The 137,836-nt window shown below is 45.5% G+C and overlaps 8 protein-coding genes across 14 annotated transcripts in view; 5 read left to right on the top strand and 3 right to left on the bottom strand.

The window, feature by feature from the left end:
- mib1 (MIB E3 ubiquitin protein ligase 1) overlaps positions 1 to 2,667 on the top strand; it is a 34,607-nt gene extending 31,940 nt beyond the window's left edge. For all 4 annotated transcript variants that reach the window (XM_047027205.1, XM_047027206.1, XM_047027207.1 and 1 more), the window contains exons 21-22: positions 122 to 222; positions 314 to 2,667. In XM_047027205.1, coding sequence (XP_046883161.1) covers positions 122 to 222; positions 314 to 454 — 242 coding nt within the window. In that variant the 3' untranslated portion in view covers positions 455 to 2,667. The remainder of the gene's footprint in view (positions 1 to 121; positions 223 to 313) is intronic.
- A 16,941-nt stretch (positions 2,668 to 19,608) lies between these two features.
- gata6 (GATA binding protein 6) lies at positions 19,609 to 25,490 on the top strand. Its single transcript, XM_047028463.1, has 7 exons — positions 19,609 to 19,718; positions 20,464 to 21,368; positions 21,633 to 21,799; positions 22,422 to 22,547; positions 22,758 to 22,845; positions 22,954 to 23,057; positions 23,537 to 25,490. The coding sequence occupies exons 2-7, from the start codon at positions 20,519 to 20,521 to the stop codon at positions 23,702 to 23,704; spliced, it is 1,503 nt and encodes a 500-aa protein (XP_046884419.1). The 5' UTR covers positions 19,609 to 19,718; positions 20,464 to 20,518; the 3' UTR covers positions 23,705 to 25,490.
- A 19,988-nt stretch (positions 25,491 to 45,478) lies between these two features.
- cables1 (Cdk5 and Abl enzyme substrate 1) lies at positions 45,479 to 60,136 on the top strand. Of its 2 annotated transcripts, XM_047028578.1 has the most exons (10): positions 45,479 to 46,194; positions 51,793 to 51,864; positions 51,986 to 52,078; positions 53,302 to 53,379; positions 55,740 to 55,845; positions 55,935 to 56,091; positions 56,220 to 56,323; positions 57,749 to 57,855; positions 57,984 to 58,191; positions 58,364 to 60,136. In XM_047028578.1, the coding sequence occupies exons 1-10, from the start codon at positions 45,638 to 45,640 to the stop codon at positions 58,502 to 58,504; spliced, it is 1,623 nt and encodes a 540-aa protein (XP_046884534.1). In that variant the 5' UTR covers positions 45,479 to 45,637; the 3' UTR covers positions 58,505 to 60,136. The 2 variants fall into 2 exon arrangements, with proteins under 2 accessions (XP_046884534.1, XP_046884535.1); XM_047028579.1 differs by lacking the exon at positions 53,302 to 53,379 and having other exon boundaries at positions 45,483 to 46,194; positions 58,364 to 60,135.
- A 3,455-nt stretch (positions 60,137 to 63,591) lies between these two features.
- Positions 63,592 to 76,498, bottom strand: npc1 (Niemann-Pick disease, type C1). The gene is given in 26 exon segments (XM_047028577.1): positions 63,592 to 64,835; positions 65,070 to 65,232; positions 65,443 to 65,556; positions 65,760 to 65,991; positions 66,347 to 66,529; positions 66,645 to 66,774; positions 67,063 to 67,178; positions 67,403 to 67,593; positions 67,779 to 67,868; positions 68,786 to 68,920; positions 69,248 to 69,375; positions 69,853 to 69,967; positions 70,089 to 70,271; positions 70,735 to 70,924; positions 71,058 to 71,160; positions 71,364 to 71,464; positions 71,840 to 72,066; positions 72,343 to 72,713; positions 72,857 to 72,939; positions 73,049 to 73,173; positions 73,175 to 73,299; positions 73,471 to 73,638; positions 73,840 to 74,012; positions 74,272 to 74,378; positions 74,545 to 74,673; positions 76,346 to 76,498. Coding segments are annotated over 26 exon segments (3,843 nt in total). The 5' UTR covers positions 76,424 to 76,498; the 3' UTR covers positions 63,592 to 64,752.
- Positions 76,499 to 77,224: 726 nt separating this feature from the next.
- Positions 77,225 to 106,313, bottom strand: egfra (epidermal growth factor receptor a (erythroblastic leukemia viral (v-erb-b) oncogene homolog, avian)). The gene is made up of 28 exons (XM_047027148.1): positions 106,054 to 106,313; positions 90,152 to 90,303; positions 89,676 to 89,862; positions 89,385 to 89,516; positions 89,221 to 89,289; positions 89,005 to 89,123; positions 88,443 to 88,584; positions 87,938 to 88,054; positions 87,673 to 87,799; positions 87,498 to 87,571; positions 87,210 to 87,297; positions 86,709 to 86,908; positions 86,406 to 86,538; positions 85,862 to 85,952; positions 85,277 to 85,434; positions 85,112 to 85,147; positions 84,824 to 84,968; positions 84,321 to 84,443; positions 83,826 to 83,924; positions 82,816 to 83,001; positions 82,532 to 82,687; positions 82,324 to 82,399; positions 81,650 to 81,796; positions 80,951 to 81,048; positions 80,673 to 80,840; positions 79,521 to 79,562; positions 79,317 to 79,413; positions 77,225 to 78,843 (listed from the first exon to the last, which is right to left on the bottom strand). Exons 1-28 carry the CDS (start codon positions 106,148 to 106,150, stop codon positions 78,503 to 78,505), a joined length of 3,600 nt encoding a protein of 1,199 aa, XP_046883104.1. The 5' UTR covers positions 106,151 to 106,313; the 3' UTR covers positions 77,225 to 78,502.
- Positions 106,314 to 111,789: 5,476 nt separating this feature from the next.
- Positions 111,790 to 120,522, top strand: mmp16b (matrix metallopeptidase 16b (membrane-inserted)). 2 transcript variants are annotated; one of them, XM_047028556.1, is made up of 11 exons: positions 111,790 to 112,186; positions 113,465 to 113,613; positions 113,946 to 113,960; positions 114,377 to 114,493; positions 115,509 to 115,813; positions 117,517 to 117,678; positions 117,959 to 118,176; positions 118,277 to 118,415; positions 119,187 to 119,337; positions 119,801 to 119,916; positions 120,136 to 120,522. In XM_047028556.1, the coding sequence occupies exons 1-11, from the start codon at positions 112,058 to 112,060 to the stop codon at positions 120,495 to 120,497; spliced, it is 1,863 nt and encodes a 620-aa protein (XP_046884512.1). In that variant the 5' UTR covers positions 111,790 to 112,057; the 3' UTR covers positions 120,498 to 120,522. The 2 variants fall into 2 exon arrangements, with proteins under 2 accessions (XP_046884512.1, XP_046884513.1); XM_047028557.1 differs by lacking the exon at positions 113,946 to 113,960.
- An 8,792-nt stretch (positions 120,523 to 129,314) lies between these two features.
- On the top strand, positions 129,315 to 132,226 carry pter (phosphotriesterase related). 2 transcript variants are annotated; one of them, XM_047028304.1, is made up of 5 exons: positions 129,315 to 129,400; positions 129,960 to 130,422; positions 130,539 to 130,804; positions 131,130 to 131,270; positions 131,417 to 132,226. In XM_047028304.1, exons 2-5 carry the CDS (start codon positions 129,991 to 129,993, stop codon positions 131,625 to 131,627), a joined length of 1,050 nt encoding a protein of 349 aa, XP_046884260.1. In that variant the 5' UTR covers positions 129,315 to 129,400; positions 129,960 to 129,990; the 3' UTR covers positions 131,628 to 132,226. The 2 variants fall into 2 exon arrangements, with proteins under 2 accessions (XP_046884260.1, XP_046884261.1); XM_047028305.1 differs by having other exon boundaries at positions 129,353 to 129,415.
- A 560-nt stretch (positions 132,227 to 132,786) lies between these two features.
- On the bottom strand, positions 132,787 to 134,770 carry c1ql3b (complement component 1, q subcomponent-like 3b). The gene is made up of 2 exons (XM_047028307.1): positions 133,788 to 134,770; positions 132,787 to 133,343 (listed from the first exon to the last, which is right to left on the bottom strand). The coding sequence occupies exons 1-2, from the start codon at positions 134,403 to 134,405 to the stop codon at positions 133,164 to 133,166; spliced, it is 798 nt and encodes a 265-aa protein (XP_046884263.1). The 5' UTR covers positions 134,406 to 134,770; the 3' UTR covers positions 132,787 to 133,163.
- Between the last annotated feature and the right edge of the window lie 3,066 nt (positions 134,771 to 137,836).

Consider the following 137,836-nt stretch of genomic DNA (forward strand, 5'->3'; position numbering starts at 1 on the left):
CCCCCTCTCTTTCAGCTCTCTCCCTCTGCTCTCGAGGTTTGTCGTCGCTTCTTTTAACGTCTCCCCCCCCCCCGCCTGTGTTTGTGCACCCCCCCCCCCCCCCCCCGCGGACCACCTGCAGCCAGCGGGAACATCCCCGCCCTGCAGAGGGACAAGGACAACACCAACGTCAACGCCGACGTCCAGAAGCTCCAGCAGCAGCTCCAGGACATCAAGGAGCAGGTGAGCGACGACGCTCATGTCGAGCTGGCTGAACACGAGGAGGTCCTCTGTCTGACTATACCTGTGCGTGTGCGTGTGTGTGTGTACCCAGACGATGTGCCCCGTGTGTCTGGACCGGCTGAAGAACATGATCTTCATGTGTGGCCACGGCACATGCCAGCTGTGCGGAGACCGCATGAGCGAGTGTCCCATCTGCCGCAAGGCCATTGAGCGTCGCATCCTCCTCTACTAGACCCCCGGGCCGTCTCTGTCGGCCAACCCCTCGGATGGCCCAACACCCCACACACACACACAAATTCAACACTACACCAAAACCGACACATATAAGACTTCTTCTCAAGCATAGCAGTTGGGGCTTCTTTCGAGTGAAGACCCGTTGCAAGTAAAACTCTTAAGACAAAACCAACAAGAAGAAAAAAAAGAAGATTGAGGTTCCTCGAAACGTTCTCTTGTCTCAGCTTCCGGCTGTAGCAAAAAGCTGTCCCGGGTGCCCCCACCCCCCATCCCATCAGGAAAGGTGCTTTGTCATCAGATAGTACCCCTCCCTCACTCTCCCCCTCCCTTTTCATTTCTTCTTCCTCCATCCCCTTTGCCCTCCTTCCTCCGTCTCTCCAAGAGGACAAAGCCCACCTCCTGTAGTCACTCCATCTGGGCTGGGGCCGTGGACTTGTGGCCTTGGATGTGAGGTGTGTGGGGGGGGTTGGGGGGGGTGCAGTGACTGCAGCTCTGCAGCCTGCTTCACGACCTGCTGTCCTGTGTCTGCTCCATTATGCAAGCGCACTGGTATTGGAAACTGATGGCCGGAGACGTTTGCCACCCGGCTCGTGGTGACGTTTCACGTCCGCACAGTGGGCGGCTATCTCTTCTCTCTCTGTTTGGGACGCTCAGCAAGCTAGGCTGGGTTCGTGCCCTGGGACGGTCACTAAGGAGGTGGATGTTGTTTTCGGTCGACCTTTGTGGTAGGGTGCAACACATGCCTCCCCCCTCCACCCTCTCTCTCTCCCCCCCCCTCTCTCTTTCTCCCCCCCCCCCCCTCTCTCCCTCTCTCTCTCCCTCCCTCTCTCTCGGCAGCACTTCGTAGTAGTCTTTCTTCAGGAGCTCTTTCTGTCTGCGGACTCTGCTGACGTGGAGTGCGCTCTGCTGGGACAGTGGAAGCCCACCGCCGCTCTCTGACGAGGTAGCCTACTGTTCGAGCGGTCCCGTCGTCGCCTGGAAGAACGTCGCCCGTACCTCCAGTTGACGGGACTCTCCACCGTTGAGTGACGGCACACTTTTAGTATTGCGACGCCCCGTAAGGAGCTGTTACTGGATGCAAGACAAAGACTGGTACAGCCGAGCCGCCACCGTACTCCCTGACCATCGTGACGTCGACCACAGAATGAATTGGCGCGGGAGCTTGAAAGGAATTGCGGGCGTCAGTGTCAGCTTGGTGTCCAGCTGTTGTTCCGAGACTGTTCCACAGGTGCTGTCGGTCCCACACAGGCTTAGCGTCCAGTAAGCATTGCTAATTACCATTGATGACTCTGTGCCATTGCTTCCAAAAATATGTACTCGTTAAAAAAGACGTGTTTCGGGACCTTAAACCCTGTATTACTTTGTATTTTCTTTGAATAAATCAACATCGACGGAGCTAGGAGTGTACAATCTAATGGAAAGCAACAACAACAAAAACGACATTTGTAGAGAGTAAATTATTTTGTATTGCTGCCCCGAAATAAATAGGATTTCTAGGTATGTCTGCCTTCCTTCAATGTAGCCAGGGACATTTTGTTTGGATATTAATGTTGAGGCAGTTTTTTTCTTATTAGCTCACTGCCTATCACTATTAGAAGCATTTTCCTCTTCTTTTTTTTAATCAATAATTGAATTAGGTCTTAGCGCGCCCAACACGTTTCTGAGCCGGTTGTATAATGGGAATAGGGAGACGTTTCTCTTCTTTTTGTCAAGAAGTGTTCCCATATCCTCCTAGCAGTGTTTGAAGGTGATGAAGCGTTGGCTTTGAGATCATTCACACAGTGCTTGCCTTGTGGCAAACAGCCACATCACCTCTGTGACTGAACAAACCACCACATCTTCAGTTTTCCCCCCCAGCAGCAAGAACAAGAAATTCTGAGGACAGAAAGTAGAAAATGTACTTTTAAACACCAGTCTTTGTTCTTTTCACCGTACATGTTAACATTTTAAGCTAGAAGCTCTAATATGCTTTATGGTAGTATCGTCTTGTTACAGTTGTTATAAAGGCCGATTTTGTACCTTATTTTCAATACTTAAAACTGTCCAGATTGAAAAGGTTTGTGTAGTATTCTTTCCTTTTTTTGGCATGAATGTTTGATGTATGCAGTACGTACAACATGTATCATAAAAGTTGTTCACTCTGTATTGCTAATAAGTGCTTTTAAAACAAACATATAGCTGAAATAAAGTTCACTGAACCTGGGACATCTAGACTGAGTCCTTGTCCTCGTACTTTCTAACCTGGTTAATTAACTGGAGGGAGAGGGAAAGCGTGGTGCCATTCATACACTATGAATACTGTCTGTGTTTCAGTGGGGGGTTGATACAATATGAGATGATAAATTGGCGTTTTGTTGCCCTTTTCCTGCTGTGTAGCATCTTTCTGACTAATGGGCGTGGTGAGGGGAGGGTGGTGGGGGGGCGACATGTGGAGCAATTACAAAAGCAGTCCTCTCGATGATGACTCGACACCTCCGTGTGAGAAGTCAGCTATGCTAATCAGAGGAATGCTAATGCTAACAGCCCCTCGTCCATATGGGAGCGATGCCTCTGCCCACAGCAGGCGGCGTGACAGCATGGGTACATCCAGCAACCCCTCCCCCGGCTCCCCAGGCTCCCAGACAATCATAACCCAGGCGCTGCGTTGATGTTCTGGCTGGCGGGCTGGCCCGGCCCGTCCATAATCTGGGCATCTGCGGGCTTCACTCACACACTGCATCTTCTGATAACACAGCATTTATCAAGCTGTCAGATGCCGGGCCAGGGAATGAAGCCTTCAGCGTCATGTTTACACGCTCCACTGCTGCCGGTCCTGTCTGTCAGGTCCACCTTTAGCACGGGCACTTTGACGCTCCCTGGACGCTACCCTGACACACAGCACTGGTCCAGATACTTGACAATAAAGTGTAGGACAGCACACCCAAACTCTTGTGTTTCTACTGATAATGTCTTTGGTATTTGCCCCCCCTCCTCCCCAACATTCCTTTGAACGCTTTTGAAATGCAAGGACATCAACCCTGCTGAGGAGCAGGGAGCGAGGAGGTACCAGACGATGGGAAACGTTGTCATAATAACGTGTGCGCTGAAGACAAACGGGCCGCGTTCTTTGTTCAGCGTTGGCCTGGTGAGTCGTCCAGACTCTGGGCCTGATCCAGAGGAAGGTATGGGTGATCTGCAGATAGGCCCCCCCCTCGTCCATCACGCTGCCTGTCTGGAGCCATGCTGACGGGGGGGGGGGGGGGGGTTCTGGAGACAGCGCTATCTCCCCCCGCCCGCCAGGGAGTCCTGGGGGGGTAGGAGCTGAGGCCTGAGTTGGGGCAAGGGGGCTGCATGGAGGCTGGGGCTGAGGATGGGTCTCAGGATGAAGCCAGGGGGCTTGGGGGAGGCTAGGGTTGGGGGAGCCTGTGTTTGAGGAGAGGGCAACAGGGTTCATTAACCCCCCTGCCCCCCACCCCCACACGAGGGGAAAGCTAAGCCAGCAGGTCATATGCTGGCTGTGAGTGACGGCGGCGGTGGCCTGACTGGGAGGCTGGATGGAGACGAACGTTTCACCAGGGGGGCCGCAACACGGGGAGGAGAATGACTTTGACCCCCCACACGCACACACAGACACGCACACGCAAACCTCTTCCCACCACCCCCTGCTCTGTGATAAGTGAGGGAGATCACAGCACCATCATCACCATCTGCTCACACAGTGAGCACACTCCCAGGGAGTGCTCCCCAGCTCTTCTCTGGCATGCCCTGCGGCTGGGGTTACAAAGTCAGATACGGAGTCTAAACTGGGCCATACGGTTTCACTAGGCTCAGTCAGGAGCTCTGATTGAAATATCTCTACATACTAGCATTTCCGTTTGACAAACTGCAGTTTGTTCTATTTCTTTTCTTCTGTTATTGTGACTTTTGAAGTGACTGTCCTGGGACGTGATCAGTTGGTGCAACTTTGAAAACCCACCACAAGGTGGCAGTATATCCAATGACCAGGTTGTCTCACCATCAGAACAAGGCAACATGATTGTTTTTTCTCAAATTCTGCAATTCTGCCCAGCAATAAATCTATGAAGAGCAAAACCCCAGCTTAAAAGTCAGCTGGCCAGGTCACTTGGCTACATAACCTTTGCTGATGGTGAAATATTAATGACTTGTTTTTTTCCCAACATTTCCCACAAAACTTTATTAAAAACGGTCATGTATTCCCCCTTCGATTCAACCTTCCCTGTTGGAAGAATTGACACCTCTACTTTGGATGTGGGTCACGTCCCCCAGATAAGAAAAAGGTCATGTATTTTCATAACTGTTTATGTGTGTGTTTGTCTCACTGAGGTGTGCTGTGTTGGAGGCATTGATCTCTCTCAGTCTGAAGGTCCTCTCACATGTCAGCTAGGACAGAGCTAGAGCCCCATTTATGGCAGCTCTTTATGACTGGCCTGGGCAAAGTGCACTGGAGCTGTCTGGCCAGGGGACTTCTTAGCCTGGTACCTAGGTACCTGACCGGACACTGTGTGTGAGAGTGTGTGTGTGTGCGTGTGTGTCTGTGTGAGTGAGTTATGTACATGCGTGCATTTGTGTGTGGGTGGTGTGTTTGTGTGCCTCACCTCCACAGTAAAGTCATAAAGTGCTCTCCCTCAGACCCCACCTCTATACATTAAGGCCTATGACACGCTGATTGCTTTATTGATATTGATCAGGGCAAAGTGTCAACCCTCACTCCCTCTTTTCAACCGGTGTGGAAACTACATATGGAGACAAACAAGACCATTCTGCCTGGGATACCCATGGGTTGCACAAATGAAAACCGACACATTTTACTGCCCCCTATTGTAGCTTAATGCATGGATGTCTTAATGACTTGACTCAAGAACCTATAGACCAATATAGGGTCTCTAAGTTATTGAATGGAATTGTTTATTTACAATTGATAACATGTTTGGTAAAACATTGTTATATTATATAGTGTTTCTTATTGGTTGGTTTTTATAGTTTCTTGGGGATTTATAAATCATAAATGTGAGTGTATTAAGGGATTTGACAAGCATCTTATTTTCTCCCCATATGTGTAACAGTTGCAATATATATTTTTACTTCATTTCATATACTTTATCTGTGGATACTATTTTTCTAGTTTAAATGATTCTTTCTATTCTTCATGGTCATCCTGGATTTAGACAACAAACCGGTGTGCTACTCGTTGTGTTGTCCCTGGGGAGTAATGGGGCATTAACAGGAGAACTGTGTGTGCTGAAATGGAAGATCCTCAGACGTAATCAGATGTAACCAGGCTCTATTCAGAGCTGACCCCACAGAATATCAGTGACCTTTGACCTATTGATGCCAGGAGGGCTGTGGTCCACTAGGCACCGAGCTTATCACCTGAGCATGATTAAACCTAGAAGGCTGGAGCCTGTGGGGCACATTTACAGTGCAAATGTTATCGTTCAGATGACACTTTAAACAGTCTTTATCAATATATAGTCATTCAAGGTTTATGAGCTTTGATAAAATGCCACTAGCTAAGCAAGGTCATTACAATTTGCGGCCGTACTGTTTTTACAATGCAAATGGTAGATTTCATGCTTTACAGAAATAAAAACAAACACTCAATGAAAAAGAAGGATAGGGTAGCCTCTGTGTAGGACACATAGATGTTTTCTTTTCAGGAGGACCAGCGATAGGGCAAACTACAGTGAGCCTTTGGCAGAACCTTATCATTCTATTATCTTTAAAACAGTGGGTTATCATAATTGCTTACTTAATAATTCTATAAAACTGTGGAAGTGCAACCTTTGCCTGGGTAGTAAAGTCCCAAGTGCTTTTGGTGCTGAGTTTGAAGAGACTTCTTAGAGCTGCTGTAAATTCTGTTAGAAAAACTATTTTTCACTTTGGAGCTACAATGTAATTATTTGGTTTAGGGTCATTGAAGAAATTGAAATGTGCTAATAAAGTTCATGCAATAAACACAATTAATTATCTTTAATTTAAAGAGACACTGGAACTTCCCTTTATGTAAAGGATTCATGTTTTTTAATTTTCAATTATTTATTTAAAAATATTCTTTTTTTAATATCTATTACTTTATGAAATAAATAACAGGCATGGAATTTACCGGATATGTAAGGTACCTCCACCTACAAATTATCTTAAATTACTACAGTAAATATTAACAAGTACAGCACTGTACAAAAGTTGTAGGCACCCAAGATTTTTTACACAAATATAATGTTAAATATTTATTTTGTTGTCTTCTGTAGTTGAGCTGCACCAATATAAAAGTGCAAGGTTGAGAGGTTGTTTAGTCTTTTAATTTAATTATGTCTTAAAGCATGTTTGCTTTAAGATATAATTAATTTTAATCAATTTTAATTAAATAAGACTTTGGCACAGTACTGTATATTTTTATCTAACAAAACATTAAAAAAAAACTACTGGCATAGTAGTACCATTATAAAAAATATAGGAACAATTTCATATTTCTTTCCCTAATACAATAAAATAAAATAAATAAAACATACAAATACGCAGCCATGCTCTCACAAGACCAATATTAGCCTGTTGCGCCAGAACAGGGAATAGTAGCCTTCCCACACACCTGTGCCCTATCTCCACAGCCCAAGCTAGGTCCACATGTAGAACAATGGACTAGACGTGCTTAATCAAAAGTGCCAACTGCCACACGTAACTGTCAAACCAACAATCAACATATCAAATACATAATGTAGAACCTTCAGGCAATGAGAGAGACATTTCTCCACAGTTTGTTTCTTTACTTTAAACAAACGTAAAATGTACTGATAGGTCGTTTGATTGTCCGTTGGTTTCCATATGCGCTATAGTGAAGTTTTAGATGGAAAGGACTAAATAAGACCCTTGTGTGTTTTGAGCAAAAACCTAAATCCATGATTCAGCACGAGGCAGTGGCGAAAGCAAGTGCTACAAAGACGTGTTCTGTGGGGAGCCAAGCTAGAGTCCATCTGGCAGGTGCTCCCCTCCACCACACAGTAACCTTGAAGGGAGTAGACTGGAATGCTACAGCACTATCTGAGCAGAGAAATACTGACTGCAAAGGGTTTTTTGTTGAGAGAGAGAGAGACGGCAAGCAAAAAATCAATATTCCAGAGTCCAGCAGAGAAGACTTTTTTCCAATCGGGCCAATGTGAGAAGCAGCACAGAGTGACCCCTGGAAAAAGAAAGTTAATGTTAAACTTCTTTATCTCTCTTTTACAGCCAAGGGTTGTACCCCAAATCAATACATGATGCACAAATATCCCAGAGCTCGGGGTTCTGAACAGCAAGTGGTAACAAGGGCCTGAGATTCCTCCACCTGGAGAAAAAAAACCCTGCTCTTTCAAATGTGGTTAGATGCCGTTGCTCCATGCAAATGGTGCAAGGTCAAAGAGGGAAGCTCACAGGCAGAGGACGCAGAAAGCCTTCAAACAACCTTCTGTAGATCTGAGTCATAATAGAGTCATTGTTGGACAATGAGCAGGTCACATCCAACCAATGTGGAGGCTTTCCACTGAAAATGGAATCGTTTGAGTGAATAAGGAATCTCATTGGCTTAGAATCCGCCGGAACACCTACTCTGTTGCCTGTGGGCCTCACACTGGACAGCTCAGAGCATTTTGATTAGAACCACAGTAGCCTTCAGAGTTAAACTTTACTAAAACGCATGTAAACAGGGTTGGATGAAGCTAAGGTCTTGCCCCATGGCCTGGGAATAGGGCATCTGGGTACAGCGGAACAACACCATGGTCTAGATAACACATGAAAGACCTACATGTGTTCATACAGATTTTTCCACCCTTGTGAGGTCATCTGACGCTGGCTGAATGTTCTGGTGGGGTGTAGTGTGAGGGGGTACTAAGGGGCAAAGGGGGCAGCACAGAGTTTAAGTTTGGTATCTCTCTCTCTCTTTCTCACTGGTCTACCCTCAGCTGCTTTCAGATGGGAGCTAATCCAAGGTATTTGTCGGTGTCTGATAAACCGTGAACGGTGACCTTACAGGAAATCAAACGAGGGGTCTTCCAGACAGACAGCTTCAGCGCTGCCGCTGGGCCCTCTGTGCGTCTGGAGTCCAGAGCTAAACCTGGATGGGTGGTAGGATGAGAGGAGCGTCCACTTAGCAAAGGCATCCCCCTGTGATAGAGGCCCACCGTTATCCTGCCGGGGTCGAACCGCCAGTCAGCCCCCCCCGTCCCCCTCCCCCCGTAGACGGATGACGTGAGGCCCTGATAGGCTGTCTCCTCCGAGGAGACGCCACACGGATATATGGCGGGACAGAGAGCAGGGCCTGGGGAGGGGGGGAGGGGGGGAGGGGGAGAGGGAGGAGCGGGGAGATAGAGAGAAGCAGAGGGGCTGTCGAATAGTTGGAGTGAGGGAGTCGGGGGTGGTCAGGGTGGGGAGTAGTTGTGGAGGGGGGGGGGGGGAGGGAAAGAATCCTTACCCCCCTTCCCCCCCTCCCCCACCCTTCTCTGGCTTCACAGACAGCTCTCTGCTGGAGGTCGCCGTGTGACAGACCCAGTTTACTTTACTCTGACCTCCCGGGCGGTGAGCGGGGGACAACAGAGAGAGAGAGCTTCACTGTTTGCATCCGGCTCAGAGGGACGGCCCTGCTGAGGTAAAGGCCCTCTCTGTGTGAGCAGGACTCTGTCCTTCTGCTCCTCCCACCCCTTACACCTCAGCCATCTCTGAAGCGCTGGGAGGACAACAGCCGCCGTCTGGCCCATGAGCCACGGCCTCCTGGTTCCTCCAGGTGAGGAGGAGTGGCCATGCCCTGTTCCGGACCCTCCATAAATCACTGGTACTCCTACTAGGGTGGTGCTTCCCACCAGCAGCCATCTTGAAGGCTTCCTCAGTGCCCGATACAAGGCCTCATTCGACGTCTCTGACCTTGAAAAGGATCGCGGTGAGGCTTGTTTGTCACCTTTTCACCCAGTCGGAGAAATGGAGACAGCGTGTTAACCGTTTGGGTGCTATGGTGTGTGCTGTGCAAGCTAAGCTATTCAACACAGCAATAGAGAAGAACGATCAGCTGAGAGAGTCAACAAATCCCAACATCCTAATGCAGGAGAAGTAGTGATACCCACTATGGCATCATAAAAAGGTTATCTTAGTGTTTGATTATAACAGTAGACTGTGTTTTTAAGGCCAAAAGACCCACAGGCACAGCTTAGATTACAGCAGAGATTTATCGAGCTGGCTTCCGGTTTCTCAGATAGGATGGTGACAACACTTATCTCCAGATATTCCCTTATCAAAAAAACATTTAGCAGGAGAAACAGACATTAGCCCAGATCTTTCATGCTGCAGAGTGCTCCAACTTAGTGTTGTTGGTGCAAGGGTCTGTTTGCACTGTGCATACACAGTCATTTACCTGACTGGAAACACTGTGGTAGCATTCTCTTAAGGTTGCACTTACATTCAAATCAAGCCATTGGACTTTGTAGCTGTGTCGATTCTGTTTGGCGTCAGAAGGACTGTAATTAAAATGATAATAATTGTAAGTAAAAACTTAAACTTTAAACATAAACATTAACCACAACTATTTTCCAGAATCAAATGTTGATGTGGGTCGTTATTTTCCCATATCAAACTAAGCAAAACCATATTTGGTCAAAGAGACCTGTTTTAATATTCGGTAACAGTACTGGTTAGACTGACTCTATACATAAGCCAGTCAAACCATATATACCGACTGTGGCTGTTGACTGAGGTTGTGTGTGAGGGGGATGGGGAGTGGAGAGAGAGAGAGGTGTGTCTGATGGGGCAGGAGGGCAGCTTGGCAGGGGGGTGAGGGAGGTCACAACAGGAGATGGAGCCTTTGGGGCACCATGGGGTTATCCTGACCTGAGTTTGGATTCTGGCTGGCTGTATTTATCATGCCAGGAGGGAGGGAGGGAGGGAGGGAGGGAGGGAGGGAGGGAGGGAGGGAGGGAGGGAGGGAGGGAGGGAGGGAGGGAGGGAGGGAGGGAGGGAGGGAGGGAGGGAGGGAGGGTGTGCACACGTGCATGCTGGGAGGACTAAGAGGGTGTGCGTGAGAGGGAGCAGCTCTACTTCTTCTCTGGGATCTAGCGAAGGTGTCTATCAAGGATGGTGCTCTGTCTCACTGGAGCCACAAGGCCGTACGGGGGAGTGTGTGTGTGTGTGTGTGTGTGTGCGTGTGTGTGTGTGCGTGTGTGTTGCGGTGTGTGGGGGGGGGGGGTGAGTGTAGATAGCCCACACTCCTCTTCCTATGACCCTGGAAGACTAATAGGGCCGGCACACACAGCAATTGAAGCTTCTAACCTCTAGCTGTCTGCATTGCTGGGCAACAGATTCTGGACATTCATCCCAGTATTCAGCATACCAAAACCAAAACCAAACAGCACAGTGTGGATGTACCCAATAAGAAAAAAGTATTTGTTTATGCCGTGGGGGATTAGACCTGTAAAAAGGGCTGCAGGTGTTTGGGCCAGGGGCACATGTCTAGGGGCCATGTTAACTATTAACACAGCCATATAACCATGTTACTGATTGACGGCACTTGTTCTTGAGACTCTCGCTGACCTGCGTGTGAGATATCCATGTGTTTCTGACCTGTGTGTGTTTGTGTGCGTGTGTGCGTGTGTATCTGTGTCTGTTTGTGTCATCTCCGTGTGGATTGTCAGCCAAGGTGCCACAATTGTTCAGGAGCCACCTGTCATAACTGCCGCACCCCCTGCTCGTCCCTGTGGCTTCATCCACAGGGAGTCAGATGGCTAAGCGGTGAGGGAGTCAGGCTAGTAATCAGAAGGTTGCCGGATCGATTCCCCGCCGTGCCAAATGACGGTGTGTCCTTGGGCAAGGCACTTCACCCTACTTGCCTCGGGGGGAATGTCCCTGTACTTAATGTAAGTCGCTCTGGATAAGAGCGTCTGCTAAATGACTAAATGTAAATGTCATCCTGTCATCCACGGCCTCCCTCCCCATCACTCCATCCCTGTAGCCCCTCTCTGGATCCTCTGAACGACCTTCAGTGTGACCTTTATCCTGTCGGCCATAAAAAGCTGTGGCATGGAGCTGACTTGTACAACGTGTAGGAAGTCCTGACTGACATTTAGTGCTTCGAGTACTTTCCTCAAGGGCAAAAGTCTAATGTTCCCCGAGGAAGCGTTCATATATGACACAGGAATGGAGCTAACAGTGTGCTTAGGACAAGGATTTATTTGTGTGATCAGCGCTTTGGTTTCTGTGGGTACAGCAAGACCTTGCCAGATGTCTCAAACTCCAAATGTCACTGAATATTAGGGGGTGTTTCCAGCACAATCAGATCATATTAGAATATTTAATCCGTTTATTGTTTAAACTGATAAGACTACATTGCGTAACTGCAAATTGGGAGACAAATGTTTTTAGTTTCTTGGCTGGAAGCATTTTCAATTAAGCCTTTGTCAATCATTTTGCTACTATGACGATGAAGGAATTATTATTCCTATATTGGCTTGTCTCCATAAATCTATTTTGGGGGGCTACTAAATTGGTGTTTGTAGGTGCTTGGTGAAGGTGAATCTTGCCTATCTTGAATACCAGTGTTGGTACACTCCAGAGAGGTGGAGGCAAACATGACCATGTACACAGAACTACCGTCATGACATCTTCACCAATTGTTCCTGGGTGATGTAGCTTTGAAGTGGGTGACATGAGAGAATGTTCCTCCTTGTTTTCCTAGTCAACATCTTGGAACAATTGGGTGAGGTTTCTCCACAATTGGAAGGCGGTCAATTATTCACGGCAGCGTTTGGTGTCCTCCCAGGGGTCGACAGTTGAGAGAAACATCTCTACCTGTTTTTTTCTCTCTGCTGGCTGCGCTGGTAGCCACTTCTGACAGTAGCAGTGTATTATCTCATGTAAGGTCCTCATTTTGAACATACAGTTCACTTTGGTGTTGGTCAAAGCATCTCATGCTGGATAAGCAAGGCGACAAAGCTTGTACCCTTATCCTGCTATTATCTCATTCGTGGACAGCTCCGGTCACATGATGTGTGTCACAGTGTACCTCTTTGGAGATCCCAGAGACGACTGCAGCGCTCCTTCTCCAGGTCGTCAGCATTATCACAGCATGCTGATCTGGTCCCATGCTGGGTTGTGGAGCCTGGCGGGGGCCTAGACAGCCCCACTCATCCCCAGCGCCTTGACATCTCCGAGCTGAGGTAGCCTGTGTTCTTTTGCTCTGTAAACAACGGCCTCAGTGGAGCCAGCACCTTTAGACTGCAGGCCTGGCTCTATCAAAACAAAGCTCACACAATGACCCCTGGATGTGTGTGTGGGGGGGGGGGGGGGGAGAGGTAGGGGGGTACTAAAGGTAAAAGGCTAAATCAGAGAAGAGAAACCTTTTACAGGTTCATTGATTTCTGATGAACCAATGAAATGATCATTTTCTATGGTGCGTAATTGGATGTAACTCTAATTATTTATTTTTTTATTGTTTAAAAATTCCCCATGGCCTACTCTTATTTAAAACAAACAGCTAAAACTGTTGATTCATGGCAACTTTTAATAAATAAAACATAAATAAACCTTGACAGGAAATGTGGATCCTGGCAATCCTTTACACATTTCCAGTTTTAAAGGGGCCCCAAACCAAATATATATGCATATGTACATACTAAATATAAACAGTATATCTTTTTTAAATGAATTCTGTCGATATGCTACAAAGACACTGGGCGGAAGGGAGAAACTCACATCATGGGCCAGTAGAGACTAACAGCTCTCATTTTTGGACTTCCTTTTTTCTTTGTTGAGTTGCACAGACCAAGTCACAATGTGAAGTACATGCCACTAATCAGATAGGGCCTCCCAGTTTCACAGCTCGCAGGCTGAGGCCTGGCAGTGCCCCCTACAAAGACAAGCCCAACACGTTCCATGGAAACCACCGGAGTAAGGGCCGCTCTCCACAGATTTCATTTCAATATGACATTATGAAAGGGAAGGACAACATTTTAAACCAATCATTTACAGTGAAGAGGAAGGGAGTGACACATTGTTTTTCAACGTGTAGTCATGTCTTTTTTGCAGAAGGGACCAGGCTCTAATATAATACTCCCACCATGAGTAAACAGTCGGGACAAACACAGTAAGAGGTCGACTACGGCGCTGCATGGTACCGTACACAGCACAAAGGCGGGCGCATGATTGGTCTGTTTGACGGGGATCTGATAAAACCATAATTGGAGCATGTAGAATGCATATGTTTTTTAGTCAAACAAAAGCCTCGGTCACGCCATAGAAACTGCTCTCAATGTTTTCATTGTCTGGCAACTGTGAAAGTAAAGTGGAGGGCAACAGAAAACCCAGAGTCTGACTGCGTGTTTTTAAGTGTGTAGAAAGGGGTGTGTGCGTGTGCGTGTGCGTGTGTGTGCGTGTGTGTGTGTGTGCGTGCGTGTGTGTGTGTGTGTGTGCGTATGCGTGTGTGTGTGTTGGTGTGCCTGCTGCAGACGAGGCGAGGTCATATGGTCATGGAAGGACAAGTGGAGGCCTTGCCACATGGCGTGGGTCATGTCCTGTAGATGGTGGAGCTCAAGACTCTTTCTTCCAGCGCTGAGATGTTATCAGAGTCTGAGGGTGCTTGTTTGTTCTACAGATTCAAAAGCCATAGACACATTTTCTACTTGGGCCAAAAAAGAACTGCATTTCAAGAAAATACAGTGCTTGGTTTTTCTAGCAAGTTTTTGGAAGCTTTTGAAACGTTTTGCATAATAACACATTGTTTTAAATGTAAGCCTGTGGCTGGGATGTATGTTCCGCTTTAATGAACAACTATGTTTAACAGACTTCTGCAATTTACTCGTAGGGGACTGAGATTCACCAAAACAGTCTGACTCCAACCTCCAGACCTTGGGCTTGAGCTGGCTCGGGTACAACAAGGGCTGCCAGCTGCTTTTCGGTCCGTCTGCTAGGCCTCTCCTCCCTCTTGCCAGGCCTGTGCCCCACACCCACACTACTACTGTCTCTGCTGTCCTATCTATGACGTCACCACTGCCAAGGCTGCTGCCTCTCACTGGCGCTCCAAACAGCTGATTCAGGGAAAGTCACAAAGTGTACTGGCAATCTGACCTTCTCCTAAGACAAAACACAGTTCAACAGGATGGGGGCCGATGCAGATGTAGCATGGAAACATAAACAGCCTCTCTGAAAGCTACGGCTAGTGCTACACGCCAGATGAGCCCAGGTTTCCCCCAGTCCTACAGCAGCCCGGGGTGTGAACGTGGCCAGAGAGAAAGACTTTACCTGCCCAGGCAACCATTTTCCACCAAAACAACTCGCTCTGACAATGCTCAAGTTTCATACTGTGCTCACTGGTCCGAGCGTTGAATGATATGCCTCAAGCTCATCTTGCGGAGTTGTCTAATGGCTTTTTAAACGCTTGAGTCACATGTGTGATGGATGGGGGCGCTTATCTGGCAGCAGGGCCCATCTCTTGGGGGGAGGTGGGGGGAGGTGGGGGTCTCTGACGCGGGCTGTAGAGGGGCTGGGCCACCATAGGGGTGAGCCATAGATCATGGAGGCACAACTGGACTGAGGCAGTTGGAGGGAGACATGAATGTTGAGATCTTGGGCTGGGCCGTAGAGATATGAAGAGACATGGTCTGGACCTGAACCTTCCACAGTCCACAGCCCGACTACGCTCAACTGGGGGTGTCAGTCTATGGGGGTCTAGGTCAAATGTTTCTATGTCATCATCATATGACATCACAGTGATGAGGACAGAGACTTCTCTTGCTCAATCGAAGGGTTGGACATGTTTCCCAGTACTGGACCACATTATGTTTTATGTGCATGCTTTTTATGAGTTTGCTAAGTGACACCAATCCCTCAGAACCATAAACACAAAACGAAGCCTACACTCCCATTCTATTTTTTGCAGCATTTATATTAAGAGGAATGCGTTTGTCATTAACAGTGGTTCAACACATGACCCAGACAGGGTGTGGCTGAGCAGTTGTTTCAGTCGAGGTTGTTAGCCAACCAGGCAGAACTCAGCTCTCCAGCCTTTTTCTCAGCCTCTCCCACACTTCCACACAGTCATAATCGGGCAGGTGAAGGGGTTCCGTTGTGGGCGAGCCCTGGAAGCAAGGACGGTTCATGCTGTCCAAATGACAAAGGTTGCTTTTACACCTGCCCGCCCCGTTTAATCATCTACCATTTCAAACAGCCACCCATGAGTGTGACGCTCCACCACCGTACCACAGAAGCTTGTACTGTCGTCCCTACATGGTGTCGCCGTTGGAAGGCAAAATAACATAGACATAAAACGTATCATTAACTTCCATAACACTTAAGTTATTAGATCAACAAAACCATCGGAGAGATTTGATCAAATACCGGAATTACACAACGTTTTATTTTACTTCGGAAAATGTCGATCTAAAAATCAGAGGCCAAACATAATGACAAGACGATTTACACTTTTTAAGAGTAGTTATGTTCGGAAACAGGAAGCGAAATTGCAACGCTTTTCCTATTTTTAGTTTTCAATTAATATCATCATAGACTGAACACGGGGGTAGGACAGTGTGCTTTAAGAATAGTTCTCAAAAGAACGATAAGCTACTAACCTACCATGATGACATTGTGGTCAGGGCCATTTCATTTCGAAAGAGATTCACAGATTTCATCAGAGGACCCAAAAAAAGAAAGCATTGAATTTAGTTAGTGTTTACATATTTACAGAATGACACACGTCGATATCCATTTATAAATGTGTGAACAAACCATGAGTTAATGTCACGAGAATTTTCTACAATGTAGGGCTAATCATGTTTTCTGGTGAAAAAACGTCGAAAATATTAACCCAATTCATTCCAATCTTGTAGGCTATTTACTGAACGCACTATTTAAAAATATGAATTCCATACATATGTGCACATTTCCTTTTAACAGGACATAGATGAAAATACCTGTGAGTAAACCATTTCCAACATTCCTAGCCTGTTTCAACTTCAGCTATTTAACACAGGAGTTGTGAATTGTTTTCAGATAAGAAAACACCCCGTCCTTAACGGTCTTTCGTGGGATATTCTAAATGAAAACAGCATAGGCCCTAATTAACCTATGAGAAGGGGTAAAATATTGAGAATACATTTAGGCTTTCTGATAATATCTTATGTCTTATTTTACGTAGGGCCTAATGACTGATGCCTGATTATAGCCAAATAATAAAAGAACCGACTAAAGCTTTGATTCTTACAATAAAAGGATAGTAATAATGAAATAATAACGATTATTGTTTTTCTTATTATTGTTTCATTATATAAATGATCATATCAATAGTGCATATAAGCGTAGACCATTAGTCTACTGGAAAAGGTGCTGGCTAATTATAGCCCAAATGTGCACACTTTTAGTTAAATATGTAAACAATTAATTATTTTGTTTTCAACCAAGATATAAAATGCATATTTGTGGTGCAACATAAACTACACGTGTTTTACAACATTTTGGTTTCTTCACCCATTAATCAAAAACTATTTTGTCGTTGAATCCTAATATTAGCCTAATTAAATTCGCAGTTTTGTTGACATCAACGTTGACAAACTATCAGCTACAGACTTTTTGGTGATTGGGCCCTTTTAAAAAGTGTAATATTCATTATAGCCTATATAATCTTCATTATCTGTCACTTGCTTTCATTTGGGGCCTAGATTAAGCTTGCCGTTTACTTTTCCCATGAAGGCATTGGCACGTTCAGGCTTGCTATATTTGCCAGTTGGACTCAAAGTTGATATTTGCCAGAGAAAAGAGCCAAATAATTTTCAGAATGCGTAATATGCTTCGAATCTAAAACGAAACTATAATGATCTCATAGCTTTTGGCATTTTCTATGAACACCGGGCAGGCTACTATATAGGCCTAGGCTATCTGAATAACATGGTTACTTCTAACGTATCAGCTCTGGTCCTGCTTAATAATCTCAAACAGGCTCTTAGGAAGTTACAGAAAGCTACAACAAAGTGTGAGTGTTGGTGATAATCATTATCAAGTCGGTACATAAGGCAATGTCACCTGAAGAGGTTTGGCTATTATGCAATGAAAGAAACAAACGATTCGGATGACTGAGGGAGATGGTCATCCTAAAATCAATAAGTTATCTCAAAATAAATCCCATAGGCTAAACTGTCAATATTGCAATGCAATACATAACACAGGTTTTTATTAGCAATTAATGGTATCTTAATAATGACAATACGTAGAGTAATAATATTAATTGAACAAAAACTATTTGAATAATTAAAATAATGATAGAAGTCGTTGTTGTTATAGGCTATCATTCTGCCCAAAAAACATTTTGGACCTTAAGTTCATGCGGAAATATGCACTCAGAGCCTATTGCTTCATAAATATTGCTCCATACGCAGTTTTACTACAGGGGTGAAAGGGTAAAGTGGTAGGCTACACGTCGTTTTAGGATTAAAGCGCATAGGCTAAATACATAATACATTTTTGTTGATTCTGCTATTGCTGGCTGGCCCTGTGTAATGTGAAGATAGGGAGGCTGAGACTGCACGGCGTCTTGCCAATCACAAAGTGATTCGTCACAAGTTACTGTCAGAGAGACACACTTCATGGCAGTCGGGTGAAAACACCTAATTCGTCAAGTCGGGGAATGAGAGACAGTAAAACCAGGATTTTGTATTCTCGCACCTCCCTGACAACCGCCAGCCTCCCTGATATCCAACGCAGACAGTAGCGCATGTTTACCCTTACTCAAAATGAGGTCCACATTTTCTTGACGTTCTGTTTTGTGTAATGCAGCCAATATTGCATCAGAACAACAAAAATAAACGGAACCTCCATGCATGAGGAGGCGTGCACAAAAGCCTAAACCTAGAACTATGGATTATTTTAAAATATGTGTCTAAACGTAAAGCAAAGGACATTCTTTCGCAAGAATCCACAGGTGAGAGGAATGCAGTGATTACTGATGGGTAAATAACGATGACCACTACAAGATAAACTGTGCACATCGTCTAAGGAATTTGGGACACTGTTCATAGTCAAATCAAAAGTAGAAAAATAATATCCTTTTTTTGAACCTACTTTAACAAGAAAAGTCAGCACATGAATAGATCATCTGTTGACTCCTGTCTCTCATTTGCACTAAAGGCATATTCATTTTTATGCCACAAAATGAAGCCCAGTGTTTTTGAAACGCATATCCAATGTGCTATCCAGACTAAATGTAAATAAACGCGAATAGATTACCAACAGTCCGCTTCTCGGTCTGATGAACGAGTGACTATTAGTTAACTCCTGCACAGACGACCGAAGACTGATGAATGACTCAATTGACACCTCTTTACTTTTGATCACTTCACTGACCAATGTATATTGCATCTGAATGAATCATTGTAGTTCAAAGAAAATCCTTTCAGAGCGGCAGATGCGTGCTGAGAGTTTGTGCTTCGATGGTGCTGAAACCATTAATCCCAAACATGGGCGTCTGACTTAAATAAACTAATTAGTTGACGGCCTGCTTTGCGCACATCCCCAAAAATGGATTACACAAAACATGACCGAAAAAATATAGCCTCCGGTCTGAACTTTGGATGATCATTTGAAAATACATAATGATAAGTAGATGTATTTCGTTGTTTTCGTTCTAAATGTTAATGATGCAAATTGTCAGGTTAAAAATATAATAAGACTGGAAGGCCTATCATTCAAACACGGTGTTTTGAAAAAAGGGCAAATTTAAAAGGATTTCAACGAGAATCACCTTCTATTTTAGGATTTCCCTAGGTCTTTACCCATTTGGCATCCTTCGGCTTGCTGCCTCTTTCTGTTAATATTGGGCATGCGGGAATATTCTTCTTTTTTGGGGGGTTGTTCTTGGCCCAGGCCTATATCCCTCAAAGTTTGTGTGCAGATACAATGTCCCCGGGCAATTCAACGGGCAATTCACAATAAATTGTTAATTAAACCACGTGTAAGCACAACATTGCTTCTGTAATTATGACTGTAGGCTACTTCTGTGAACGATGAGCTTTTACTTTGAAACGTGATTGCATTTACTGTTTACAGTGATTTTAGACATGATCAAGCCTGATTGAAGTCTAGCATCTAGCACTCTTCCCCAGTAATCCAATCAGAGAACGCCCATACAGTTTGTAACTGCAGCCACAAGAAGCGCCTCCTCTCTTATACCTCACGAGCGCAGTAACGCTTTCATTCCTATCTTTTCAGAGACCAGCAACGACGCACTATTGGAAACTTCTTAGGAGCAACCGATGGCACAGAACTAGTCGGTACGTTGTGATTTTTTTCCAATGTGAACATTTCTGTCTTTTTCGTAAAACATCAGGGTACGCATCTGGGTTCGGTGGTCCTTGGTGCCGGGGAATCTAAATCACTTCAAATATTGTTTTGTCACTCTTACTCTGCTCTTATCTGTTATGAGTCTTATCAAGCAGTTATCTCTTTGCTTCGAAGACATATTGCGTTTTGTTTCCTATCTGTAACGGTGTGTGGTTTTTTTGTAATTATGATGAGGCTATCGCAAGAGGGAGGACAGGGCTGTGACACGGATGAATTCCGCTCCCCTAGTTAAGAACGCGCTTTGATAACATTTCATGTGGATTAATTCAGAAAGGTTGTGGTCTATTTTCAGTCTGAAGTCAACAGCCATCCTCGTATTACTTTATACAGACACCGATAGTCTACATTCAGCCTAAACCTTTAAATCGTTCTCTTTTTAAAACATAAGAGAAAAATAAACAAAAGAATCAACGACAAATATGTGTTTCAATTTAAATTTGTTTCACACGGGGGTAAGCCATGGAAATCGTGATTGAATTTGAATTGCCTCTTAAATATTTGATCAAATTGTTGAATTGGGACACTTTTGTCAAATTATATCCAGATGACAGTGGTATTTATTATTGAATAGCCCATGAAAAGGCTATCTTGTACGATCGAATAATACATGTTTTCTGCGAGTTAATCACAGGGCAGTTGACCTTTACTAAATGACGTTTTCTTTGTTATTTGCAGCGTAGACTACGCATTCATAATTTTCAGCCCCTTGGTGTATGGAAAGTGATCCTGGATGGACCTGGGCGAAAACAGCTGGTCCATGGTCAAGCGAGAAGTGTCCAGCAGCCCAGGGTCACCGGCTGAACAAAGCTACTTACACGGCGACAGGCGGGACAGTCACGCCTCGGATGAGCTGAGGTCACCACCACCAACGGAGCTTGACGCATTGGGACACCGACGCTTAGAGGGCAGATCTTTACACTCCTACGTTCACTTCGGACACCATAACAACACCCTGCCCACTTCGGAGGACATAACCCTGTTCACGGATTTAGACCAAGGTAATAAACTCATCATCTCCAGTGGAGCGAACAAGGGGGGTTTACTCGTCGACCCCAGCGACATGTATCAAACACTCGCCATCGCGGCCGCCCAGAGCCAGACTGGATATGATTCCCCCTCTGGTAGTTATATGCACTCCAACCCCAACTCTCCAGTGTATGTACCCAGCACCCGGGTGGGCCCCATGATCCCTAGCCTCCCTTATCTGCAGCCTAGCGGGTCGTCTCAGCCTAGCCATGCCGTTACCAACCACTCGGTATGGTCACAGTCTACTCCGGAGAGCCCCTCCTACAGCACCGGGAGCCCCCACACCTCAAACCGTTTCCACTATCCTCCAAGCCCGCCTATGAATAACGGGGCACCCAGGGACAACGGCTACAGCAACCCGCTGAACGTGGCCAGCAGAGATCAGTACGGCCTCCCGCGACCGCTCAGTGGATCCTACACCAACCCATACTCTTATGTCGGACCGCAGATTTCCCAGTTGTCCACGCCATGGCCCGGAGGCCACTTTGATAACACCATGCTGCACACTTTGCAAAGCAGGGGTGCACCTCTGACTATTCGAGGGCCTAACGGAGGTAAGCCACCGGCAAAACACTGCTGCTGTCTAATTCATTTCTTTATTTAAGTGCAGTAGGCTAATGTGTAATTGCAAGCAAAACAATAACACAAAGAGAATATTATAGAAACAACATAATAATAACAATTTTGGATATTTATTTATTAGGCTTTTATTTAATTTAATGTAGAATTATATAATTACATGAATGTCAGAGGCAGGCCAATGTGACATGTCATACGTCACGAAATTAGTTATTTAATGTACCCATTTCTCCATGCAGATATTCTCGATGACATGGGAGAAAGCAGAGAATGTGTCAACTGTGGATCCATCTCCACGCCGCTTTGGAGGCGCGATGGCACGGGCCACTTTCTCTGCAACGCATGTGGCCTGTACAGCAAAATGAATGGACTCAGCCGGCCATTAATTAAGCCACAGAAACGGATGGTAAGCACATACGCTCAAGAGACTACTTTGACACTCAATTTCCTGTCTATCAATTTACAACAATGGCTTAAGGTTATTGCCAATGATCTCAACACCCTAAATATTCGTTATAACGTTTGAACAACAATTCTCAGAACTGGGCCCATTTAATGCTCCTTAGCAAGGTTTCTTAGGCTGCCACACATAACATATCGCGGCCAACCTCTTCATTATATCGCTATGGGGTCAACAATGTCCATAGAGCTACATTGAAGAGAGGCAATTTTCAGACATCCGGGCGTCTTTAATTTTGAGCACCTTCAGCTAAAACTCGATAATGCCATCGAATGCCTTCTGTTCTGCGACCTTAAAATAACTTTTTTAATGGAAGGCTATACATAATACGACCATACGATTATTGTTTGAAAATGAATGTAGATAATCAAGCTATAACCATAGTGTATAAGCATGCACTTCGGGCCAAATGATTTATTAGGCTATGTGCTTGGGTAACAGCCAAAAAATTCATTAGTCACGTAGACCTGCGGCATCTCTCGTAGGGCCTAAGCACATGCCACTGATTAATCATCGCCCCATTATGTTACCGTGGAATTTATCATTGCTTATGTATTGCCTTTCCCAGTCATCATCCAGACGTATCGGCCTCTCCTGTGCTAATTGCCAGACCAGCACAACCACCTTGTGGCGCAGAAATGCGGAGGGGGAGCCGGTGTGTAATGCATGTGGACTCTACACAAAACTACATGGCGTAAGTCACTACACGTTTTGATATGCGTCCTTCATAAACTTTTTTTTTTTTAAGTTTAAGAACCTTCGAATAGATTTTTAGTAGCAAATTTGCGGTGGAATATCCAATTGAACGTTTTGATAGGCTAAATGTAGTCTTTGGAAAGCTTGGTATTCATTTAATTTCATCAAATGAAAAATAATCTAATCATTTGTTCGATACATTTTGCAGGTTCCTCGGCCTCTCGCCATGAAAAAAGAGGGAATTCAGACAAGGAAAAGAAAACCAAAAACTTTGAACAAATCAAAAGGATCTTCTGGTAAATGATTACAGTTTCAAGTCTCAAGGAATATGCTGGACTTTAATTGCCACATTTTATTGCATGGTATTTTTTGGTTCTTACCATTGTATTTTTATTTCACAACAGGAAATAATAATTCAATTCCCATGACTCCTACGTCTACGTCTTCTTCTAATTCCGAAGATTGCTCAAAGAACAGCTCTCCATCCACGCAGGTGTCTGTAACAGGGGTAAGAGAATAAAGCTCAATTTAATTAGCTTACTTTTATTTGAATCATTTGGGAATTTCCAGAAAGTCAGAAACAGCACACACAATTAAAAATGTAATTAATAATTCAATGTGACAAAGTTGTCAAATGTCATTTGTATCATTGTAGGCCAATCATGTATGACAAGGAATTCTTACGATTGTACACAATTCTTATGGAAAATTTCGCATTATATCGAAATTCGACTCACTGACATTAGATACAGTTTTGTAAAAAAAAAAAAGAAACTACATTTCTGTTGAAGTTCAGTAAGCCACTCTGCATCCTTTCAATACTATATGGTTTGAATTTACTTCTTGATTGATAAAAACTGAATAATAACCACAATTCTTGATATGTAAACATGACAGTGATAAACATATATATTATTCCATGCCTGTCTTGGCAGAGGTGTTATCAGTGGTGTACATTAATCCTCTAATCACTCTTCCATGTTGCAGGTCAACTCCTCCGTCCTGTCAGGCTCAGGAGAGGGCTCAGTCTCTGGGGGATCAGCAGTGAGGTACCCCGGCCAGGACAGCCTGTACACCAGCGTAGGCCTGACCCAGCCTCCAGACGTGGCTAGCTCGGTGCGAGGGGAGACCTGGTGCTCTGCGGCCTTGGCCTGAGTCTCTGGAGCTGAGGGACAAGACCCATCACACCAGCCTCTCTCTATCTCTCTCTCTCTCCGGACATCCTGCAGAGGGGAGGGAGAAGGAATCGCCGGCCATTTGTGGGGAGAGTTGGACAGAGAGACACAAACCTGCAAGTTTGAAACAGCCTTGGAATATTTGGGATGGATTTCCAGGGAGATGTGTGTGTGGGGGGTGGGGGTGGGGGGGGGGGGGTGAAGTGCCTTAAGACAAAGTGAAACATTTAAGACAAGACCAGTTGGTCCTTGTTGGTCTTCAGTGGATGCTTTCAAGACCGGCTGTACACTGTACAGCTCTCTATCTGTCTCGGCATTGGAGAAGGATCAAATGTTTTTTCATGAATGAAGAAATGTGTACATAATGTTGTGGATTCCCTCTCTGAAGAAAAAGCTAATTGGATGTCAACCAGTGTTTTATTAAGCGCTGTCTATCCTCGAAGGACATTTTGATTATTTTTCCTTTTTGCAACTGGAATCAAGCTAGACAAGTACCAAGACAACCTTCATGAATCAAGAGAAAGTATTTATTAATCTTCCATTGTTGAAAAGATTACTATGATTGTTAATAAAAATATGGATATAGATTAGAAGTAAAACAACAATTCTTCATGTCTTCTTTTCTAATTAAGAGCTTTTCTTCTGGAGTGAATAGTAATTTTGAATCTGCACACATTTTTCACTGAGAGCTCTTACAGTCTGACTGAAACAATATGGTTTTAAACAGGGTATCAATAAGCATGGCAACCTACGCCATTCAATTGTTGTTTGATTATTTACTGAATTTGCAAATTTCTACTCCTACAGATTTTACATTTTGTAATGAAGACACTGTCAACTTTATGGTACTATGAAATTTATGGATGTTGATGTTATAGGGATGTGAAAGTGAGAAGGCAAAATGTATCAGCAACATATACTGTTTGAACAAAATGGCCACCTTAGTAACTGTGTTGAAGTTTATTTTTGTTACAATACAAAACCGCAAAAGAATACTTAAATATATTCCGGTTGCAACTGAGACTACCTAACTTATTATTATGATAATGGAAACAGGCATTAGATGATGGAATGTAACAAAAGAAAATCTAAATGCTAAAGTACACAGGTACATTTTGACATTCGATTTTTTCCCATGTACATTTCATTTTCAGTTCATGCATTTTGACAAAAGGTTAGGTACAGAGAATAAACATACACAGGATTTTAAGTCCTCACCATTAACTGTAATATATAAAAACATCTCTAATCACTCCCCATCAAAAACAGGTTCCAAGTCATGATAAAACTCACAAAAAGTGAATACTTTTCGATTTGTTTCCAGCCCTCCTAAAGTGGACACTACTTTGACGGTCTATAACGTTGTAACCTCTGGTAGAACTGTGACCGGGCAACCATTGGACACGTACCCTCTGCTTCCTTCTTCTCCGATATGGGTGTGAATGGCGCCTAGATGGATCCATTTTAGGGCCAGACAAATTCCAGTGCACTCTGGGGAATGTTCACTCCAGGGGAATCTGATGAGTTACTAGGTCATTGTGAAACTGGCATACAAGGCTTTTCACAAGATTCTTCATTTGAAACAGCGCCTTTAGTTTTTTTTCTGGATTTATTTATTTTTGAAGTATCATGTTTATTGCTAGAATTGTTTCCTATTATGTTTGGGGGTATTTGTATTTTTGGATGTTTTATTTCTGTTTGAAATGATCTTATTTAAATCTATCAAATAAATTGCTCTGATAATACAGACTTCACTTTGGTATATTTCACCTTATGTCGATATTCTGATGATATAGACATGGTCAGAGTTATCATCTCAGGTAGGGCAGATAACATGAATGGTTCAGTTGACAGAACATACATGTTTGAGTTGCTCACAAATTGAACATATTCACTGAGTATAGGTTTAGAGTGACAAACAAATGTCACAGCTTTTACATTTAGAAGGAAATGCTCCTTTAACACAAAAAGACCAGTCCAACAAAGCATTTCTCCCTCCTGAGAGGCTGTGTTGACTCTGTATAACAAGCAGACAGGGATTTCAGCAACGTTTCCAGTGTCCTTTTGAACCATACCTACCCGTGTGCACAATTCCTAAGTAACCTGTCACAATGTTTAGTGTATTTAAGTGAATATGACCCATGAGTAATGCCGCAAGCAGAAAAAAAGATTTTAGAGACAGAGAGATTTATGTCTGAGCTTTGGGTTATCTGCTTGCTCTTTGACATATTGATGTAGTTGAGTTTACTGAGTGTTGGGGAATATGCAAGACTGCACTTCAACCAGAAGCACCATTTTGGGATGAGCATGTAAAGGGAACTGTAGTTTTTAACATCTTAAAACAGCATCACTTCAGCAACTTATTTGCAAAGCTGGAGCAGAAGTCTGATGTTTTGTAATCTTTGGAAGATTACCATATGGTTTGTGTGGCATGTTCTGCCTTTGTTTTTTATGTAAAACATCACCTATGTGTACAGACCACCACACCGACAGTGAATAGGATCCTGTTCTTTGACCAAGACAAATTACAAACCGTTCTTTGTATTATGTAAATTGAAGGTAGTGTGAAAACTGTGAGATGAACAAATATTTATAGGCTTGTGAATTTATTAAGCGGGCCGGGACTGCCGGTGTTCTGCTGGTCTCCATGGTGCTCGAGGAAAGGAAATACAAACATAACTTCACAAAGAGCCTCCCTCTCGTTATTCTGGATTCATGAGCCTAGGTTTGGGGTCACCAGCATCACACTGCATTCTGTATTAGGAAGAGATCTAGTGGCTGTGTTGTTCTGATCATGGTCTCACAGCTACTTTGTGAGTTGTGTCATAGGTATGATGTAGGCCTACCATTACTGCAAAATTGAATGTGAATAAGTATCATCATTTGTAAAAATGGCCATTCTGAAACAGAGCTGAACAGTGAAAGCGAGGGAGGGATAGATAAAAAAGAGAAAGAAAGAAAAATGGGGAGCAACAAAGAGGGAGAGAGAGGGTCAGAGAGAGAGAGGGAACAAAAGAAAGAGAGCTGAGAGAAACAGAGAAACAGTGTGGGACTGTGAGAGAGAAAAAGAGAGAATGAGCGAATGAGAGAGAGATCAGAGAGAGAGACAGAAAGAGGAGAGCGATAGGGCCAAGAGCGACGCCTAGGCAGCTTTATTTAGACAGTGAGTGAGAGAGTCAGTGTCACTCGCGAGGGCAGTGCTGAGTTGAAAGTCCCAGGCGAGGCCAAGGTAAACAAAGCCCAGCAGCGGGAATGGCCGACTGGGGAAAGACTAGTCACTACATGAGAACCAACCTGGCGCTGTGGCTGCTTCACCACTGTACAGGACGGTAGGACAGCCCGTCCTCAGCCCAGCCTCAGCCCAGCCCAGCCTCATTACACTCCTGCCCAGCCTCACTCCTGCCTCAGCCCAGCCTTAGCTCAGCTTCAGCCTCACTCCAGCCTCAGCCCAGCCTCCCTCCAGCTTCAGCCCAGACTTATCTCAACGGCTCCCCTAGAAGACATAGCGTTGGTACACATGTTGCCGTTCAAAGGGGAGCTGTGCTGGCCTGGCCCTGCCTCCGGAAGAGATGGGATCTCTGACTCAGCCCTTTTGGAGTTTCCTCAACTGGCAGAGGGCACAGTTTGAAAGTAGGAAAAAAAATCAAAACACAATCATTATGGCTGCTGAGGCTCTTAGTGTATATTGAATACCTGTTGGAATAACTGGTATATGCCTCTTCAAAACACAGTCCTTTGTTGTCTAGTCTCCACCCTTTTCCAGGAATCTTGATAAAAAAAGACTGCACTCCAGCCAGCAGTAGTTATGTTAGTAATAGTTTTACTTTCTGTAACCTTAACGGCTAAACTTCCTGGAAAATAGGTTCCTCCCACTCACCACATATACTCCAATTGCCTTAGTCACAGGAAGTTATTACCAAATTTAAGTCCTTAGTGTCCACTTGTCAATTACATGTCTTGAAAATTGGTCAAATTCTGCAGTTATTTGACTAATACCAAACTTTTTTAGCTCCTTTGTTTTTGAAAGCTTTTGTTGCTTGTTGACCATAACAGACTGGAGATTAAAACAGGAATACTGTAAGAAGGAAAATAACACATGGCAATGACCTTTGCGTGTGTGTGTTTTCATGCTGTGAGGAATGACAGGAAGTTGTAGGGGAATGAGACTTCATGGGAGGGGGTGTGCTTGGGGGCTGAGGATGGAGCAAGGGCAAAAGAACAAATCCTTTCGCTCGGAGAGAGGAAAAGTGAGTATCAGTCACTACTGACAAGTTGCACCCCCATGACCTGGGAATGACAGGCGGTAGTGACTGCCAAGAGTTTACCTTCAGCCTTCAAAGAGTTCATGAGTCCTAAAATCAACCTGACTAAACTTTAGTTAAATAACTGAAAGCGGATTAATAGCTTCATCTTGTAACAAACAATCTGTTGCCAAATGTGCTATGAACAAAAATCATGTTTTCTCACAGATGCTGTTACTCTCTTTTTAAGTGAATGCAACTGACAAAGTTTCTTGTTTATGTTTAATGCTAACAAAGCTAATTGCAAGCTTGATTGCGAACGAAAAGATCTTAAGTTTAACCTTTTATTTCAAGAGAGATTGGTCACGTTCTGCCATTGTTTATCTTTTGGTCCTCAAAGGTGGAGTACCTTGGAACAACAGATTCCTTTACAGTTACATTTGCATTACACAGTTGACCAACACAAGTCATTGTAGAATTCCCATTGTGACTTCTGTTTCAAATGTAGGCTACTTTGCGTGACAAAGTCAATTATTTGTAAAAAGTCATACTTAGCCATAAGTCATTATTCCCACTAAACAAATTCTAAAGAACATTAGAGTTTATTTGCATGTTGTAGTACGTACTTGTTTGAAGAATGACTCATGAGATGGATCATTTTATGACATTGCATTTCACATGACAAATCCTCACTCAAACTCACTGCATTTCAAAGGAAATGCTCTGGTGCACACGTTCAAATGTAAGTAAACAGTCAATGCCATCCTCATAACATGGAAATCCATGATGGTTTATAAAGTGTTAATAGAGAGCTGCCATCCTTTAAGAATTCCTCAAAGCTGCAAACTATTTGACTGCCAATTTAACTTATTCTCAGATCAGAAACGTCTTACAGGTATTCTTTCAAATGAACATTTCACTACAGCGAACTAAACACTGTCTCTACTTTGAAACCCATCCACTAAATCATGTAACTCATTTAAGTATTTTCAACTCCCTTCTATCCCAGGCATAATCCAAGATTCTTGCGAGTTCACCGCCAGGTCATTGCTATCTCTCCTCTCCTACTAGCTCAACGGCCTGCCTGCGTCCAAGGAGTTTCAAATTAAGTTCAGCTCCCTTTGTGGATGGGAAATCCAACTTGCCGCCAAATGCAATACTTCCCGGAGTATTTCTGTCAGAGCTCTGGCCTTTTAAAAACAAAACAATGTGAATTCACAGCAGGCCCCTTTTAATCAATTAAGGATGTGTCAACAAACAACATGCTAATCATTCTTTTAGCGGGGGAGGCCAATTGTAAGCTGATGATGTAGGATCAGCTGTCAATCATTGTCTTGAAGTCATGTCTACGAGCCATATGAGATCAACAGAGCTGTTTGTAGACGGTTGACAAAACATTGTCTTGCCTGCTACGGTTTGAACCAATTGAACCATTGACTACAATACTCCGTCTTCATTGGCCGTCATCATGGCCTACGCTTTCACTTATACTGTATGCAAATACACATCTTATCTGTGAAGGTTCCACAAACACTGGTGGGAGACTGAGAACAATGCCAGGCGGAGAAGGATGGACCCTCATTCCAATGTCCACATGTTTTTCACACCAAATAGAAGTGCTCTGTGTTTGTGTGAGTGCTGGAGCGGACATCTGTCTGCCTACCTGTCTGTCTGTCTGTCTGTCTGTCTGTCTGTCTGTCTGTCTGTCTGTCTGTCTGTCTGTCTGTCTGCCTGCCTGCCTACCTACCTACCTACCTACCTACCTGTCTGCCTGTCTGTCTGTCTGTCTGTCTGTCTGTCTGTCTGTCTGTCTGTCTGTCTGTCTGTCTGCCTACCTGTCTGCCTGCCTGCCTGCCTGCCTGTCTGCCTGCCTGCCTGCCTGCCTGCCTGCCTGCCTGCCTGCCTGCCTACCTACCTACCTACCTACCTACCTACCTACCTACCTGTCTGCCTACCTACCTACCTACCTACCTACTTACCTACCTACCTACCTGTCTGTCTGTCTGTCTGTCTGTCTGTCTGTCTGTCTGTCTGCCTACCTACCTACCTACCTGTCTGCCTGCCTGCCTGCCTGCCCGCCTGCCTGCCTGTCTGTCTACCTGCATGTTTGCCTGCCCACTTTAAATAAAGAGATGGTGGGCAGCATGTACTCCAGGATTGGTATCAGCTCTTGGGCTCCGCCAGTCTCTGAATGTCTCTGAATGGAGTCATAGCCTTAGTCACTTGGGTCAAGTACAAGCTATGAAGTCTGGAGGGTTGCTGGCCACTCCCTCCTGCCCCAGAATGCAGTGCGGGGCCCAAGCTTGGGCCCACACTCTCTCAGAGCGAGGTATGCCTGTGTAAACATCATTTGGCCCGTTGAAGGCTCGAAACGCAATAAATTTTCATTTACAGCTGCAGATAGCTGTGGAGCCGTATAGTGGGGGTAACATGGAGGATGTGGTGCAGCTCTCTGTCAGAGGAGAGGAGCCGCTGCCCAGGGTCAGGCCTGCAGACTGCCTCAGCGTCCTCCTCTGGGACCTCATATTAGGGCTACTGATAACAAAACTGGCAACCAGGATAAGTCGGGTCTGACGTAAGGCAGGCCACAGAGACAGAGGATATAGACCCTGGAAACTTTGCACTTTGCTTTTGATGTCCGTTAGCAACAAATATAAATGAATTCTTCCCTCTTAATCTGTCCTTTTCATTATAATGTCTTGTGTATAATGTGTACAGTGTCAAATGTGTTGTTGTAAGTTGGTTCGGTCTGAAAGTGTTAAGCACACATCTGTAAAGGCCTTCTTGGCTAGGATTGGCTGTGTACAGGGACTACTGCATTGTCCTCCCACAACAACTTGGCTTTTTTCTTGTGATTCCTGCACAGGCTGACCACGCAGACCCCTTGGCTGAGGCAACCAATTAATTATAGATGTGACTTTAAAACTTCCTGTTTTTCCCTCTTTAATTAAGCCAATCTTGCTCGGTGCTGGACGGAGAGGAAATACCTCAAAATAGTTCCCAATTTCAGCACATTCAATTATTTTGTACCAAGAGCAGATTGCATCAGGGGTCGCGTTAATGTAAAGATCAACATCACTGGATCAGAGGGAAATGATGTCTGTCATTTCTTCCTGTTTCTGGGCAAATCATGTGGGAATTTGGCAGAATGGTGCCCTAGGTGGGCACAGCCTGTGTTGTGACTAGCAAGTACGTGCAGTGAGTCATGCCCATCCAACATCCATCTCCTACCGTCTCCGACGTTTATTATTACGCTCATGCATTGCACTGTGATTAATGCTCCCACTGTCAAAGCTTTTCCGTCGTCATTTAGGAAAAGAAAATTCCAGCAAATTCCTGCAGTATTAATGCTAAACAGCTCGGGCCGACTCTCGTGTACACGGTGAAAGCGCCCGAGTTCAGCCAAGCCCGAGTTACAACATTTGCAACATCGTTGCTGAACCATTGCCAAGTGAGTTGCACAAAACACACTCTCTATACAGCACCTGACAAACTGACCTTGACAGCAGAGACACACTTCATCTCTCCCTCTCTTTCTACGCTGCACTCATAATTACACTAGATCCACAGGCAGCGTTCAAGAGCAACAAGTCAACTTGACTGCTATCATAAACACATGATATTTGCTGAATACCTGCCAGTGTTTTCAAACCCTGCCCTTTTCAACTCTGAACTGAAACTAACCTCCAGCCTCACCCTGTGTTTTTCACACTCAGGGAAACAGGAAAAGGAGGGGAAAGTGAAGACTTAGACTAAGTGTTCGCTGACTAGGGCAGGACCGTTTCACTGGGAAAAGGCTGCATTTTGACCTAAATCACAGAATGCAGGAGGAGGTGACAAAATCTTTCAGAAGCCATATCAGATGTCCATTGTCCAACCTCAGCTGTATCTATGTTTCAGATCTGCGGGATTACACAGCCAAAGAAAAATGTACAGTCAAGCTACAGTCTAAGTACACTCACTAGCTTTGTGGCTTTAGAAAAAGGTCCGCAGAAATTCGCGGAGACTTAGTTGTCTCACAAAGAGCATGGCAAGCAGAGTCCTAGGGAGGTAGCAGTTGCTTAGAAGGGGGCAAGAAGGAGGCGGGGGTTGGGGGGGGGTGGGTTGGGGGTGGAGGTGGGGGGGAGGTGGGGTCGGAGGGGGCGGTGACATCACTGAGAGGAAACCCCAGCAGCCCTGGTCGCTGTATGGCCGGAGGCCCCTCAATAAACAGGCCGGTTATCACATCACTAACATTTATTTAACCCTTCTGTCCAGCACACAGGACGACAACTGGAAGGTGTTCTGTGGTGTGGGTCTGTGGGGAGAGGTGTAGGAGTGTTCTAGGATCTTTGTGGAAAAACAATCATGTTTCCTGACTCCAAATTCGTTGTCTGAACTTACCACACATGTACACTTGCACACACACACACGCCCACAGACACACGCCCTCACAAATACACACACCGACCTCTTCTGAAGAGACATCACCATCCTCCCCTATACTCCCCTCGCGCTTCTTTGGTCTCCCACCCTCCGTCCTCCCTTGCTGGCCGTCTCTGAGAGACTGTGTGCTGAGGACACGACTTCAGTATGAGAAGTACCCCCTCCCCCCCTCAATGCACGCACACACACCCACACACTCACACACTCACACACACAGATGCTCACACACACACTCCACCCGCCACCCTATCCAATCCCCCCCCCGTCCTGTCCTGTCTCCCCAATGTAGTGAAGTCATGTCCTCAGAGAGACCACTGTCCATCACTCCACCCTTGGCTCCAGCCCCCCACTAGCCTACCCCCCACCCCGGCCCCCCTGCCCGGACACTCTCCGCCCCCTCTCCTGTCTCTCCTGGGTTGGGACCTTGCACACAGCTCTCTCCCACACATCCCGCGCTGGGGCCCAGTGCTTTTCTCCTTTCTCTCCTTCTTTTCTTTCCCCTCCTCCCTCCCCTTTTCATTATTCAAAGGAAAGAGAAACGCGGCTCATACCAAAATAAATACGGCTCTCTTGGATGAGACTGCGTCGCAGAGCGCGATAGCGCCGCAGAAACGCTGTTGTTTTAACCGGAGGAGGATGGAACTCTATCTGGGCTCTGGACTGTGTCTGTCACTCTGTCCTCTGGCTCTCTCACACACCCTGAGGTCCGCTGGCGCTGGGACGTCCTTATCTCACCACTGACCACAAATACACCAGTTCAAAATGTGGACTAGCCCGAGCAGTGACTGCTCAGGCATCGAACATCCATCGCATGTCAGAGACAATAAGGAAAAATTGTGGCGTGACGAGATTGTTGCAGTCGCTATCTACACGTTTGTATGCAGAGTCCTTTGAAATCATTGATTGTTGTACATGGAATTATAGCATATTTAACCCTAGGATTTGTCTTGGCCTTCACCAAAGGAATACCCAGACCACTTGCCCCTGCCTGGGGCTATCTCGATGACTTCCCACGTTGGGTGAGGTCTGCTAACTGGCCAATTAAATGTTCTGTCAAGCCGAACCCTCCTGTGACCCTAAGAGACAAACAGACACACAAGTGCACAAGCACACGAACCCCACGTCGACGCACACCAACACACGCGCCCGCAATCCCAAACACTGACTGGCTCGAGCACAACCCCTGGAACATCAATAGTTTGTTTATAATTAGCCCGGGCACCTCTCCACTACTTAGAGAGTGATTGTTTTCGAGAAAAGGCCCCTGGGGGCACCGTTGACGGATTGGCGCTAGGTGGCTGGAGGAGAGCAGAGGGCCCGCGGCTGCTCTGCGGTCGTGGGCCGCATTCCACACCCGCCGCTCTGGGCCTACGTCTGACAGCCTCTCCGATAATAGCCCAGTCAGACGGACGAGCAGGGCCGTGCGCCTGAGCCCTGCATGGAATCACTCAGTTAGCGTCGGAGGAGAGAGAAAGCCCTCTCCCCTTTCCTCCATCTCCCTCCTTCTGTTGCCTGGACACACCCCCCCCCCCCCCAACGCCTGGCCGTCCGAGCTGCCGCGCAATTCATAAACACTACCGAGCACGGAGAGTCGTGCGAATGGTAAACACACTTTGTGTGGTCTGGTGGTTTACACTGTGGATGGGACTCCTCGGTGTGTGTGTGTGTGTCTGTGCGTGCATGGATGTGCGCGTGTGTGTGGATGCATGTGCGTGCGTGCGCATGCGTTCTGGTACGCACCTGCGCGTTGGTGTGCCCCCGTTCTTTTCGATTGTTTATAAAGAGAAACAGCAGCCATGGGAACCCCCACCCGCTTCACCTCACATGGGGGACCAACATTTGGCAGATGGATTCCTCACATTTCAGACAGCTTAGTGAAACGATCCATGTGCTTAAGCCGTCATAAATACATGTGAACACCGTTCCTAAGGTTCTCAGCGTTGCCGCGTTTCAGCCACGGTGCCTCGGCGTACATTAGTGGCCACGGTGAGCCGACGGATCACTTAAGCAGCTGCTTGATGTATATGTTCTGCTCACTTAATCACATAACGAGCTGCACTTTTGTTTGCTTTGCCATCATTCACAAAGCACGAGAGGGGCGCTGTGGCCTTAGTGGCACCAGCTCAACCCCCAAGGACGTATACATGGCACTGGGGTCCTCAGCTCCACCCTCCTCCCACCCCGCCGGCCTCCTCCCTCCCACTCCTCCATCCGAGCCTCCACGGCCCGCCTGCCTCTGACCTCTCACCCCCCAGCGACCTCTCCCCTGCAGACGCCCCCCCGCCACCACCCCCACCACCACCACCTCACCCCCAACGTCCTTTGATCCAGTGTTTACATGTATGTACAGTAGGGGTTACTCACACACCTTCAGAGGTGTTCCTCATGACGTGGAATGCTCTGACAATGGAGCCGTTAGCCTGTGTTGTCTGAGGCCCAGGAGAAGGATTAGAGATTAAAGAGAGGCCTGTGCGAGGTAAACACTGGAGGACAATATCTTAGCAGCTCCAGTCGCCGGATGCTGGTGTCAGGCAGCTCTCCACCAGCCACCCTGTGTTTGCCTTTCCAACCCCATCTGAGAACAAGGCTTGGCTGGCTAGACGCAAGGCTGGTGACTGCGTTGAACGCATGCCAGAAATGTTCTGTGAAAGTCGTATCCGTTTGGAAATGGTCGCTGTTGAGGCATTCGTACAAAGGGGATCTTAAACGAAGGCTCATGTGAAAACGCTTCACCTATAGCATGGCTAAGTGTGCAAGCTCCAGAGACTGGGAACATCCCATAGAAACATGTTTTACTTTGTCACCTACGTATTAGATGAGACTCTGACAATGAGACAAACATGACATTAAATTGGATCTATTTATCTAAGAAATATTCCACGATTTCAAAATACGTATTCTTTTGTTTTAAGTAAGCTTGCTGATGTTGAAGGACATTGTCAGGAAAACATCCCTGCGATCCCACAGTATCGTGTTCAGGCGTGGTTTGGAGAGTGTAAATTGAAACAAGACACTCCCCAGAGAATATGGCCGTTGATGTATGCTAATTAAAGCTGAAATGTACGAACTCTGTTGGAGATTTCGATTTTTTTCCCGTAAAAGCCCTCATTAATTATGATGACAAAGACAAAATAGTTCAAAACAATACATATTCCCCTTGCAGGAAAACATAAATAATGACTGGACAACAAACGGCTATCCCCAGAAGAGCATACTGCGGAGCCGCAACATCAAATAGCTTTTTCTCATCCAGTACGGACATCAGACCTGAACTCTGATCTTTGAACTCTGTGTGGCTCCTCATCCCAGATCTGCTGGTGTCTAGTTACAGAGCCTCTCGTCCTTCTCAAGTCAACTTGAAAACACTCTGTGGAACATCACTGTCCTCTGAAGAACATGGTGTCCTTCAAGCCTGGTCCACACACACGTATGTGAATCTTTTGCCTCCACCCAGAATTAACACACTCACCCGGTCACACACACACTGAATGCACACTGACTGACTGATTTACGAGTAATTTTGTCACAATATTGTAACTGAGAAGTAAAAAAAAAAAAAGCAGAATGTTGGAAAACAAAACAATGGTCAGACTATTATTAAAGATCTTGTCAAATTCTAGTAATTTTCACTCATAGAAAAATGCTACATGTTGGCATTGGGAACATGGAAACCTGTCTAAGCTACTGCAGCATAAAAGCCTGCAGACAGATAGGGAGATCTTGCATTCCCTGTTTGGACTGGGTTTGTTATTGCAGGTCCTTTAGTCTGCCTACATTCGAACTGTACAGTACATCGCTGGCATGCAATGGCGGCAGGCCTAGAATTTCAATGTTTATTTTTACATGGTAACAAAAGAATTAATGGATGTGCTTGAAATGCTAAACAATGGGTAGTTGATGTCTTGTTAAACGCTCTCAGTATGTTCAATCTCATTTATCACGTTGTGGGGGGAAGGATGACAGGGCATGTCTGTTTTACCAGGAAGTGGCGTGGTGTTTGGGAGTCACCGTGCTCCAGCTCCGACTGTCATGTAGCTGTTCACCGCTGCCTGGTGACACAAGCAAGTCATGGCTCTCTCATGTCATAATGCTTCGAATTGTATCACCTACTAACACAGCATTTTTGTCACGTCTTATTTTAACACGATGACAGGTGCGTTTCGAGTTGTGCAAATGGCTTCTCACTCAAAATAAGCCCTGTACAAGACTTCTATGACATTTTTTGTAACTTTAACCTCTTGACCTGCTTTGCACTTTTTACGTTTGCTTTTTTATTCCAGTGATTCTGAAAAAGGAAACATTTATATCCTGTATTTTAGTTCTCTGATCCTGATTTGAGTGCATCCCACATTGTTCTGTTCAAGGTTGAAGAAAGTGGTTGTATCATAGTCATGTGATATCCTGTATCAAATTGACACACTGATGTGCTCTCTGTGGAGTTAATAGTGAGGTCACGGAGGATATAACAGAATATGATCAGTTTAGACTCATAACTGCTGGCAATTAAAGGTGAATAAAGATGGCCTCACATGGCTGACCAATGATAACAAACACTGGCCATTCCAGAAGCCTCCGTCAGTGAAGGTCGTTGAAAGAGCAGTGAGAGTGAGACCCCCTGGAGGAGTCAGATCCTGCTTACGATCAGACCTTGGTGCTTCTTTCACATCGTCTCCATTCCTCCCTCCCTCTGGAATCTGATGACAAACTAGGTTTAACCTCCCATGAGGAGCAGGGCTCTGCTTCATAAAGCCTTATGAGGGGGAGTTGTTTGCGCGAGGAAGATGAATTGTACTTCTGTAGGCTCGGGTATGATTCAGGACAGAAGGGAAATTCAAATTCAGGAGCCAGTTCTTCCCAGTATTGTGAAATCATGAACACCTTCGATAAATTTGTGAGAGGGAGTGTGTATGACACTTTCCTCTGCGTATTTAGGGAAAAGACCGAAGTCCAAAGAAGTGTATTTACTTTTTGATATTTAACATGAAATGGTTTCCATAGCCACCGACATTTATGTCACCTTTCATTTCCTGATGTCAGTTTCAGGTATTACACATTCAAATGACCAAACAGGAAATCATTTCAAAGAAATGCGTATTTGACCAGATTGAATTTGAACATACGGACAACATTTAAAACTGTTCTCTGAGCATGAACCCAGCGAAGCCTTCTCTTAGACTCTCTCGAGGAGACACTGAAAGCTTAATTAGCTTGACTTCAAAGAGGCAGATATTTTCAACACTTCCCGCTGGCATTTCAGCAACTGCATGTTCTTTCATCTCTGCCCAAGCCTCTCCAGAGTCCAGCACTTAAGATGGAGTCAGGAAGTCATTGGTATCGCATGGCACTCTGGGATATAGGAGGACGGAAGGGCACCCAAAGAGAGGGGCCTCCTGTTTTGTGTTGGGCCATTTACCATGATACAGTTTTTTGGCTTCAGATCGTCTTCTTGTCGTCCCCCCCCCCCTCTCTGGAGTCCATCTCTGGTTTGTCTCTGGTAATTATCTCAAGCAATAATTTGCTTCTGTTCTGACAAAATGCTGGCTCGTTGAGTTGCTGTTGAAAGTCCGAGGAAATATTGCGTCCTACTGAAGAGGAAAACCTCCATGTGGTTTCTCAGAGCAGGTCCAGCCGCCAGACACAGCCCCACCAGACGGTGCCCTCCGCCGTCCTCTCGCATGACAAATGATTCCCATCGATGCGTTTCCTCCGAGGCGGCGCTCCGCGGACAAAAGAACCAAAAAGCGCCGATGCAGGATGAAGGATGGTGTTTTCATAAGTGCTTTGGCGTCACCGTCACAAAGGCTGTCACACGCCGCTATCCATTAGCCCCGCTGCGGGAGACAGGAAGTGATCCAGGGGCCTTATTGTGTGCTGGGCAGACCCGTGTTGGTGGTGGCGACGACGTGCCTCTGCTGTAGTAGAAGGAGGTGCAGGGGGTGAGGGAGGCCTGTCCTGCTCGGCCCCCCCCAGAGGAAGGACCCGGCTCCGGGGACCTGTGCTCTCCCACGGGCCCCGCTGGGCTGGTGAGGTAGCCGGGGCAGACACACAGGCAGGAGGATGGGGCTTGAGATGGAGGGGGGCTGGATAAGGGGCTGGAGAGGAGGTACTGGGCCGGCTCTTGCCCTCTCGCTGACAGGATCTGGTCAGTGTCCTGCCACTGAGGGTCGCGGCCCAGCTTACACACACAAACTTATCTCCAGTGCATCTGCCGGCCGCCTGCGCAGTCAGGCTGTCTCCATGACGGGCTGCAAGCTTTTTCCTGCTGGGGGAGGGAGAGGGGAGGATGGAAGGGGGCGAGGGACACAGAGAGAGAGAGAGAGAGAGAGAGAGAGAGAGAGAGAGAGAGAGAGAGAGAGAGAGAGGGAGAGAGAGAGAGAGAGAGAGAGAGAGAGAGAGAGAGAGAGAGAAAAGAGAGAGAGAGAGAGAGGGGGGGGGGGGGACTCAATGGGAAACTGACATTGCAGAGGTCTGCCAAGCCGCTGAGCAAAATGGAAAACACGAGCCGCCTCAAGGGTAACGAGACCACTTCTGAATTTTTACAAAATAAAAATAGCTCTAACGTCTGGCCATTGGCCTCTCTGTTCTCCAGCCCCCCAACTTTTTCTTGCTTTCTCTCTCTCTGTCACTTGAAATTCCCACACGAATAACATGCTCATGTTTCCTACCGAAGCCGTCTGTAGGACGAGCTCATTCTTTTCACTGTTGAGGAGGGGGGGAGAGGAGAAAGACGAAATGTAATAATTATGCGGAGCCTCGTGTATTTATCATTCCTATTCTCTGTGGATCCTGATGACCTTCTGGTGACCAATTTAGTGGTGTTCCATTCAGGTCCCATTGGCGAGTCATTTCATCATTCAAACAGCACGTGATCCATTTCTCATGACCTAATGCAGTGTAGAATGCCTGGACACGGCCTGTTATGTTTTCCCTGTTCTCCCCCAGCCATACTGTCAACAAAACAAGGCAGGAGCCATGACAGATTCTGTGAGGCAAGAATGGCAGCAACTTTTGATCAGTCCTGACAACACGATGTGGTCAGAATAAATGAACACACAGCTTCTAGACGGGCCCTGTTTACTCCAGCTGAGAAGTCTTCAAAAAAGGTTTAAAAAGTTGGGTAAAAACATCTTGAGATGGGACAGCGGTCGTTCACAGCAAAATAGTTTTACACTACTCTGGTTAGAGGTTGGGGGATGATGGTGCTGGAGAGATCCCACAGTAATCCAACAGTCGTTGGACCTGTCGTAGATTCTCCAAAGCCCTCCCCCCGACAGCATACCTGACTCAGACACAGGCATGGTTATAAACCTCAAACCACAGCTCTGCTCATCTGCTCCTCATTGGGAACACTGTTAATGCAGGACCTTTCACACTGGGTCTATAGAGGTGACTGGTGGTGTTTACATAGGATTGTCACATGACAGAGAGAGAGAGAGAGAGAGATAGAGAGAGAAAGAGACAGAGAGAGAGAGAGAGAGAGAGAGAGAGAGAGAGAGAGAGAGAGATAGAGATAGAGATAGAGATAGAGAGAGAGAGAGAGAGAGACAGAGAGAGAGAGAGAGAGAGAGAGAGAGAGAGAGAGAGAGAGAGAGAGAGAGAGAGAGAGAGAGAGAGAGAGAGAGAGCAACACCGAAAACATATGTCACTACCTTGGAGAAAGAAAAAAGAATCTGTGTAATTGAATTAAGATGACCAACTGTCCAACATCTAAAATGCAGTCTCTTGCGGGAGATGGATGTGGCTTCTTCCAAATAATGTGGCAATGGCAGACCTACTGTGAAGAGGTGTTGTCATGCATTAAGTGCTACCACTTCTCTGGGGTCATATTGCACTCTTTAATGCCACTGACATCATTGTAAACATTGTAAGGGAGAGGCAGATTATTGGAGGGATCTGACAGTCTCCAGTGAGTTTTAAAAATACTATTTTTTCTTGGGGGGGGGGGTTCTAGTGTGAAACCCCTGTGTTAAGAAAGAACAGGAGAGAAGGAGAAGGAGAAGAGGAAGGGAGCACAGACAGCTCAAAGAGACAACCTCTCGTGTTCATGTACATTCTGTCCTGGTGGAGCGTTCCTCAAACTGCCTTGACTCGGGTGTGTGCATGTGTGGGTGTGTGCGTGCGTGTGGGTGTGTGTGCGCGTGCGTGTGCGTGTGTGTAGTGCCTGCTGGTGCCAGGCACAGAGAGCGTCTCCTGCTCAGTGTTGACCCTGTACAGTCTGAGTGCATGGTGATGAATACTCCCCTCCTACTCTGGGGCGCGGCTTGGCGCTCCACACATGGACCGTGCACCATGGACAAACACATACGTGAACACTGGCCCAACACACATAGTGCCATCAAAGAGTAATAGAACATACAGATAAATAGACAGACAGAAAGTACGTAAATGTGTGTGGACACGCACAGAAACACACGCACAACCGCACATACAAACCATTTCACTCAGACACACCAAAGGTGTCAAAAGGTTGATAAAGAGGGCATGAAATAAGGTTCTGGCAGCTTAACTTGCAATGTGTAAGCGACCTATTGCTGAAACCGAGGCAGCGGTCTGGAGCCAAATACATAATTCAAAGTAAGGTGAATGTTTCTGCTCAAACGCTTGATAGCTTCAGCCCAGTAAGTAATTTGTCTGTGTGGGACCTGTGAATGACTCGGAGCAGAGGTCAAGTCAGGTCACATCTCTCACACTCATGCAAAAGTTATGTACGCGTACAGTAACACTGTTAAGACCTTTAAAACGTTTGTCTGTCCACAACCTTGTACCTCCTTGTCCTGTATCACGTCCCCCAGCTCGGGCCAATATTAGATGATCTGCAGTCAGGTTTTAGGCATGAATATATTCACAGAGTAGGAAAGTAATGACATTGAATTCCCCGTGAAAAATAATTGATGTCGTTCTGACTAGGGTGGGTCCTCCTTCATCTATTGGTGGGCCCATGTTCCTCTGAGCAATCCCATATTGTTCCTCCCGGCCTGTTACAGTGCCTGGTCCTATCTAGCCACCAGCCCCAACTCCCCCCTCGGCCTCACCCATACCCCCGCAAATGAATACAAATGAGTGTTTTCATTCTGAGCTAGACGAAAAGTATGTTATCACAAGCACTGGTTTCTACTCTTAAAAGGAGCAATCTCATTCGCAAGAAAAATAAATATGGGGGAACATGAAGACCCGATTGTATTGTGAACCCATTAGCTTTCAATGTCTCTGATTATTTTTCTGAGGAAAGGGGTGACGGTTGGGTTTGATTGATCCTGTGTTCATTTGTGTTTTGCGTTTGTTGTTAGCAATAGCCAGGGTTGATGCTACGCTTGGTGCAGACTGAGGCATTTTTCCTTCTCCCGTGAACTAGGAATATGAATTTGGGACCGGCTTCAAATCTCGATGGAAGTGTAATCTTTTCAGTTGAGAAGGGGCAAAACTGAGAAGCCATAGCCCTCATAATTCTATTTAAGGGGAGGGAAATACCAGTCTAAAGGCTCTCCAATACTGATTTCCTCATTACAGAGGAATTTTGACGAATGCCAAGAATATGTCCAAAATATAAAGGAGGGTTGAATAACTTACACCCTGCCTCACAGTCTGACTGAAAGTATTTGCTAATGTGTTTATAGCTGATGTAGCTTGCTGGACAATACTTTAGCATGTAAAAGCCTGACTTTGGGTTCGCTGTAAATCGTAGCGTGAAAGGGATGTTCATTTCATCATTTCTCATTCCATATCTTTCAAATTTCACCAGACTCAGACAAGGATAATGGAACATTGAGAAGAAATAAATCCATTCCTCTCATTTGATTTCGAATGAATAGATCGTGATGATGGTCGTCATCAGCTTTAATTCTTAAATATGACCTGTGGTGCATGAATTTAGACATCGTACATGTGTTTAAATTCCCAGCCTGCAGAGGCAGGTCTGGTTAGCATTCAGGTTTAGATGTGGACCGTCACAGGGCCTGGGATGGCTTCACTGTCTACCTTCTGAGGGCTGACTCTGTGTAAATCTCTCCCATGAAGCCTGCTCTGACCCTCTGAGTTAGCCTTTGTTTGGCAGACGCCTTGGCCCCCTTTAATCTTGAGAAGAGATAAATCCTTTGATGGACCTGGCCTGGCTCAGTTGAAAGTGCTGCTCGGCCATCTCCATAGATCACCATAACACAGCATGTTTGATGTTCGGGGGGTTGTGGCGCGCGGGTGGGCTCCCTTGCGACCTAGAACACAGTCATCAATCCCAGGCCCAAACCACAGACCCCCCCCCTTCCCCCCCACCTACCACGACTCCAAAAACCAAACAGCCAACCACAGCCACTCCTGGCCTCCCCTCTTGACCAGAGAACTACCAGGACGATGCAGCCAGACGTGATGGCTGTTTTGGACACTGGCAGCTGCTGGTTCTGCGCTATAAACACACAGTGAGTTTTGAAACGTGGTTCACTCTTCCAGACGGTTGCGATTCACCGTCCATAGATATGTCACTGTATCATTTCGAAGTGGTCTAATTCCCATTTTCTAAATTCAAACTGTTAACAAGTGGTGAAACTCTCGAATTCTGTAAAGTAGCGTCATACAGTTTGATGTATTACCTGAGAGAGCTTGGTCGTGTACATCAAGCACTTGATGAGGGCCTAATGTGTCGTCCAGAATAACACCACTGAACTGAGTTGAACTTCAGGAGCTCTTTAGATGCAGCTGATAAGAACCCCATTAAGGCCGGCTCTCTGCATAAGAGCACCTCACTCTCTCTTCACACGCTCTCTCTTATCTTAAGCCTTCATCAACACAGGCTTAATCTGAACACTGTTGCTAATTTTGATAGATATGATCCCCCTCGGGGAACAGGGGAGATCTCGAATGCTAACTGAAGATAAACGGAAAAAGTTAATAAAAAGACCATGCTTATGAATCGTTACTTCTGGTAAAGCAGCCCAGGCATTTCCAGTATTGTCTATAGCTTTTCCAGTCCATTGTTGTTGAAGGTGACAGCTACTGTATGTGTGGACCAGGGACTTTTCCCGGTTTCTCCTCATCTGGTGTGTGGCACTGGCAAACACAGTCCCAGCAAGCCCAACTAAGGCAAGTGACAATAACGCCCCTGAAATAGCTTGACAGGCATTTTAATTGCCTTACTCTGCGTTGGCTCAAATTCTTACCCAGTGTTTCAAAAGCAATGGGTAACAAAGTTCCCTGGGATTAGTATTAGACACAATGACTTAGTACTGGAGAACAATTATGACACTGGTGATTCATTATCTTGAAAATATATTTACTCCGTAAAGATAACAGTGAACAAAACTGATGTACTGCATCATTGTTCAGCTCATCATCATTATTTGCAATTTGTCACCCTGGTCCTGCTTGTGGACATCCATCTGTGGTCCTTTCAATTTATTGCCACCATTACTGCTTCCATTCTGCAATATGCCTTCCACTACCGTAAACTACTGTCTGAACCTCACAGGCAAGCTGAGGTAATTTATGATACACTTGGCATGTTTTCCTTAATCTACGTGAAGTAATAGTGCAGTCATGTGCATCTCGCTTCACAATGAGGTGCCAAAGCACTTCATGTGTAGGAAGCCTGACACAAACACAGGAAGTCCAGTGTTTCACGGTGGAGGAATGAGAGTCTGAGCCGTCTCCCTCTCTCTCCTTCTCTGCCTCTCTCTCTCTCTCTGTCTCTCTCTCTCTCCTTCTCTCTCTTCATCTCTCCCTCTCTCCTTCTCTCCTTCTCTCTCTCTCTCTCTCTCTCTCTCTCTTCATATCTCCCTCTCTCATTCTCTCCCTCTCTCTCCTTCTCTCCCTCTCTCTCTCTCTCTTTCTCTCTCTCTCTCCCTCTCTCCCTCTCTCTCCCTCTCTCCTTCTCTCCCTCTCTCTTTTTCTCTCCCTCTCTCTCCTCTCTCTCTCTCTACTGATGGGCCAATCAGATAAACTGTGGGTAAAGAACCTGCTGTTCCAGCACCTTATTGTTGAGAGGGACAAACTACTGTAAGAACTGCTCTGTAGGCCATAGCATCAATGTATGCAATGCACTCTTCTGCTGAGGTCAACATAAAACATTGGCAATTACTTTTCTTCAAGGACTACATGATAACTACCAGTTTTTTCTTTGCTTACTGTAGATGACAGTTAATAAAAATCCAATGATACAGTACATTTTCAATTATTACAGTAGTCAGTGAGGCTTGACAAGCTCATGTTGCTGTCATAGTGTCCAAGCCAGACAAGATCAGAAGAGCTACAGGGACATCCAGTGGTGAATGCATGTCTTGTAATCATAAGTCTGCTAGTCCTGAAGAATTGTGTTTTATCCGACATAAGTGTGTGAGTCAAGAGAAACTGACCCGACTTGAATTGCTGCACCCCATTGAATTTGATTAGGGACAACAATATACATGTATGTTCAACACCCTGCAGTATTCTTTAGCTTGTTAGACTCTGTTGCAGTGTCTGGGTTGGTTGGTTTGTTTAGTTACATTCATTATTCAATTTATTTTAGGATTTTCGAATTGAGATGATGATTGCTATGAGGTGGTGGTAGATTCGCGGCTTGTCGTTCGCCTTCGTAGTTTAGGTACAACCTCATGAATACGGTGTGATAAAAATCTGAAACCACTAGATGGCATAGTTGGTCAGAAGAATTTACTAAATGTGAATACCAACCATGTCAAGCACAGAGGGCGCAATTGTTTAAGATATGCTGACTTGCATAGTTTGAAAGCTGTCTGTTTTTTGTCAACGGCCAGAACAATATGTATTATAATTGATTATATCGTACACGTCATCTATACTTAAAATAATACATTCTTTCGTAAAAATATGTGTTTTAAAAAACGCTACAAGTTATTTTATTTATGTAGCTATCAATATCTTATTGAAAGCACAAAGAGAAAGTACTTTCCTTTTGGCGTAAAATATGTGAAAGTAATTAATGCGAAACTTGGATCCAGGATCAATGTGCATTTTTATGTAATTCTTGGCACAACCCTGTCCAAAAGATGGAAGGGGGGAGGGACTGGGAGGAAAAGGAAAAACACTCTTTCACATGTATTCCTGCGAGCCTATTGGTTCATTTTTTTCCCTGGCTCTGCCACAATACTGCACACACGTGACCTCCCTGTTTTTAGTCAGTTTAACGCATGCACTTAAAAGACAAGCATTTGACATTTGCTTTCCAAACAAGCATGCTTTACACATTTTAATGTATTTTCGCTAAAACCACTTATCGCGGATTCTAAACGCTGAAGTGGACCATGGCGGCTGCCACGAGCAGCAATACATCCACAACCACGCTTCAGATAAAGCATTCCAGTATCGAACATACGCGGAAACGTATTGATCCTCGGAGGAGACAAGCGGCGCTCTCATTTCTCAGTAACATTTCTTTAGATGGACGACCGGTGCAAGACGATGCTGACACTCAAAACGAAGAGGATGATTCAATTGAGCCCAGGACTAGACAGAGCCTGGTTTCACCAGAGCGTACCATGTACGCAGCTAGCTCTGGAGAAGCGACCTCGGCCACTCAGGCGCTCGCTATTGCGAACCAGGCTCTCCTCGCGAACGCCCGTGCTAGTTTTGGGATGGGTCCCGCTGCAGCCCTTGAGTCCGCAGAGGCGGAGGGCGATGCTTTCAGCCCATCCGTCTTCAACTCGCCTTTCTCCGCGGTACCGGTTGCGACTAGAGGGAGGCTGCAGACCTACACTCAGGGAATACTACCCTCCGCCTACTCCAGGCAAGCCCCCCAAAACTACAGCTGCCTGGAGGGCGGACAGATAGCTAACACTGCAATAGAGCTGCAGAGATCAAGGTAACTGTGTAACAGAATGTAACGTTTTGATCTAATCTATGTACTTCAGGACATCTTGAGTCTTGGTGTAGTAGACTGACCTATAAGGAGAGCATGTATGAATTTATACACTCAGTGTTACTGCACCCTACTTCATTGATATCAACATTGCAGTGAATTAGATCTAAGTAGCAGTGCAGTATCGCTAATGCTTTCAGTATGATTGGTCATTGAAGCAACTCAACACAACAGGGACATGATACACAAAGAAACAAACTCAGTAATGTTTTTGTCTCTTAGAATTCAATGTTGGTTGTTTCTAATGTCTAAATTCAGTTGATGAGAAATGACGAGGCAATAGTATACAGTATTAATGTCAGTTTGATGGGTCAAAACTAGGTCAAATCCTCACAATCACAGGTAAACTGCATAGTACTGGATGAGACAGCTCATACTACATGCTTTTACCAACCTGGAGGAACATTGGGAGTGTCATTGGGAGTTTGAAAGGGCATACCAGAAGCACATTCATAAAATACCTTCACCTTCAAGTCAGACAAGCTCCACTACTACTCCGTGTAGTGCAATATTTGTGGGAGGAAATGTTTCTACACTTGTTGTATCCCTTGAGCCACTAGAGATGTCCTAGATAACACGAGAGCAACGATCTGGTGTTGCTGGAGACACTTCATCAGTATCAATGAATGTGTAACATGACTGGCCCTAACCCTTTACAAGGTCTGGCAATCTGCTACTTAACCACCAATCCAATAAGCTTTTTTCTCTACACCAGATTCTCACTTATGTAATTCATAGAAAGTACCAAGTACGGTACTGCAGGATTCCTAATGTTGTAAACACTACTTAACAGTCTGGGCTTTATGGTTTGTTTAGGTTCCCATGGGTGTCTTCCAGACCTGCCCTTGTTCCTGCCCAGTCCAATATAAGCGACAGTATGTGATATACATCCTGTAACCCTACACTCCCTGGGATGGGAAGTACTGTAGGGAAACACAGTTGTTACCTTTTATTCCTTCTCTTTGTTGACTTTCTCCAAGAAGGGCAGGGAGGGAGGAACCAGACCTTGTATTGCTCTCTCTCTCTCTCTCATTCTCTCTCTCTCTCTCTCTCTCTCTCTCTCTCTCTCTCTCTCTCTCTCTCTGTTTTCTCTCTCGCTCTGCCTGTTCAGTCGAGGAAAACTGTCAGCGACAGACGTTCCATTCACGGTGTCATTACCTGCTGTCTGTCAGACCCACTCCACTGACGGCCTGTTTGTCTCTGTTCGCTTTTCCCTCGCCTCTCTCGTCCTCCTCCTCTTCCCTCTGCTGTGCCTCGTCGCTGCCAGACTCCACGTGAAGCCAGCAGATCCAAGTGTTCGGTTCACTTCCTGACTGCGTTTACGTGACACCCATGCCTCAGTGCTTCTCTAAACCCCTCCAGGAACTAACCCCACACTTGGTGAAGGGTCACACACACCAGTATCAGAAGTGAAGAAATCCTTCCCTTGGCTGTAATTGCCTCACGCCACTCATACAGGCGAGTGCCACGATGCGGACTCTGTCCTGCAGGTTTGGGAAAGCCAACTAAACAGGCCTTTCAGATGTGCAAACGGCTAGTTTGTTGACTGCTCACTTGGTTAGGTCAACTCTCAATGCACAAGTGTGACAGTGTACCCTTGTTGTGGAATGTGGTTGGAGGACATCCAAAGACACTGAATTATGATCTGTTGAGAAATAAGTGACCTGTTGATGGACCACGGCCGTATGCCTCGGATGCTCGTCCCCACAGTGCCTGGTCTGTTTTGGGAGGGCAGCTGGTGGAGGTGTGGTCAGAGGGCCCTGCCTGGGAGGGGAGGGGGGCAGGATGCCCAGGCTGGGTTTGGAGAAGGGGGGGGCAGGATGCCCAGGCTTTCGAAGAGTCTGCCCAGTCCTTAGCTCTGCGTTCTGGGACACCCTCCTCTCGCTCACCAGCTCCAGACACTCCCATTTGTTTCTCTCTCTTACTTCTCTCTCCCTTCCCCTCCCTGCCCCTCTCCCCCTCCCTTGTCCTACTGTACTGCTCCTAGTCAGGAAGCTGCAGCCCTCAGATGTGCAGCCAAAACCCCTCTCGTCTGACTCTGTGCAGGCAGATGATAGCTTTATGGTGGTTCTTTCCGCTCCTCAGCATTCATCATTCATAATTTATCAGAGGTGCAGCAGTTTTTTTTCTTGAATCTAATAGCCTAATCAGTTAGGACTATCTACTTTCTGGTCAAGAAAAGTGGTTGGTTAACAGGTTTTGATTGGTTGTTACAAAAGGTTTCTGTTTGGAAAAAACAATCTTTCGATATTCCTAAGCCATTACACTTGTGATTTGGAGTCTTAGGTTATTGGATCATATCCTTCTGCGACTGAGGTTTTATAGTTTTTTTCGCTGAAGTAACGGTTGTCATTATCGCATGATTATGTAAGAACGATTAGCTTGTCTTCACAGAATCGCCCAGACTTGTAATAGCTTTACAGCAGCTGAGGGGTTTGGTGAAAGTGCCACTATAATCAAAACCAGACTTGCCTGACAGGGGAGATAAGATAGAGAACAGATAGTTACCAGTGCTTCAAGTTCAAGTTCCACCACGCTGGTCCACCTGAAGCTCTCTCTAAATTACATGCAGAAGTTGTTGTTTTCTAGGCTTGAGGATGGACTAGACTGTTTAGACTGTAGATGTTGGGTTTATATCAAGTCACCAGGAGAGTCTGTCTCTTTGCACAGTTCCAGTGTAAAGAGACAGTGTAGACCAGTGGAAGGTCTACATTTAAGCAATTCATCATTGTTATTCTACTGCCATCTATGTTATTTAAGGAAAAAGGACAGAAACAATGACAATTGGTGATGTTGATTGGATTTTCTCCCCAAGTAATTAAATTTCCTTGTCCTGGCCTGTAATTGTAAGGAGAAGTCTGGAACATTAGATGTATTTCCCCACTCACTCCTCATCAGTGGTAAAGAAGACAATGTCCGTGGCAAGCTGCCAGTGGGCGTGTGTGTGAATCTGTCTAATCTCCAGGCAGTGGAGCACGCTTCAACTACTTAGTATAAATTCCTGTTTAGCAGGTTGCATATGCATCGCTTTTGAACGTTCTCTTTTGAGAATGAGAATGTTTTAAGTGTGCAGGCGGTAACCTTAGTATCCTTTTTAGAGCCTGTGTTTTTTGTAGTCGTCAAAATCACATAAAAAAAAGGTTTCTTCATCCACGCGTGCGTGATAAGATGAGGTATTTTAGGGGTCTTTTGGAAGTTTCTCACCAGTACTTGTTCATTCCAGAACACTACATTAAAGGTTAAACATCAATAGCTGTCCTGCATCTGAGTCACGTCTGAAGTGAATGAGTGGTCTGGTCTGGTGTTATTGTTTCCAGAGTGTACACTGCCATGGAAAACATCCTTTTCCAAAACCCACGTCCTGCTCTGGTTTATCCAGAGTGGCTGGATCAAAGTCCTCCAAGCAGCCTTCTGGACTGGAAACTAGATCTGGAGTGCCTGTCAAGCTGATGGAGGATTACTGGATGTGTGCAAAATAAGTCATTTCCAATGACTTAGAATGTCATCCAAGCATTAGATGACAAAACAACATTCAACCTCTTCCCAAATTCAGAACGCAGGCATGCAATCGAGTCTTTATCATTTTCAACACCTAAAACACAGGGTAATGTCTTGCATGGCAACTTTTGTTTTCGCCCCCGATAACTTCAATCCTTCCAAACGGTTCAACTTCACATTTCCGAGGGCTATGAATCTGTCATGTTATCCAACTAAAGCGTGAAGAACAGCCCATCCCCCTAGCCTATCTACAGTAGGTCCAACTGTAGATCCATTCCGCCATCACTCAAGACTCCCACAGCCCGAAGGCACTCAGCTGGCTGTGTTAACGTCACGTGGTCAGATCTGTCTGACCTCCAGCCAGAGGTTGGAGCAGAGGACAATAAGCCTGCCACTCCTCTTCCACCTCCGTATCGTCTGGCCCTGTTGGTCGAGGCTCATCTGTTTATGTATCTCCTCCAATAACTCTCCCATCTTGGAGCACAATGTTCCATTAGCGGCCAGTTAAGGCTGCTCTGCTCGTCCAGCTGGGCTCCTGTGTAAACATGACCTCATCAGCCTGAGTGGCTTCGCTCCCGGGAGTTCCTCAAGGACACGACTCGTCTTTCCCCAATCAGCTCTGCTGCGTTGTTGTTGATTAACCAGCCAGCTGACTCCCACCCCCCCCCCCCCCCCCCCCCCCCCTCGCTGGACTGGTCAAGAAAGAGCAGACAGGTGTCGGTCCGTCGAGTTTATGCCACACCAAGAGTTTGGCTAATCCAGGATGGGGTGACGAGAGACCGGCAGTTTAAGCAAGATGGTGCATGCGCCCTGTTTTGGACATATTTGTCTTTATGTGCTAAATACCAACAGGTGTGTGCCTGTGTCCTGGAGCTCAATAGATGTTTAATGTCTATCACAGACCTCTTCTGTTTGTCAGGCCCGCTCCAATTGTCTTCTCTATGGTTAGGTGCTGATGATGCGGAGGAATATCTTGTTGCATTGCATCTGTAGCAAGATTGCAACTAGTCCTAATTATAGAACAGCTCCGTTCACACTGAATTTCAAACAAAGGCCTGTTTCTTCAACCGCCAGCTGATTTATAGCAGTAGGCTAATAGAATTTGCCGGTTTGTAAGAAGTGCGAAAGAAAGAAAGCCTGGTTTGTGATGAAAGATTGTTACATGAGGCTCGCCCAAAGCCAGCACCTTATCCTCTTACTTACGAGACAGCCGTTTCTGATTCTGGAATGTTCTCCATGATCCTATATAAAAGCGGGTCAGAACACAGGGGTGGTGGTCATTGGCCATAGCAGCCATCACTTACCTGTGTGATTATAGCTACTGTTAGACTTTGTGATGTAACCCCGGAGGAGGAGCCAGAGAGTGCACTGCCAGAGCAGCAGGCCTGTCCTCACAGGGCCACACTGCAGGTACTGAGGGTCAGGCTACTCTTTCCCCAGATGGAGAGATATTTGGTCAATCGGCAGAGATGATCACGGCTGTATGAGCTCCTCAATGATTTACAGGTAGAGGATGTTTACCACCTGTGACTATTATGTAAAAAGTACAAAGTTGATGATTTCAGGTACGTATATGGATGATTATGGATGTGTAGTGTGTACACAAATATAATAAAAAAGAGGTCATTGGGGATTTGGTGAAATGCCCACTGTACCCTAATACCTTGGATTATTTCTTAGGCTGCTATAATTATAGATTGGTTAAAAGAATGCATTTAGGATTTGCTGTACAGTGAGTAAATCTCATCCAAAATATTGTTCTGCGGTACATCTCTGGGAAATTGGGACATCTATGCTTATTATTCCTGGTTTAATTGCACGCTACATCTCAATCTTTTTGTGGTGTGTTATTATCAGGATCACGATTGCTTTATCATGACCAAACGATCTAGATAAGAGTGATCCTATACGGTGCCTGTGACAGCACTTTATGACACCGCTCTTACAGGGGCATGTTCAGCACCACTGCAGGGCCTTTCAGCGTCGTTCATCTGTCCAGGCCTTCTGTTCCTCACCAGTGTCCCCCCCCCCCCTCCCCCTCAGACGCAGGCTCGTCTCCCAGCGGTCGTCCCTGGAGACTCTGGAGGACATCGAAGAGAACGCTCCGCTACGCAGGTACCCTCCCTCCGTCGCCTCCCCCTCCACTGGAGCGCCCTGCCTGACGCGACTTCTCTGTTTGCCAGATGCCAGTCATATTTGAGTTGGACCTGTTGTGAATGTTCTCTCTCCCCTGCAGATGCAGAACCCTATCAGGTTCACCGCGACCAAAGAGCTTCAAGAAGGTTCACTTTATTAAGAACATGAGGCAACATGATATGCGCAATGGAAGGTATAAAAGAGGAAACTACCCCACTACTAACTGAATACAACCATCTGATTGAAAATGTCAGGAGGCCCCCAGTGAGCGACCAGTTTCTCTCAGATTACAATTCAGTACTCTCGCTCCATTCAATCTCCTAGGTGATTTACAATACAGCTGTTGGGATGGATTGAGAGAGACTGTTTGCTCATTGTGGCCCCGGTCATTCCCACAACAATGTTCTCAAATGGTAACAGATGAATGATTTTGAATGCCCCACGAAGTAGATATAAATCTAGAACCACACCACTTAAATCACAAGATGTGCCCACACAACATTTGTACACGCTGTCACTTCATGCATGAAGGCTCACTATGAAATCTCCTAAACACGGTCACATTTGGGCACACTGGTGTTGACAGGGTTGATTTGGTGTGCAGGTCTGATGAAACACGTGCAGACTGCGACAGCTTCCCAGGCAGTCTTGTCTACGCTTGTCTTCTTTTCTGTCTAGATTGTAAAGTATTGCCGGGACCTGAATGACATTTCAATTGGCAGCTATGTGTTACCCTCGAGCATATCGGACAGAATGTTGTCAATTGAAATATTGGTCTTGACAGTGTGAGTGAGGAGTGAAGAGGCCTTGGAGGAAAAGAGTGAAGGAGACGGCGATGTTTGGATGTCATTAAGATATTGGCTTCCTTCATAGCATACATGCATTGCCATGGGTTAGTTAAAAATGTCTCAGACTTTTTATCTGTGAATTGCCTTGCAGTCTGTATCACGGCCCAGGTGGTGTGAATTAGAGTTGAATTTGTTTGCTCTATTTAGCAATTGCCCATTGACTTGCTGCTAAAGTCATTCCTAGTACTTACTGTAACCGAGGTGTTATTTTGCTGCTTTGTTGTGTCGGCTTAGCTATTTGAGATACATAAACCACCTCTTATCTGGTTGCAACAGTTTACCAGAGTAAATGCAATGTTTACATATTCGATGAAGTGTTTTATTTGGGATTTTTAACGTTAGTAATCTTCTAACAAAAATGCATCATATATGCCCAAAACCACTGACTACAGTATATACCACAACTGCTGCATATTCCTACTTCGTTACAAAACACACAAACACAAAAAAACTTGACATTGTATTTTTTCATTCCTCAATTGTTTACTGCTCACCCTTTCCCATCTTAATCTGTAGACGTTTTGACATAGGGTTTTTAATTAGCTTATTTACCATTTTTGTTTTTTAGGATAGTCCTTATCAGTGGCAGAAGATCCTTCTATAGTGTTTTTTCTGTCCTGCCCTATCGAGATTGTAGCCAAGCAGGGTATGTATTCTACATTTCCAGCATGCCAACCTTTTTCCAACCTCTGCTCCCTCTTTCCCCTTTGTGCTTTCATCCCTCTGTTTCTGTGGATGTTCGCCCCTATGGTGATACGTGGGGTTGGTTTTGGTGGATGCATTTTTACAAACCCAAAGAATTGTCAACATTTGTCCAGTAATAGTACATAGGCTATGATAACCACACGGCTTGTGTTCTGGGAGGTTCCCCAAGTTTGTCATTACATTTTGTCTGGTAGTACAAACCCATTCTTGCCCGTTGCAACTGCCACCGGCTTTTTCGTCATCATTTAGGCCGCACCTTTCCTGAGGCCCTTGCTGCCCTGCTAAGTTCTATAGCATCTACCCTCTGCTATGCATGAGCTTTCTGAAACTGGCATGCGTTCTACAACCTTTCAATCTAGAACCAGACTCCCAAGATGAATCATTGCAGTTAGTTTTGGGGTGTACACGCATTACAGTTTGTTGGTAACTCATTTGTTTATCCTTTCACTGAGGTAAAAGATTATATTTCTTAGCTGGCACTTGAAAAGGCACTGGTAGATGATTAGGAGAAGGTTGTTTTCTTTCTCGTTGCAACACAAGGCTCATTTTCTGGAAGCCCTGGTAGCTGTGAGCATGGCCCGTGTCTGACATGATCTGCCTGCCCACAAGGGAAACTTCCGGTCGGCTTCTCAGACCTCGCTTGTGAAGCTTTCCCTCCCAGGAAACATCTTGTTTTAGAGTGACCCACTGATAGGAAGCAGCGCTCTGAGGCATACCAGGGACAGACTCATTCCATTTGCACAATCTCCCAAAACCTGCCATAGAAAAACGGAGGTTATGGATTACTGAACCCCCAGAGGTACCATCCAGTACTGTCCGCTGCTTCTAATTGACACTCGGCCGATTGGCCAAGCCAAGTGTTTCCGCTGCCAAATGAAACGTTTATTGACCGAAAGTAGGGGATAGAATCCCTTTGCCTATTGGACAGCAGACTGTGGACTGAAAACAGCAACATCATATTAGAGAACCCTAGAGCTGCTCTCCTGTCATCTCACACACTAGGCCCACTCTCCAGCCTCATTTGGACTCATTCTTGCCCCAGTTCCACGTATTGATTTAATGAATGGGGTAAAAATAACTGGGAAATCCAATCATATAGTTAATTAGTTCAGAGCTCCGGGGCGTCAATGCACCAAAGTCTCTTGAATGCCTAAAAAGCGGTCCTGTCACAGATTCGTTTTTCAATATCTTGTCTTGTTGCACCTTTTTTTTTATATCTTAGCTTCCCTCAGAACCTTTTGAAGACACAACAAGCCTACTTTCAAGTGCATTTGCTGGAATGTTGTCATTACCAACACAGTTGATGGGGGTTTGCTGCTACATTATCCCTGCATGCTCCTTGCAATGGATACTTTCGTAACAAAGACACATTTCTTGGTCTTGTTTCTGTGATTTCCTTCCTTTTTCTTTCAGTCATTTGACAGACTAAAACCTTTCAATTTTCTTGTCTTGCTTAAGAACTAGCTCGCTTCCGGAAAACGTTCTTGTTTACCCTCCCTTCTTGTCTCCCTCTCCCTTTAGTCGTCTTGCCTGGGGATCTCTCTCTCTCTCTCTCTGTCAACAATATGCTCTGATGTGCCAGACTAGCAGCTAATGCTATGTTCATCACAACGTCATCCTAAAAACGTATATAACCATGTGATGGGGCTTCTGTGTCATTTGCAGTCAGTCTGCCAGAGGTGTGAGTGACAGGAAACTGATATGACATCACCAAACAGTCACATTAGGGCCAGACTTAGACATTTCAATCCATTAAATGGTTTTATTAGCATGAGGTTTAGCTCAGATACAGAGCTTGTGCTGTTTGGAGTCAGGTAAGGGTTCCTCAGTAAGCCTGGATGTGGTTCCCCATCAGATGAGTTATCCTGGGCAGCTCGTCTGCTCCACTGACACAGATACTGGCTGTACAGGAAGCCCTGTGTTACCTATCTCAGGGAAGCATACGACCCCTCTGGAAACCTCCCACTTGGGTGTGACATTTTGAACAGAGGTGATGAAACGTGTTCAGAAGTCAGACCGAGCTCCAGTCTGGACGACCCCATACCCTCCCTGTCACCACCCAGGGGTGGGTTTGACGTGCTCCCTGTCAAAATGCACCCAGCAGCCACATGGAGAGACAGGTAACCCCAGCCTCTAACTGAGGAGAGCAGATCAGTATGGCTCCTGTACAGAGTAGAGTGAGAGGTGGAGGTGAGCTGTAGGCAGTAGTGTGTGCGGGGTGGGGGGAGTACTGGCAGTGGCGGCAGCCCACTGGACCTCTCTCTGGATCGGGGGGAATCTAAAGGTTTGCCACCTCCGCAGGGATGTGAAACTGGAAAGCGGGCGCCAGCGTCACCCCTCAGGCGGGGTCAGCGCCAAGGAGATGGTGATCGGCCTGGAGGGCGTGGAGCTGGGCGCCGACGGAAAGGTGAGAAGGTCACGCAAAGGCAGAGTCGGAGCCTCGAACGGCACGTTCCCCCGTGCTCCCCCGTCGACAGTCTGCTCGTGTGTCCGCAGACCGTGTCCTACACGCAGTTCCTGTATCCCACCAACGCCCTGGGTGGCCGTCGCAACACCATCGACTCCACCTCCTCGTTCTCTCAGTCCCGCAACGCCAGCCATCGCAGCCTCAGCCTCGGCCGGGCCAACAGCAACCAGAGTAGCATTGACACCGGTCAGTTGCACCCCGCCGGCGAGCGCAGGATTGATTTGAATATGCTTAGATGGCAACTGGGCACGTGGGGTAAACGATGCCTGGCCAATAGGAGTTTCCTCTGAGTTTGTTGTTGTCATCCCTTGCAGGGAATGATGTCGGGGACGTAAGGGAGTACGACCCCAATCTGCTGGATGACCCGCAGTGGCCGTGCGGCAAACATAAACGAGTGCTGATCTTCCCCTCCTACATGGTGAGGAAACATCAGTCCCACATCCATCCAAACTGTCCCAACATGCTTTGCTCTGCCATGGTCTGTTTGAGAACCTCTGGAGAAAAAGATTTTCCTGTTGTCGAGGAAGTCTTTTTTTCTCATCAGTCAACAACATCTAATTGGGCATGTCAAAAAAGCCCTAAGTTACAATTTCATCATATTTTCTATTTTTTTAATGACCTCCAACTGAGATAGGACCTCTTCTACTTTTTACACATTATTTGGTCCGAACTGTATGAAGTGTGTTGGATGAAATCCAGAGGGATCTGTCAAGCCATACTAATCAGCAAGGTCAGTGGCCCAATGCTCTGCTCCTACTCGCTGTGGATTCTGTGTGAATGCCCTCACTGTCTCTCTGGCCGGCTTCTCGTTAGGACAGTCACTTCATCATAATAGTACATGTTGTCTTTCTCTTCTGCTGTTGCCACAGCTCTAATCTCTGGCATGTACGGGAAACCAACGCTTGTTTTACTGTGTAACTCCCCGAACGGGGAGAGAAACCCTGACTCCCACGTCATTCTTCATTTAGCTCTGTTGTTACTAGCAGAGCACACAGCCTCATAATTGTTCAAATATTCGGTCAAGGCCAGACAGTGTGTTTTTTTCCCTCCTCTTCCTCCCGCTGTGAAGCCCAGCCTCTCACAACAACAGCCATTGTGTTTACCTTTAGGAATGTCCCCAGTAAATTCTCCACATTTCACCCCATGTCCACAGCCGTGAGCCAACAGTGAACTCTCAACTTCCAGTTAGAGTCAATAATCATCGAGTACATTTACTACTGTACACGGAAATCCAGGGAAATCTCGATGAATGAAATTCCATTCAGCCTGAAAGGCTCCCTCTACAGTAGGTTCTTTCTATGTGCGTAGTAGACACGTCAGACAAACTGAAAAGCTTTTGAAGGGTTATTTATAGAAGGATCGAGGCAGGACAGAGAGGATTCTCGTAGTATCCCTGTCAACATGTTATCAAAATAAATCGTCCAGCTTTTTTGTGGTGTACGCAAATACCTGACGTTGACAGTCATGTGAGGCGGAGTCCTAGCTGCTTTGTGCTCCTGCTTTAGGAATGTTGAGACTTTGTTCATTGGTAAATGCTGTGAGCGGGCTGGTGTCCTTGATGCACGTGTGCTGTCACCTGTCTACCCATGCCCTGTGGCACGGACACCGTGTCACACAGAGCGGGGCAGTGGAACCCTACACTGTGGCTGACGATCGGGTCACTTAGCCCTGTGAGGCTGACGCCCTTCTTTCACTCACTCTCTCTCTCTCTCTCTCTCTCTCTCTCTCTCTCTCTCTCTCTCTCTCTCTCTCTCAACCTGTCTCTTTCTTTCTCTCTCTGGCTCTCTCTCTCTGGCTCCCTCTCTTTCTGTCCGACACCAATACTGTCACCTCTCTCTCCCAGACCACTGTCATCGAGTACGTCAAGCCGTCTGACCTCAAGAAGGACATGAACGAAACCTTCAAGGAGAAGTTCCCCCACATACGGCTGACGCTCAGCAAAATACGGAGGTCTGGCTCGTCCACTCGTCTCCACAGCACAGCTACTGTGAAATGAAACTGCCCCGCAACAGTTCACAACAAACCCCTTTTTATAAGTGTCTGACCTCTCTCCAACCGTGTCCCTCCGCCCCTTACAGTCTGAAAAGGGAGATCAAGAAGCTGGCCCAGGAGGAGTGTGGCTACGAGGAGCCCACCGTGGCCATGGCCTTTGTCTACTTTGAGAAGCTGGTGCTCCAGGGCAAACTCAACAAGCAGAACCGCAAGCTGTGTGCCGGTGCCTGCGTCCTCCTGGCAGCTAAGATAGGAGGAGACCTGAAGAAGCACGAGGTGAAGCTGCTCATAGACGTAAGTGTCCTCGCCCCGCCGCCGGCTCCAGTAGCTGCGAGACGGCACAAAGCTGCTGCGGAGCGGGTCTGTTGTTGATGTTTCGGTTCAGCGTGGGTCACTCGCCTGGGCCTCGGGCTTAGTCTGACTCAGGCCTCGGCTCATGTTTCTGTCCTTGTTTTTTCCTCTCCAGAAACTGGAGGAGAGGTTCCGTGTGAACCGTCGAGAGCTGATAGCGTTCGAGTTTCCCGTCCTGGTGGCGCTGGAGTTCAACCTGCACCTCCCCGAGCATGAGGTCATGCCCCACTATAGACGCCTGCTGCAGACCTCCTAGCGATGGTGACCCGTCAGGAGGACAGCCCCCCCCCCCCCTGCCAGGCTGCCCTCCTGATCCTCTGGACCCCCCCCCCCCCACACACACACACCCCTCCAAGCACCACTGTCCATCTGCCCACTACTAGTGGTCTGTACATGCTCACTGCAGACGATTGCTCTCATTCTGTTCTCCAGAGACTTGAAATCAGCCAAGTGACTCATGCCTGTATTACCATTCTCGTGTTCTTTGATATTTACTTTTACATATTTGTAGATCCTCATTCTTAATCACCACAGTTTAGGACAGACCTGCAAAATGGAGCGTCTTATCTTTGTAGAATTCTTTTTTTCTCTCGGAATTTGTATGTTTTTCACACCTTTTTCATCAACTTTTTAAACCTCTTTGGGGTTTTATGTCATTTTTATAATGAGAGAGTTGCAAATGATGATCTCAGAGGAGAGACATTTTATCATTTAGATTCTGGGGAATTAATAATTTTCTACTCGAAAGTAAGTGACTGCTTTGTGTAACCTTTTTCACCATCTTTTTCATAACCTTTTTTTTTTTTTTTTACTTTGCTATGATTGGTTGCCTTTTGCATCTTCTCAAGAATGAAACCAGGCACTGGATTGGCTGATTCTGACAGGACTGTTATCTCTCACATCGACCCACCTCCCATCCCTCTTCACTAGAAGTGCACTTGAATATTGCGAGACATGGAGGCCGTTATTATTTAGCCATGGAAGGGGCTATGGAACTGAGTCTGAATAAGCTTGATAAGAGTTGATCTAAAGAAGTCTACACTAAAGGGCCGCCACTGTTGATTTGCTAATTGCTAATCCATTGTTTTCCTGGCACCAATCTGCTATCAGCATGACTATTAATGGACAAAACATTTTGATTGCAAATAATCAATACCGATTTGATGGGGATTTTTGTATTCTGAAGAACTCTTTGGACCCACAGTGAACACTCTTATCAATGTGATGTCTCCTATGCTCTATGTTAGAGTGTATTATCAGCACGTTTATAGTGCTGGACTGGAAGGAGGAAAGCTATTGAAAGAGCATGACGCCATTAATCAGTAACTAAGATTTAATACTGTAACCGAACCTGAGTCAGTGTTGTAAACCTGTCATAGCGTGTCTCAACGACTGCCTATGGAGAAGTGAATTGACTGATGATCAATTGGAAACAAAACATTCTTTAATATTGGCCCTTTGCTGATAGGAAAGTACCAGATCTCAAGTTCTGAAATGTGTATTCAGATTGATTCACTTGCTAAACAATACGTCAACGAGAAGAATGGAGTCGTATTTAAATAGACCCACCAATGTCATATAATTCAGAGAATTCAAAAGAGTTTGCAGTCTGCTGCCAGCTCTGGTCACATGAGTAACTGTCGTGAATGGTGCTGTGGAATGTACAAAATGATCCTAAAACCGATCAGTCCTGACTAAATAAACGAATAAGAGGAGATGGATACTGCTAATCAGAGCTGAAGTATTGTCTCCTTCTCCTGCTTGTCATCCCAAAGATGTTGCTGTCAAGTACACTAGAGGGGCTTCGCGGGGAAGCTCAAGGTCAACACTCACATGCGTGTGTACCTTGTAAATATACTGCTTTGCTTGTTCAATAAAAACAAGATTTGGAAAAATGTGCAATGGGTTTCTTTTCATTTGGGATTGCCGTAGAGCTGCTGAAGTGATTTACCATCATGGCAACACATCACCTGGTTCCATTCACAAATGTAATTCACAGCCTTTTCCTGTCTCATTGCATCACACTGACGAGTATATCACACACCGGTAACACAATCCTGTAAGACTTGTCAGATAAAAACCCCATTAGGTGTAACGAGAAGGGGCTTCCACTGCTTGGTCACACAGCAAGCATGTGCCCGTGCGTCTGATGCAAGCTAAGTACCGTTTCTCCTGGAGAGAGAGACGGCGAGAGAGAGGAGCCACTCTCCTGGGCCTGACACGAATCCAAGGTAAACAAGGCACGCCAGTCTCGTGCTGCCATCAAAACAAACAGCGCCATGCCTGAGCCTGGACACAGGGCATACGAGGCTTAGTGCCCCCCATTGACGGCCTAATTCCCCCCTGGGTGCCTCATAAAGGGGGCTATTGACAGCTCTTCCTGGGGTCCGCTTACTCATAAGCGACCCTCTCATTGTGGACATGTTTGTATCGTGGGGTCGGAGCAAGCTCCAGTCTATTGCCTTTCCCTTTCAAATAACAACGTTTGGCTGAAGCTGCAGTTTGTCCCCTGACCCTCATGATGCCGTGACTCTGGGGTTTTTCCCTGGGTCAGACCTCATCCTACTCGATGGTAGCGTGTCAACAAGGAAGTCGGGTGAATGTTGTGAACGGGCTGCTGTGTGGCGTGTTGTTGCTGTCAGGGGAGAAGGGGACTCCCTAGGCTGATGTTCATCTGCTGCCCTGCACAGGACAAGCACGTTACTGAACACGCACATAGAAACATGGAGTGTAGAGCAGGTTTGCTGTGACTGGTAAAGGTTCGTCCATGCCATATTTGCTTGTTCCCGTTCTGTGTTGTGAAGATCTCCCCTTACGACACCCTCGGAGACGAGAGGAAAGCACGGCAAGTGGATCGGTGAATCTGATCCCCGCTCCATGTTTGAGATGGCTATCAAATCCCTTTTGTTCCATCCGAAGAGTGTGTTTTGGCTTCGACTGACCCCACTGTAAGAGAAAACCAGTGACGCAAAAAGGACATAAATGCCTCATGCACTTATTTATTGATGGGACTTTGAAATCACTCTGCCCAATGCTCAAGCAGATCATGCTCTGCCCTGAAAGTGAACTCAAGGACAACGGTAGCCAACGTGTCTATTTGCTAACTTGTTAAAGAGGTCACATTAAGCAGGATGCCCTTGAAATATGTCTACTACTCAAATATAAGCGTTTGAGGGTTGAGGCATTGATGGATTATATACTTTGAAACCTGTCTGAGAACAGGTTGGATTGCCCTATCTATGCCCTCAAACTTGGGACACTTTTATTAAGCTCGATCTTTCGTCATTATAACAGTTGTGTGTACTGTTGTTGTGTGACCCCATAGGTCAATTCACAGAAAACCTGTCAACTCTTACAACCACAATATCCTTCAGAGTAAAATACAACTAAGACAAAGCAAACACAATGAGTAATCTTCCGTTTCCAAATCCCAAATAACCTTAGTATTTAAGTATTTAATGCAGGAATGCAATCAACGGAGATGTACCTGTCACTGCTAGCACTGTAAGCTTGGTGGAACATTTATATAACCTGCTTTGGGGGGTTGTGTGGACGTCCTGCCTTGTCCCAGCTGCTCTGTGGACAAGTTTGAGCCTGAAACAACGTAAAAATGTACAGCTGACAACTCTTGAGTTCACTCGTTTAGAGACTAACAGTCTCTGAGGAACACTAGATTATGTTTACACTGAACTACAATATGGAACCGAAGGTTTTGTAAACAAGTTCTTTATGAATGCATCCACATATATTTATGTTTTCTTTCTATGAAGCATAACACCATATGTGCAGGTAGGTATAGCTAAGTAGTAGACCACATGAGTATGAATCTGGAGGTCACAGGTTCAAATCACACACTGTACGGTGCTTTGGATAAAAGTGTCTGCTAAACAAGAATTGTAAATGTTATTATAAACCTTTGTGCAAAACAAAATCAACATTTTATTTGAGAATTAACGATCCAAGGTCACCTACCTGGAGACCAGGTCCAGACAGAGCACAGCCAAACTACTTTGGCCTTGCACCTGGCAGACAGCTGTATTTTTACTGTGACTCCTATTCACATCTGCATGTCTGATAATACAATCTGCACCTGTGGCTAAACCCAAGACTGGGGGGGAAAGCAGAAGGGATGCAAGCTACCATGTTGTTGTGAGGTCTTGTATGGATTTTCTCTGATGTGTAATCCTAATATTGGATAAGAACCTACGGTATAATAAAATATAGACAGGCGTTGAATTGAAAATGATTAGTTGGGGAAGTCATATTTGAGGTGATGCAAAGTTTGGGAAACCATTGTAAAAAACTTCTATACTGTGGTATAGTTGTTTTACTAGTTACGGCATGCCACTGCAATGTAATTACTGTTTGACAATGATTATAATTACATTGAATAATGTATGCACATTTTCCCTAATATTTGAATTGAACTAACTGGAGATGTCAGGTTGGGCTTCATTGCTTCTATAATAAATACATTTAAAAGTATTAGAATTCACCTAATATGATGATACCTGACAGATTTGATCAACAATGGTATCAGATCCGGATCATTGTAAAAAAAAAAATAATAATCTTCTTAAAACAATGACCAGTTGCATTAGCCACACAGCAGTGTTACCTGTCGCGAGCTATGAGCTGGTTAGTGAGTTTGGCTTCAGCAGTCAATATAGCATGAGAGGGCAGGGTCAGGTGAAGGTCCAGAGAGAGGTAAAGCCTAGTGTTTACATAACAGTATACCTCTCCAGTCCCCCTCAGAGACACACACAGGGATATTAATATTTGAATCACTCATCAGATCCAGAGAGCAGCCCTCCAACCGAGAGATGGATGAATAAACCATGAGGTGGTGGTTATGACAGCAAGGTTGGACAGAAGGCCAACTAGGGACTGTGAGGAGGTGGACACCTTAGGTTTGGATCTTTACTCTGTATAATGCATTCTAGAATGCGTGTGTATGTTAAAGGCATCCATTTTAATGTTTAAAAGTTCTTAGATACAATTAGCCAAGAGATCCTTTCGTGCGCAGTGTCGTAGAGCTGACCCACAGCCCATTTATGTCAAAACAAATATTGAAAGGACCAAGAGTTCAGCCCCCTGCAGTGTGGACATATTGCAGAGCCTCCTCCAGCACCACCTTCCAGATATGGAAAGTAGGTCATAGCCAACGCAGTTAGAAGAACCAGCCCCAGACACGATCGTCACAGCTCTGGGAATGCTCTCTGGCACCCCCATGTGGTTCTTGCGTTTATGCACACACAATTCCTGCAGCCTGAGATCATGTGTTCATACTGTACAAGAGCTTTTGAATTGTTCGCAGCGCTGTGAATTTTATGACACAGAACACATTAGTAGTGGTGATTTATTTCAAACGTCACAAGAAAAAACCTCTCGACGTGGCCCAGAGGTTAGCCGTTTTCTCACAAAGTTCCACATGTTAAAATGATCCAACGTTTTTCTAAGGCTTGGTTTTCTACTTCACAACATTGTGCTTCTATGTAGCTTCAATGCACAGAAATGTCAACAAAGCTTTACGTATTAGTTTCATCAAGAGTCATGTAACTATGACTTCATAAACTAGGCTCAACCTTAGTACAAAGTAACATTGAGGTCCCACAGATATTTGTTCATCATTTGTAACCAAATTCATGACTGCACAATGAATAAACTCAAGTCAAGTGTAAAGTATGCAACAATAGGAATGCTGCTGCCCCTAGACTCCTCAGGTCATACAAATGAGCTCTGGGTTACATTGTCACACAATAATCTCTTCACATAAAGCTGTCGTAATACTATCAGTGAAATGCTCACTTCAGTAACTGTTAATTACTCCCCCCCCCCCCCAAAGCTCATTGTCTTTAACATTATTTGCTGAATATTAGTTATATTACAGTGTCTTCAGTACTTTGTATACATCACTGATTATTTTAGAATATCAAATTGTTGTACAAAAAGTGTCATTTTGAGGAAGGAGAATCCTTTGCATATATCATCATCTCTACACATTCCAGTTAATGCAATACAAAGACAAACATTAACTTTTTTTAAATGGTTACCCTTATAAGAATCCCAACACAAAACAACTAATAGCATATAGAACTGACAGGCCACGTGTGTAGCCGGGGGTTCTGAATGATGTTCTCCTACACTCCATAAGCACATCACTTCCTGTGTTGCTAGGGGAAAGCTATGCAATACTCACACTGTCCCCTAGGGGGAGCTCCTGAATTACACACTGACAGAATGGCCCTGCAAGGCAGTAAAAAAGAAGAATCCAACACAAAAAAACACGAATATTTGTATATTTCTAGGAGGAAGGGTTGGACAAGGCCTTTGGCGCAGCCTGCTGTGTTCCTGAGTAGCGTCCCTGCACAGCAGTGGTGAGTGTGTCAGTAATTACAGAGACGGCTTGTCACTCCCTGTGCACTGGTTCATCAACAGTCCTGCTGGTTCATCAACAGTCCTGCTGGTTCATCAACAGTCCTGCTTGCACCAGACTCCAAGCCTCTAGAAGTTGAGCAGGCGCTCACGCTCCGTCCCGGCAAAGCGCTGGCTGGCGGCGAAAACCTTGGCCTTGTTCACTGAGGGGCCTTGCAGGAGGACGGAAAGGGTAAAGAATGATTAACCCCTCATTACAAGTTTGATTGCTAGGTGGGCATAATTGAACATTTATTTATAAATAAATAATCCACTTTCATGTAAATACTTCCTTCAAAACTCAATGAAGTCGTTCTATAGATTCTAAATTTATTAGTCGTTAACGTCAATGGGTAGGTGGTACCATGTGACAGAGTGGACAGGAAGTGTGTGTGTGTGTGTGTGACCTGCGTAGCTGAGCAGGACGGGGAGGAAGATGAGGCCATGGGTGGCTCCCAGCAGCACCATGGCCAGGTACATGCGGAAGTAGAAGATCTGGAAGATCTGGGACTTGGACAGGGCCAGGATCAGGATGCCCCCAAACTTGGTCAAGGTGATCCCACTGAACACCTGGAAACGACAGCACACCGCCCATGACTCCCCGACAGACAAGACCTTCCACTATTCAGATGTACTCCTCTTTACAACCACAACGCACGTCTATCTAAAACGTGGACCACCCGTTGTTCAGTAGTATTGAATCATCTGCCGCGGGTGGTTTTATCCCCCCAGACATGCCCCAGGAGGAGCCCTGGGGTGGGGTGAGGGCGGGGGACGTACCGAGCTGCCCATGTTGGCCAGCGCCTCCTCAGCCCGCTCCACCCGGCTGGTCCTCACGCTGACGGAGAAGGCTCGCACGATGTGGCTGCAGAACTCCACCGAGATCCCCACAGTCTGGCACACGACACAGGGAGCAGATCATGTGTTGCTGCTCCTCTACTCGGACGTTTAGGGCTTGTACAGGCCTTCAATATGAACTAGCTAGTATATAAAGCTGTATTTCTGTCAGTTTTTTTATATACATATATGTATTATACACATATATATATTAAAAAAAACTGATATATATGCCGGTTCTAGCAGGTTTCTCTGCTCACCATAACCAGGTTGACGAGTGACACGGCGTTCAGGCTGATGCTCCACAGCCACATGACCCCAAACATGTTGACCAGGATCATGGCGATGGTGAGGCTGACCAGCGCGGCCGACCACAGCTCCAAGCCCAGCAGCACGGCCGACACCACGAAGATGGCCCCCAGCGACACGCCCAGGTTGAGCGCCGTGTCGTAGGCGATGGTCAGGTACTGCTCGTAGAACACGTAGAACACGCTACAGAACCCATGAGGAGAGAGAGACATAGAGACAGAGAGAGAGAGAGAGTCAGTGCCCCCCCTCGTCGGAATATACGCTGTGTGTAGGTTAACTTAAAGGACACCACACCCTCAGGAGAAGAAAAACAAACTGCATTTATGACACATGCATGCTTATCTATGACTCACCTTTCCACCTTTTATTGTATTTTGAGGAACAACTCCAACGAACTTTGAGTTCAGCTGGTTGCAAGCAAAGCAACTATAAATCATGCCAATTGACCCACATAAACAAGTATGGCTTTTTACAGTTTCCCCCCCACTCAGAGTCAAACTCCAACCAGAGAACAGTGTATGGTGGTCGTTTCGTTCACCTGTAGGGGAAGACCTTGTGGCCCATGGACGTGGTGATGTTCTGGGCCAGATCCCGAGCCATCTTCAAGGCATCTATGAAGTCTGGGGAGTCCTTCAGGATGGTGTGGTAGGTCATGAAGTAAGTCGCCCCCACAGACTCGTTCCCCAGTAGGTCCAACGCCGTGCTGTAAGCTGCGTGGCCTCTGAAAAACACGGCCATCTTACATGTCCACTTCCTATCGACTTCCCAGGAGGGGGAAGATTCTAGAAAAAAAGTGTTCAAAACGCGTGCAACCTCGTCTCGGGAGGAAGAGTTACCCTTTTCCACACTTGACGTTGGGGTTGTCTGACAGGAACATGGGGAGGAACCTCATGAAGTCTCCTCCAGTGGGCCTCATCTTCCCAGCGGGAGTCATGGGGCGGCAGTGCACACACGACGGATCCGCCACTGACGAGGAGAACACCAGACGTGTTTACTGGAAACATCAACAACCTGCTTCGCGTTTCTCCGTCGCCAAAACCACATGTTCTATTTCGGGCGCTGACAGTTTGAATCATCTCAAAAGCTTTGCGCAAGCTTTTGCTCACTCAAACCTCAGAAACGTCTTCACTCACGGCCTACTGGAGCCTAATTCTTGGGCGTTATGATCAATGTCAGCTGTGAGGGTGTGCTGGTTTGTGTGCGAGGCGTGAGGACGGCCCAGCGGCTGTGTTGACTCTGTGGGTAATGGTTTACCTGAGGCATTGCAGAAGGCCCCCGAGGAGTTGAAATATCTGCAGCAGGTAGACTGGGGCTTGACCCAGTCAAAGTAGTCATCCAGCCACGAGGACGGGTTGAAACCAATGGTCGTGCTGGGAGAAGAGAGGTTATCGTCTGTTAAGGACTTATATATACACACACACACACTTGTCAGAAGTTAGGGATATTATTTAGGGATTAGAACTTGGAAACGTTCAGTTGACTATCACAGAAAACCGATAACCACTTGACCTAATCTGACCCATTTTGGAAGTTTGTGGGTGTTGCAACACTGGGTCCAAAGGTGAAACGACATTGTGTGTGTGCGTGCACTCACTAGTTGCTGATGAGCGAGGCGGTGTAGACCTGCTGGACCAGGGAGTCATTGTTGCAGCCCACCCCTCCACACACGGCGTTCTGGCCGGCCAGGCTCATGTAGTCGTGGCCCTCCTCCACCACAAAGTACACAGGAGGGCCCGTGTGCAGGTACTCACTCATGTTCTTAAAGTACTGCAGCACGTACGAGTCCTGGGCAGAGGTAGGAGGCAGGGGGGGGGGGGGGGGGCGAGGAGTTAGGATGTCATGAATCCCAGTTCTAGGGCGTTCCAGGGTAAGACGTCATGCGAGATGTTGGAAGGGGGTTATGAAGGAAGCACGATCCCTTTCAAAGCTGTGTTTGTTTCATTTGTTTGTTTGTGAGAAGAGGAACTCACATCAGGCATGGAGAGTTTCTGGTCCAGGCCGATCTCCACCTTGTTGATGACAGCAACACTGAAGGAGAGCATGCCCACAAACACTGCAACCTGGAGGAGTTACATGACATGTTTAATGCAGCAAATCAGGGTTTGACATTTTAATAATGCTAGCTGAGGTTTTTGTAAAACACCAGAGGAAAAACCTTAAAGATGCTGTAAAGCCAATTCCATGATTTGCTTCTCAGTACATTATATACGTGTGAAATGAGTTGCTGAAAGCATGTGCAAAGCTCTAAAACTTTGTTGCAGTGAAATGTGGAGTTAGACCGTTGAACAGTTTCTCATCCTGTTTTCAGCTCAGGTTTAGTTTAGGCAGGACAGAACCCAAACTATCTACATCCCAATTTAACATACTTGTCAAGTGTTTTTTTTTTTTTTTCGAATTTGAAAGGGTAGGCTAGTTAACAACACATTCTTCTGTGGTGTGATGAACTTCAAACTCATTTTCAGTTCTGCTTTACAGGGACTTTAATATCAAATTTGCGGAATTTTAAATGCTGCCCAATCCAGGACAAGGGAAGTTGACCCAATGAGCTAATCAGTGTTGTAGTCAGCGTTGGGGGAAGTTACTCAAAAGTCATATATTAGTTATTACTTATTACTGTTCAGTAAGAGTAGTGTGACTAAGTTACATTATTACTTTCTGTACAAAGTAATATTATTTATTATGTTACTTTTACAATTACTTTTAGTAGCGAGTTGTGGAAACGGGACGTCATCTCTCCTATGGTTTAAAGTGGATTTTTCTCAAGCTTGCAACAATCTGTATTAGGCTATTTAAGTCCTTCGTTGAATTCACGCAGTAACTTGGACAAGTAACGCAAGCAACGAAATAAGTAACTAATAACTCAATGTCAAAAAGTAACGCGTTATATGACTGTGTGACTCACTTAAGTAATAACATGATGTAACGTGTTACCCCCCCAACAGTGGCTGTAGTATAGGCATGCATGTGCGGCGCTCACCACAATAGGCCTGACCCACTCCTTCATGAGGAAGGGGGCGTAGACCTTCTTGAAGAAGCGGTAGAGGAATCCGTCGGTCTTCTCCTCCTGTCCTTCCGGAAGCTTCACGCAGCACAGGATGTCCAGACGGTTCCCCTGCAGACACAGCAGAACGTGTTCAAACAGCAGAGCGTGACGGCACGTATACAGTTCTATAGGAAGGAGACGAGGGCTGCCGTTCGGACCACTTCCCCAAACTCCATGTCCGGTGTGTCTACTGACACTAGCAGCAGGGGGGGTGGGTTACAGGGCTGGTTGCATGCGTGCCGTCGCCCTGCCCACCTCCCCCTCTGCTCCCCCCCCCTCCCTTTCCCCGAATCTCACTCTCATCCCTCACCCCTACCCCGCCCACTTAGCCCCTCACACACCCTCCATCTCCATCAGGGACCCCAGCCCCCACCCCCAGCCCCGCCCCCTCCTCACCGCCTGCCTCCTGGCGTCCAGGCCCAGCAGGCTGACGAAGCAGCTGATCTGGAGCAGGAAGTCGATGAAGACGGCCAGGCCGGCGAACAGGGAGAAGGTCCTCACCGCCGGCATGGTGGACAGGGCTCCTGTGGGGAGGGGGACACGCCCCGTCAGCGCTCTGAACACCACGAGCACCCAGTCACCACCTCAACCCGTACCCGTTAGACCCTGGGTGTGGAGTGGAGCAAGAGAGGCAGAGAGACGCAGAGAGAGAGACAGAAGCAGAGAGAGAGAGACAGAGAGCGAGACAGAAGCAGAGAGAGGGAGGCAGAGAGAGAGACAGAAGCAGAGAGAGGCAGAGAGAGAGACAGAAGCAGAGAGAGGGGGAGAGAGAGACAGAGAGAAGCAGAGAGAGACAGAGAGAGAGAGAGAGAGAGAGAGAGAGAGAGAGAGAGAGAGAGAGAGAGAGGGGGGGAGAGAGAGGGGGGGAGAGAGAGGGGGAAAGAGAGAGAGGCAGAGAGAGATGGAGAGAGAGAGAGAGGGAGAGAGAGAGAGGGGGAGAGAGAGAGAGGGGGAGAGAGAGAGAGATATAGAGACAGAGGGAGAGAGAGAGAGAGACCTACCCAGGAAGAAGGCCACCGTCTCGGAGAAGGAAGAGAGAAGCATGCTGGGAGCCACGTCTCCAAGGATACGGCCGATCTGCTGGTCCAGCTCCTCCTGGGGCATCCTCTCGTCCCTCTGCACAGCCACGCGCAAAAAACATGACGGCCCAGCGTCAGCACACATATCCACCTCTGTGTGTGTGTGTGTGTGTGGCAGGCCTGTGGACGAAGCCGCGGGGCCAGCAGGAGAGGGGTACCTGGTAGGTCTGCACGACGATGAAGATGTTGTCCACCCCCACGGCCAGCACCAGGAAGGGGATGACCTCGATGACGATGAGGGTGAGGGGCACGCCGGCGTAGCTGAAGAGGCCCAGCGAGCACGCCACGGAGCTCAGCACGATCAGGATGCCCGCCACGCCCAGGGACACCTTCGAGTCCACCTGGTCAGGACACACACCACCCACAGGCTCAACACCGTGGAGTCGTCTGGGCTTCCCTCCCAAGCGACGACCGGGAACGGTGCAAGCCGAGAGCACGGTCGCAAGGTCAACAGTCAGATGTTGTTTATTAGCCCACGTGTTCCTCATTATGCTGAGGGCTACTTCCTCGTGTTCCAACTCCTGGAAGCAATCGAGGAAGTCAGACGCGTTCTAGCTCGACAGAAGGATGTGAAGGGAAGTATTTGCATGGCTAGGGGCAAGCAGGTACCCACCAGGTCTATGAATGGCTGCTGTCCAAGTACACACCGCAAGAGCCGTAGCCCTCCAACTCGTCTGAATAATAGCTCACACTCTCGGCCAATATTGTTGGACCGGGGCTAGACTGACACACAGTCCTGTAACCTAGTGACTGGTTCAGCGAGTGTGTGTGTGTGTGTGTGTGTGTGTGTGCGAGCAGCCTCACCAGCAGTCTCCTCAGGCTGTGGATGTGTCCCAGGGCCAAGGAGATGTAGACAAACATGATGACGTAGCTGACCGCCACCGTGCTGAGGTCGCTCTCGCTCTCGCGGTCGATCTCGTCCTCGATGCTCCTCTCGGCGTTGAAGGCGAGCGTCAGGTTGGGGTTGTCGTACCTCTTCAGGAAGGAGATGAACCTGGGGGGGAGGGGGGCAGGAGGGGCACGGTCGGTACGGCAACCCCACACGTGGTTTGTGCGTGCGTGAACGTGTCCGTGCATGATCGGGGGGGTGCGTGCTTGCTCAGTGTGTGGGGGTGACGGGAGCTCACTCTTTCTCCCAGGCCAGGGCTTTGCCTAGCCGGACGGTGTCGTTGTGGTAGTTGTTGACAGGAAGCGTGATGACTAGAGCTGTGGCGTTGTTGTAGTTGGTGGCTACGGGGACGGAAACAAACCGTGCCGTGAGTGCAACGCGCTCAGGGAATTATACGGACACAGTTCCAGGGAGTTCCGATGGTTTACTCCAGGAACGGGAGGTCGATGACCTCATGTTTCACACCACCACCCCCCCCCCCCCAACCCAAAACTAAATGTCTTCCCAAATCATTTGGCATGACGTGGTTTGGAGACTAACTAACCGTCATAGCCCCCTAGCGCCAGCCAGGGGAAGATGGGCCCTCCGAAGGTGCCCATGCAGGGGTCGTGGAGGGCACTGGTGTCGTTCAGGGAGGCTGGAGCACTGGTGAGGAGACAGGGACAACAATCAGCAAACTGTCACATCACAGTGTCACCGGCAGATATCTCACACACAAGACGTGGCATCGATGCCTGAGCTTCCTTTTGTAGTTAGAGACAAGACAAACAGACAGAGAGAGAGACAGAGAGAGAGACAGAGAGAGAGACAGAGAGAGAGACAGAGAGAGAGACAGACAGAGAGAGAGACAGAGAGAGAGAGAAAATTGTGAAATGCTCAGCAGAATTTCCCTATTCTCAACACCTCAAGAAAAGAAAAAAAAAAAACTGGTTAGAGGAAACGAGAGACTGGTCTGCATTTAGCCAGGCCATTTCCTGGCCAGCAGGTGCACTGGAGTGCAGCGGGACTTAGCAGAGGCACCTGACACAGTAGAGGAAGTGGGTGTGGAAGTCAGCTATGGTCCAGAAGCCATCAGTGATGAGGCGGTCCAGCTGCGTGTGACTGTTCTGGAAGTAATTGAGGACGCTGAGGATGGTGCAGTTGTTGTTGTAGGGGGCCAGGGGGGCCAGGCAGATGTCCTTCAGCGTCACCTTCTCCTCCTCGTAGTACGCCACCAGCCCTTCGATGGCCAGCTGCAGGTCCAACACCTGAGCGGACAAGGGGAGAGGGTGTCACAGTCAGCTGGGACTGCAGCAGAAATGTCACAGGGCATCCTTGTTCGTGACCTAATTAACACCTCAAATCTTGACTTCTTAAAGCACCAATATGCACGTTTTTCTTTAATACATTTGGTCACAAAATGCGAAACACGAAACAGAAGCCTTCTGCAGCCTTTAGCAATTTCTCAAGATGACTCAGAACAGATTTTTTTTTTTTGAAACTACAAACCCCACCAACCCCGCTGGGGCGGGCGTCTGCCTCACCTGGTGGAGGATATTAATATCCAGGATGGATTGGAAGGGGACAGCCAACCCCGGGTAGTAGGGCTCGTACAGAAAGGTGGCGTTGACGCCGGTGGTGACGATGATCTGCTCTGCCCGGAAGAAAGGGCCAAAGTGGCTGTCGAAGTACTCCTTCTCCTGGCGTGCCTGGCTGCTGGGAGAGGACCACAGCTCCACGGGGTCCGTGGTGATGCGCATGAAGGCCAGGCCCCCCGAGCAGGCGGACACTAGGACCAGGCTGCTCAGCACCACCAGGAGGGGCTGCCGCACGCAGAAGGAGCCCCAGCGGGCGAAGAGGAGGCGCAGCGCGTTCTCAAAGCGCTCGCCCAGCGTCTCGCCGCACGACGCGTCGACTGAAACGGCGAAGAGGAAAGGGAACATTGAAGGGGGGGGGGGGGGGGGGGGGGGTCAGGGGCGCTGCGTCGACCGGTTCGGGGTACACCGTTGAAAGTTTTAAAGGCTTCGTTGCTAAGCGGGTGGGGGGGAGGGGGGGTACCTTGGTCTATGCTTTCGTTGTTCAGGGAGAGAGGGTTGTTGCTGTCCAATATGGGCCCATACTCTGACAGGACTGTCCTTTTCCTGAACCAATAAAAGCCAGATGAGCCATGGTTAGAACAGCAAACTCAAACCTCCACGACTCCCAGTTGAATCCCGGTGGCCGCCGCGAGCCTTCGAGCCCCTTCCTCACCTGTAGCCCCAGGCGCCGACCGCCGCCCCGGCAAAGAGCAGGAGGAAGGCCATGTAGGAGACCCACATGATGACCACCATGGCGTCCATGCCCAGGATGGTCCAGGGCGGGGGGAGGGAGGGGGGGGACGGGCGTGGGGCCACAGACGGCGCTGCAGTCCTGGCAGGCGCAGGGACCCGAGCCGTCGTCCAGGACCTGGGCGCAGTCGAACGTGGCGTTGTTCATGGGCGTCATGTTGGACACGGGCACATCTGCAGAGTCAGTGGGAGAGGGGTGCTGGTTAAGCCTATACTCCCCAAACAAAGCTGTTTGTTGTTGTTGTTTTAAGGAAGACACACAGTACATACAGATTTTCACCTGAAAGACGTACTTGTGCTTTTTGCTTTCCTATTCACATAGGCCGTGTTGTCGACTTGTTTTACCTGAGAAGATGGGGTCGATGGAGAAGGGGCTCTGGCCATTGCTGGTGTCAAACATATACTGGATCCAGTTGGTGGGGGTGCATTCACTGGCGTCCTTGCCGCACAGCAGTGAGAGAGCCTTCACGTTGCTCGACGGGGCTTGGACGTCCTTACACGCGTTGTACATGGCTGCAAAAATGGAAAAGACATTTTTAACCTCCGCGCATGCAACTTCCCCTCAGCACTGACTAAACCATACTTCTGCTGAATTTCCTGCCGAGCCTCTCCATGCAGCTTCTCAAATAGAACAGAGGTTATTCAGAGATGGCCAACCGTGACCCCAAACATTGCTCGGGGTGTGGCAGTTCCTCGAACTCCGACAGACCTCACCGTTAGCGAATGTCTCTGCGATGTAGTACTCCACTTCCACCACGTTGGACTTGTTGGTTGCGCCTGGGTCCGTGTCCTGGGTGATATTGATGGCCTTGATGAACTCACTCTGGTGGGGGCTGCACGTCAGTTCACAGAACAGGTTCATCAGGTTGTAAAAACAGGCCGGGCAGCTGCGTAGAGTTCACACAGAGGGGGGGCGTAGAAGACACCATGACATTGCAACGGTCGACCATTAAACCAGAAAACAACCGTTAAACAGATTTGCATTCGCTAAGTGGGCTGTTGAGACGATGCCAATTCCGTCAAATGTATTCTTAAGATTGTACAATTAGAAAAAGTGCAAACACCTGGCCAGAGACTTGAAAACGATTGATTAGACACGGAGACAGGCTGAGGTTGGCGCTGACACATGAAGGCATGATTTCGTACCGAGACAGGAACTGAAGGGGCAGCTGGAGACTTCCTTTGAGTGTGCGGAGTTGTTGGCCATCGCAGCACAGACTCCGGTTCCCATAGTTATACCCTGGACACAGCTCCTACACGCCCCCAAACAGGACAACCACTTAGAGCTTTCCTTGACTTTATGGTGAAAGGTGGAAGACAATGTCGCCAAGCGAACAAATAGGATCAAACTTCAAGAAAAAGGCCCCCGCTACAAAGGAGATGGCAGATATATGCCTTCCTCGTTGTTGGTGAGCTTACATTGAGCAGTTCCTCATCCTCTTGTGGGAGTGGTATCGGCGGGCCAGTGTAGTTGCAGTTGTATTTCTTCCCCTGGACCTTGGCGGACTCTCCACACTCTCCATACCACACACAGTGCTGGGCTTGGACCTAAGAGGGAGACAGCAGAACAGTAGGACCACTCGTTGTGAAAGCTAGAATCTCTATTTGAGGTTGTTTTCAGAACGGCATTGATCAAATCACAAATTATGACAATCAGGTGAAAACTAACATTAGGTCTCATTACATTCAAACACCAAGCTATCAAATCAATCAAATCTTAATTACCCTCTTAGCCACCTTAAGGTGTACCTGGGTTTGTGCTTATTGTTAGCCAAGATACTGTAGTCAAAACCAGTGCTACTACTGAGGAAATGTCCTGGAAAGATAGGCTACACATTTTACAATGTTTATTCTCAGGTTTCTGGAGACATTTCACAATGTTTAGTCTCAGGTTTCTGGAGACAATCAGAAATTGATACACTCATGATTTTGGTTAGCCTGCTTTAAAAGGCCAGGTGGTTTTCAGGCTGCTATTTGTGACACCAAAAAAGTTAGATATGCGTCCCAAGGGGCCTTGAGTTCTGTCTAAGAATAAACTTTCACTTCCTCTAAATCATGTTCATGATTCATGTTGAGGTCCTCGAGGAAAAAAAGGTACAAATCCAATTTAGACATTTGCACACTTTTTTTTCCTCCTGAAAGGAGTTTGATTCTACAAACTGTTTCATCCTTCTCTGCTTGTTGCTGAATTACAGAAGCACTCTGGCTAAAATATCAAACTTTGTGGGAAACTTTAGACTGCGTCTACAAACTGGGGTGTTCGAGAACCTGTATCCACTCAAATGTTCAGTGACAAATACACAGTAATTGTACGATTATGAAATGGATTATGAATTGGATGCCACAAGACGTCTTGTGGCATCCAAATTCAGTTTGTCACAGTTTAACGCTGCGGTCTACAAGTGTCCATCCTCCCCCACCATATGCTTGATGAGTAAGCTGCTTCGGAGAATCACAAAACCTTAAGCTCACTTATGTCATTAGATAACCTGTGTAAAGAGACGGCGGGACATTCACTGGCTACAGTACTCCTCAGTAGTATTCAATTTCCTTTATTACAGTTGCCTGTGTCACGCGAGGAAGCGATTTAAGGAAAAACTTCAACTCTGAACTGATGGAAAAGCTAGGGACAGTTGGAATAACCAGTAGACTAGCTGTTCTAACCAGTCATGATGTCTACTGTACAGTATTAAATACTTTGACATTTGATAAGATGTGGACCACAATGCATTTTCAACTATTATGTAACCGTCGACTTATAAATTGGGTAACAATGACGTGACACTTTCAATTATACTACTAGCTAGTATCATAGAAACCTACAAGTTGATGGTTATAGAGTTGTTTAGCGTTGTCTAACTTGACATGGAGGTTTTAGCAGGATGATGAGTGTGCCTCATTTGCTGCCGCTTGCCAGCTAGCCTGATTTGCTTAGTTTGCAATCTCAGACAGAGCTCACATCACATGATTAAAACTAAGCGTCGTTATATCATGATCTATTTACCCAGCATTTCGTCCAAATTTGACATTGAACATACTCTTCCCTCCTTGTTGCGCGTTACGGGGCTCTAACATAAAGTTTATCATAACAACACAGTGCTCTGAGCGGTAGCTCTAAACTTGATAGCAAGCTAACATCTAACTACAGTGCTAGCTAGCTAGCTAGCAAATGGGTTAGCCAACACATTTATTTATCGTTTCATTAGTGATATTCACTTACCCATTGATATTGCCCCTCTATTATAATTATCAACAGGAAAAACAAAGAAAAATGTGTTCTCTGTGATAAGGGTCCCATCCCTCTTTTCAAAATACCTACACTGACAGTTCAGTGACGTTGCGACACCGCATAAAACATTTCCTGTTATTGCCTTTCTCTTCTTCACGAAAACAAATGAACTTTTTAGTGTGTCTGCTGCCACCTATTGGACATCAGTAATTGTAACATAAATTATGTATATGTTTAATATAAATATGCAAAATAAAGACAAATATGTCTACTAAAATATATATTTTCAGCCAACTTTAGATGGGAATAAAATACATTTCTTAGACGTTTGACAGTTTAAGATCTTGACAAACAATAACTGTTTAAATGCGAATTATTTTTGGAAAGGTTTTTCATTCATTTATTAGCCTTATGAGTACATCTTTTTCATTAGACCCAGTATATATAGGGTCGATATTAATCTACAAAAGGAATCAATGTCTGATAGTATGTACATTACATATGTGGACATGTGTGTCTCAATGCATCTAACCTGTCCCTAAGGATTGAGCTGATTATATTGATGACTGGCAAGTCCAGCCTTTACTGGACAGATAAATCAACTAGTGTCATTACATGATTTATTTATGTTTGTTTGTTTGTCCATCTGTCTTGGAATGCCTTGTTTACATTTTCAAATTAGTTCTCTAGCTTAATCTTTCATAGGGACTTCCAAAGCCAACACCAGCCTCTTAACTGGTTATTCTACTGACTTCTGTTATTTTCCCATCCATTTGAATGATTATTCATGTACCCTATTGTCCTAAATTCCAGAAATCGACATTGTATAACTGCATGACCCATTGTAAATATTTAAACACAAGAGACAGCTCAATAAAAAAAGAGCTTTTATTCCTTTCCACCAAAAAATGAAATCATTACAATTCAAGAAGTGCATATTGATGTATAAAGTGGCAAGACTGTTCTAGAGAAGGAATGATAGAATAAGTTCAAAGTGTCCATTTGAATATATATAGTACACAGTATTATCACACACATGTTATGTACCTGTGTCACATCTGCAATGGTACTGTAGGCTCACAAATAGCAACTATGTTCCTTTAAAACTAGGAAAAAGATTCATATTTAAATGTCCTGTCCCTGCAAGAGTACATGACTTCAAAGCACTGAGCTGATCAATAGAAGTTGAGTCAGTACTTAAGACTGTACAAAATGGCAACAAGCATCCAGACCATAGACATTTTAGAATCTGACATACACAGAGGTGTCCTAATAGTGATGCTATTTCTCTGGGCCAATGCGTCTCATCTGGGCATCATAATATGGGCTTTGGAACCCTCAGCAGGGCCACGATAGGCTCACTAGACCTTGTCTCTGGATCAGTTCTGTCATTTCTCTAAAGCTCCTGCTTCACCAAACTAAATGGACCAGCCCAGCCTGCGTTAGACTATGTGGCTTTCTGTAGACACCACTCATTCACATGTAGTTGCAATGTTCAGGGTCTCAAGTCCCGTAAAGTCCAAACATCTGCCTGTAATGCAGGAGCAACACACTTCCACCACTGACCAATGTTTTCCAGTCACATATGTCATTTCTACATGTACCATGACTGTGTGGTTGGGTAAGCTGCCACATTCATCACTTACAACAGAAAGTCTGACTTTCATTGCACCATCTTGTCTGGTAATAGTGTCTCAACTAACATATTCACATCACAGCATTCTGTGCTACATCGTGACTGATTAACCATTTCTGAAAGCGGGCAATCTGAAAGTATTGTGCTGTACAGTATATGGTAAACCTAATTCAAATAAGTAGCTTCAGTCCTCCAAACACATACAGTTCCAACCAAGAATTCAACCATTCATCCAAATTTGACAGTCTGTCCATATAGGTTTGATAAAAGGCTTTGAAATGAGAGTTTGACAGTACACAACTTACAACATGTGAATGAAATTGAAAGCTGCACGGCTCACTAGAGACCTTCAGGCAGGGATAATCCAGTATACTGTATAACACAACAGAGCTGTTCACAATACCACAAGCCCCTCCAAACTAACACATTCTGCCCTATCCAAACAATATGGAGAGCATGCCTCTATGACGCTTTCCCACCCCTCTGGGAGTTGTAGTTTCTGAGAGGAGCCATCAGTTCGGGCCCAAGTACTCTGCGTTCTCTGCAGCTGGGATGTGACCGTTGGCGTGGGTCTTGAAGGTGGGGGTAAAGTCCTGCTGGTAGTCTGGGTTATCCATACTGTTCTGAGGCTGGATCGTCTGAACTTTGTGTACAGAGCTGTTAGAGGTGGGGGCCAGGAACACAGGCTGGAGCTCGTTCAGGTACTCTGGCCCATCCGATCCGTTCTTAAAGCAGTTCAGGTATTCTGTCTCTGTGTCGTCCGAGGAGATGGTGGAGAGGAGGCCACGAGGGGGGCCAGGGTGCTGATACACTGGGTTCAGCATATCTGACACCCCATTTTGGTTCATGTAGTCTGTGGGAGGGAAGTATTGGAGTCAGGAGAGAGAGCAAGGGCACCAACAGTTGAGTCAAGCCCTAAACACCAGTTAGGGTCAGGGAAAAACACTGTGTGTGATGTTGTATTTTGTAACCTTATGCTTTTTGTACAATACAGGCTTGTGTTTGTTGGGGGCTGATTGCTGTATTGTCTTTAGTTACTTATTTAATCTTATACAGCAGGTACCTTCCTCTACATATTTGCCTAATCTAGTTTCCTTTGGGATAATACAGCTATTTTATCTAAAATGCAGGTAGCCAGCAGACCGACTGTACATAAATGTAGTCCAATATACTGATGACAATGATGCACTACTGTCAATGTCCAGTAGATGGCTCTTTTCTCCACCACGCAAATGAAAGAGAGTGCTCAAGATACAAATAATGGTACTCTAGACAATCTCACAACACCGTGAGTGGTCATCAGGGGTTGAGGTTGTTAATACTTGCCTGGGGCTGGTTGGAAGGCCTGGTTTAAAAACCTGTCCGTGGGATCAGGGATATAGCGAAGAACCATGCTGCCGTCTCTGACGTGGAACAACCCATTCTACAAAAGAGCAGATCATGTTATCCAAGGTACTGTTGTGTTTATGCAGGAGAGACACTGAAGAGAGAGTGTGTTTGTGATTGTTTGTCTAAACATCTTTGACTTACCCCGTTCCTGCTTTGGTACGTTCCAATACTGCTGTTCAGGCTCTGCAACACATGTTCAAAATGTGTCAAGACCAACAATAATCACATCCAATAAGATCTTTGTTGCAGAAAAAACACAGATGTGTATTATTGTACCTGAATGACAGGTCAGTGTTAAATTGGCTATCAACTTCAGAGATATGCATGGAAGAGGGGCCAAAATGGAGACAAAACAGCCGAGGCAAAGCAATTATTTTCAACAGACTGAAGAGAGAATCGAACGGTAAATAGGCAACCATCTGTAAAATCCCCCGGACCATAAAAGGCTGTGTCTTGGCAGTGGTATTACATAAGCAGGTTTCTCCTAAACTGCAGTCTTATTCTGCCCAAAAAAACATTAACAAGTGCTGCAGTCTGCAAAGGTAATCAAACTTGAAAGGTTTTGGAGCAACCAGGCTTTCAGAGGCAGGCATGGAGCCCAGACAGAACTCTGGCTTCTCGCTTCCTCACAGACAGACAGATAGAGCATAGGATTTCTCCTTCTCTCCACTGCCATTATTCATAGGACACCTGGGAGGAAGCGGGGGTGAGGTGTGTGTGTGTGTTAGGGCGGGGGGCGGGGGGCGTGGGGGGGGGGGGGGCAGTCCTCACGGTGATAGTTAACCAGAAACTGAGGGATGAGGGGTCAACCTGGTTCAACCAGGTAAAACCACCCACGTGGAGCAAGATTCAATTCCCTCCATTTCCACCGCCACCATATGTTTCTTGTGACTGAATTTCACTGCAGTGGCAAAGAAGTCAAGGCATCAGCAGGGCATGTACCAGCATGACATCCAGGCAACTGTCAGGCACAGGGTTGATGGGTTTCATCCAAAAATGTGAATCCAAAAATGTGAATGGATCCCAGTACCAAATGAGCCAGTAACTTAACTCTCTCATGATATGCACAGCTCCATTAAAAAGCTGATATAGTAGATGCATACAAAACTGGATAGGAGGACATTCATTTATTTGACCCGTTGGGAATGTTGTCATTTCCTCCACTTCCTGTCATAAAAGGTGTTTCAAAAGCATTTCTCCAGTGCTAAAAAAAAACAGTTGTAGGCTGAGCGGGTGACGAGTGGGTCGGGGAACCGTGAGGGGAGAGGGGACGCGTGGGAGACGGCGACCCACCGCGGAGTGGAGGAGCTGGGTCCTGGAGGTGCTGGGGCTGCTGAAGAAGCCGTGCTGGGGCACCAGGTACTCGTCTGCATCCACGGCGTCCTCCATGTCCTTGCCGCTGATCAGACTCCGGTAGAAGCGGCTGTCCGTGGGGCTGGGGAGGTGCATCCGGTCGTCCCCCTGGAAACGACAAGCGCCTCGATGACCACAAGAACACGGCCCGTGCAGTCAAGGACGACGGGAGGACGAGCTGCGTACGCCCATGGGTCCTTCGACGTGGGCGCAATTACCTGAATGACGAGGTAGCGTGACGGGTCGCGCGCCATCTTGGTGAACTCGCCGATCAGCTCGCGGAAACGGGGCCTGCTATCCGCGTCGATCATCCAACCTGCAGGGAAGGCCAACAAGAAAAATAGGATTCACTCTTTGCTGATTCACTGACCGACTTGTAGTGATGGACTGTTTCCACGAGCTGTCACCCCTCTCCTGTAACTGTGGGCTGCACTGGTGTAGCATCCCCCAAACCCCTGTTTGTCCCCAGAGGTCGTCTTCCGAATTCAAGTTGCACCCCTTGTTTGGTTCATCACCCGTTTTGAGTTCCAATCCCCACCTGCATGTAGATCCCCTCTCAACACAGTCACTTTGTGAAGCCTCGTCTTACTGTCGGCCTACACGGCTTGTTCTCCCCCGTCATTGGAGTTACCTGTGCTCTTGTTCTAGTTCCTGATCCTGTTTCTATGTACCCCTGCGCACCCCGAGTTGTTGGATTAACCTTCTGCTCCCATTGGCTCCTGTCTCTGACCCTGACCTGCCCGTGACCACTCCCCTACAGATTTCCTCGTTGACCGTTGCCTGTTTTTGACCACTATATCGGACGACCCCTTTGTACTCTTGGAACCTGCCTCATTGAAGATCCGTGGACCACTTGATCCTATTCCTAGTCCCACATTACAGGTGGGCAAGATCAACCAAGAATCCATCCAACTTACATTTGACCATGATCATGTAGACGTCGATGGTGCAGATAGGTGGCTGGGGCAGTCTCTCCCCTTTCTCCAGCACTCCAGCAATGTCACTGGCAGGTATGCCGTCATAGGGCTTGGACCCGAACGTCATCAACTCCCAAACCGTCACACCTGGGTGGAGAAGAACCAGTTATGACACAGCACTCGAAATACCGACTGTGTTTGAATTGAGGAGCCACGCAGTGGAGGACGAGTAGAAGATCGTTTCCATGACATAGTAACATCTACATGACTTGGCCTGGTCTCCCCAGGAGTGGGAGTTGGCAGGTTCCTCCAGCGCGGGAGCCGTTTTTGAAGGGATGAGGAGGGGAGGAAGTCTGTCATTGCAGTCAGGAGTTGCTGCTGATGTATTTGCCTTGCTGCTGAGCGGAAGGCATTATCGAGCCCAAGGGAACTGGAGACATGCCCACTGTGTGTGTGTGTGTGTGTTTTGTGGCTCCCGGTTTGTGTGTGTACTCTGTATTTTTAATCTGGGGCTTCTTTAAGCTCCCACATGCCAGCCTCAGTGTCCTTATCTAACCTATACTTTGCAAGTATAGTACAGTCTATTTGCGGGACAACACTCAAATTCATTTCACACACCACATTCCACAGTATTTTGTGGAATCCGGACAACAAATATCGATTTGCTGACTCACCGTAGCTCCAAACATCACTCTGGTGTGTGTATGTCCTGTGCAGAATGGATTCGAGTGCCATCCATTTGATTGGTACCTGTAGAATCAGTTTCAAAATCAATGCACAGATGCCTTCACAGATGGTTGCTGTTACACCGCAAATACTAATCTAACACAGCAATATCTAAGTCTATAAATAACAGTGTAAGCCACAGATTCTTGAACAGACCTTCCCTCCATCTGCATGATACTCCTTCTCATCTGCGTTGAGGAGCTTGGCCAGGCCAAAGTCGGTGATCTTGACGTGTTGGGGGGTCTTCACCAGAACATTCCGGGCAGCCAGGTCCCTGTGGACCAGGTGACGCTCCTCCAGGTAGCTCATCCCCTGGGGGGTCAGCGAGAGGTCAAAGGTCAAACGGTTGATGCCTTGATTCTCCTCTTTTCATACACATTTAAAAGATCAAAATCTAAAAGTAGCTCTTTCTACTTGAGTATACAGCAGATTGGCCTTACCTTGGCAATCTGCACACACCAGTTGAGCAGGTACTGGGAGCCAGTGTTGTCCTTGTTCTCTCTGACGTAGTCCAGCAGACAGCCGTAGGGCATCAGCTGGGTGACCAGCTGCACCGTGGAGGTCAGGCATATCCCCAGCAGACGACACACATGGGGGTTGTCCACACTGGCCATCACATAGGCCTCCTGCCACACACACACACACAAACACACACACACAGGGAGAGGGACATCGATTTTGATGTTGTACTTGTACGAGTACAGGTTCATGCGTTTGTACTTGTAAGTTGCAAATGGCGAATCAACTTGAACCTACAGTATATCTACGTGTATGGACAGTTCTGGGTTTGGGGATTATAGTGTTGACTTTATATGAATGTATTTAACTCTCCCTCAAAGGGAATAAATAGTAATGCATTTAATAATTTCATTTAAAAGGTTGCTTTGCATTTACTGTACACTTGTGGCGTCACATTAAAATCCTATACTTTCTGCATCTATTCTGAATCCTGGACTGTATCGTTATGGACTATGTTTAACTGTCTCTGACTGGTTCCTTGGCTGTTCCTCTGCTAAACTCCTTAACCTGGACTAGAACACTGCCCACTGCCATGCCAAGAACTCTTGAATTTGAGAGTTTGAATCCCATTTCCTACACCCACATGGGTGGGGGCTGCATTCTAGAAACACGAGCCATTTCCCATTTGAAAAAGGAAATGTCATTACTTTCAAATAAAAGACCATGTGTTGGGAATTAGAAGAAACCTGACACAAATTGACCAGTGTCATGCAATAATCTTGAGTGTTCACAGTAAAGCAGTTTGCTCCTTAATCATGTCAGAACACAGTGATAAAGTATTTCAAAAATCAAGAGTGCATTTGCTCAATGGGTAATTGTACAGTGCGCGAAATGTGATCACTTAAAATGGACAATTATATTCATAATCGGATGAATTATTCTAAAAACGGAAATACGCAACTCATCAGAACTTTAATGATCAAAAACTCACATCCAGAATCTCCTTGTTGGCTTTTGGTGATGTCCCTTCTCGTAAAACCTTGATGGCAACAGGGATCCTCACGTCTTCTCCATCTGGGACCCACAGGCCCTGAGACACAGCGCTTTATTCAACAAACTGATAACCCAACACCAAACATATACTGTACTGATATGCTTTTGGAGGACACACAGGCATACGCAGATTCACAGATTCACACTGAATTCTAGAAGTTGTCAATAATAAAAAAAGTTTTTCTTTTGTTTCATGGAATGATCTGGAACCTACTGAGTGCATTGGAGTACATGATGTGGTGAGATAAAAATGTGACTTCATTGAATAATTGACTACAGATGTAGATGAGGGAGGGTGTTTGGGAAGGGAAGGGATTAGGGAAGGGTCCATTTCAACTATTTTAACTCTTCACATTGAGTGCTGCTTTAGCTCAATTCAGTATAGTGGATCTCTCAGTGGAACACTCCTATCTAGACCAAGAACTTCATTTACCTTGTAAACAGTGCCAAAGGCACCTGATCCCAACACTTTGATCTTCTTGAACTCCGTCTCCTTCAGGATCCGGAGCAGAGCCTGATTGGGTGCCTCTCCACTCGGGGTCAAAGGTTCAACCAGCTGTGGAGGTTGACAAGTTTCAGTAGAGCTCCGTGGTGGGACTCATATCAGGGTCAAGCCACATACGGCATCATGCACAACATGGTTCAACCTATATAGGCTCATGTTCTATAAGATGCCCTTGAGTGTTTTTTATGGCGTGTCCCCCCCAAATAGAAATGTATAATAATCATTATCATGAGTCTCTGCTGAGCCTCAGTACTGGGGCGTCCGATGGACTCTGGGTATTGCCCTCTCTCTGGGGCGTCCGAGGGACTGTGGGTACTGCCCTCTCTCTGGGGCGTCCGAGGGACTGTGGGTACTGACCTCTCTCTGGGGCGTCCGAGGGACTGTGGGTATTGCCCTCTCTCTGGGGCGTCCGAGGGACTGTGGGTACTGACCTCTCTCTCCTGGAGGAGTCGGCGCGTGGTCCTCTTCCTCTTGATGTGGCGCCTGCGCAGCAGCACGAAGACAGACAGGCCAGCGAGGAGCATCGCTAGGAGCCCGCCCACCACGCCCGCCGCAATCATCGAGAGGCCCGACGTGCTGGACGCAACCAATCAGTGAAAAGACATCAATAATCCAGCCAGGAAACAGAGCCTGGGACCTACTCTGTTTAATACAGCTGTACCTCCTTTTCAACGTACAACTTCAGTGAAGAGTGCAGTATGTGTTCACTTTTAACTCACCCCATCTGGCAGCCTGTCAAACCAGGACCGGTACATCTGTAAACAAATATATCATTATCACTCATGCCGAACATCCCCAAACGTGTGATATTGTGCAGAGCTTAGAACAGGCGGTGCAGTAGTGGATGTTGGTGTATGCCGTGTAGGAGTGTTCGATGTCTTTACCCCTGGGTGCAGTTTTTATGGCACAGCTGGCACACGTTCATTTTGTCGGCATATTTCCAGACTAGAGTGTCGTCCTCTCCTGGCATGCCCTGCGGGCAGCGGGAGACGCAGTTGGGGCCGTCTTGGAAGTTGGCACACAGGGTACAATTTGTTGGACCCTAGGGGAGAGGGGTGGCTATGATCAATTGCATTTGACCATATCCAATTGAGTGAGCACTTTGTTATAAACATCCGTCGGCCGCCAGGTGAAAGATTCTCCACAATATCTCACACTTTGATTTCCATAATAATATGTCAAAAGTGACAGTGATTTTCTACAGCCATTTCCCTTTTCAACAACAGCTCACAATTCCTCCTGGCGGCAAATGTCATGCCTGGCCACTTTAAAGAGGCATATCCGGTCGGTAAGGGGTATTGATGCACGGACGTGACCTGTGATATATTGCGCATCACTACATTGAACTATGTCACAGCCATGAAAAGCGCATCACGCAGGCATGACAAAGGGCAACAGTAGCAGAAAACACCGACTGTGGCGGGCACTTCTAAAACACAGGAAGCGTGCTGTTTACAGGGCAGACGTACAGGTCCAGAGCAGGCCTGGGTTTCATTGAGGGCCACACACTCGGGGTCACACTCCATGCAGGTTCGGTTAACCACGTACTCCCGACGCTCTCTGCAAAAACAATCACACAGCTTAGCCACACAGTGTCCTTCCACTTCCAAGGACATTTCAATCTCAAACGCTTGCATTTGCAGTGAAATACCTGAATCCCCTCATTATGGGGCAGTAGTTAAATTGTAAGCACAGGGACATACAATGTTTGACCGAGGACTCCTAAAGTTAAACAGCGACGAGGAAATGCTCAATTCCAGTTAAGATCAGGAATAATTCCCAAACCTCTTTATTGTCATTGTGAAACACGAAAAAAACGAACTGTCCTACATCTAATATGAATCTATTACTCAACCGAACTCACATACACAGTGAGTTACACTCACGTACGGTCACATAAACTTCAAAATCAAATGTTGTCAGGAGGGGAAAGTCTGAAGATCCCACTAGCGTGTGGTTTTAGGAGATCGACAGAGGAGAAGTGTCCTTCAGAGGGCAGGAGGTCAGGCTCACCCCTCCAGGATGTTACAGGAGCCCACACAAGTCCTCTCTCGGCTGTAGTCCCTGCAGGACAAGCACATGGCCGGCCCGGGACCCCAGCAGCCGTCGTTGGTGCACATCTCGTCACACGAGCTGTTCTGCAGCGCTGGGACACACAAATACATCATCATCGTTCGTGTTCATTTCCTTTGACTCGAGCGACAGTTTTCTGTGGGCTGAATGAAACACTGGAGGTAGAGCGGCAAAACGGTCACTCTTCTGTGATCGTACGCATAAACCTTTGTCGAGTTCAACCCAAAATCCCCGATCGTTTACCACAGGTGTCTCCATTTTGGAGGCTCTCCAGACGGATGGTTTGCATGTTGGACTTAAAGAGCTGCTTCCAGTGGCGTTTCCTGGTGTAGCACAGGTTAGGGTTGTCTGAGATGACCACGTCTCCATCGCTGATCTCCTTCAGAGAGCGTAGGCCCAGGTGGTCAATGTTGACCTTAGTGACTGCCAGGCTGAACGCTCCACTGAGGCCCGCCGTGTAGCATGGAGGGCAGGGGAGAGAGAGAAAGAGCGATAAATGAAAGGAGAATTACGCGTACATGTTGTGAATGACTTTTTCATATTATGGTTTGTCCCCGTTAAGTATCCGCGTTATGTACAAATGACTTGTTCATTAACTAGATCATTTGACACCCTTGATGCACACGGAACAGATTTCAATACAGGGTGCTGAGCAGAGGCCATATTGACACAATCTGTGTCATTATTGACACAGTGCAGCACAGGTGGAGTCAGACCCAGTCGTCCTCCTAGCAGCGAGCCTACCGTTTGGTCCTTCCTCTGATGATCTCTAGGTTCTCAAAGGGGCTGAGGGAGGTCATGTTTTCTGGCCAAGTCTGAATCAACAAGTATCCTGAAAGAGAATTGGGGACGATTTTGGAGTGGAATGGTATTGAGGTATAAGAGACACCAAGGTATACTGTGAGACTTTAAGGTAGAAGACACTGAGGTATTACACAGATGTGGACAGTGACATATATACTTTGATCTGGCTGGGTGAAGGAAAAAGCATGTTTCACAAGCCTGAATGTGCTTTTGTACAGTTGATCTCACCAGTAATTTCTTTCACCGTCTTGAAAACTTCAAGTTTGGAAGGGTCCATTCTTGGTGTGTTGGTGAACTTGTCTCTACAGACAAACACAATGATAGAGTACCATCACTCATCTTTGCAAACGCATCAACAAGAAATATTATATTATACAGCAGTGTATGAGTGATGACAACTTACCCATAAATGGATGTGTGGATAATAGCAATGTCTCCTTGGATTTTGGTGCAGTTTTTGAAGGAATCAATGTTGGAGGCATTGACTGACAGCACCCTGTCCAGAGTTCCCACATTGAGTCCATTGCAAACTGTTAATGATCAAAGCCCAGAAATAACACACAGAGTAAGACAACGAAGGGAGTTTTCAATTCCAAAAGTCAGGAAGGGAGCCTTGTGCATGTCATTAAACAGCAGCTTCAGTCTCGTGATTGTGAGTTCATCCCTACCTTTGGGGCACGGTCCATCACACTTCCTGCATTTCCTGAGCCCTCTCTCCTCCACTTCATAGGTTTCATTGTTGCACGTCCGCACACATGCGCCATGGTCCGTCACCACATAGTTATCTGAGGTGTGTCATCCAATCAGGTCGTTTTATGTCACAGTGGGGCACACATGTGCAGTGTGTACACTTTAGAATGTGGACATGGTGTGGATATGATGAACAGGAGGAACCAATCAACTGAGGTATCACTAAAATGGTTTTCCGGGAAATGTACATTTGCACCGACCCCAAAACGGTGTTTATAGAGTTTATATTTGAAAGGTGGATGTGGAGTTGTTGTATTCAGGCGGCTTGAAATCATTTTCTATCCTCGTTTATGCAGTTCATGATTAAACTCGGAACAAATTGTCTGTGAATGTCTAACATCTGTAACCTATGTCCTAAGCACGTGAAAAACACTTATTTCCTGTATGTCCCCCCTCCCACTGCACCGGCTCCTGGGGTCTTACGTGGGCAGCTTTTGACACAGGACGCCCCAAAGTTGTACTTCCCATCCGGGTTTTGGACCAACATGTGCTGGTTGGGGTCGTAGAGCTGGAGGCGGGGGCAGGCGTCCTTACACGTGCCGTCATCCTGGAAGTCACGGCAAGCCTGACGCACAAACAACAGCCCTTAGGACTAGGTCAGGTCACTGGGACCAAAACACAACCCCCACTAATGATAACACCGCATTCCACCCCAAGTCCCTCAGCCCTGGAGCCTCTCAGCTGGGGGGGGGGGCAGCTTGGCTCTCTAGCCACCACCCAGGGCCATCGTGACCACTCAGTCCATCTGGAGTCCCGAGACAAATTTGGGGGTTTGTACCACCAGACTGATGCCAAACAATCCTAGATTTGTCAGTGAGATTAGCAATGACTCAAGGCGAAATATCACAGCTAGAGCTAGGTAGATAGATGAGAAATGATGACAGAGTAGCATTCTGCCTAGATCACAACATCAACAGCGGTCAGTAGGTCAAATGTTTGCACGGCCCCTGTTGTGACCTGAGGACGGTAGGGTTTTGTTTCTCACCAGACAGTTGGTGGGCCTGGGTCCAGTACAGCCAGCAGCACAGTGCTCGTTACAGCAGTCACTGGGTGAAGGGCCCTTGCATCTCTTAGAGCATTGCTCAGCACAGTTCAGTTTAGTCACTGCAATGGGAAACCCAATTAGACCAATACTACGTCTTACTACATCCACGTGTCATCATTCTCTCTGCATGCTGCTGTACGTCAGTACTGTCCTCACATGTCTGGCAGTTTTCTGGTCCAGGTCCCCAACATGAACCATTGAAGCAACTTGGATCACATCTTTTACCTGTTCGGAAAAGAGGAAAAAACGTGTGTTAACACATTCGCCATGCACAGGACTACATTCATATGTTGTGTTGTTAAGAAATATTAGATTCTTACAGAGTGGGTTGTTGCTCAAGAGCGGAAATTCCATTTTAGGTTTGCTGTCACCGTTCACAATGTCATACCACTGTATCGTGTCAACATTGCACAGTTGGTTACCTGAGAACTTCACTCCTCCTTTTAGTATTTCTGCCAAAAAAATAGATGGAAAACACCAGAAAATTGGTCACCTTAGCAAAGCAAGCTTGCTCTTAACATTAATTGATGTGATGTAAAACTTATGAATAAAAAACTTTTTTACATTAAAAAAGCACATCCATAAGAGCACAGTGATCTAGCAGGACTGACCTGTCAGGCTGGTCAGAGGAAGTTCATTGGTGCCCAAACCCAGGGTTCTGTTATAGTTGGATAGCACAGACAGCGCATATTTTTCATCGTACAGAGAATGGCCTCGGATGAGGCGCAGGTTCTGCAGAGGAATCCTGGACGCAGTGTTGAGGGCAATCAGAACATAACCACTCACTTCCTGAATAGACTGGGAGCAAAGTAGGAAAAGCATGGTCAAGGTCAAGGTGCGGTCAAGCACAGTTAGGTAGAGGTCATCTGCACCTGGTCCTAAACCCATTGAACCGACAGTCGTCTGGCATAGTCTGTACTAAAAACATCACAATTTTAATGAGCCCGAAAGTTACTCTGGACAGGCTTGCTGTCGACATAGCACCGGACCACATCCGTAGGTTCAAAAGGGCTGGCTCAATTCTTTCAGCAGCTGTGGCGAGCGTGGTTCAGATCTAGTCCTGGTTTCCGTAGCGTGTGTTTCTTACGCTGAGGAAGGACAAGTCGTGGTGCTCCTCCATGTGGGTGACCTCCAGGTTCTCCAGGATCACCGTGCAGTTGCTGTAGGTCTTCACCATGTTCAGGTAGTGGTCCTCTTTGGAACCCAGTAGGTTAAACTTGTTGGTGATGCCCTGGCACACTGTAGGAGAACACAGTGGAGGTGGTGAGAGGAACACAAGTGCATCTTCAACCACTGCCGGGGTGAGAACCCTTTGCGTTCCCGATCGATTTCTAAAGTACAAACATGTTTTCCCTCTCTACGTCATTTGAGCGTGAGGAAGGTTTGATTTCACTAGGTCTTTGTGTTTGTGTTCTGTCATTGTCATAATTTGGGTCCGGTTCAGTTGCAACAAGCAGATCTGGATTTCATCGAGAATGTGAACTCGATCCCCACACTAGTGCGAACACTCGTGGAGCAGCACGATGGATGTATTTATCTTGGCAAAGTGCTGACTCTTTCCAGTGCTATTCAGGCCAGCTAAGACAAACACATACAAACTCTCTGGGCAATGTCATTTCTGAACTATTATTCAGATAGTCCATGTGATTCACTTGGTAATCATCTCGTCCACTCAGCTTGCTATCATAGGAAACCATGGCAACAACGGAAGGTGTAATGATCTTTGACGTCACTGAAACTTGCCCTCGAGGTTTCTCGAGATCTACCAAGCCTTGATGATTAATGTATTAACACTAGTCCTGGCAAAAACAAGAGTTATTAAGAAGGTGGAACAAACACATAGGATAAAGGTCTGATAACTAGGTATTGTCAGCTAAGGAGAATGTACTCTAGGTATTCTGAAAACACAACATGTTGCGGGTCATTCTGTCCCCTCAGCTGGTTCAACAGGTCCTGACGGCAAACGATCAGACAGCTCCCTGGTTGGGTGCAATAACATGGCCACACATCAAATACGGCAGACTACATATTCAACAGTAGCCTACGCATTAAAGAGAGAACTACACAACTGTAGATCAAGATTACTGTTCTTTGTGCCTCTAGGTCTTAACGGTGACTTTCTCCGGAAAAATATATAAAGCACTTCAGGGCAAACAAGAAATGCTCTCCCTTCTGTCAGCTATTGCTGTGGAATTTACTGGAATGCATTTCCCTGACATGTCTGCTCTTGACAGCCAGAGCCACAACACGCTACGAAACAGCAGCCACAGTAGGGGACACACCTAACTACACTAATGCTCACACAATACACATTAGACCCTATTCACTTCCAGAAGTGGCTCACAATGAAATAAGCCAACACAGAGAAAAAAATAGTTCACCACTGAATGATTGGGCTTTAGGGAGGACAGCCAACCAGCTGATTATCATTGAAGTCAAAAGTATCCCACAGTGTTGGAGAACGCAAAGCCATTCTGTAAAAGACACTGCTGCTGTCAGAGCCCATTTCACACCACCACTGCAGATGGATACAGTCAGTGAGTATAAAATAAAATGAAACAGCTGTCTTGTCTGAGAAAACCCGTTCTCTTCCTCATTAGCTCGTCCCTGAGGGGGCTCCCTGATTTGAACCCTACTGTCCAGTAGCCTTCGTGCCTTGGCAACAGAGGCAGGGTAGGGGAGCAAGCGGCCCGCCGTGATTAGAGGAGGCATGTGAAATGTAATTAGCGCTCCTTATTGCTCAGAGTGCAAACAGTGATAAACACAACACTGTCACAGCAAATCTGTCTACGTATGGCAAGATTGGATTGGACCGACATTATCTTTCATGATTACGGATTTGGGTTTATCCTTCATTTATACTGGGTTAGGAGCATATCATTTTGATTTATTTGGTGACTCGCCATATCAGGTTTATATCCATATCAGCGCCATGCAGCGCTGTCAGGCCGTGAGTCGTGTATGTTGTGCAGTGATAAATCAGCACATTTTCCCCTGACTGGGATCATCTTCGATGAAATATGAGCAAAGGTTGATCAATGTGTCCTCCCTCTCCTGCCTGGCTCACATGGCTCAAAGATAGTAAACACTGTCCTGTATCTGCCTGATTTCATCAGCTGCTTTATGGTCATTGGCCTGACATATCAAGGCATTAAGCCACTTCCTCCATCAACATGACAAGGTAAACCTCCAGGTTCCAGTGGCAGCTGAGGTCTGAGGAACAACAATACAGCAGAGGCAGGCTGGAAGAAACGATGATTTCGAATCAATACCAGATTCATAATTTGGGGGGAGGGATGGGTTGTGTTTTAGTTTTAGATGCAATCCTCTGTATCTGAAAGCTATTAACATACCTTTGACGACTATGTTGCAATTCAATTTGAATTCTTCTTGAGAAAAGAGAAAACCTGCCAGTAAGAGGTTTCTGGATGGAGAACCGGATTGGCAATAAACCCTAACATGGAACATCGTTTTTCCATAGCACCTGGTGTGTTTGACAGTACGAGAGTAGGAGCGTGAGAAAGCGAAACAGTGAGAGATACAGATTGTAAAGTTGCCCTGATTGCTTCATTTCCTCCAGCTGTAACAGCGTCACCTACATAGCACGGAATTAGGGAGTGGCAGTGCTGAAGTGGCACCGGCTCATTTACTGCCTTATACACCTGTGTGTGTGTGTGTGTGTGTGTGTGTGTGTGTGTGCGTGCGTGTGTGTGCATGTGTGTGGGTGTGTGTGTGTATGGGTGTGTATGGGTGTGTATGTACCAACATATTGATAGATAGAAATAAACTTCTTATTGTGCAATTTCCCCTCAGGAATCAAGTTTTATCTATCTGTATATGTGTGTGTCAGTCTAGCATGTATGCATGTACACTATGTGTGTGTGTGTTTTGTGGCATCACGAGAGGACATGTGGTAGAGGGACGTTATGTTCCTCTCCGGGAGTGGCTACCATGCCACAAGATGGCTGCCGGGAACACTACATCTCCCAGAATGCACTCCTCAGAAGGGTGTAAATGCCTCAGCCCGCTGATTAACGAAGGAGCTCAGGTGTGGGAGGGAGAGAGAAGAAAGGAGTGGACACACACACCAGGCAGGTACATGGAACAAACTATTTTGGGCTTTGGAAGAACTTTTTTTAATAGAAAAAGTAATAGAACTAATTTTTGCACCTATGGTAGTAGGATTCCAGTTAAGAGCAAGTTTATGAAGCCTATGTTTTTGCCTTTAAAAACCTGTGTGTGTGTGTGTGTGTGTGGGTGGGTGGGTGGGTGTGTGTGTGTGGTGTGTGTGTATGTGTGTGTGTGTAAGAGAGAGAGAGATTTAATCCGGTGGGTGACATTCTGCTGGGGAGGCCATTAAGTGGAGCACACTGTACTAAGCAGCACCCAGGCTTACAAACCAGCCTGAGCAAACCAGGTTATTAGTCATCAACACTTGCTGTACTGTGCATCGCATACAATATCACTCCTTTGAGGCTGCCCTGTGTCAAAATTCAGGGGTGTGTGTGTACATGAACGTTTCTCAAGGCCACCAGATCACTACATTGTACAACTGTGAACCTCATGTGAAATGCCCTTCTATGTCTTCTACAATTTATTACAATCCCATTTAGCAATTGTATTTAATACACTGCAGGGCCAAATATTACACATTCTAGACAATATTGGCAAAATGCTGTACCAATGTTATGCTGGAATTCAGTTACTGTATGTCTGGCACTAATCCAGACTTAGTCATCGTGATTGAAGGGCCACTCCACTGTCGACAGCAGAAAAGACCCAACAAGGTTTTCTTCCTCTCATCCACTACCTGCAATTCAATTAAGCCTCAGGCCAGAGTCCCCTGATTATATTACTCCAAACTATATTCATAATCAAAGGGGAGTGGTTGCATTAATTGATATTCATATTTCTTCCTCCAACTCCCAATCATTGCATGAACATTCATGCCTCTATATATTAATATTGCTACAAACGTCATCTCAGTATACAGTTATTCATACAGTGTATCTATAATTACACATAACTGCGTTCTCAATATCAAAGTAAATTAAACTAAACTAACATGACGTTTAAGAAGGAACCTGTGTTTCAAGACAATCCACCAACCAACCAACTTATTTTTTGAAGAGAACAAAACAGAATCTGTGTATATCAGCGCTGCTTTCCTTGGCCCCAGTACAAAGATTGGTCTCCTTGGGGGTGCTCTGTTTCAAGTTTCCAGAACTCCAGATCTCTTGGAAGCAAACATCTCCCCAGCTTCGTATCATTGAGGGAGGAAAATAAAGCACTTCCTCAATTCTTCCTGTGCATGGAGCTCACACTTCCTCCGCCCTCTGGTTGGTTGTCAGGTGGTTATGTGGGATCCAATAAAACTTCACGATAGAATTCTAAAGATAATACCGTGGTTTCCAAATCCAAAGAACAGACGGATAAATGCAAAGAACCCCAAAACTTAAATCTAAAGATCGTGAAAATGGTTTTGAGCATGTGTATGGATGGGCCCACAGACTTGCAGTTGAAGAACACACAACTAAGATCCTGTTCTTTGTTTTGTGAAGCCAGAGGAAGAGGCCATCTTCTTCCTTTGCATGGGAGATGCATTAATCCCTTTGAGAAAACATCTTTGGGCGTCTCAAAAGAATGAAAGGACTAACTAAGGATATCCCCCCCCAACCCCCCTGAATATCTGAATGTATGCAGGCACACAAGCCCTCTGACATCTCCGGAAGTTCATCAGTGCTTGGGGTCGTTCAGTCAGAGAGAGCCAAGCACGACGCAAGCCCAGATGCTAGCCTTTGTCTCTGGGGAGACGCTGTGGGGGCCAGGAGAACATCCTCGATGGGAGCTAGCTAGTGGACAGGAAAGATGGTAAATTAGCCAACCCAGATGTTGAAAAGTCAATAGCCCCAGGTTATGCTTCACATGAGATAGACGGCTAATATTTGTACGGCTTCAAGGGTTGTGGACAACTATGTCAGTGAATCATTATTGAAAAAGGTACCCGTAATGACAAGACAAATAATAAGTTCTGGTTTCAAAACTCACTCCCGTGTTTACTTTTATCGAGTGCTGACTGAAGTTACAGCTAGTCTTTGAAAAAGTAGGGCTTCTGTCTGATTTAGAACCACTAAACTCAGAACTCAGAAAAAACACCAAATAAAGACTAGAAAGGCAAATGTTTACTTCTCGTTGAAAATGTTCTGTAACTGCCGGTGAGACACTCCAAATATATGAAGCTGGGGCCGTTGACTGTTTACTCTGAGCCGCTGTTTAGGAATAATGGCTGTAAGTTCCTTAGAAACACACAGGAATAGACCCAGCACACACAGTTTCAAAGGTGCAGCATTAACTATTGGGGCCCCAAGATCCACCTATTCTCAGACATTCTCAACTAAGAATGGGAGGGGTTGCCAAAAGTGTATACAAAACCAAATCCAAAGTGAGAAAAGCAATCGCACTCTAGACTTGATGTAAAGTCCAGCTTGAATGGGGCATTCATTCCAGTTGGCGGGACACAGGTAACTAGTCTGACCATTGAAAGCAAGTGAAAGAGAACATACATAGAAAACCTGAACAATATCATTTCTAGCATTTCCTGTTTGAGAATCCATTCATTCTGAAGAGACATTTCATCCCCGCCCCCTCAGCCCAACCAACCCGCTCCCCCAAACCCCCCAGCCTCTCCCCCATCTCATTAAACTTACAATAATCTAGCCCCTATCCTCCCAAGAAAAAATGTTTAGCATTCTACCCACTTCCTCTCTAAAAGTCCAGACATTCTCCCCATTGTACCCCCCCCCCCCCCCCCCCAACGCACACACAACTCCACGGCTAACCCTACACTCCTCCTCAATCCCACAGGAAGCAGGAGAGGAAGACTGGAGAAGCAGTGGGGGCGGCAAACTCACTACTGCTTACTCACAGCTTTCTTTCACCCTGACCAACAGTCTGTCTTTTAAAAGCCATGCCTGGAAAAGGAGAGGTGAAAGAAGAACGATACGAAAGGGAAAAAACAACCACAGGCCCCCCGAAAAAACAATAACCACAAAGCCCAAAACATTTCACACATCATTTCATGAGGAAAAAAGCAGCTGTGTGGGAATCCCCTGTTGGTTTCAACATTCCTGGAGACATCCCAGGTCGAAGCTAAGCAACACAGAGCATGCAGAAAGATAAGGCTCTGGACCAGGTCTGTCCTCACAGAACCAACACAGCCAGTCCTTAAACAGATTCCGATCAAAGAGACTTTCTCACATTTAGAAAGCAGTTCACTTGGAACTCTCAGAAAGAAAGTTGGAGACTGACTGGCCTGGTGCTGCTATGTAACCAGCTCTAGAGCATCAAGCTCTTCTGCCAACTGTTACTGACTGTCTTAGTCACTTTCCGACTCACTCTCTCACTGTCTCTCTAGACCTCACTGTTTGTCTACACAGAGGCCCCATAAAATGCAGAGAGGGACTGAGGTTTTAGCATTAGTTCTGCCGCCTTTCTGTTACTCAGTTCTTACTCACTGGATTACACATTTTGCACTGATGAATAGTTTCCTCCTCATTCAGGTTGACAGCTTAGGATTCAAGGATTCAGCACACAAGCAGAGCTAAGAAGCTTCCAGAATAACCCTACCCACGGAAGAAGATTCAGTTACATTTTGTCTTGTATCAGCCAAAAGCGCGACCAATTCCATTTTCACCGTGAAGTTCAACAGAATTTAGTTATGACTTGCAGATGACACATCAAACTGAAATGTCTACAATGCAGTGGGCTGCCAAGGGGCTTGAGATGGGGTCTAACGAGGGCTTGGTAATAATCCTCATAGTATTTTTAAAACAATTCTGTGTTTTTCTTTAGTGCCTGACTGAAAATGGCAGGACACTTTCCTGAGAAAAATCTGCTGGCATCTCAAATTGCATCTATTGTTAGAATCAGGGGAGTCATCGTCTCACCCCCCCCCCCTAACTAAATGACATATCACACATGGCAGCAGGGCCAAAAAACAATGTCTTTAGTTGTTTGAAGTTATCATGACTGTGAAAGGATGGTTGTTTTAAAGCCGCCTACTCAGTACAGACAATGCAGGGCTAGGGCAGACATATCTGTCCTGGCTGTGTTGCATCCATCATCAAAGGCAACAGGTTTGGCATCCCAGTGTCCTCTTCCACCCTATCTGGTCAACACCAGGGCCTGTCCTCAAGTTTGAGACATGGTCTATTATACCGACAGACAGACACACACACACACTTACACTCACAAGTCACTTTCAAGAGTGTATGTTCGGTGTAACCAATGTCAAGGTCACAAGACCTCAAAACCACAATGTATCATCCTAGCCCAGATTTTTACGAGAGATTATTCATCAAACATGAAAAATTCCTTTGCTTGTTCTATAACTGGAAGTACTGTTGCACCGAAAACCACTGTAATGTCACATTGGCTATAGGCCTGGGCAGCTTTGTGGAAACCTGTTTGTAGCATTTATATCCCAAATCATTTAAATGCACATTTGCAAACTCACATCCATGTTGCATGTGAACTATACTCTGAAAAATGTGAGAGCCTTGGAAGAGGACGTTGTGATGTTTCTATGGAAAGATTTTGGACATCTGTATCTTTCCATTGCTCATTCTTTTACACACACACACACACACACACACACACACCCACGCACACACACACACACACACACACACAGTGGAGCCAGAACGTTAAAAGACAAAACTAGAAATAATGGAAGGAAAGTTAACATTAGTTAAAATACGAGAATTAGAAACATGAAGAAATGTAGGCTTTATGGTCCATTAGTTGTCAGAGAAAACTGCAGATCTGCAATCCACAAATACCTCACACTTGAAAGCATTCAAATGTATCCTTTGACCCTTAACCCAATTATACTTATTCTAATCTTTGAGGCAACATTCTGCAGGGGTGATTACTGGATCAAACTGGGATAATACCTAAACAAGTGCATCCATATTAAAAACTCTGGGCCTCTCTCCCTACTGTAATCATCTCAGCAAGAGACAGTTAATACAGTGAGTTTAGGTGTGGTGGGCTTATCTTTAACCTTGGAATCAATCCAACTAAGCAGTCTGGTGTATTTCTAGCATGGAACCTATTCTTTACCTTTCTAATAGGCAAAAAAGGGGAGGTTATTTTATCTTCCATTAATCCTCTTTGTTGCAACATAAACAGCAATGTATGGTAATACCTATGAGTAATGATTAATAACTAATGGTAATACCTACTGTGAAAGTAGGTATTATGGCAGAGGTATCAGTTGAACTGTTTCTATGGGAAAGTTACATGAGGATTGCTTTGTACAAGGTTAATGTGTGTAAAGTATAACCAATCCAGTTTTTCCAACCCCTCGGGGTTCAACATGACGACATTTGGTGGGTTGTCCTGCTAAGGTCTTACCAGACCATTAGTTTAGGATGCAGTGAAACATGGATGGATGAGACCTACGGGACAATAACAACTAAAAAACACAAGTCATCGGGCTCAGTTGTCAACGAGTATGCCTCTGGCTTCAACACATCAATGAAGAACTATGTGCCATATGTTTGTTACTGTGAATTTGACCAATTCGATATCAACAAGCCTCCCATCTGTAGGGAAATGGGATGAAAGTTTGAACAGCGATGAGGAGATTCCGGTGAGGTGATGTAATATGGACTGGAGGGTAACAGTGAGGCCTGAAATCTCTTGTTCATCTCACGCCCTGCTCTGATGTGCTGCCTAGAAACCTGTCATCTCGTCTCTAACTCATACAAGTCTGTCTTGTCAAATGGAATACCTGTAATTTCCTCTCGGGTTACATACTGTTGCGCCAGTGAATACATCTTTTGTAACTTGACCCCATTTTCTTCAAGACTTTTTTGCAACTTTAAAGTACAACCTCTCAGACAACACATTCATAACCCGTTTGATTTCCAGTTGTTTTACTTTTAGGGTAGACAAACTATACACATGAAGGATATAGAATCATAGCACCATAAATCTGTCTCAGTTATTTCCCTTACTATTGGGGCAACCAGGACAGTACCTGTAGCTGTTTGTATGCAACAGCTAAATTCCTAGATGAAGCAAGATGTCAACACACAGCCCTTGTCTGTGCTCAATAGTGATATTCTCATGCCCAGATCTGCTCTCTGTGTCAGTCAAAAGGAGTAATTGCACTGAGGCACGTTTGACAAATGCATTCAGGATTAGGTGGTTTTACTATAATCTCACATCAACCCATCTCGATGTCTTGGAGGTGGTTGTCCATAAATATAAGTAAAGAAATGTGCCTTTCTTCACATTGTTGACATAGAGATAACTAACAATGTCACCAAAGTCGTGTCTACACAACCCTTTAACCCCAGAGGACACAGATAAGTCTGGGTCAAAGCATATGGAAAAGCCTGGAATAAAGAGGCTATTGTAAAAGAAGTTGTGGTTACCACGGAGATGGGGGCTATACATCCAGCTTTGGTGGCACATTCATCCTCCCTACCCCCTTTCCCCTCTCATTTGTCAGTGAAAGTGGCTGGGTGAAGTGGATTTAGCCTTCACAACTTTGTTGTTTCAAACTAAATGGACCAGAGTTATTCCTGTCTGTACTGCATGTATGAGTACAGATATAGAGAATCTAGTACTGTAAAATACTGACTTTTGACTGACTGAACCTTGGGGTCCTTCCTGGTCATTGCAGGGATGTGTCTGGTTCACGTTCATGGATGACAAGTTTTCAATGGACATTTCCTGGCTCAGACCGACATGGTCCACATTACAGAGCTGTCACATGTCTTCTCTCAGTGCCTTTGAGCGGGTATATTTGGAGATCTTTGTGCCAAGCTAAACTTTGCACTGGTACATTTTGTAGTTAAAAATTGGATTTCTCCTGCAGTCATGGCCTTGCAAAGGGCACAATCAGTTTTGACTTGAGAAGACGCAATGCTCATTTAGACCAAACAATGACTATCAACACAGTTTGTTTCTATGGACTATTATAGATGATAAAGATGTGTGTAAGGCCTTGATCAACATTGGGCCACACCCACTGAAATGGAGCAAGCAAGGTAATCGTGGGGAATGTAAAGTAAAGAGTTGAGTGGTCCTGAATGCACACTGGCATACCTAAGCAGGATTCCTGGGGGTTTGTTTCGTTTTGTAAGGCCCAAAGTTCTCCATACCCTGGGAACCTCTGCAGTTGTCTGCTTTAGCCACATTTGTAAAGCGTGTCTGTGAATTTAGGTCCAATGTTTCAAAGAATGTCTCACACATACATTTTTACATAATAGGGGTGAGTATGAACCAGCCCCAGGCTTGGAAAATGATAACATCCATTTGCCAAACAAACAAATCAGTGAAGTGCACACATCAGACACAGGTCTACTGTTTACACTACCAAGTACTAAACTAAATAGCTTATACAATACCTGATATCAGGGACATGTTACAACTCAAAAAAAAATGAAAAAACAATTGAAAAGAATATTGCTAGACAGCATAAGGTATTCTCAGGTAGGCATACTAAGACACTGATATTCAATTAGTATGTCACCAACATTTGACCCAGTGCTTGAACATACAGTTTATAATGGATTAGATCCTGTCACAGCCACAGCCATGCCCCCCTGTTGTTTTGGTTTTTCCCTGCCATATTGTCTTCACCTGTCTCGTTCAGTGGTTTGTCTCGTTAGTTTCATTGTGTCCACCTGTGTCTTGTTTGGTTCTGTGTATTTAGGTTTCTGTTTTGTCTCTAGTCTTTGGCTGTGTCTACTACCGCACATGTACACTGCAATACAGTGCACTGCAATACAGTGCACTTACATCTGTAGTGCACTTACATTTGTAGTGCACGCCGTCGCTGAGTAGTGCTGTCTCAAATGGAACACTTAAGTTAACCACTTGGCGGGAAGTGACGGACGCAGATCTGCTCGCGACAGCCGCGAAACCTGTCAAAATGAACGCGCTTCTCCACCCCAAGTGGAAAAAGCTGCCGAAAGGGCTCCTCCTCTTCCGCTATGTTGCCAAGATGGCGCCCGTTTAGGGCGAGTAGTGTCCATCGTTGTACACTGTATTTTTTTTACCGTTTGCAGTGCGCCATCAGTGCACTGAATTCTGCTGGTTTTGTGAGTGTAAGCGCCCTAAGCACTGAAAGTCAGTGCTCAAAGTGCACAAGTGCACGGTAGTAGACACAGCCTTTGTCTTGTCATTACCTCTGCTACCGTGAGTACCTTGTCTGTTCCTGGTTTTTGAGAAATTAACCCTTTGTTTGACAATGCTTTACCCCTCTCCTGCATTTGGGTCCTTCTCCACCACTCGGCGTGACAGATCAATGGACCACACAGGAGGGAACTAAACACTGTTAGGAAAGCAAGCTTGCTCACTGAAAGCCTCCTTTCAACCTGTATTGTAGGATCCTGAACAGGAGATCTGTTTAGAAGGAAGCTATTGTTCTGCTCCCAATGGGGATTCTTTAGCTCTTCCAAACATTGTTCTTGAGGATGACCCAGGAGTCTAAGGGAAGATGCCACACCTCTAAGGATCAGATTTTGTTCACATTATGTTGTAGGTGCACTTGGTAGCTTACACTGTAAGAACATTGTTAAAGCTGTAGAGATAAGGATTGGATTGGCAGCATGTGGCACTGATCCACATTTAGCACACATGTTACACTGCATGTTTAGGACGTGCCAGGTAAACACAGACCGTTCTTTGAATCTACAGTACATAATGTTTGTAAAGTTCTGGATTTTTATGCTGTACTTTTTACATGCACCATTTCTATGTCGCTTTGGAAAAAGTGTGCATAATAAATAACATGTAACAACAAATGTGATCATGTGTTTCTGAATTATTAATTTTTCAACCAGTTTGCTTCAGTATTGATTGATTTTCCTGATTTTCCAGTTTTACTTATCACAGTTCTCTCTCAGGTTTCAGAAGTATCACCCTTGACCAATTCACTGCCATCCACAGACCATCCATGAACAGTTTCTATGACCCAATTTCAAAAATGTTATACTAAAATAGTGAAAGAAATTAGAAAAAAATTGTCATTTAAGAAAAGCTTATTTACTTGCTTACAAATATTACCATATTTAGATGAAGTAAATAATGAGTGTTATCTATCCAGCTGGCTGTGGATGGCTACACCACTGAAAAGTGCCATTGGCCCATGTAAAAGCCATCATGGAAAAATAGTAATTGCCCACTTTCCATCTCAAGCTGATGTCCCTGTTTGACAACCCCTTTTAGTGGCTACAGTCTGCAAAGCAACCAAAGGCTGAGGGAACCACTTATCTATGGAGTACACAACACATAGGGGCCTACAGCATGACCACTGTTAGCACAAGAAGGTCCAACATATTATATTTACCACAAACACAATAAAACATGACAAGCACGGCATTTGTTTGCGCACAGTGATACAGTATACATGTTTCAGGAGATCGTATAGGACTCGAGCAGTGGCCTCTCTCTCCTTGAACACGGCACCTGTTGAGATGAGGAGATATCCAGGCCCTTTTTCCAGTCTGAATTCCTCAGTCTCTTTCCACTGGAACCTCAGCCCAGCTCCAGGTGACCCACTGGATCATGGAAAGGCTATAAAACTAGCCAATGACTTTGTTACCATTTACCAAATAGAACTCCGTTGAATGAGTAACTGCGTTCGGGCAAGTCACTATACAGTCAGTGTGCTAATGCCTGTCCGGTGATATGACGGGGAATAAACAAATTTAACAACATTCCCAGTAATGGACAAGCAAGAATTTGAAAGGCCCTCTGCCAAAGGCTTTAGACCTCTTTGCTAAGCAACAGGATCTGCTACCTGCAGACCACAGAGGCACCATTGTCCCTGGGTGAAACAAATCCTCTCGTCAAATGAAATCTCTGCCACTCTGGGGTAGTGCAGTTCATCAGAGAGCGAGGAGAGTTTTTCCCCCAGACTGCACGGTCCTACTCCAGAAGTTCCATCTCCAACAATGAATTCAGCAGATGGGGAATCTGGGAAGGTCATCAGAGAGTCACACAAGCAGGCAACCCCCTGGATCCTAATGAACAGGCAGAGATTCTAGGGTTACCGAGGTACTGTAACCCTATATTTCACTGCCTACGTCTACGCAATCCCAGAGAGTGGCCTTAATGAAAAGAAAAGAAAATGAGATTTCTGAAAAATGATGGACAACAATGGATGATTGATGGAAGCGCTGCAGAAAGGCTGCTTGGTTGGAGTCAAAAGAGGTCCTGAGAGCACTGAGGTTCTGGAGCAGTGCTGAGGCAGGAGAGTTTAGTGGGGTGAGTCAGCTGTACTGAAGGTGTGCAGCCATATTACCATATACAGAGAAATGAGATGGCAGTGGAGAACAGTCACGGGGACTCACAATCCCTCACCGCTAACTACAGTAACCTATTAACTGCAGATATCATATTGATTTAAGCAGGTTAGGTTGCGCCCACATGAGCCTCACAGCCTAGTGTGGGGATTAAGGGTTTAGCTGGCGACATGTCCCTGTGATTAGTTTGATCTGTTGCAGGTTATCTGCTGTCCCCCGGAGATGGGCCTGAGGGCATCACTCCCCTTATCAGCTCTCTGACAGCCTGGCAAGGACAAGACCTGATCAGCCCAGAATTTTCTTTTTTTAAAGATCGAAATCTATGCAGCAGGTCTGGTGCTATGCTAGGCTTTAGAAAAGCTGGAGACATTCCATCTTCTCCGGAGAGGCACAGCTGCATGATGGCATCAGACCTGCCGCTCCACAGCCCCCAGGCACATTGATACGCATCAGAACCAGTGATTTATAATTACTAGACGTATTAGTTCCGTATGACTGACGGAGAAAATGATGGGTCTTATTAGCGTCCTCTCAGCGGTTGACAGTTAATCACAGATGGCGCCAACGCACAGGAAAACGGTTGCCGAACAGCGGTTCTACCTGACTCGTACCACCAAAGACCTGACAGGGCCAGCTTCCTGTGGGAGAGGGGTGATTGCTGCTAAGTGCATTATCACATCACTTCAACTGCAAGAGGGGCCCCACGGCCTTGATGTCTTCTCCATGCACGATAGCATCTACTAAACGCATTTAGGTCCCCAGAGCACACTGAATGAGAACTTTCTGTTTCTTCGGTAACTGATACAGGATTTACAGAGGTTGTTTGCTAATATCCCGATCTCCAATCTCCAATCTCTATTCAATTACAAGCAATACTTCTGAGAAATACCTGCTTCAGTGTCAGGATCAGTATTCAGTGTCCTGAAGACATTAGTGTTAATGACATGGCGCTATCGTATTGACATACTGGGACAAACCTTCCTAACTTACCATCCACTCAGGTGTTACAGGTGTAAAGACAAGGAAAGGGCTAAATATCAGATATTGTTCTGGTTATTACCATTTTCTAAGTGATCAAAGGGCATAACTTTGAACGCTCTCACCTCTCACTGGGCATTTTGGAAACTGTGTGTCAGTCAATATATTATTTGCAAAATAGAAGCATCTATCTGGTCCTGTGGTTTTTCCCTTGTCGTCACGGGAATCCTTATGGCCTCTAAGCATTAAGGTGTTAATCAGTGTTCAGAGTATTTTTTTTAATAATGTTGAGGTTTATTGCACTTTGTCCAGTTTCTTTGACTCTCTGAAAGCCTAATTTAGGGCCATTTCCCTGCTTTTACTGCAGGGGCCCAACATGTCCGGTTTGTTTAGCTGTCGAAAAATATTTAGTAAATCTGTCTTTTGGCTCACAAACACTACTGACTTGTTATGATTCGGTGAGCACCGGCTGGGAGAAGAACTTGCTAGAACAGCGTGGACACATGAAAGATACACTCGTTAACTCTGTGGGACCTGTGGGACAATGGGCTGGAAAGCTTGGATTCGTATCTGCTTGAGGTGAACAGAGAGGGATGAGAAGGAATGATGATGGCTGAACAGGGGCACTACAACTCCTGGGGGCTTTGGCAGAAACTCGTCTGACACCTGCCTCTTTTCGAGATTAATATGGAATGAAGGAAGAGCATATCCTTTTTTTCAGAAATAATCTAATTTTGATCAAAGGTTCAAAGGGATAAACTCTTTATAGTTTCTTAAGTTACTACTTAAAAATGTCTGCCTAAACAGCTCCCTGTTCCTGGAGTTTGAATCATAATACTTTTTTATTTACTTGACCTCTGGTACAAGGCCAACAAATGAGAACACTGTCCTGATCTATTTTCATTATCTAACTCATAAACAAAATACAACCTTTGCTTAGGAATTACTTCTGTCCATCTTCATTCTTGTAGCATACAGAGTATGATATTTGAGATATTCATTAAATGTCGAGCACTGTGAGGTCCAACGTGCAAAAAGTTGGTCATTGAATAAAAAGTATACCCCACTGAGGAGTCTGTATCTCTGTTTGAGAGAAAGGTGAGAGAGAGAGAGAGAGAGAGAGAGAGAGAGAGAGAGAGAGAGAGAGAGAGAGAGAGAGAGAGAGAGAGAGAGAGAGAGAGAGAGAGAGAGAGAGAGAGAGAGAGAGAGAGAGAGAGAGAGAGAGATGAGCATGAAGTCGAGAATACCTACACAACAAGCCCATCCCATTATTATTTTTTATGTAAGTAAAACTCAGTGTTTAGGCAGTTGCAACACTTTTCCCTCCCTCTCAGGCATCATCACAGCGGTACCCGTAACTGGTGTGCACGTTCGTCATTACCATAGGATGCGTAATTGGGTTGTACACTTTCCACTTTCTTGTCTTTGGAAATCCTTAGTATGATTATTAAAATCCACCAGACAGAAAAAGAATGAAAATAATATCAAATTTTGTCTCAAAATAAAGTGTCAGGCAGCGATAAGGACGCACAAACTCTTATGTCTATCGTTTCCCACGCTGCCAAGTTTTTTTTTAGAAAGTGTTTAAACTTCAGTAAATAGTGTGTGAAAGCAAGTATAATACTAGAGTAATGTTTGGTATGTAAGACAATGACAATAAGTATACTTTAGTTCCTTGTCTTACCTTTCTTTTCCGGCAGCGCACACGAAACCAAAGTAAGAGAGGTGAAAGTGATCCAGATTTGGAACAGTCTTGCCATTGTCAATTGTAAACGATTCATTCTTCATCGACGGATAAATTGTCTGTGTCATTCCATTCTAACCCTGCACAAATAGTCCACTAACGTAAAATGTAACTTGCTTATGCCTCTTCTATGGCACTTTTCTTTTCTTGGGACTGTAGTGTGACAGCTCCTCCTTCTCCGTAAAGAATCTCAACAGTACGAGGCGTTTGAGCAAGGCAGGGGAGACTATTGGCTATTCTGACGTCATCAGCAGGGAAGAGTGTTGTAATTTTGATGTTGGTTTTCAGGTACAAAACCAAGTGCAACCAATTCAGGTAGCACGAGTAATGTTTCAAAAGCCTTTTTTGCATTGTTTTTGCCATCGTTTTGCGTATTTTGTGTGCTAAATAATATCCAATGAATTTCTCATTGAGTTGGGAAAGTTTGGATGAATTGCTTTATTTGTTGGTCTTGTTGAGACAGACTTTTCGAAATATTGTTTGATGATTTATTTAAAATCCACTGTTGGATGATCAGTATAGCAATCTAAATGGACATGAAGACAGGAGATGTTTTGTTGTTGAACATAGAACAGACTCAATGGGGACCACAGTGGTAGAAAACATTTGTCACATCAGCCTTGATCTTATTACTGGAGCCTAATGGTTCCACACATTTTCGTTGGTCGTGAGAGGAAGAGAATATCTAATTTGTTGAAGCTATGTCAATTCTCATTGTCCTCTCAGAGAAATCATTGTAGTCTGCTAGCTGATGTAAGGCTAACATTTCACATAGGCACAAGCACCATGCTATTTTAGGCACACTGTGGATGTGTTGCAACTGTCTCTCAGTTAAGGTTGTCAGCCAGTCTTGGGAAAAGGAAAAATGTCCGAGGTCTTTGTCATTAAGATAAGAAAGTGGAAAATATGTGTGGGTAAGACACGTTAAGGTTTGACATGCCAAGTAATTCCACAGGATGGAAAGTTACCTGCAGTTCTCAGGTTCAACCGTTTTGCAATAACTAAGACATTAGTCAGTCTTGAAAGTGTCTTAAGATCTACTTCATAATCATAACACAATTCACCAAATGGATGTCAGACAAAAAAGACCACAAAACCACATCCTACACCTACCTTTAACATGTACTCTAGTCAAAAAAGGGAACATTTCCAGTGTAAAAGACGTTTATGTGTCGCCATACTGATGTGTCCATGTTGTGACAGGATGTGCTTGCTAACCTGACAAATCCTTGCTCCACAACAGAGCAATTCCCCCACTGACTGCACACTGCACCCTCCCTGGCTCCCCACTGGCTGTTTGTCTTGACCCACCCAGGGCCTGACAGTTTGTCAGCAAGGCAGAAACTCTAAACAAACACACGCGAAGGAGCAGACAACTGGGGAACTGCTATGAAAGGAAGAACAATGGCTGACTGAGAGTGAACAGACACGTCCCACATCTCACTCATCAATTCACTCATCAACTTTCTAGGCTGCTCATTGTAAGGTGATATATTCAGGATGCACAGCACTTGAATATACAGAAACCAGAGAGCACCCTTTTTCACCAAACAAAAATGTGTAAAAGGTCATACCTTTCATAAGGAGAGTAGAGCTCAGTGGTAGAGTATGTGAAACCAGATCCCAAGATCATAGGTTCAAATCCCCCCTGTTATGTATGTTCTTTGACTAAAAGTATCTTCTAAATGATTTCATTGTCATAAAACGATGTTTTGAAGCATGTGGCTATGAATGCTGCACGCATGAGTACGATTTTCCAACTGTTTGAGAAAATCTTTACTGGCAATATAAAACATGATCCATCCAGTTGACATTAAACCTGCAGAAAATGAATGAGAATTAATCAACTCCGACACTGCAAGCTAGAAGCTTAATCTTCACAAGGCTGAAAATGTGTGTGTTTTGTACATTTTCTTATTCACATTACCAAGGAAGGGATCTTTTGAAACTGAGAATATTCATGCCCGTCATGGAAATGGAACGGAATAGCCATAAACAACGATCTGACATGGAGTCAAAGCAATTAAGTGGTTCACTGATGCAGAGTGGGGGAGTGACCCTGTAGCGAGGGAGGTGCCCTGTCACCCTCAAGGCCCCGCTCTGATCTGCATGACAGCTTCCAGCTGGACCAGCAGCACCACGCTCTCATAAACAAACAGTGAAACATGCTTTGGAAAACACGGGAGTAAAACACCATCCCTGAGACTGGGAGAGGAGTGTCTTGTGTTTAGGGGAGACAGGAACCACAAGTAGGGGGAAGGTAACAGCATATGGTATCAAGCAGGATCCAGTGTCCATTTGAGGCACAACATCTGTTGGATTGTTCCCCCACATCCCCTCCCCGGTGTTGTGTGCTTATGGGTGACAGCTTTGGAAGTGGGCGTTCATGATGTTGTTGTTCCCTTAGATTGTTATGTTATTGTCACGTTTGCTTGAAAGTGTAAATGTGCAGATATGCGGTTTCAGTCTTGGCCACATCTCTGGTTGTTGGGATAACATTTGAGTCTGAGCATTGTGAAAGGCCCTTTTCCCTCTAACCTTTGGAACATCTCATGCACAAAGAGTAAACCATTGAAAGCCAATTAATTTGAGTTAATTAGAGGAGCTACTAAAATTCCCTAGGATTTGAGCATCTGGCCCCCTCAAGGCAAAACTCCTCAAGGTAGAGATCACATGGCAAAATACAATATTTGAGTCCAAATTAACTTATTTCTATATGTACAATACATGTATATCATAGATATATTTAGATATTGATACCGTATTTATTTATTATTTCACAGTTGCTTTAACCATATACAAATTTTTCATGATCAGTTTATCTTTCATCTAAATGATGACATATATTTCTGACTCTATCTCTCTCTCTGTCTCTCTCCCTCTCTCAAACTCACACCACATAGTCCACACACACTTTTGATGTGAAAATGGGAAATCAACCTTGTTCATATTGTATTTAACATGTTTCCAATTTCCCCAAGACAATACCCACTTGCTAGAGCATGCTGTCTCCATAGCAGCCCACTGGGTTACACAGTAAACACCCCAGAGTAAATGAATGAACCTCCTCTAATCCAATAGGATTCCCTTCCACAAGCACACCAGTTAAATCCTGTGTCAATCTAAGGAACATTATGTACAGTCTGACCATCCCAGTCTCTATGAGTAAACCATTAGGGTGAAACCACAGCATGGCAGTGTGCGTTTCGTAAACATAACTTCCCATAGCCCTACATTGTGCATCCTGTGTTCTCAAGTAATTCCAATTGATGCTAGTTTTTAAACTGATCTATATAGTTGCTACATTATTTAATTGTTTTTCATCGAATAATTCAGCTATCAAACACCTTTCCCTATGCCATTGTGGGAAAATTATGACCTTGAGCGTGTAACAGGCCTAGTTTGCAAGGTTCCTTCTTAAAGGGGCAATTGACTGTTTTTTTGGGGGTATTTCACACTGTTCCTTAAGGTCTCCGAATAGGGTATGTAACATTGGTTGGGTTGAACATGGCCCGGGTGCTGTTCTATGCCCTCTGACAGATCCTCTGAAATGTTCCCGGGAAAAACACTAGCTTTTCTCCTTTTATGGTATGCTCATTAATATTTAGATAAGCTGCGCGCTGATTGGTTGGTTATCAACGAGTGAAGCTGGGAGCAAAAACACAACAAGGCACTCGCTGAAACACCGAAGTTGAAGACTTGAAATAAAAACGCGCAAATAAATCTATTGTGTCTACACAACACTGTTTTCAACAGATTGACTATATATCATTTGAAATTATAACAATACTTGTTTCCACTGTTGTTGAAGCAAACTGGATTGATTTAACTAGGTGGGTAGAACGTTAGGCTACAGCTTAGCAACCAAACCATATCGTGATTCTACTCGGCTTCAGTTAGCTAGCTAGGCTAGCTGTAGATATCTTGCTGTAAAATAACATGACAAAGATCTGGACAAACATGCATGGTGAATTGTAGATTTTCATTACACAGGTTATTTATTTGAATGAAACACAGTCAGGAACATGAATCAACGTTAGCCCCATTGCCAATAAACTAGGCTAAATTATCACACATTCTACCTATGCTCTTGCGTTAGCAAGCTAAACTTGTTTACATGCCTACAGTCTAGGTGTTACTAGTAACAGTTACTAGCAATGCTAACGTATCCTGTATCTAGAACCTGCCTTTCTCCAGTTCTTTCAAATAAATTATCTAGACAGGCGTTAGCAATAAGCCAGACTGCTGTTCGTTTTCTGGCTATTTTTCGGAAGCTTCCCTTCTAATGTCGACTACAGCTAGTCTAGCTAGAGTCATTTGATGTGTGTAGAAAGTATTTAGCATTCTACCTGGTATGCTATATACAGGAAACGTTAGCATTGCTAATAACTGTTAGCACAACATCATACTGTCCTTATAGCTTGCGGTTGCAATGAGCATACGGTCGGAACAGCACCTCTTTCCAGGTTCAGCTTCCTAGCAAATCCTGCTTGAAATTGTCCAAGGTTGTCAAAACTGTCTTGGGTGAAATGTTCAGAGCAAATGAATGATTGAGTGTCGAACTTCGCCGGGATCTTCTCATCGACAACAGCAGCCATGCCTGTTGAATGTTTGGCTCCTTGGGAAGACTGTGAGTGATAGCCTTCCCTGTACAGCCTGGAACACAGCATTTACGACCGTGGTACATTTTCAATATCCTTATTATAATTCAAAACGTTCTTCTTTGTAATTCCTTATAAGTAGCCTACACAGAGCAGCGCGCAGCCAAACTAGACGCTACCTCGGGCTGGTCTGGATGTAAATTCTGGGGCGTGACAAAGATACGGACCAGAGCCAATAAGAGGGCGATCACCGGTCCTACGTAGGACCGGTAGCTTTGTTGAAAAGCTAGCGTTTTACAGCCAAATTTTTTCTTTTTGAGATTTGAATAGGAAACAGGTGTCAATGGACTTTGATATTCACGGTATGTTCAGTTTACCCACCGAACTGTCGTTATTCAACTATGACAAGGTAAAATCGGTTTTGCAGTCAATTGCCCCTTTAATCGCCCAAACAAACGCACACAATTACTGAACATGAAGGTTACCCGTTGTAACATTGCCATCTTGTGGCAATTGTAGATCATGACGGTCCTTCATCAAAATAGTCCGTGTTCATGCAGTACGCCCATCTGCTCTAGGCTACTCGGCTATTTCTAACCCGTGAAGGCGTCAAACAGATAAACCTATGTATGATTGCATAAATATATACGTAGGATTACGTGGCATTTTGCCATAGCACATTATTTATAATTGAGAGTTTTCATGAACCATTTCATCCTTTTTAATTTTCACATTGAGCCAAACCAGTTCCTGTTCGTGGCATTATAAGCATTCATAAGCATTATACGAGTGGTCGAATTTCATATAGTAAGACACACAACAAAAGGTTCATGATTAGGCCTATAACCACTTTTGCACGCGGTTTGAATACAAATAGGCTGTTTAAAAGCCTAATGTTTTCATAATCATGAAAACAGAGTTATGATTGCAAAAGGTGATGAAGAAAATATGCCCTTACTGCAGGCTGTTTCGATTCTTACACTACAAAATATTTTATGCTAGTGCACATTACATGACGCTGACAGGGGAGCATTGCGCTCTGCAAGGAATCAAAGCGCAGGCGTCGACTCTGGGGATGCTTGCTACTGCACTTGGCTATATCTATGTCGCTAGATAAATGTAGCCCCCGATGTAAATAAGAATGGCGAGGGTGGCGGATCTAACATGCAACATTATTACAGCTTGATTACAGAAATGCAAGCCGTCTATTTTCACAGATCCGCGTCCTCTGTGCTTTTGCGAATTTGCCTTTAAATATCGCCTGATGGTTTTCGTTTGACACAGGAGACAGCCAAATCAGTCGAGCGGTTTTTCTATACAACGCTTGGGAAAAACGGGTCATTATGACCTTAGTACCCTATTCTAAAAGAAAAACATCAGATTGTTTTTACGCAGCAGCGTTCTGCTTGCATTTTTTGCTCTGGATTGTATGTGCTGTATCCGGAGAGGAGCATCACCCGTTCAGCGTAGAGGTAAGATAGATGGCCTTCGCTGCTTATCGTTAAATGACCGTGTAGCCTTCCTCAGCTCATGTGCTTGTGCGTGAAAAACATTATTTACCGGAGACATCCTCTGATCTGAAAATATACGCCTTTAATCTTGAGTGTCTGGTCAAATACATTTATGAGGCTTGCGTTTGGACATTGAATTCATATATTTTAAGTTCTTTTTATGACATTTCACAAGCAAAATATCGATGCGAGACCACGTATCAGCGTATGAATGAACCATTGGGAAAACATTCAACCCCTGCACCTCAATACAGTTGTATTTAGCTTCCACTGAACAAATGCTGGATCTCAATCATAATGTAACATTTAGACTGTGTTTTTATGGACCACCGTACGGTTGTCTCGCCTAATTGGTTGCACTAAATGGGTGTAATATTAATGGTTTAGCATATTGCACTACCATTTTCTTTAATTGTTATTTTATTTGTCTCAAATTCTCAGATGAGAAACAGTGAGATTAAAACAGTGTCCTTTGGACACATGTAGGCTGACTCGTCTCACTACAAATTGTAGCAAATGAAGCCAAAACAAAATCAACAGATAAACAGTACACAGCACAAAAACAGGAAGCGCACACGCAGGAAAATGAAAAAAAGATAAACAAGAGGTTTTAGCGCAGTTGAGAGATATGTGGAGAGGGATAGAGGGAGGGAGGAATACTGGGATTAGCCGGAGCATCTCCTGGGCTGTGTAATGATGGAGGCAGCTGGTTGGCGAGTGGACAGCTGTGGAACGCGCGGCCGCCTCGTGGACTTTGTCGTTGGGATTGTGTCTGACAGTGACCCCTGGACGACACTCAATCTCTTCACTGTTCTCAGAACTCAACTACAGTTTCATCAAGACTGTAGGTAGCTGGCAGCACGCCGCAGTCGTTCGGTACAACCTAGAGGGATTGGTAGGTTAGGGTTAAAAAAGACAGATGTACCTCTGAACAGAAGACAATGAATAAGAATCTCACTTCATGACCATGTGAAATAAATAATTCTTCCTTTTTTGGCAATCTCTTACTTATGACTTGTTTTGTTATATGCATCTTGTAAATGCAGGAGCAATGTTCTGTACTTTGCACCTCACAACTATCTCCCCTCTTTGCCCAGTGAGAGTCCCTCTCACTGGGCAAAGAAATTCAACAATCTGACGTGTTGTCAAGTTTACAAGAGTACAACGTTTATTAGATAACTGGCCACCTTCTCCAGTACAGTCAGTAGTACAGGGTGTGTTTGTCCTTGTCCCCTGTAGGGATGGCTACAAAGGTATGGCTACCTGCCTCATACAGACCCCAGAATGTCTGTCCTGCGCTCAGCCAAGACCATGCACGAGGCTATAGCAGCCATGCAGCGCATATACGGTCTCAATGTCACAGGGACACTGGATGAGCAGACCAAGGAGTGAGTACACACACACTCACACACACACACACACACACACACACACACACACCTTACCAGAGCACTGTCCTCTAAAGGACATGCATGTATTGCTTGAGCTCATTCATTCAAATGAGCTGAACTCGAGGAACAGAATGGCACTGAATGAACACTAAGTATAGACATAGCATGTGTTATTGTCACCTAGGAAACTGTCTGTTCATGAATTATTCAACCCTACTCATGTCCCCAAACTTGCACAACAAATGACTCCTTGATCTTTACCCTTAACACGACACAACACCTATGTCTTAACACTTTTCATTTTTTTCCCTTTCTGCAAAATGATGTAGTGATATCACTCTAAGGTGAGACTTCTCTCTGTGTGTTCCACTGTATGTATGTGTGTATTTCATGTGTGTATGAAATGAGTATTGGTGAATTGGTGAAAATCTTACCAGATTCCACCTATAGCCCAGTCAATACTCAGATTAAACTCCTACAGAATGGAGAAAACTGGAATGTTTGGTATGTTTCTGCCATTTAGTGGGAGAAATATCTTAGTCCTGTGCTGTAGATTAGGAAGCAACTGTTCCACGTAGGCTCTGGGTGGAGGTTACATGGTTCCACCGAGTGCTTCCTGTGGTGATGTGGCATTTTGGTAACCCAACCCACGACGATGCATTTGTGCCACAATATCCTTGAGCCGAATATCTAACCGGCAGCTGTCACTCTCTTCCTCCTCCTCCTCCTCCTCCTCTTCCTCCTCCTCTCCATCTTGTAGTTGGATGCGAAAGCCGCGGTGCGGAGTTCCAGACAAACTTCAGGGTGTTTCGAGGTCACGGAAGCGGAGGTATGCGCTGACGGGACAGAAGTGGCAACGCACGCACATCACCTACAGGTGAGAGACGTGGACAGTTGTCATGGCGACACGTCCGCTCAGCCACGGTTATTACAGGGCTCTGTGTTTGTCAGTGTTTCTATTAATTACTCATTCCTCATAGCTTGGCCGGGGGGGTTGCCATAGCGACAGCACAGATACACACACGCGTACAGTACAGCCCGGCACACACTCATACTAACGTTTCATTCTGATGTGGAAACAGACGAGGAGGAGGCGCAGTCAGTGTGTTTCCGTGGGTACGGAGACAGCTTTCCTAATGTACTCATTTACACAGAAGGCAAAATCCTGTCTGAAAACCTTCCATAATCTTTGTGGAAAGATTCCAAGTGTTCCTCCTCTCTCCCGTTTGATTAAGTTGCTTTCTCAATAGGGTCTGAGGGGGGGGAGGATAAGGGGTCCTCAGCACAGTTTTGGAAATTGACAGGTTACGGCAGTAACAGGCGATAACACCGGCAATTTATTCAAATCCTTCCTTCCTTCCCTGAATTTGAATTGATGAGCCACCACTCCTAATGGAATGTCAATCAGTGCTGGGTCTCTGCTGCTGCTGACTGTACTCTCCATGAAAATGAGCGGAGAGAAAGGGAGAGCGAGCGAGAGAGGGGTAGAGCGAGAGAGAGCGAGAGAGGAGAGAGAGATTTCCTATTCCTCCGTGTCTGCCGAAGACTGATAACAACGGCTGTGTTAAAAGTTCAGCAAAACGCTGCCAGGCTCAGAATAGTTTACGAGTCCAACTTTTTTCGTGTATCCCCCATTTTTGGAGAATGTTTAGTATTAATGCGGTGGAGAGAGAGAGAGAGAGAGAGAGAGAGAGAGAGAGAGAGAGACTTTCACGTTTTGTAGAATAGAGGTACAAGTTATCTTTTAATTACTGTTCGCTTTCTACTGTACTGTACTTTAGAAGTGGATTGTCCCATATGGGAAAAAGTAAGTTCTTATGATTGACTCTTGCATCAGGATGTGGCTCTCTAATGTTCCTCCACACTCTCATCTCATCCCCTCGTCTTAACAGCATCAAGAACGTCACGCCAAAGGTGGGTTCCCGGGAGACCCACGATGCCATACGGCGTGCCTTTGACGTGTGGCAGGGTGTGACTCCGCTGCGTTTCGAGGCCGTTCCGTACAGTGCCCTGGAGAGTGGCAGACGTGACGTGGACATCACCATCATCTTTGCCTCAGGTTTCCATGGAGACAGCTCCCCGTTTGACGGGGAGGGGGGCTTCCTGGCTCACGCCTACTTTCCAGGTCCCGGCATAGGAGGGGACACACACTTTGATTCAGATGAGCCCTGGACCCTGGGCAACCCCAACCACGATGGTGAGAGACACAGAGACGACCAGAGAGAGAGAAAAGGAGAAGAAGATAGGCAAGGAAAAGAGAGATAAAAAGAGCAGATAGAGAATCCGAGAAATTAAAAGAAGGAGAGATATGAAGAGATATGAAGGAAATGGAAGACAAACAGGGCAGGAAAGAGGCCAATTCACCTTGCAAGCCATTTCTCAGAGATGCACCGCAATACAGCATCGGCTTAATTCCTTGTTCCGTCACTCCAGCAGAGTTCCAGCCGACCAGGGTTGTGTGCCAGTTTACCATAGGTGCTAGTTTACCATAGCTGCTGTTCTCTAGGGCCCTCAGCCCAGTATCCTCCCCTCTACTGTGTGGACATCTCCATAGTGTTGTCAGTAGGGCTGGTCTGTTGTCTGGCTGTGTAGATCTGTGGCCTGGGAGAGGGTAATCAGATCTCTCTCTCAGCTCTCCGTCTACAGGCACTTTACTTTAATTACCCTGCTAGCGGGACGCCAAAGCCTGTCGGTGTGCCGTCAGGCTGCACAAACCAGCACAGCCGGCGCGCCTAATGCACACAAGCGCCACTTACACATGTCACCATGAGAGGGGGTAATAGGCGGCCTCGCCAGCGCTAGCCTGTTTGTTTGTTTGTTTGTTTTTTGTCGCTTTTGTCTAGCCCCTATCAATTCCCTTTACCCTGTCGAAACGGTCATTTCCTCATTATGATGGTCAGATTCCCGTCCGTCTGTTCGTTCCGCGGCTATCCATGCAAACCAGACGCTAATCTAGAAAGCCCTTGTCTCAGCATGTGTGAAAGCCTAGTCCCTTAATGGGTTTTCACCGTGTTGTCATGGTGGATGTTGCATGTTGGCATATGGGCTAACGCTAGCCTCTGCCCACCCCCTGGGGCTTGTCATTAGATGCTTTGGTTAGTGGGAGGAGGGCACCTCTTCTGGGTGGCTAGTATTGTTAGAGTGATGGAGACAGAGATGGGGGGGGGGGGGGGTTGTGTAGTAACCTTCTAGCTGCTGGCTAAGGGTCAGCTGTGTTTCCACCAATGCTCCTGGCAGGAGGAGATATTACGGTTTAAAGGGCAGCCACCCCCTGCGGCCGCCTTCAGTCACATGAGAGATGGTGTAGCTTTTATTCTGAATGAAGACGACACCATCAAATGCTATCCAGCTTGTTTGACCGTGGCTCCTGTGTGTTTGTGTGTTGGCATTGTCACGTGTGTGTGAGGTTGTGTCTGTATGCATCTGTTGTGTGTAGGGGATGAGCGCTGGGACGCCTGGGGCCGTGGTATGAATAGAACTTGTGTGAGCGGGGGCTCCTCGTAGAACAAGGACACGCGTGCCCCTCTCCCGTTTCCCAGCCACAGTGGAATCATTGGCTTCATGGGGCCGAGGGTTAACAAGGATTTGATCCAAATGATAGACCCACGGTACTATAGAGGAAATGTCAGCCGTGTGACTTGGATATCAAACGAGACATACGTCTGCGCTGATGTTTGATGGTGTACCAGTGGATGGCTGTGATTCAACCTCTGTGTCCACTGGAATGTGTCTGTGTGTGTGTGTGTGTGTGTGTGTGCACAGTATGTGTGTAATGTATATATGTTGTATGTACCCTATTGTGCCTACATGTTTTCTCATCCTCTTTGTCTCTGTCTCTTTATCTTTCTCTCTCTGTCTCTCTCTCTCTCTCTACGTCTCTCTTTCTGTCTACCTTAACAGGAAATGACTTGTTTTTGGTTGCGGTGCATGAGCTTGGCCACGCCCTGGGTTTGGAACACTCCAACGATCCCACTGCTATCATGGCTCCTTTCTACCAGTATATGGATACAGAGAACTTCAAACTACCTCACGACGACTTACAGGGCATCCAGAAAATATACGGTAACTGTCAATACACAATACAACACAACTGTGTTGCATGATGACATGCCGTAACCGCCCACACACACAAAAAAGACTTTCGTCATTCATGTTGAAGGCCACACTTACATTGAAGTAGAAGGAAGAGGCGAGAGAAAGAGAAAACTAAAGAATGGAACCCACTCTGTTTAGTCAATTCAATCTTCGACTAAGTCCTTGTTATATAATAGTTCAATCTGACGTCCATGCCTTTGTATCTTGTCTGTATCTATCACGTCTGATGTTCCTCTCCTCTCTCCAGGCCCCCCTGACAGAGCCCCCCAGCCTACCAGACCCCCGCCCACCGCCCCTCCCCCCCGCTTCCACCCCCCCTCTGACCCCCGCAAGCACGACCGCCAGGTCCGCCCCCACCGCCCTCCCCAGGGGGCCAAGCCCTCCAACCCCAACGCCAAACCCAACATCTGTGATGGCGGCTTCAACACGCTGGCCATCCTGAGGCAGGAGCTGTTTGTGTTCAAGGTACGTCACCCGAAGGTTCCTCCAGGAATGCAGGTCCAGGTCACAGGCATTCAGAGGAGGAGGATGACGAGGGGCTTTCCTGTGTTGTTGTTGTTTGCAGGACCAGTGGTTCTGGAGGGTTAGGGACAACTCTGTGGTTCCTGGTTACCCCATGCAGATCAATTACTTCTGGAGAGGCCTGCCGTCCAAAATCGATGCCGTCTACGAAAATAGCGAGGGGAAGTTTGTGTTCTTTAAAGGTAAGAGAGCGATCGAGTAGACGGAGACAGACAAGAGGATGAACAGCTTTTGCTTACAAGCAAACACATACTTTTGACTGACAGAACTTAAGTGGCCAAGTATGGACATGTTCAGATGAAAAAGAAACCATTTTGTTGTGCTGGACAGTTTGTTGTGTGTTCAGTACAGTCAGATATTGGGGAGAGAATTCGGCCGTCTGTCCATCGAGCAGATTAACCTGACATCTGTCACCCAGCAGGATCAGAGAGAGACTCATGTTTTATTCATTCCCAGGGAGAAGGGAGCTTCTTACTGTACACACTACCCCACCTACAGCCCTCTGTTTAAAGCTGAGAGGATCAAACTGCATCAAACACACCTAGCTTATTAAACTTGTATAGTCTCAGTCAAATAGGCGTGCATGAACTGTATATGAAAGAGGAAAGTTATTTCTACTTCCTGACCAAGTATTAGGTTCTTACTCTGTCAGACAACATTTTTAATTTCATCAACACTTCTCTGCTATAAGTGCGCAGGTATGAATAACATATTTCAACAGTTTATTTATAAATGTTTTTTTTTCCGTTTTTTACTGCAAGCAATCCTAACAACCGTTAGTACGTGTTGTTTGATAAAGTGCTCCTCCTTGGTGAACACTGTGCCTGCAAATTAGAGCAGCATAAATTATGTTTCTCCAATTATACCAGCCGAACGGAGGGTTTCATTTGGTGTGTGTATGTCCGTGTGTGTGTGTTTGTTTATTTGTGTTTGTGTGTGTGCGCGCGTGTCAGGAAACCGTTTCTGGGTGTTCAAGGACACGACGCTGCAGCCCACCTACCCTCAGGACATCTCGCTGTTTGGCAGCGGCATGCCGACCCAGACCATCGAGACGGCTGTGTGGTGGGAGGACGTGGCCAAGACCTACTTCTTCAAAGGAGACAGGTCAGCCAATGGGAGGAGACAGATATAGCTCCTCCTTCCCCCACTACATCACCAGTCGACAGGAAGAATACAGAACTTCTGATATTGAACTGACTTGGAGACTTGATTTGTACCTTAATATGGAGTGACTTCAATCGTAAAGGCTGTGCGCTGTACGTGCAATGCGAAAGATATTGAGTTGCACGAGTGTCCCAGTGTGACTCAAATGTTTCGCTGTCGAGAGACGTCACATGGCGTGGGGTCGAGGAGCCGAGGTGCGGCGGTGGGGCGAAACGCTCCGTCGCCAGGCTGCTCATCGTTCAGCTCAGCGGAGCAGAACACAGATGAGAGGCTCTCCTTGCTCCTCATGGAAGAACATGACTGCATACCTTTTGTGTATTCGCTCGGGGGGAGGGGGGGGGGTGAGAAGTGTGCTTGCGGGGCTTCTTCACTGACAGGTGGGGTTCTGTCTTCTCTGGTGCAGGTACTGGAGGTACAACGAGGACATGAGGACCATGGACCCTGGCTACCCCAAACCCATCACCGTGTGGAAGGGCATCCCAGACTCCCCACAGGGCGCATTTGTGGATAAAGCCAACGGTACCCTAAATAACCTAGCTCTATTGCTGCAATAGGCTTCAGTGTGGCCCATACCTAGATTGCCTCTCACAGTCAAGAGCTGTGATGTCTAGCCATGTGCTACTCGGAAGAGTCTGAAGTCTCGAATGAGCTCCGTACTAAATCCACAAATGTTTCTCCTGGTATTAGACAGTGATCATGACAGTAACGCCGAGTCGACTCTACCTCCTCTCCCTCCAGGCTTCACCTACTTCTACAAAGGGAAGGAGTACTGGAAGTTCAACAACCAGAGGCTGCGGGTGGAGCCAGGCTACCCCAGGTCCATCCTGCGGGACTTCATGGGCTGCGACGGCCTGCCGGCCGACCCCGACTGGGACTGGAGCCCCCCGGACATGGAGGACCGCCACTACGACAGCGGCGACGTGGACATCGTCATCAAGCTGGACAGCGCAGGCGGCACGGAGAAGGCGGTGGCCATCGCCATCCCGTGCATCCTGGCGCTGTGCATGATGGTCCTGCTGTACACTGTGTTCCAGTTCAGAAGGAAGAGCACCCAGAGACACATATTGTACTGCAAGAGGTCCATGCAGGAGTGGGTCTGACAGGGCCGTCACTCAACGAGGAGGGCGTATGGATCTCCTGCCTGGTCTAACTCTGGAACGAAGCCCTCTGTCGAGGGACAGACCATCAGGGAGGCCTTGCTGGCTGAAGTGTGTGTTGCCATGTCACAAGCAAGCTGGAGTGAAGTGAAGTGAGTCCCTTCAGGCTTGGCCGCCCTGGAGACAATGTGGATGCCGTTCCCTGTTAAGTCCTAACAAATACTGTTTGTTTCTGCTTTGACTATGTCTGTGAGTGAACTCTTTTAGGTAAGAAAGAGCTAAGCTGTATGGGACCTTTGTCCGTCTAACCCCCCGTCCCTGCACGCCCCTAACAAGCCCTAGCACTAACAGAGAACAAATTAGAAATAGGCTTCTTTATTTTCCTGTCCTAATTCACTCGACTGTGCATTTGGATTTAAATCCCTGTAAAGATAATAAGTTGTGTGGAGGACTGATACCCGAACCAAATATGACCCTTCCTTCCAAAGAAGATTACCACTTGGTGTTTTTCTTTGCTGGGCTTTCTTTTTCTTCTAATCCATGGATCTGACACCATGACATTCTCTTCATGTTTGCGTTAGCCATCTCTGTGTGTGTCAGCCCGTCTGCTCTTTGTCATTAGTGGGAAGCCGAGAAACTGAAGACTGTTCTGGCAGTCTGTCTCAGAAACAGGGGCCAAAAACCTCTCTGCAATATTAATGAGACTGCCTTAATCACGGATTACTTTTATTCTCCCTCTCTGTCTTGTTTTGCGTGTGTGTTTGGGTGTGTGTGCGTACAGTACAGATTCAGATCTGTATAAAGTCGAAAATAATGGCTTGTGGGTTTATATGGTCTAATGTTCTGCCGTTTTTGACAGGCTTCTGCAACGTCCATTTTACATTGCGTCTGAAGAATGAACTTCTAAAATGAAATTGTAAAATCTGAAACTCCAGTTGAAAACCCGAAGACACAGAGAATACAGTAGATATACAGTGTGTATACAATGTACAGTAAGTCCCAAGAAAAATGTTTTATTGTCTTGCAGTTTCCCATGGTCACCCTGACTTCTAATTACAGTGTGGTTGTGTGGTGTTGCATCCCTCTTGGCGTTGGTTAGGTGATTCAGTTTGTGAGAGGCCCAGTGAATGCTCATTATCCTCTTTTGACCTTTTGGGATTTGAATATACCACTTTTCTGTGGTATTTATTTGAAATGGTCTGTTTATCAAACATTTGCAACATATCCGTGTTTAGGAGCTTATCTTGTCAATTCAAAGAAAGAAAAAAAAAAACAGTTCATATCCAAAAGTTAAAGCTCCTGCTCAGCCTCACAGGAATTGTCTTGGCTTCTGTCATATCAATGTGAAAAAAGTCTTTGAAATATAATTTTATCAATGAACCATGTCTTCAAAGAGTCAATGTGAAAAATCATCACCTTCAATTCATTCCTTCAGTCATTACTCTTAACCATGGAACGCGGAAAGGAAGGATACTAGTGTGTGGGATGTGACTGGTGTTCTCGTGTTGGAGATGGAACATAAAGTCAAAGAAGACTACCTTTTCTAAAACATATAAAAACCCTCTGCTTCCAAAACTGTTCCTCCTCGTCCTTCCGGGAGCTCACCCTATCTCCATGTGGGCTGATATTGTACATTACCAAGGAGAGTCAGTGTGGTTTCTTTGAATGTCCAAGTGCTTTGCATAGTACATAATCCATGTTTCTCTGATTTACGGTGGGAGCCCCATGTCGTCCTACATGTCTTAATGGTGGGTGCGTTTGGGGGGGAGGGTGAGGTGGGGGCAGGAGGTGTGGAAGAAAGGCCGGTCTGGCTAGTCAGTACTGTATTTATTGCTGTATTTATTCCTCTGTGCTCAGCACCTAAATCTCGTTGCATTGCATTGTACTGAGGGCAAAAAGCTGTCAATAAAGTGGATTTTAAAGTGCTTTGTTTTTGATCCGTTTTTTTTCTGCAGTTATAAGGCCCCCCCATTGCGGTAACACAATCATTTGATGCTTGAAAGAGATGACACAGTGAAAAGGTCTTGATGTAGTCTTGCCAGCCACACTGCAGTCTCAGTAAATCAGAGAGGATAAGAGCCACGACACGATCGATCTGTCGGAATCCAAAAAGATTCTGGCAAACGGTGGATACAAATTACAATCTATGTCACAAAAGACAAACTATCTCCGTCTATGGTTTCCCCTTTAAGAGATGACCACTTGCACCGTTCAGTCAAACGGCATACCCTTATCAGATCTCACCTCAGGGAATGTGCTCCTCTGTCTTTTATAAATAGCTGTGTGTTATCTCCAGCAGGGTCCTGAGTGCCTCTCTGCTGTCTTGACACACGCTGTTATGCCATTAAGCCTAATTTGGAGTGTCATTAATGGAGGTGGGGGGAGGCCATTAAACAGCCGTCGATACTGAAGACGTGAGGCTTTTGAGCGGTGTCCTGCAATTGAGACTTGAACACATCCAGACTAGGAGACTCTCTCGCTAACATAAATGGTGTGTAAGGGCCAGCATGGCGAAACCACGACTGTTTGACATGAGCTGCATGTTGGCGACACGATGTGAAACTCAGTGAAGGCTGGGATGTTGAAGAGCTTTATTGCTACAGAGAATTTCGAAGTGTGGCAGCATCCTTGGTCATGTCTAATCCACAGTGACAGCAAGCAGATGAATCAGACTGGGGCCATTTCACATGCCTCACTGGAGAGCAGACATTAGAGGAGGAAAGCGTCACAGAACTAATTCAGCTTTGCATAAGACTCGTGATCTAGTCTAATGACTTCACCTTTTGACCACGTCAGGCAACAGTTCTCCACGACAACATGCACTGTCCACCTATTGCATTGTCACGTTTGCAGTGGCCATGTAAAGCACAGTGCATATATACAAGAGCACCATCTCATGACATGTCTTTCACTCAGTATTTTTCACAAGCAGCTTTTTCACATTGAAGACAGAACCCTTCATTGGTGATCTCTCGGAAGCCCGCCACCTGGTTGAGTCCACTTCCTGTTCAGGAGGGATTATCAGTAATGTTCAAACAGATTTGAACATTAACTTAAAATAAACATTATATGAGACATGAATGGTATGGGTTAGAGAACATGATGTGAACTTCTATCAGGTTCAGGAGACTGCAATAGCTGTTGAAGTTTGTGATAAGAAACCCTGTATAGATGGACAACTTCTCCCTGGACATTGGCCTAGTCAGCGGGGAAATGGGAACTGTACACATGGGAAATAGCCAAAATCTCTCTCAATCTCAAAACCTCCATCCAAAAACGATGTACATCAAATGTAAAAGGACACCCTACCGTATCACTCTACACTGTCCGTGGTCTGCAGCCCTAGTGAAGGACAAGGGTGAGCGGGCAGTGTCTTTGCATCCCTTTATTTACACTCCTTCATTTCAGGATTGACCATTCCAGGATCCTTCTAGTTCTTTCTTTGCTAGTCTATGTACCTTTAGTATAGTTAGATCTCATATTTACATTTTTAAGATTCCCATATGTTTCATGTATGCACCTTCCTGCCAAAGCAAATTCCTTGTCTATGCAAACTTTCACGGCGATTAAAACCCTTTCTGATTCTGATTCCAGGATCGTGGTGATTGGCATTAGAATGGTTGACATTCCTTCTACTCATTCTGTCACATAAACCCTCACATGAATTGTCCCTTTTAATCCCTCTCTTCTCGTTTTAGGCCTTGGAGAGTGAATTTGCAACTATAATTGTGTTTGAGCTGGTCATTTTGCATTGAAGTGTTAAGAGACTCTCTCTACAATCAGCCGGTTGTGTGCTTACTAACCCAAAACTTAAACTGATAGTCGCACTGTTCTAGTGGAGATGGATAGAACTTTCTTCCACCCTGCATAATGTCATTTTCTTCTAACGTGCGACTGGAAAACAGATTGTACTGATTGTAGAGAAGGGACGACATAATCACATGTTTACTCTACCTTGTGTCTGCCTCAACCTCTATATATAGCACCAAGCAGAGCAGTCAAACACAGACATACTGTGGGTAGACACAATACAAAGCACTAGAGCAAATCAACCCGTCAATTCATTTAAAAATACAAAGTAGGGTCATATGGATGCTGCACTTAGAGTTCTCCCCTTGTTTAAAGAGAAGCTGTGGGTTAAAGACCCCAAGTCTGCCATTATTATTGATTTAATGCTTCAGTACTTGCAAACACATAAAGTGGTTTTTGAAACCTCAAATTCCACTTCACTTGAATGTGGCTTCAGTTTGGCTCAGTGACAAAGGTGTGGAAACAGTGACCCTTTTACACATGTGCAAGGATAAATTGCTATGGACCATGTAGAGTAAATCAAAGTGCTCTACATTAGAAAAGCTGTACATGTACATATTTGGCAGAGAGAGTAGAAAATTGCATTTGTTTATTTAATAATAAAGGTTTAAGGTTAAGGCCTTAAGGCCTTAAGGTTGTTTGTAGTTAGGCACTGGGGTAAAATATGTTTTTCACATGTTGGCAATAAGATTTGACAAAAATCATATTTAGCTCATAATTTAATATCTGCTGGCAGTTTGTTAATTCATTCAACTTTTAGTCAAAGAGATGGCCACAACAACAGCTGTCATGATGAATAATGATGATTACATGAGCAGTGTTAAGTTATGCAAAGTGAAAAACTACAGCCTGGTCCATACCCCACCATTATGTTACAAGACACGGATTTTAAATGTATGCTGTTTCCACAGACGTGGCATTCCACAGACGCATGTCTCTTTTCTGGACCTTTACAGGAAGCTCTGTCCCTCTGCTGGTCACACATACACTACGATTTGAATGTGTATCTTTTTGTGTATATATATATATAACAATTTTAAAAGATGCCATGTTTCCCACATGACAACACAAAAATCGGATTTAATCTATCAGTTAACACCAAATGACATCTTATCTATTTTACTCAACTTTAAGTTTAGAGAGACAACAGACATGACAGGAAGAAACATTTAAGAGAATGTTTCAAATGTCAGCAATTAATATGACATCATATTGTGTCATTCACAGTCCTTCATCCAATAAAGCACAAGACATCCACTCACTGGTGAACTCTGTGAAGCCTAGAGAAGTGGTCGGTCCACTGCCTTGCACAATGTTGAACAGGTTGCAGTAGCTGATGCCAATATCAACAAGGCAAAACGAGGTAGACAAGATTGACATAGCCCGTTCAAAACAAAACAATATGATTCAATCCAGAGACTTCAATTGAAATTCCAAAATACAAAATGTTGAACCTCTGAACCTCCTCCTAGTCTTTTATTTGAATGTGACTTTCCAACACATAGTCGGCCCTCAAGGATGCAGGTTGGAGTTTAAAGCTGACACTCTTAATCTGGAGGGTGTCTAGGGGTGTGTGGGTGTCTTGGATGAGGATAGGTGGGGCTGATGGGGTCCAGACAAGATAACGGGGAAGACACTTAGTGGTGTGTAGAATCCAACTGAATGAGTCAGCATTTGCACACTGGTTTTGCTGAGCTTATCTGTGTTCAGGGTATCCTGCACATGCATACGCCACTACATCGCTTGGGTTAGGGTTCTTCCATCAGACAGTGAAAGTGAAAGCTTCTTACCTCATAATCACAGTTGTCACAACCCATAGTAAGTCTGTACACCTTTATCTGTCTCCCCAGCCAAACTCACCTCAACATACTGGCTCTCCAAAGGGCCAAAAGGAGACTTGTCAGCAGGGCCTGCCCAAGCCTTTATGGGGCCTTAAGCAAAATTGCTTTGGGGGCCCCCCGGCGTCCCTTATCGTTGCAGCAAAAAAAAAATATATATGTACATCTTAAATACATTAAACTGTAATTTCATGTGCCCTTGGGGGCCCTCTGGTAGCCACAGGGGCCCTAAGCAGCCACTTAGTTTGCTTATGCCTTGGGCCGGCCCTGCTTGTCAGTACCACTGGCCAACCAAGTGTCACCACATACTTTAGACAGTATCTCAATCTACTTTTAAGATAGGAATCTTATTTTGTAACATATATCTATAATTCATCTACACGGTCACTTTGCAGAATGCATGGACACTTTTTGTTGGAGAGGAAGTGGACACAACAATGAAAAGTGCAGAAGCTAGAAGAAGGTTTGTCAGAGACATGGTGAGTTTGGTTTCTGATAAGTATACTCTAATTAATCTAAAATGTTATACTGTCAGATTTGGGGCAAGGATTTTTAGACAAACTTTTTATTATTTATTTCATGAAAATCTACATACAAATTCCTGCAATTGAACGCATGACAACGCCTACCTCCATTTTGAAGCAGGCTCTCATTTGTCATTTCATTCGTCAACTAAAAAAGAAAAAAGAGACATATTGTGAAAGGACAAGTAGGATTTTACAGTAGAATCTGTCATAATAATAGCCAATAACAGTACAAATGTACCGTATTAATTAATGCACCAGGAGACAGAGGCATACAAACCCTGTTTGACAAGCAAATGATTTCAAAGATCTCATGATATATTTAATGATATGTTGATGTGAGAATCCAAACGAGTCAGACAGTACAATACCATAACCATAACCAATGATTTGCACTTTTCAGTGGTGAGATGTTGTTTGTTTAAACTCACAGTGACCCGGCATCCCTCTATCAGTTCCATATCTACCACGGTGAACTTGATGTTCTCCACCTGAAGTCCATCTGTAGAGGTGTGATTGGCCAAGATGAAGTCTGGAGCTGCTGACACCAGATGAAACAGTGGAGAAGAGGGAGGAGAACATGGAAGTAAAGATGATTGCATTTGTGTTTCCTTAGAAGTCTTCCTAATATGCAACATGAATATTTATGAACACATACTGATCAGGCTCTTGATGTGGCTTAGTAAGGCCAAGTTAACATCAGGACAGGTTACTCCCAAAAGCCTAAATGAGAAAACTAACAGTTTACATGAGGAAATAAAACAGATTATCATGGCTATATATACATAAATATCCCATAAGATTCTCTCAAATCCTTTCCCCTAAATCTCAGAAACACAAAATGGTGAGATGTAAAGTCTAGAACCACATTACAAGGAAAGTGGATCAGGAAATAAATGAACAGAAGCCTTACCAGATTGCTGTGCAAAATGCATGACTAGTTTTGCCAGTGGAGATGACACACATCCCAATGACCAGGGCTGAAGCTAGGAACAAAGTCTTGGCAGACATGAAAGCGTGGATTTCTCGATTATATGAAGAAAGTGGGTAGTGTACTGGTTGCTAGCTCACTGGAGTGTGATTTTTGGGTGCTTCCAGGGCTATTAAAGAAGGCTTCACAGATATTATGTGTGCTAGTAAAGAGAGTAGCGCAGCATTGATTGACATGATACCACAGCATTGTAAAATAGGTTGAGTTTCTATCATGGGGCTGGGGCTGGAGCTCTCATGTTTGGATATGCAAGAGACAATCAATGTCTCAATTCTTCAATGCAAGTTCCCTTTTTCATTGGTCTTGTTTAAAAGTCTAAACACCAAAAGGTCCCTGCATCATTAAAGTGTTATCTAATTTAAACTACCTTTCAAAGTCAGCGTAAAAAGTCCCCCCAAATATAAAACAAAAAGGATTAACATAATATACTTATACATATAGATGTATATATATACTGATATAATTATAAATACACCTTAAATGTGAGCAATTGGATTGTAATGTGATTATGATCAATCAGCAACTTACAAGCTATCTTGTCATATATTTTTCAATCCTGCCATGTTTTTCCAATAATAATGTTTATGACATTCTCAACCATTCAATCACATTAAGGCTGTACTAATAATTGTCATAACAATGGCTATTGATTACGTTTTTTATAAAAGGTGTGAAACCAATGATATGTGCTAAGGAGAAGGGTGTCATGGGTCTCTGTTAGCAGAAACCCCCCAGTTAACATCCATGAAAGCAAGACTAATAGAGGGATTGGTAAATGGGATGAAGCCATAGTTTGTGTGGAAGCCTTATTTATAAAATGTCTTCATAATAAACATATCGACCCAATTCTCTAATGCTCCAAATAATAATTTTGCCTGTGGCTTTTGACCAAACCTTTCATACCCTGTGTGTTATGCATTTTAACCAAAAGAGGGCACCAGAGACTAACAATGTAATCAGGGCCCACATACAGGGATTCTCGAGTGTTAAGATTAAAATGGGAACCGATCTATTCAACAATTAAAAATCAGGGCCTACCTTCCGTTACACTTTTTCGAAACCAAACCATACAATAAAAAATTTGACATGGCAAAATTAAAGGAAATTAATTGTATGCATCAATTTGTTCAACCTAACCCCCTCCACACACACACCACTACCACCACACACACACACACACACACACACACACACACACACACACACACACTTAAACTCAGAGATTCTACATTAATGAAGGAGCTGTCTCTCCAGAGGTCCCTGTGGAGCCAAGGTCCTATCTTAGTCATCTCTCTACATCAGATTCCCCTGTGGTCATGTCTGTCTGGAGCAGAGGACAGTCACGGTGACTGATGAGTGCGACATGCCTGTCTGTCACTAATGAAGAACCCTGCGGTGAGAAGCAATTTAAGTCACGTGTAGAATCACTATAACCCTGTGAAAGAAGCAGGTACATCTAGTGCATTGTCACACCTGAGGCCGTCGTCTCACCGTCAACTCAGGTGGAATCCAAGCTGACCATGTCAGTTCATACTTCACACATGTTGCTTTGTTAATGAAAATATCCAGTGGCCTATTTGTGTAGTTTGTTGTGTGTACGTGTTAAACAAGTGTGTGGGTGTGTCTGCTACCAGCCCAAACTCTCGCGATACCATTCCGTCACTTCCCGCGACTTGTTGCACCGATTGAGATAGCTATAGCATTGATACTGGATTTAAATTAGTGCATCGAAGCAGAAGCAAGGTTTGCCCCGGTCTTGTATGCATACATTATTAGTTAGCTGATTCGTATCTTACTCCATGCAATTGTTGCACGAAAATCTGTATCGTAATTGCACATTTAAATGTATCATTTAATGCAGCCTACTCACTTGTGTACAAGCTCCTGCAGACATTCTTCGATTCCACATTCTCTTATCTGCTCCCCAATGTCAGTCCGTTTGAAAAAAAATTGCGTTGCCAATTTGCAGTTTGCAAAAGTATTGCTGATCTTCGTATAATTTGATTTCAAATTAGACACAGTGTAATTACAACATCTAGGAGATTAAATGCTTTCCAATTATACTTTAGACACAAATTATCATGTGACTTCATGTTCGGTTCTAAGTCAATTTACCTAGCCTGGAGTTAGCAACGTCTTACAAGTTTTCACAACCACCCCAATTCATGTAAAAGACTCCAAAAAAATTACACTGCAGGGTACTTTACGTCCTTATGAACCAACCCATCTGCCAAATTCCTTTACTTTTCTTTGGTCGTGTTTTTGAGTGTAATAACTGTTTTATTGCCTACTTCTTCCATAGCACCTCAACCTACTGTAAAGACCCAAACAGGATGTCAGCGCTGAGTGGAAAAGTCCAGACCGTTCTGGGTCCAGTGGATCCAGACCAGTTGGGTCGAACCATGACCCATGAGCACCTCACCATGACCTTTGAGTGCTGCTACTTCCCTCCACCGCCAGGTGACGAGGCAGTGGCCCAAGCCCCCCTGGAGATGAAAAACATGTTCTGGCTGAAGCAAAACCCATACAGCAGCCGCGAGAACCTGCTGCTGCAACAGGAGACCAGCGCCGTGTGTGCCGAGCTGTTGACCTACCGGCAGGCTGGAGGGGGCACCATCGTGGAGAACACCACCACGGGCATCGACCGAGACCTGCCCACCCTCCGGCGGCTGGCTAAGGACACAGGCGTCCACATCATCGGAGGGGCGGGCTACTATGTGGACTGCACCCACTCTGAGAGCACCAAGAAGATGACTGTGGAGAAGGTGTGGGATGGAGGAAAGACATCTGATGGGATAACTATATATGTACAAAACTCTCCATGTAGATTTTTTCCAGGCGCTCCCCTCCCTGACCAGGCCTGGCCCTCTTCCGTCCCCAGCTCACAGACGTCATCGTCAGCGAGGTGCTGCACGGGGCCGACGGCACTGACATCCGCTGCGGAGTAATCGGCGAGATCGGTACCAGTTGGCCAATCACAGCGAGCGAGACCAAGGTCCTGCAGGCCACGGCGTATGCTCAGACCCAGCTGGGCTGCCCTGTCATCATCCACCCTGGGAGGAACCCCGCCGCCCCCACCGAGGTGGTCCGCATCCTCCAGGAGGCCGGAGGTGACATCAGCAAAACGGTCATGTCTCACCTGGATAGGTGAGGGCTAACTGGGTGTGGGCCAAAGCGCCAGAGGGTTGGTAGTGAGTGTGGGGCTTGAATCCTAATCAGGCTATCTCGGACGGTTATCTGACAGAAGAATTTATTTGTATTTTAGTGGTTCTATTTAAGTCGTTTTATTCAGTCTTCATGCATATTGATGTGGAGCTCTTGGGGGTTCAGGGTTTTAAGTTCAAGGCAGTTTTTCTGCATTTTTTATAGTGATGGTACTGTATCTGTCTCACTTTCAATGCACTTTTTCCCAGACAATGATTTGTGTAGCTGTGCGCATGTGTTGTGTGTTTGTGTTTTTTGGCATAAACAGGACAATATTTGATGAAGGAGAACTGCTGGAGTTTGCCAAGCTGGGCAGTTACTTGGAGTATGATCTATTCGGAACAGAGATGTTGAACTACCCCTACAATCTAGAGGTGGACATGCCCAGTGACAGTCAGAGAGTCAAGACGTGAGTATATCAGATCACATCAGGGGCTGAGTTTCATTTCAGCATGAAAATGACACCACAATACGTCACCAGTTTCTTAACACTGTTGTTTTTGTTGTGTGTGGATGCGGGTGTGAGTATTTGTGTGCTCTTGTGTGTTTGTTTAGCCTGGCGTTCTTAGTGAAGGAGGGGTATGAGGACAGGATCGTGGTTGCGCACGACATCCACACCAAGAACCGCTTGACCAAGTATGGTGGTCACGGGTACTCCCATATCCTGAAGAACATCGTACCCAAGATGCTAACCAGGGGCATCAACCAGAACCAGGTTGACAAGATCCTGATTGAGAACCCCAAACACTGGCTGACATTCAAATGAAGGATGAATCTGTGAAACCTGAACAAGCCCAGATAACGTTCTAAACTGACTTTGTATAGTTAAAGTAATCACAATCAAAAAGTTTTGTACAAAACCAGTGTCAGAAAGAGATTAGAGTCCTTGAGAAATGATCACAAGCAAATAATCAACAGCACAGTATTGTTGAATCACTCGTCTGTTTGCTGAGAGGGCACTCATTTGTAGAAGATAATCACTAATTTTTATTTTCGATAATTGAAGCCATGACTGAATCAAAGAAATTATCAAATGTTTTGATTCAAACTGTACACAAATCAACAAACCAGCGTTTGTAACCAGCGCTCTTCAATAGCAGCATTGAATTTTCCAATGAAAGGAAACATTTTCATTTCAATAGCTTGAAAAGAGATACTGAGAACATTTTGTATGTGGTTTTGCTTGTTAAGGCTTAGAAATCAAGTGTAATCTAGCAAGACAAAGCAATTTCCTGCAATACAAGCTCAGTTGGGCTGCAGGGGTGTCAGCACATTGCTAATTAATTTTCTTTTTGAGTCCTTGTTTTGTTTTAGTTGTTGTTTTTTTGTCTGCAGTAATGACAGCAATAAACAGTCAGCAAACTTCGGGGGTGAAATAGTACCTTGCAGCTTCATCATCAGTGTGCTTTGTACAGTCACACAATCTGGTTGTCCTGATTTCACTCAGCAGGTGTTTATGAATGAGGCTGGCTGGCTGGCGGGTCCTACTGAAGGACATGCTCTCCTTGTCTGGGAACAGGTGGCCTCACAGAGTGACTTCACCGCACGATCAATGCCTTCAACACTGCATAGCATGCATAACCATGATGCAACTTTTGAGAGTTTGTTATAGGATTAAAAGTGATTAAAGATGTCCCTGTGATGTGTACTGAATGTAGAAAGTCTGCATTTTATATATGACTGACACTTGACTCAGAGCTGAACTGTTGCTGTTTTTTGTTTTTAAGAAAGACTGCACAGAGCTCTTTAAGTGTTGGGATTGATTTACTGGTATGGTTTCTCAGATGGTTTCATATTTCCAATGAATATAGGCACACATCAACTGTATTTTACCCGAAAATGAATATTTGGACTGAAATGTCAACTACTGTAAAGGATTGTAACCATACATAATCCCAAATGTGAATAGATAGACAAATACATCAGAAAGTACCCATAACCTACATGGCAACATGACAAGCTTGACTGAAACATTGAACAGTACAATAATTTCCATACACTTATGTGTTTGGCATCTAATTGCTATATGTATGGCATCCACACTCCACCGCACGTATGAAGTGGTCAAATTGCTCAAAAGACGAATGTAATGATGGATAGACATAGGTTTACCCCATTTACATCACTTTGAAGTTGCCTTTTGAAATAGGCATGCGGTTAATTGCGTTTCCTAAACTGTTCCGTTGCTTCACACGATTGCTCTATGGTTTCTCTGTCTTCAATGGAATGTCAGCGGTGCCAAAGCATCAGACAGGTGTGAAGGAACCACGAGAAATGGAGAGAGACGTTGCGCCGTTGCTGTTTAATCGGCGTATAAAATGAAGCCAGAGAAGGTGCTGTATTTGTTGTTGTTGCCTCCATGCGCTTTACCACCGTCCAGCTTAATGTAGATCTCGTCCCCTGGCTCGAGATGCAAGACAACGCTGTTACTGGCATAGTCGTAATTCTGGTCTGCATCCTGGGCAATGGCACTGGCTCGTACCTGGGGGGCAAAGTTTCAAGTCTTAAATGCTTTATAGTAAAATCGCATTCACTATTTACTGCATGTCTAGTGCATACAATTGGGTGCGTGCTGTGTACCATGGACAGCTCCACCACCATACACGGAATCTATCCCATTTACAACACTGCACTAAGTTAAAATTATATATACAATTATTATTTTGTATAAAATTATATTAATAGTTTTTATACTACGCGTCTGATCTTCATGTTTTAATGTTATGGCCATTTATTCCATCATTTCATCTTTGCGCCAACTTGTCACCACATGTTCAAGAGTGAAAATCAACTGTCTGTGCGTAAAGGTAATGTGGTCTGGAATCTAAATATTTCTGTTATAATCTTACAAGATTGAACATTTCCTACGTTATCCAGAGGTTGTGACAGATCAAGACTCGTTCGGCGGCATCAATAAAAGCCTCACCTGGTTGTTTTTACAGAGATCAGCCCACATGCTGGTACCGTCTCCTCCCCGCATTAGCACATGGTAAACGAAGAAGTATATCCCCGGTATTGAGCAAGTGAATTTTCCTGTTGTAGGATCATAGTGATTGCCAAGATTGGTAACCACGTCGTCAAATTTAAGAACTTCATAACCCTCGTGTTGTTTTTTCAGTCCGGCGTAGAAAGCAATCTTGGGGACAGTGTTGTATGTTGCTGCGCTTATCGCACCAGTGGGACCATTTTCTCCAGGTGGTCCAGGTAATCCTGGACGGCCGGGCTCCCCCTGTTCCCCAGGTGGGCCGACGGGTCCAGGCGGTCCTGGTACCCCAAGAGGTCCCCTAGGGCCTGTTCTACCAGTGCGGCCAGCCTCCCCTTTTGGCCCCTGAATAAATGTGGGTAAAGACTGGACTAAACGACTGTCTCTTATTGTGTTAGCTTTGTCTGTAGCTGTGGACTTAGTTCCATGTGGATCACACACCATCTGACAAGATCCTAGCATCTCGTAGCGAGCTGATGTTCCAGCGGAGTTGACCACGACCGGGATCAGTATCACCAACACCAGCACCATGATTACTCCACAGGCACCGGCTGCGATCATCTGCGCTCTGCCGATCGGTCTTCTCCGAGTGGGACGGACTTCCAGTCTGCTTTTGGACGTGGTTTCGATTAAGAAAAAAAATATCGGTTCCTGTGTTTCAATGCTACGTTTTAAACTTAATATTAATTTGTTAGCCTGACTCTTCACCGTCTCCTCAACTGATTTACTGTTTTACGCACAACAACGTCCGCTTTATTTTCTCATTTTCATGAGACTTATTTAAAGTGCTCAAATTTATGTTTGGATAAATCACAAAAGTGTCACCCGTGATATCAACGCTGCTTGTTTCATGGATCAAAGCAAGAGCAAGTGTAGGTTCCACGCTGTCGGCGCACCAGAAAATACGAACAGGATTTGAAAATGTGAACTTGGCTGTTTGGAGCGGGAAAGAGAAGGAGGGCGGTACTGATGGATCAAATGCTGAGGTTCACCATAAATAAATAAAAATCACGACGACACCCATTGGTTACTCATGAAATCAAATGCTGAGGTTCGCCATAAATAAATAAAAATCACGAAGACACCCATTGGTTACTCATGAAATCGAATACCTCCTCTTTCACCGCTGCTGTATCTACAATTGATCACTCCATCAAGAGACTTTCACCCAAGTAATACGTGTTCAAATATATCTGTATTAGTGACTGAATTGAGGTTGTATTGTACATGTCTTCCAAGAATTAGAACATGATGCCTGGCCTTAACATAACTTGACTGCAGAGAGGGAGTGGAAGCTGCCTGGGAGGTGTGGTGGAACATAGACAATCCAAACACCTGGCCAGGGGTCCAGAACCAGGCCTGACAAGAGGCTGCACTCCATTGGCAGGCAACCTGGTGACCCCAGCTCCCCAGTGTGACCCCAGTCCACCTCGACCAATTAATCATTCTGGAAGGAAATCTATCGAGCTACAAACAGAGGAGAAAAGTAAAGAGTGTGGAGGGGCAGAGGGGGGGGGGGGGGTGAGTGTGTGTGTGTGTGAAGGGGGTGGGGGTTCATGTGTTCAATCTTCCCCTTTTCTTTCATCTCCTCCATTGTTACCTACAAATGAATGTTACGTTAGTCAGTTGGATTACCGCAGGGAAAACCACAAACGGTGGAAATTGTAACCGGCCTCTCTATCACACTGTGGCGTTACACTCTGTCAACATGCATGACATTGTTCATTATGGTATACCAAGAGAACGCCCATAAAACAAACAGAAGAAGCCTCAGAAGAATCCTTTTGTGAGACAACACTGGCGGTGCAGAACCTCACCACTCATCAAACGACGCGCTGCATGAGAAATGCTGCACAGATAGAGAGAGATGGATGGAAGGAGCTGTGGAGCCGTGTAGGATGCACAGGACTGAGTGATGAAGGCCTAATTGCTGCAGTCAAGGACAGATGATGATAGGATGCTGCATGCAGAGCATGCCCCCTGTGGTCGATGGCTGTGTCCTGCTCAAGGAGCAGGTGATAAGAATAGTACACCCTGGAGACTCTGGATGAGACTGGATGAGAGTGGGTGAGACCCTGGTTGAGACTCTGGATGAGCCTGGATGAGCCTGGATGAGAGTGGATGAGGCCCTGGTTGAGACTTTGGATGAGCCTGGATGAGCCTGGATGAGAGTGGGCGAGGCCCGGGTTGAGACTCTGGATGAGCCTGAATGAGAGTGGGTCAGGCCCTGGTTGAGACTATGGATGAGCCTGGATGAGCCTGGATGAGCCTGGATGAGCCTGAATGAGAGTGGATGAGGCCCTGGTTGAGCCAGTGTCATTCCTCAAATGAGACACCCCGAATAAAATTCTGGATGAGGCCCTGGTTGAGACTCTGGAAGAGACTGGATGAATCCATATCTTTCATTATAAGCAATAAACTGAGATGGGTGAACGTTGGTATGGGACCAACACACACACATGCGTGCATAGCCACGTGGCATGCACACACGGTCACATGGTGTCTGTGAGTCAGCGAACACTTGTTGCCGATGGCCTCTTCCCCTCCAGCTGGCATTGGCCATCAGTGACTCAGTAGGACGGGAGGACAGAAGCCAAACTTAGTATGTTACAACACTTCATTGCTGAAAACACAGCTTAACTAAGGAGATAAACAACTTTCATCAGTCCAATTTGACACTTTCTCACATGAACTTTCTTGTTCAAACAGAATCTTCGATAATAACTTATTCAAGATCTGATATTGAAAATGTACTATTGGAAAGAAATAATGAAAATAAAACTCGACGTGGGCTTTGACGGTTGACTTTCGGACAGTCTACTTTGCCTTGTTGTGGGGTGCATTCCTAATCAGTCAGGACTGGCTATGAGAGAGGTGATGGTCTCTGACAACCGGACAAGTGAGTAATGAATTAAACATGTCGGCAATTGACCAGAGTCAAGATGTTTTTTAATATTCTAATGAGAAATGAGGCGTTATGGAAAACTTTTTTGTCAGTTTTGCTTGTTGTGATATGAAATATGTATAGCAGGTATAAACTGACAAAGGTGATCTAATGAATTCAGCTGTGGTTGGGGTAAGCAAAACAACACTGTCTGTCAATACACTGGTTAGACCAACGAACTGCAAAAACATCAAACCATGTCAGTTTCACCAAAGTCTTATTATATCCTGTTCTTTTCTATGCTGACTTTTGTGGATTTTTATCAATCAATAATCTGCCATGTGTCATACATTATTTTTTACAGGACATGTGCTCCATAGTTTTTTTCACACCTTCTGCTCTATCTAGTCGATATGACTTGTTTTTTTGCTTTAAAAATTTGTCAGTGGAAAGCTTTGTCAGTGACTGCCGTAGAGAAGACAGAGCTAACAGTTGATCTCAGTAGGGAGTCTTGCCACACCACCACCCCCACAAAGCGTGTCCCGTATTAAGAGAACAGAGATGACATCACCTCTAAAACCTGCTTTGTTCTCTGAAACAGGACTAGCCGCACACATACACAGGACGTCAGAATATCAGTATAATGTAAGAGTGGGAAAAAATCCACTAAAGTAATCTTCAAGCCCAAATACTGACATATTTACTCATCAGTGTGGACAATCAGGTGACAACCAGCCATTAACTACAGGCCCAAACATGATGTATCAGACTCTACAAGAACGGTAACATGTCTTCAATGTACATCAGATCGACATACAAAGTCTTATTCCTTTAACGTGATCTGACATGTAATAATTGCAAAGGTGGGTGGAAATGAGACCAAACAAAATCTCAGAAATCAAAATAAGTAGATTGATTTTCAGAACGATGCCAATCAATACCTAGTCTGCTGATGGCATGAGGGGGCGGAGTGTCACATTTGCCAATGAGATTGAGCAGTAGAAAGGAGCTTAGTGGCAAATGAAATGGAGAAGCGTAAACACACCATCTGGGGGCTACAGAGAACAATCAATGACTCCAGTCTGGGATTGATTAATTACCCTGTGAG

Source organism: Hypomesus transpacificus, chromosome 10, assembly GCF_021917145.1.
Source record: "Hypomesus transpacificus isolate Combined female chromosome 10, fHypTra1, whole genome shotgun sequence".
NCBI lineage: Eukaryota > Metazoa > Chordata > Actinopteri > Osmeriformes > Osmeridae > Hypomesus > Hypomesus transpacificus.

Coding starts and splice junctions, on each gene's coding strand:
- gata6 (XM_047028463.1), top strand. CDS start 20,519: ATGGACCTGGGCGAAAACAGCTGGTCCATGGTCAAGCGAGAAGTGTCC. Junction 21,800..22,421: donor TTAAGCCACAGAAACGGATG/GTAAGCACATAC, acceptor TGCCTTTCCCAG/TCATCATCCAGACGTATCGG. Junction 23,058..23,536: donor CGCAGGTGTCTGTAACAGGG/GTAAGAGAATAA, acceptor TCCATGTTGCAG/GTCAACTCCTCCGTCCTGTC.
- cables1 (XM_047028578.1), top strand. CDS start 45,638: ATGGCGGCTGCCACGAGCAGCAATACATCCACAACCACGCTTCAGATA. Junction 46,195..51,792: donor ATAGAGCTGCAGAGATCAAG/GTAACTGTGTAA, acceptor CCTCCCCCTCAG/ACGCAGGCTCGTCTCCCAGC. Junction 52,079..53,301: donor CATGATATGCGCAATGGAAG/GTATAAAAGAGG, acceptor TTTGTTTTTTAG/GATAGTCCTTATCAGTGGCA.
- egfra (XM_047027148.1), bottom strand. CDS start 106,150: ATGAATCGTTTACAATTGACAATGGCAAGACTGTTCCAAATCTGGATC. Junction 89,124..89,220: donor ACCAGAAAACTGCCAGACAT/GTGAGGACAGTA, acceptor TTCCCATTGCAG/TGACTAAACTGAACTGTGCT. Junction 88,055..88,442: donor CTGTGTCAAAAGCTGCCCAC/GTAAGACCCCAG, acceptor GACACACCTCAG/ATAACTATGTGGTGACGGAC.
- mmp16b (XM_047028556.1), top strand. CDS start 112,058: ATGACCTTAGTACCCTATTCTAAAAGAAAAACATCAGATTGTTTTTAC. Junction 114,494..115,508: donor CGCACGCACATCACCTACAG/GTGAGAGACGTG, acceptor TCGTCTTAACAG/CATCAAGAACGTCACGCCAA. Junction 119,338..119,800: donor TACTTCTTCAAAGGAGACAG/GTCAGCCAATGG, acceptor TCTCTGGTGCAG/GTACTGGAGGTACAACGAGG.
- pter (XM_047028304.1), top strand. CDS start 129,991: ATGTCAGCGCTGAGTGGAAAAGTCCAGACCGTTCTGGGTCCAGTGGAT. Junction 130,423..130,538: donor AGAAGATGACTGTGGAGAAG/GTGTGGGATGGA, acceptor TTCCGTCCCCAG/CTCACAGACGTCATCGTCAG. Junction 130,805..131,129: donor GTCATGTCTCACCTGGATAG/GTGAGGGCTAAC, acceptor TGGCATAAACAG/GACAATATTTGATGAAGGAG.
- c1ql3b (XM_047028307.1), bottom strand. CDS start 134,405: ATGATCGCAGCCGGTGCCTGTGGAGTAATCATGGTGCTGGTGTTGGTG. Junction 133,344..133,787: donor ATCTCTGTAAAAACAACCAG/GTGAGGCTTTTA, acceptor TTTGCCCCCCAG/GTACGAGCCAGTGCCATTGC.